The sequence below is a fragment of the Oncorhynchus keta genome, chromosome 15, assembly GCF_023373465.1.
Source record: "Oncorhynchus keta strain PuntledgeMale-10-30-2019 chromosome 15, Oket_V2, whole genome shotgun sequence".
Classification (NCBI taxonomy): Eukaryota; Metazoa; Chordata; class Actinopteri; order Salmoniformes; family Salmonidae; genus Oncorhynchus; species Oncorhynchus keta.
The window spans coordinates 22,189,033-22,298,917 of NC_068435.1; the positions used below are offsets into that span (position 1 = coordinate 22,189,033).

Sequence of the window (109,885 nt, forward strand, 5' to 3'; positions counted from 1 at the left end):
CACACATCAAATGCATCCTGTGTCTCAGAACATCCTGCCTGGCAGCCAGTCAACCTCCTACCCTCTATAGTCTACAACCTCTGTCACACACTCACAAGTCAATGTCACTGAAACGTAGATAGCATAATTGTTTCGTTCCCTGTGACTTCAGGCAGTTGTCAGATGCCCCTGCAAAAACAATGATGAATGGTCCAAAATAATTAGGTTTGAAAATAGTGATTTGAAGTCACACTAACATTTCTATGGCGTAGCTGTAGCTCCGTAGCCCGAACCCATCTTAAACATCAATGCAAGGCCACCGCTTGAGGTCACAGTGAATTAATTTCAACATCAACAACCACCCATTTAAATTCCGTCATACAGTAGACAGACACAAATCAACACCCAGGCTGCATCCCTATTCCCTACATATGACACTAATTTTGACCAGAAGCCTAAGAGCCCAGGGCAGAAGTAGTGCACTATAGGGAATATGGTGCCAATTGGGACGCACTCATAGCTATAGCGCTGTGTTGCGTCTATCCAAGGTAATAAACGATCTCCAGTTAATTATGCGCGTTCCACATTATATGACCGTCAGGTCGAGGTCGACGTCTGTAATTTACCTGACATTTTTAAATGCGCCAGACACAAATAGCTCACCAGAGACTCATGAAAAACAGGTGGCTCTCAAAGGCATCGGTATGGTCTCACCATGGTTGCATCCCAAATGGTACTCTAGAGTTTTCCCTATAAAGTGCACTACTTTTGACCAGGGCCCTATAGTGCACTATATAGGTAATTGGGTGCCATTTGGGATGCAGACAGGGATTCGGGCTGCAGCATTACCTGTTGACCAGGAGTCTAATGAATGATCTATGAGTGGAGTCGCGATGAGACTTTTGCCAGTGTGATGTTCTCTGGCACGTTGACTCTATTTGTGCTTCATAGACAACATCTTTCCCCTCTCCTCCCATTAAATGTTAATAAAAACCTTGCCTTTAAGATGCAAATCAAGAAGTCATGGTAAATAGTGTTGGCCCCTTTTATGTTGCTGGCTTTCTATCCCTTTGAGGGAGTTTTATTGAGCGTGCTGCTGTCTATGTAGCACGTAGTCTTTCTGTTGTCTTTCATTTTGCATTTTTATGGCTCTCCTGATGGTGGTTAGCTACATTATTGAGCATCTTTTTTGGAGTAGATATTTTCTGATCACTCATGCAATCTTAAAGTCACAGGGGACACACTGACAGTCTTCAATAAAAAATGTCTGCACAAAAAAAGTAATTTCATGCCTTGTTTGGCAGACGCACCTTTGATGAAATACATTTGGTTTGAGAGGGAGATAAACTTACCAAGTAAAGCAAGGGAATTCATTCCTGTATTATTTGTTTATAGCCGCACTTTCTAGTCCCCTTCCTAAAAAAAACTCTAGCTGTTTTGTGACGTCTGTGATGGCTTTACATGGCAATGGAGCCCCTGAGGAGAACAAGGAGCCAATCAAGGACTGTCACTGAGTTAACATTGCCCGTCAATAGGGCTGCAGAGTACAAAGAACGACACTCAGGCAATTCAAACTCTGGGGTTCGACTTTGGAGCCCTAGCTTTTTTTTAAATACGAGACACATGCCGTTTGGTTTCCAAAGTGGTACGAGGAATTACTGCATATAACAGTGATAACGAGTGTCTGCATATTGGGATTAATATTGTTCTGTGAAGTTCTTGGCACTGCCCATTAATTATGCATGAATGTTGGAGAGATTAACATTTATTTGGGAATTTTCGGCAACATTGTCAAAGTATATAATGATATTCCTGTCTATTATAACTCTAATGAATAATTTACATTTATGACAACACATTGCATTAAAGGAAGCTTTTTACAAACTGCCACAAAGGTTTGCCTTTCATGACCATGGCATGTTAAATTGATATCGCTGTCAACTATTCCTAAAAATGTGTGTCACTTCAAATGTGACACAAACACTGGCATTCATCAAGGATACAATGTCAGATCACATCACATATACTATTCTTTGTGATTACCATTTCAAAAACAACTGTTGGCAACCACGTGGAGATGTAGAGTACACAAGGCCTACTATTAAAAAGGCTACACTACATGTGTTCATAATTGTACAATAGAGAAAGTTCACACCAGAACAGCAGGCAAGGAAGCCCAGAGCCAAATCCCCGAGCTGACAAGATACAAATCTGTCGTTCTGCCCCTGAATAAGCTCAGTTAACCCACTGTCACCCATCTATCGTCGCCCATCTATCGACCTGGCCAAGGCTGTCGACTCTGTCAATCACCACAATCTTATTGGCAGGCTCGACAGCTTTGGTTTCTCAAATGATTGCCTCGCCTGGTTTACCAACTACTTCTCTGATAGAGTTCAGTGTGTCAAATCGGAGGGCCTGTTGTCCGGACCTCTGGCAGTCTCTATGAGGGTGCTACAGGGTTCAATCCTCGGGCCGACTCTCTTCTCTGTATACATCAATGATGTTGCTCTTGCTGCTGGTGATTCTCTGGTACACCTCTACGCAGATGACACCATTCTGTATACTTCTGGCCCTTCGTTGGACACTGTATTAACTAACCTCCAGACGAGCTTCAATGCCATACAACTCTCCTTCCGTGGCCTCCAACTGCTCTAAAAACTAAATGCATGCTATTCAACCGATCCCTGCCCGCACCTGCTCGCCCGTCCAGCATCGCTACTCTGGACGGCTCTGACTTAGAATACGTGAACAACTACAAATACCTTAGACTGTAAACTCTCCTTGCAGACTTACATTAAGCATCTCCAATCCAAAATTAAATCTAGAATTGGCTTCCTATATCGCATCCTTCACTCATGCTGCCAAACATACCCTCGTAAAACTGACCATCCTACCAATCCTCGACTTTGGTGATGTCATCTATAAAATAGCCTCCAACACTCTACTCAACAAACTGGATGCAGTCTATCACAGTGCCATCCGTTTTGTCACCAAAGCCCCATACACTACCCACCATTGCGACCTGTACGCTCTTGTTGGTTGGCCCTCGCTTCATACTCGTCGCCAACCCCACTGGCTACAGGTTATCTACAAGTCTCTGCTAGGTAAAGCCCCGCCTTATCTCAGCTCACTGGTCACCATAGCAGCACCCACTCGTAGCACACGCTCCAGCAGGTATATCTTACTGGTCACCCCCAAAGCCAATTCCTCCTTTGGTCATCTTTCCTTCCAGTTCTCTGCTGCCAATGACTGGAATGAACTGCAAAAATCTCTGAAGCTGGAGACTCATATCTCCCACACTAGCTTTAAGCACCAGCTGTCAGAGCAGCTCACAGATCACTGCACCTGTACATAGCCCATCTGTAAACAGCCCATCTATCTACATACCTCATCCCCATACAGTATTTATTTATTTATCTTGCTCCTTTGCACCCCAGTATCTCTACTTGCACATCTCCCATTCCAGTGTTTAATTGCTATATTGTAATTACTTCGCCACTATGGCCTATTTATTGCCTTAACTCCCTTATCTTACCTCATTTGCACTCACTGTATATAGACTTTTTGTTTTATTTTGTTCTACTGTAGTATTGACTATGTTTTGTTTATTCCATGTGTAACTCTGTGTTGTTGTATGTGTCAATATGCTATGCTTTATCTTGGCCAGGTCGCAGTTGCAAATGAGAACTTGTTCTCAACTTGCCTACCTGGTTAAATAAAGGTGAAATAAAAAATAAATGTAAAAAACTGCTCCTAGGCCATCATTGAAAATAAGAATTTGTTCTTAACTGACTTGCCTAGTTAAATAAAGGTAAAAAACTCTGTAAAACCTGTATTTGCTTCCCGATTATTAGCATACATGTTACACCTGGATTGTATAATATTTGACCATTTATTCTTTAAAAAAATATTTAAGCTCTGTCAAGTTAGTTGTTTACTAGAAAGTCATTTTCAAGTCTTGCCATGGATTTTCAAACAGATTTAAAAACTGTGCCTAGGCCATTTTGGAACATTCAATGTCATTTTGGTAATCAACAGTGTAGATGTGCCCTTGTGTTTTCAATTTTTGTCCTACTGAAAGGGGATTTTGTGTCTGTTGGAAAGCAGACAACCAGGTTTTCCTCTAGGATTTTGAATGTGCTTAGCTGTATTCTGTTTCTTTTATCCAGAAAACTCCCTAGTCCTTGCCAATGACAAGCATACCCATAACATGATGCAGCCACCACCATGCTTGAAAATATGAAGTGTGGTACATCATCATGTGCTGTGTTGCATTTTCCCCAAACATAACACTTTGTATTCAGGACATAAAGTTCATTTTTTGCCACATTTTTTGCAGTTTTACTTTAGTGCCTTATTGCAAACAGGATGCATGTTTTGGAATATATATTATGTACAGGCTTCCATCTTTTCACTCTGGCATTTAGGTGAGTATTGTGTTGTAACTACAATGTTGTTGATCCATCCTCAGTTTCTCCTATCACAGCCATTAAACTCTGAAGCCGTTTTAAAATCGCCATTCCTCTCTGGCATCTGAGTTAGGAAGGATGCCTGTATCTTTGTAGTGACTGGGTGTATTGATACACCATCCTGTCACACCCTGACCTTAGAGATCCTGTTTATGTCTCTATTTTGGTTTGGTCAGAGTGTGAGTTGGGGTGGGTATTCTATACTGTATTATTTGTTTTTCTATGTTTTGGCAGGGTAGGGTTCTCAATCAGGGACAGCTGTCTATCGTTGTCTCTGATTGAGAACCATACATAGGTAGCCCTTTTTTCCACCTGTCTTTGTGGGAAGTTGACTTTGTTTAGGGCACATAGCCTTTAGCGTCACGGTTTGTTTTGTAGTGTTTATTGTTTTGTTCGGCATCCAAATAAAGAGAAAATGTACGCCTACCACGCTGCACCTTGGTCCTCTTCTTTTAACGGCCGTGACACATCCAAAGCCTAATTATAACTTTACCATGCTCAAAGGGATATTCAATTTCTCCTTTTGTTTATTTTTACCCATCTACCAATCGGTGCCCATCTTTGCGAGGCATTGGAAAACCTGCATGGTCTTTTTGGTTGAATCTGTGCTTGAAATTCACTTCTCGACTAACGGACCTTTTAGATCATTTGATGTGTGGGGTACAATCTTAGTAGTAATTAAAATATCATGGTAAGCACTATTCTTACACACAGAGTGAATCACAGACCTCTCACTCCTCTTTCTATTCTGGTTAGAGACAGTTTGCGCTGCTCTGTGAAGGGAGTAGTACACAGCGTTGTACGAGATCTTCAGTTTCTTGGCAATTTCTCACATGGAATAACCTTCATTTCTCAGAAGAATAGACTGATGAGTTTCAAAAGAAAGTCTTGGTTTCTGGCCATTTTGAGTCTGTAATCGAACCCACAAATTCTGATGCTCCAGATACTCAACTAGTGTAAAGAAGGCCAGTTGTATTGTTTCTTTAAGCAGCACAACAGTTTTCAGCTGTGCTAACATAATTGCAAAAGGGTTTTCTAATGATCAATTAGCCTTTTAAAATGATAAACTTGGATTAGCTAACACAACGTGCCATTGGAACACAGGAATGATGGTTGCTGATAATGGGCCTCTGTACGCCTATGTAGATATTCCATAAAAAATCTGCCGTTTCCAGCTACAATAGTCATTTACAACATTAACAATCAATCAACAATCTGATCAATTTGATGATATTTTAATGGACAAAAAAGTAGCTTTCTTTAAAAAAAGTCATTTCTAAGTGCCCCCAAACTTTTGAACAGTAGTGTAACTCCACTTTGACATTATGGGGTATTGTGTGTGGATCAGTGAAACAAAATCTAAGACAACAAAATGTGTAAAAAGTCAAGTGGTGTGAAGACTTTCTGAAGGCACTGTAGGGAGTAGGGTGCCATTTGGGGGACATGCATGGAGATACGCAGTATCCGTTTATGGCTCCGAGGCAGCCCATGCAAAGCAAACTGGATTGGGAGCTCCTGACTAACTGAATTAATCTTTAGGGATCTGTTTTTGATCAAACAGCAGAATGAGACTGTCATTGGGGTCCAGTCTGAGGAGGATGATCCACTAGTAGTGAAACACAGCTTACTTTAATAAAAGTAATGTGAGAAACTGGTGAGATACAGTACAGTAGCTAATGGTGAAGCATGTGAATTTGCCTCAATGAAAATTTGGCTCTGAGAATTTGCTCTACCTTTATTTTTGTCACAACCAAGGCTGCTGTGAATGCTTGAGATAGCCAGGACATTTTAACATTTGAATGAAACTGGTCACAGACAGGCATTTGAAGAAGCTATTGGACTCTATCAATCTACCTGGCTCAGAATACAACAAGGGAAAGTGACTATTGGCAGTGGTGGGAAAAGTACCCAATTGTCATACTTGAGTAAAAGTAAAGATATCTTATTAGAAAATGAATAAGTCAAATTGAAAGTCGCCCAGTAAAATACTATTTGAAAAAAAGTTTTAAATAAAATAAAATGTTATTTGTCACGTGCTGAATACAACAGGTTAGATACAACCTTAGAGTGAAATGCTTACTTGCAAGCCCTAACCAACAATGTAGTTTTCAGAAAAAAAGGAATATAGATTGTAAAAAATGTTAATAACAAATAATAATAATAATTCAAGAGCAGCAAGTAAAATAACAGTAGCGAGGCTATATACAGGGGGTCCCGGTATTGAATCAATGTGCGGGGGTACCGGTTAGTTGAGGTAATATGTACATGTAGGTAGAGTTAAGGTGACTGTGCATAGAGCAGGTAGCTTAGTGGTTAGAGTGTTGGGCCAGAAACCGAAAGGTTGCTAGATCGAATCCCTGAGCTGACAAGGTAAAAATCTGTCATTCTGCCCCTGAACAAGGCAGTTAATCCACTGTTCCTAGGCTGTCATTGTAAATAAGAATTTGTTCTATATCAGTCTAAAAAGGGCCTAAAATTGCCACTTTCATTATGATTTTCTCAAAAATGGTTTGTGATACAAATGTAAAAAGCATGTCAAACATCCTTCCTCCCAATGAAGTTTACATGTGAGAATTGCCTCAACAAACTGAACAACCTGAGATGCCAAAAATATTTTTGGGTTACGCAGTTCAAAACCCTAATAGGTTTGAACTCAAATAAAATTGTATTAGTCACATGCGCCGAATACAACAGGTATTTCACCTTACAGTGAAATGCTTACTTACGAGCCCCTAACCGACAGTGCAGTTTCAAAAAATACGGATAAGATTAAGAGATACAAGTAACAAGTCATTAAAGAGGAGCAGTAAAACATAACAATATATACAGGGGGATGCCGGTACACAGTCAATGTGCGGAGGCACTGGTTAGTTGAGATAGTACGTACATGTAGGTAGAGTTAATTAAAGTGATTATGCATAGATGACAACCGAGAGTGGGAGTGGTGTGGAGAGGGGAGGGGGGGCAATGTGAATAGTCTGGGTAGCCATTTGACTAGATGTTCAGGAGTCTTATGTCTTGGGGGTAGAAGCTGCTTAGAAGCCTCTTGGACCTAGACTTGGCGCTCCAGTACCGCTTGCCGTGTGGTAGTAGAGAGAACAGTCTATGACTAGGGTCGCTGGAGTCTTTGACAATTTTCAGGGCCTTCCTCTGACACCGCCTAGTATAGAGGTCCTGGATGGCAGGAAGCTTGGCCACAGTGATGTACTGGGCCATTCGCACTACCCTCTGTAGTGCCTTTCGGTCTGAGGCCGAGTAGTTGCCATACCAGGCAGTGATGCAACCAGGATGCTCTCGATGGTGCAGCTATGGAACGTTTTGAGGATCTGAGGACCCATGGCAAATCTTTTCAGTCTACTGAGGGGGAATAGGTTTTGTCGTGCCTGCTTCACGACTGTCTTGGTGTGCTCGAACCATGTTAGTTTTTTGGTGATGTGGACACCAAGGAACTTGAAGCTCTCAACCTGCTCTACTGCAGCCCCGTCGATGAGAATGGGGGCGTGCTCGGTCCTCTTTTTCCTGTAGTCCACAATCATCTCCTTTGTCTTGATCACGTTGAGAGAGAGGTTGTTGTCCTGGCACCACACAGCCAGGTCTCTGACCTCCTCCCTATAGGCTGTCTTGTTGTGTCATCGGCAAATTTAATGATCGTGTTGGAGTCGAACTGAGTTACTTCACATGCTATTGACCTCTCTGCTCTCTCCATTAAATCTCAATCTCACAAGCTACTGTTCATTGTGCTCTTCTGTCAGATTTCTATATAGTGCCACAGTATGGTTTTTACTGCGTCCAAATGAAAGAGAACAGGACCCAGGGCCATTCGTCAGAGAGAGAAGCCATCTGAGGTCCATATGTGTTGATTGGCTGCGGGAGGATATCTGTCCTGATAAATGTCACACTGAGATCAACTATAATATTTCAAACCAAACACATCATATAGAGACAGAGCGCACACAGTGCAAGTAAGTGCATACTTGGTAAGTCGCTCTGGATAAGAGTGTCTGCTAAATGACTTAAATGTAAATGTAATAACCTAAAATGGTTGATTCTCTTCATGTATATAGTTGCATGTGGCACAAACAGCTATAGCTCACAGGAAGACAATATCAGAATTCTGATCAATGCACTATATTGCGCAGATGCCTGAATTAAGATCTTGGGAGTCTAGACAGGCCTGTCCTGCATAGCACTGGCCATAAAAGCAGACTGTGCTGAGCACACTGTTAAGCACACCAATAATTATTGGGCTCTAGAGTTGTGTTCGAAAATGCTGCACTACAGACACTACTATGTAGGCTTCTACATAGGGGGGCAACTTTGGTTTTAGAAATGGGGGGGTGCATAACTATTCATTTTTCGTTTTTTAATCCAAAACACTCCAAACAGCCTCCCCGACCGCTCTGAGGCGTCCACATGGTCCTAAAGCACACCGTTACCTCATTCACATTCCATGACATTCAAATGATAAAACTCGGAGGGGGGAAATGCTATTTCAGAATGTGGGGGGCGCCCCTGCTTCTACATAATCTTTAAAGGCCCACTTTTCTGAACAAGTTGTGCTTAATTTGTCAAGATTCAAAATATACAATCTGATTCCTCTACATACAACCTCTGTTGTACTGATACTGTGGTATTTCAATGGGATAGCTCATATGTAGATGTCTTGTGTGTCAGAGGTCCTTGTATGATAACGTATACTACTCACAGGTGTCCACTCGGCTCCTGGCAGTGGCTCCATGCCACCAGCTCAAGGTCTCCTCATGCTGATGGTGGAATAACTTCAGTTTGCTGTCAATGGAAACGCACCGAATAACCCTGAGTGCATCCATCATGTCCATCCATTACATTCAGACCTAGTGAATACAGTAGGGTATTATATCATTAGGGGCTGTGATGAAGAGTACTTTATTTTCTCCAAGAAATAAACTGACATATTTGTAGTGTATGAGCAAATAGCCTAGTTTGTGACCTGCATTTGCATAAAGACACACACTTCAACATTACACACTGCAGAGATATTGTAAACAGTAAAGCAACAACTGAGCATGGGCTACAAAGTAACATGTTCTGCGTACTTCATAATACAGAAATGGACTGAAATTGCTACATTGCAGAGTCACACGAATTGACAGACATGACCCTCTGCCTTCATCTGCTGGTAGAAAGAGCAACTTACAGCCAGACTGAGAAATGGGAAAAGACTGTTTATCTAGCTACTTTCTCTGCTGGGAACATGACTGGAAAGTGTGAACAAAATTAACACTGAAAAATAGAAAGATAGGCTAAGTATTGACTTAGTATTGATCGATTGAATACAGTGATTTTACATTTGTATTCATCTGTGCTCACAGAGATATTTAAAAGCCTGATACGGCAACTTTACTGTCGCTGACCGCAAGGCTGTACAGAGGGTGGTACGCTCAGCCAAACGCACCATTGGGTGCACACACTGCCTGCCCTCCAGGACACAGAGAACACCAGGTGTCATAGGAAGGCCAAGAAAAATCATCAATGACCCCAGCCACGGCCTGTTCTTCCTGATTTCATCACTCAGACGCAGGCAGTATAGGAGTATCATGGCAAAACTGCCAGACTGGCCAATAGCTTCTACCCCCAGACCATCAGGCTGTTGAATAGCCACAACGAGCCCCCCGCGAGGTTTATTACTTTGTGGTAACTAGTGCCGACCCTTTGCATGTGACTCCCTCAGACCCATCAAGCAAGGACTTGTTGTTTGGAATGTCGCATTTGGTCAACAACATCATGTCTTGTTTGCTAAGTGAGGTTTATTTGATTGAATCGAAGTTGTGTAATGCTTAGGTTGTTACGAGTGTGACATCTCCACAACTTTGAGAAAAAAAAAACTATATACCGGAGTTGTCTTGAGACGGCTATGAATGAGGCGAGTAATCAAAGTCCCTCTGTCTACTTTGAAAACAGGTTGCTGACGTCAACAACTCTCATCGAATATTCAAATATATATACAAATATTGAGATATATATCCACCAATCCAGAGAAAGAATAGACGGGATCTAGAAACTATGCCGAGTGGATTTGTGGACAACGACTACCTATAGTTTGGGTGGAGAGTACATCCACAATCTTTGTCTAACCATCTAATTAAATTTAGGAAGGTGTTCCTGTGTTGCGTGCATATTATTTGTTGTGCCCATGAAAACTGCGACCAACGACTCGTCTTAATCACATTTTGTAGCAACAAATTAAAACGTGTGAAATAATAAGAACAGTCATCAAATTTGCGAGAATTAATCACAAACTCCAAAATTAAACAATCCCGCTTCACAACTACGCCATGTTTTGCCCTTCGAAAACTTCCCGACGTATTGGATGTGTCATAATCGTCATACCCCGTTTACCCAATCATATTTGGTGTTATTACCAGTTTAGCCAATAAAAAAATAGATTGTACAACACTAAAAGCAATAATAGCCAGCAATCTCTAAAAAGCAAACCGCAGCTTGTGTAGATCTATAAACAGCATGAACCCACCCATACCTATAAGAGTGTGTGACTTGCCCCATTGCATGTATTGGTTTGTCTGTAATATGCGCAGATGCCACGTTAACATGTCCACTTCAATTTCAATGTGTCAACTACTGACAGCATGAGAGGATATGGATGTGCAGCAAACCAAATCGTGCTGACATTATGATAGTAAAGCTGTTCAGCGTATAGTATTCGGATATGCACGTTCATTGATAAATACCAATTACATATATTGTCACTAAATTAAGGAAATAATGTTTAGGCAGAGTAAAACAGTTCTCCAGAAACTTCGAAATCTACGGTGAGTATACATTAGCTAGCCAGCTAGCCCTGGATCATGACTCGGTTACATCACATTGCACATAACCGTAGGATCTTTATGAGTATATCTCACGTCCGGCACCAGAACTCAATCCGTTGAACGGGCATAGGGGGATGTTTTTTTACGGGACATTTTATGTGGATATAGGCTATAACCTGGTGGGGGAAAAATGTACAGTTGAAGTTGGAAGTTTACATACACCTTAGCCAAATACATTTAAACTCAGTTTTTCACCATTCCTGACATTTAATCATAGTAAAAATGTCCTGTCTTAGGTCTGTTAGGATCACCACTTTATTTTAAGTGAAATGTCAGAATAATAGGAGAGAGAATGATTTATTTATTTAAGCTTATTTGTCACATTCCATTCCAGTGGGTCAGAAGTTTACACACAGAATTATTAATTGGTAGCATTGCCTTTAAATTGTTTAACTTTGGTCAAACGTTTTGGGTAGCCTTCCACAAGCTTCCCATAATAAGTTGTGTGAATTTTGGCCCATTCCTCCTGACAGAGCTGGTGGAACTGAGTCAGGTTTGTAGGCCTCCTTGCTCGCACACACTTTTTCAGTTTTGCCCACAAATATTCTATAGGATTGAGGTCAGGGCTTTATGGCCACTCCAATACCTTAACTTTGTTGTCCTTACGCCATTTTTCTACAACTTTGGAAGTATGCTTGAGGTCATTGGCAATTTGGAAGACCCATTTGCGACCAAGCTTTAACTTCCTGACTGATGTCTTAATATGTTGCTATAATATATCCACATGATTTTCTTTTGTCATGAAGCCATCTATTTTGTGAAGTGCACCGGTCCCTACTGCAGCAAAGCACCCCCACAACATGATGCTGCCACCCCCGTTCTTCACAGTTGGGACGGTGTTCTTCGGTTTGCAAGCCTCGCCCTTTTTCCTCCAAACATAACAATGGTCATTATGGCCAAACCAGTTCTATTTTTGTTTCATCAGACCAGAGGACATTTCTCCAAAAAATACAATCTTTGTCTCCATGTGCAGTTGCAAACCATAGTCTGGCTTAATGGCGGTTTTGGAGCAGTGGCTTCTCCTTGCTGAGCGGCCTTTCAGGTTATGTCGATATAGGACTCGTTTTACTGTGGATATAGATACTTTTGTACCCGTTTCCTCCAGCATCTTCACAAAGTCCGTTGCTGTTGTTTTTGGATTGATTTGCACTTTTCACACCAAAGTATGTTTATCTCTAGGAGACAGAACGTGTCTCCTTCCTGAGCGGTATGACAGCTGCGTGGTCCCATGGTGTTTATACTTGCGTACTATTGTTTTTACAGATGAACATGGTACCTTCAGGCGTTTACAATTTATTTTCTGAGGTCCTGGTTGATTTCTTTTGATTTTCCCATGATGTCACGCAAAGAGGCACTGAGTTTGAAGGTAGGCCTTGAAATATATCCACAGGTACACCTCCAATTTACTTAAATGATGTCTAGCCTATCAGATGCTTCTAAAGCCATGACAATCATTTTCTGGAATTTTCCAAGCTGTTTAAAGGCACAGTCAACTTAGTGTATGTAAACTTCTGACCCACTGGAATTGTGATACAGTGAATTATAAGTGAAATAATCTGGCTAAAAGCAATTGTTGGAAAAATTACTTGTGTCATGCACAAAGTAGATGTCCTAATTGACTTGCCAAAACTATAGTTTGTTGACAATAATTTTGTGGCGTAGTTGAAAAACGAGATTTAATGACTCCAAGTGTATGTAAACTTCTGACTTCAACTGTGTATATGAGTGATTCTACAACTACGGGCACTTCTATGTCCTCGGGGTCAATTAAAAATATATACATTTTAAATTCATACTACAATCACCCCGATGTTTTAACACATCAAGTATCTTATCTACTTTTCAGTTGCATTTTTTTCTACCTACATTTCACTGTTTTGCCCTTGTCCCTGACCCAGACTTTTGAGCTTCTACTATGTTTTTCTATGAGAAAACATTATATGAGTAATTATTCATGTTATCTACTAGAGAAAAAGTCAATTAAATAAAATCTATATCAATATTTATTGTGAGTATGCCCTTTATCTTGTTATTTACACAAAATATACCTGTCCTTTGGTAATGGTGTAATTTACACCACTGAGGGCAAGTTCCTCATTAATATAGTTTTGTGAAGAGCATGTTAATTTAGCTACCATGGAAAATGGCTGCAGTGGGCAGTTGTCCAAAAGTTGAAGAAATATCTAGGTAAATATTGCTTGTGTAGAGAATAATTTTTTTTGTCAGTAATTTCCAAGCACTCTATAATTTCTTTAATTTGTGGTATAATTTAGAAAAAAAATGTGTATGTATTTATTGTAAACTACAGTACTTGTCAAAAGTTTAGACACACCCACTCATTCAAGGGTTTTTCTTTATTTTTACTATGTTCTACATTGTAGAATAATAGTGAAGACATCAAAACTACAAAATAACAGCAATGGAATCATGTAGTTATCTAACCTCTACAGAATTGGTGGGTCCCCTGCGGGACGGTTGAGCTAATGTGATTAGCATGAGGTTGTAAGTAACAAGAACATTTCCCAGGACATAGATAGACATATCTGATATTGGCACAAGCTTATTAATCCAACTGCACTGTCCAATTTACAGTAGCTATTACAGTGAAAGAATGCCATGCTATTGTTTGAGGAGAGTGCACAGTTGTGAACTGGAAAATGTATTAATGAACCAGTTAGGCACATTTGGGCAGTCTTGATACAACATTTTGAACAGAAATACAATAGTTCACTGGATTAGTCTAAAACTTTGCACAAACACTGCTGCCATCTAGTGGCCAAAATCTAAATGACGCTTGGGTTGGCATAATACATGATGGCCTTTTTCTTGCATTTCAAAGATGATGGTACAAAAATAATCTTTAAAAATATATAAATATAAAATATAAATATATTTTACCAGATCTAATGTGTTTTATTCTCCTACATGAATTTAACATTTCCACAAACTTCAGTGTTTCCTTTCAAATGGTATCATCTGATGCAAGCCAGCAATAATCTCTCTCTTGGCAAATCCAGTTTCCAGTGGCAGAATCCTTCATGGAGGTTCAGGAGCACCTCAGCAACAGAGAGGGCATTGCAGTACCAGGAAGGACAGAAGATCCATGGCTTCACAGTTAAGGAGGTAAAATGCCAGGCCAAAAACTAAAATGTGAATCCCTTTGGGTCAATAGGATTGGAAAACACTGACCCACAACAAGAGTAAAATCCTGATTCTGATAAATTCACATACACTTCTAGTCAAGGTTTAGCATAAAGTCAGGATAAAAATCTTATCCTCCTGTGTTTCTGCAGGTGGTTACTGTTCCTGACCTGTTCCTTACCGCTGTCAAACTGACCCATGACAACACAGGCGCTCAGTATCTACACGCAGCTAGAGATGACAAGAACAATCTCTTTAGGTAATAATCCCACATTTACTTTATTTGGCGAGGTTTGTATGTTTAAATGGAACCTCGTCCCCAGACTCAATTGCTTCCCTGATAGAGAGCCGGCTGGTTGAAGAGATTAGATCAAATTAAATGTTCTAGTTTAGTAATAAAATACTTATTCTAAGCCAGTGCTTTTTCTAACGACAGTGTTTCCATCTCTTGTCGTAACACCTCTGCAGTGTTCAGCTCAGGACGACCCCAATGGACAACACAGGGGTCCCACACATCCTGGAACACACAGTGTTGTGTGGCTCAGAGAAGTACCCCTGCAGAGACCCCTTTTTCAAGATGCTCAACAGATCCCTCTCCACCTTCATGAATGCATTCACAGGTGTGTGTGTGTGTGTGTGTGTGTGTGTGTGTGTGTGTGTGTGTGTGTGTGTGTGTGTGTGTGTGTGTGTGTGTGTGTGTACACGTACGCACATGGTGTCTGAAACGTCATTGTTTTTTCCCCCACAGCTAGTGATTTCACTATGTATCCATTCTCCACACAAAACGGGAAAGACTTCCAGAATCTCCTCTCCGTGTATCTGGATGCAGTGTTTTTCCCTTGTCTACGAGAACTTGATTTTTGGTAAGTGTGGTGTTTAAATAGATGCCTCTTTAATCAAAATCATTGACATCAGAAGTCTGCATTCATATCCTTGTGTTTTGTTAAAGGCAGGAGGGATGGAGACTGGAGAATGAAAACCCTACAGATCCTACTTCCCCTTTGGTCTTCAAAGGAGTTGTCTTCAATGAAATGAAGGGCGCTTTTGTGAGTTACTTCGTTCCAAGTTATTTATTTAGAGATTTGTTATTTAGATTTATTGTGATTCATTTGTGAGAATTACAGAATAATTTGGTCAGGAGATGGACAAATAGAAGTCACATTGGAATCTTACATTTCCTCTCTGTATGTGATTTCAGTCAGACAACGAGAGGGTATATGCCCAGCACCTGCAGAACAAGCTGTATCCTGACCACACATACGGTGTGGTGTCTGGAGGGGAACCCCTGGCCATCCCTGACCTCTCCTGGGAACAACTGAAGCACTTCCACGCTACACACTACCACCCCAGCAATGCAAGGTACAGTACACTATGACATGCACAATACACCACCACCACCATGCTTCAATACGAGCTACTGCTCATTGTGATACGCCATGACCTGTACAGTACACTGTCACACATTACCACTTAGCAATGCACGGCACAATACACTGTCACACACCCCAATATTATATACTCGGCACAGTAGCACTGTGTCTCACACAACTCTGTTGGGCCTTGGCAGTAACAGGGTTTCCCCTTTTCTGCTCCTCAGGTTCTTCACCTACGGGGATCTGCCCTTAGAGCAGCACTTGAAACAGATCCAGGAGGAGGCCCTGTCCAAGTTTGAGCGCACTGAGCCTGACACTGCTGTCCCTAACCAACCCCACTGGGACAGGCCTGTGCGTCTGCCCATCCAGTATCACTGTAGCTTTTTCAGTACCTGCTGTCAGATATTACTTTATTCATCATCAGCTCCCACATATTACAAATCTATGCACTCCACTTGAGCAACTTTGGCAAGGTCTATGGTTTGGAAGTTTGAATTAATTTCACTGTAATGCTTATTTGAAGGATCTTGATAAGATCCTGTTTGATGTTTTAATGTCAGTTTTTTTTTATGTCTGACGCCAAAGACATTTCCACATTTGTATGGACAGAAGTGTTTCTAATTGTAATGGACTTTTCCACAGAGAGAGGACCATGTGACCTGCAGTCCCGATGCTATGGCTCCTGATGCAGCCAAACAGAACACGCTGTGTATGAGCTACCTGCTAGGAGAGTATGTAATACTGAGCTACTGCAACACTATCAGTTGTTTCTCTAAACTTGTTTCTGGGATAGTATATATTGATTTGTTTTAAAGTGATTTTAACCTCAATTGTTGCATGTCGAGATTTACGTATGCATTTTGGTCATTTAAAACCCGTACGCGACGCAGTAGTGGTCTCATTCAGGTGTCCTTCTCTCTGCAGCATCACAGATACATTTGAGGGTTTCACCCTGAGCCTGCTGTCCTCTCTGATGATCTCTGGACCCAACTCTCCCTTCTACAAGACCCTCATAGAACCCAAGATAGGAACAAACTTCTCCTCTGTCGTAGGGTGGGTTAACCTCTGGAGATGGATTTAGAAGCCAATGAACATTGATAAAATACTTTAAAAAGACATAGACAGTCCCAGAATACAGGCACTTTATCTCATGAAGTTAAAGAACTTGTGAGGTACACATTGGCATAGCTCTTTGAAATGTTGATATATACTGAACAGTAAAATTCTTTATTTACCAGTATCTGTTATTTTCCAGATACGATGGGAGCACCAAAGAGGCATCATTCAGCATAGGCTTGCAAGGAATGGCTGAAGAAGACACTGAGAAAGTCAAGCAAATCATTGTCCAAACCATTGATGAGATCATTGCGTAAGTATACTGCTGATGTGTTATGTACAGTAACAGTATCGTCACAATAATGTAATCTTAACTGTACATCTCTCCTAACGATGCAGCAATGGATTTGAGGAGGAGAGGATAGAGGCCCTGCTTCATAAGATTGAAATCCAGATGAAACATCAGTCTACCAGCTTCGGGTTGTCACTGGCCTCAGTGAGTACAAGGCCACAGTTTGTCTGGTGTCTCCACTGTGATGTTTTAACCATGAAAATGTTATTGTTTTCTATACACACACACTCTAAACAGAGGTGAAATGTGAAGGGAATTGAAATGTATATAAAGACAGACTCACGAATATAAACATACCGTAGTGATTGTCCTGGGAGCTGCATCTCCTGTATACAGTATGACCATATTAACCCTCTGGTAAGTTTACTATTCCATTAGTCAGCACCTCTCTAACTACACTGAACAAAAATATAAACTCAACATGTAAAGTGTTGATCCGATGTTTCATGAGTTGAAATAAAAGATCATAGAAATGTTCCAAATGCACAAAAAGCTTATTTTTCTAAAATGTTGTGTCCAAATTAGTTTACATGGGGCGGCAGGGTAGCCTAGTGGTTAGAGCATTGGACTTGTAACCGGAAGGTTGCAAGTTCAAACCCCCGAGCTGACAAGGTACAAATCTGTCGTTCTGCCCCTGAACAGGCAGTTAACCCACTGTTCCTAGGCCGTCATTGAAAATAAGAATTTGTTCTTAACTGACTTGCCTTTTTAAATAAAGGTCAAATTAAAATAAAATAAACATCCCTGTCAGAGAGCATTCCCCCTTTGCCAAGATAATCGATCCACCTGACCGGTATGCATTTCAAGAAGCTGATTAAACCGCATGATCATTACACAGGTATAACTTGTGCTGGGGACAATAAAAGGCCACTCTAAAATGTGAAGTTTTGTCACAATGCCACAAATGTCTCAAGTTTTGAGGGAGCGTGCATTTGGCATGCTGACTGCAGGAGTGTCCACCAGAGCTGTTGCCAGAGAATTGAATGTCCATTTCTCAGTATGGAAGTATATCCAACCGGCCTCACAACCACAGACCACATGTAACCACTCCACCCCAGGACCTTCACATCTGGCTTCTTCACCTGCGGATTGTCTGAGACCAGCTACCTGGACAGCTGATAAAACTGAGGAGTATTTCAGTCTGTAATAAAGCCCTTTTGCGGGGAGAAACTCTGATTCTGATTGGCTGGGCTCCCCAGTGGGTTGGCTGTAGCCCTGCCCAGTCATGTGAAATCCGTAGATTAGGATCTAATGAATTTATTTCAATTGACTGATTTCCTTATATGAAATGTAACTAAGTAAAATTGTTGTATTTTTGTTCAGTATATTTTGGGTGCGTGGTGTCAACTCATGCTTTATACTTGTCTCTGCAGAACATACAGTAGCTTCCTGCTGGAACTACAATGGAGACACGCACACCTAGGTGCTGCTCATTAAATGAGTATGACCTTTTACCCTGTGTGTTGTCTCTCTGCTAACAGTACATAGCTTCCTGTTGGAACCATGATGGAGACCCGGTCCAGCTGCTGAAGATCAGTGACAGTGTGGCCCAGTTCAGACAAGCCCTGAAGGACAACCCTCGCTTCCTCCAGGAGAAAGTGCTGCACTACTTCAAGGTGAGAGACCAGACAGGATAAATACATTGAGTTTCTTTCAGTATACATAGCATGTAAATCTGAATAGCCTATGTAACAGTAAATTGTAATGGGATAAAGCAGTCTAATCAAGAAAGTTGATGTCATCATGCAGGGGTCATAGACCAGGGGGTTGTTGAAAGAAGGAAATTAAATCAGTTTAATCATGTCACTGACTTTAGTGTAATGTCATGTCACATTAGCATCTTGTTTGTGCCCATGCAGGACAACACTCACAGGCTGACTCTGTCTATGAGTCCTGATGAGGCGTACCTGGAGAAACGGGTCAAAGCAGAGGAGGAGAAACTCCAGAAGAAGGTACAGGCTCTGTCTGAGAGTGACAAGAAAGACATCTATGAGAAAGGTAAGTTATACGCCAACAGCTATAGACAGGTTGCCTGACAACATCACGAAAAAAGATGCGTTCTCATCGATGGGGCAGAAGGTTGTGTGTTATGAACCTGAACAGTCAGATGGCAAGCAACAATGACAAGAAGCTGCCTGTATCTTGTTCTTGGTACTACACTACATGACCAAAAGTATGTGGACACCTGCTCGTCAAGCATCTCATTCCAAAATCATGGGCATTAATATGGAGTTGGTCCCCCTTTACTGCTATAAAAGCCTCCTTTTCCACTAGATTTTGGAACATTGATGCGGGGACTTGCTTCCATTCAGCCACGAGCATTAGTGAGGTCAGACACTGATGTTGGGCAATTAGGCCTGGTTTTGCAGTCAATGTTCCAATTCATCCCGAAAGTGTTCGATGGGGATCAAATCCAATTTTATTGGTCACATACACATGCTCAGCAGATGTTACTACGAATGCAGCGAAGTGCTTGTGCTTCTAGTTCCGACAGTGCAGTAATATCTAACATGTAGTCTAACTATTCCACACAACTTCCTCATACACACAAATCTAAGTAAAGGAATGGAATAAGAATATAAATATGTGGATGAGCAATGACAGAGTGGCATAGGCAAGATGCAATAGATGGTATAAAATACAGTGGGGCAAAAAAGTATTTAGTCAGCCACCAATTGTGCAAGTTCTCCCACTTAAAAAGATGAGAGGCCTGTAATTTTCATCATAGGTACACTTCAACTGTGACAGACAAAATGAGAAGAAAATCACATTGTCGGATTTTTAATTTATTTGCAAATTATGGTGGAAAATAAGTATTTGGTCAATTACAAAAGTTAATCTCAATACTTTGTTGTATACCCTTTGTTTGCAATGACAGAGGTCAAACGTTTTCTGTAAGTCTTCACAAGGTTTTCACACACTGTTGCTGGTATTTTGGACCATTCCTCCATGCAGAACTCCTCTAGAGCAGTGATGTTTTGGGGCTGTTGCTGGGCAACACGGACTTTCAACTCCCTCCAAAGATTTTCTGGGGTTGAGATCTGGAGACTGGCTAGGCCACTCCAGGACCTTGAAATGCTTCTGACGAAGCGATTCCTTCGTTTCATCTTCAATGCGCCTTCTTCACCACGCTGTCTGTGTGGGTGGACCATTTCAGTTTGTCTGTGATGTGTACGCCGAGGAACTTAAAACGTTCTGTCCCGTGGATGGGGGGATGCTCCCTCTGCTGTTTTCTGAAGTCCACAATCATCTCCTTTGTTTTGTTGACTACGGTTCAGTCATGTGGTCAGGTGCCATTCAAGTTCTTCCACACCGATCTCAACAAACCATTTCTGTATGAACCTCACTTTGTGCACAGGGGCATTGTCATGTTGAAACAGGAAAGGGCCTTCTCCAAACTGTTGCTACAAAGTTGGAAGCACAGAATTGTCTAGAATGTCATTGTATGCTGCAGCATTAAGATTTCCCTTCACTGGAATTAAGGGGCCTAGCCCGAACCATGAAAAACAGCCCCAGGCCATTATTCCTCCACCACAAAACTTTAGTTGCCACTTTATTCGGGCAGGTAGTGTTTTTCTGGCATCCACCAAACTCAGATTAATCAGTCGGACTGCCTGATGGTGAAGCATGATTCATCACTACACTACAGAGAATGCGTTTCCCCTGCCCCAATGGCGGCGAGCTTTACACCACTCCAGCCGATGCTTGGCATTGCGCATGTTGCTCTTAGGCTTGTGTGCGGCTGCTAAGCCTTGGAAACTCATTCCATGAAGCTCCCGACGAACAATTATTGTGCTGACGTTGCTTCCAGAGGCAGTTTGGAACTCAGTAGTGAGTGTTGCAACTGAGGACAGATGATTCTTACACGCTTTAGCACTCTGTGGTCCCGTTCTGTGAGCATGTGTGGCCTAACACTTCGCGGCTGAGCCGTTGTTGCTCCTAAACATTTCCATTTCACAATAACAGCACTTACAGTTGACCGGGACAGCTCTAGCAGAGCAGAAATTTGAAAGGTGGCATCCTATGACGTTGCCACATTGCAAGTCACTGACCTCTTCATTAATGGCATTTTACTGTCAATGTTTGTCTATGGAGATTGCATGGCTGTGTGCTCAATTTTATACACCTGTCGGCAACGGGTGTGGCTGAAATAGCTGGATGCACTAATTTGAAGGGGTGTCCACATACTTTTGTATATATAGTGTAGGTCTTGTTTTGAGGTGTTTTGACTGATGTCATATCTATGCTAATAAATATGCTAGCTAGCTAACCAATCTCTGTAATGATGTATTTGAGACACCAAGTGCTCATTGTGCAAATGTATTTGTTTTCAATACACATTTGGAGATAATATAATTAACTTTTTCAATAATCCTTGTTTTGCCCCAAAGTTGGGCACTCATTGGTTATGTTGCTTAACAACCCACCTGTCTTTTGAGGAAAATGGAGAATACTCATTCACTTCATTATCAAAACTTTATAAACATTCATGATCATAACGTTTTTCAGTATTTTTGTACTAATTTATGACTTTTTATTCAGGTCTTGAGCTGCTATCGGTTCAGAGCAAGATCCAGGATGCCTCATGTCTCCCTGCCCTGAAAGTGTCTGACATTGAGCCAACGATAGCAATCACACCTGTAGAGATGGGCACTGCAGGTACAGTACTACCTGTAGTACACGCAGACGCTACACTCTAGTTACTCTAGGCTCCGAGAACACTCTAATAGTGTTTCCCATTTCCAGTCCTCCCAACACCACATCTCCTCCTCTCCTCCCGACACCACATCTCCTCCTCTCCTCCCGACACCACATCTCCTCCTCTCCTCCCGACACCACATCTCCTCCTCTCCTCCCGACACCACATCTCCTCCTCTCCTCCCGACACCACATCTCCTCCTCTCTTCCAGTACCCCCGACACCACATCTACGTCATTCTGGCCCTGAACAAGGCAGTTAACCCACTGTTCCTAGGCTGTCATTGAAAATAAGAATTTGTTCTTAACTGACTTGCCGTTAAATAAAAGGTTAAAAAACAAATTCAGGCCAATCTTGGTTTCATCAGACCAGAGAATCTTGTTTCTCATGTTCTGAGAGTCCTTTAGATACCTTTTGGCAAACTTCAAACAGGCTGTCATGTGCCTTTTACAGAAGAGTGGCTTCCGTCTGGCCACTCTACCATAAAGGCCTGATTGGTGGAGTGCTTCAGAGATGGTTGTCCTTATCAAAGGTTCTCCCATCTCCACAGAGGAACTCTGGAGCTATGTCAGGTTGACCATCGGGTTCTTGGTCACTTCCCTGACCAAGCCCCTTCCCCAATTGCTCAGTTTGGCCGAGCAGACAGCTCTTGGAAGAGTCTTGGTGGTTCCAAACTTCTTCCATTTAAGAATGATGAAAGCCACCACTGTGTTCTTGGGGACCTTCAATGCTGCAGAAATGTTTTGGTACCCTTCCCCAGATCTGTGCCTCGACACAATCCTGTCTCTGAACGGACAATTATTTATACCTCATAGCTTGATTTTTGCTCTGACGTACACTATCAACTGTGGGACCTTATATAGACAGGTGTGTGCCTTTCCAAATCATGTCCAATTAAATTGACCACAGGTGGACTCCAATCAAGTTGTAGAAACATCTCAAGGATGATCAATGGAAACAGGAGGCACCTGAGTGCAATTTCGAGTCTCATAGCAGAGGGTCTAAATACTTATGTAATAAGGTATTTCTGTTTATTTTTAATGAAATTGAAAAAATGTCTAAAAACCAGTTCACTTTGTCATTATGATTATTGTGAAGAGAAAATGTAATTTAATACCTTTTAGAATAAGGCTGTAACTTGACAAAATGTAGATGTGTTTTGATGTACAATTTCCAAGTATTGGTAGACTGGCAAATAAACTGGCCCACATGTCGAGACAGAAATTCTTGGAGTCATGGTCTTGTCTCCCTCTGACATTTGTCCTGTTCTACTCTCTTCACCCCACTAGGAGGCGTCCCAGTGCAGTACTGTGAGCAGCCAACCAATGGGATGGTCTACTTCAGGGCTATGTGTAGTCTCAACACCCTCCCTGAAGACCTCAAACTATATGTGCCCCTCTTCTGCAGTGTCCTCACCAAGTGAGTCCAGACCCCATATAATATGACCAATCATTTGTGTATTGTCTAGAAGGCATAGCTCGTTTGGTTTCATAATCATGTGTTGAAGGTAATGGAGTTAGTTGCAATTGTGATGAGTATTGAGTTTTTGTCTTGAGAATGTGTGTCCGACTGAGTTACTGAGGTGATTGTGAGAAGGCATGCTGCGTCGGTCCAGGTTGAGCTAACGGTAGGTAGTATTTGTGATCAGTTAATGATCCGTGTGAATTGTGATCAGGTAATGGAGGTGTGTTATTTTAGGAAGGGGGTTGTGATTTGATAAGGAGTATGTGTTGGTCCAGGCTGTGAGATGAGACATGCTAATGGGAGTGTGTTGTGGTCCTTCTGTGGCTCAGTTGGTAGAGCATGGCGCTTGTAACGCCAGGGTAGTGGGTTCGATTCCCGGGACCACCCATACGTAGAATGTATGCACACATGACTGTAAGTCGCTTTGGATAAAAGCGTCAGCTAAATGGCATATATTATATATTATTGTTACCAGGATGGGCTGTGGAGGGCTGGACTACAGGCAGCAGGCCCAGCAGATGGAGCTGAAGACAGGAGGCATGTCCATCTCCACATCAGTCAACCCTGACTACTCTAACATGGACATGTATGAACAGGTCAGTCCTAGGGCTGGGTGGTACGTTGTATTCATTCGAATGTATGTTTTTGCGTGATATTCCAAATGCCTGTATCACAAGAATCAAGGTTTTGATATTTTTTATTTTTCTGAGCGTCTCCTTCGGTGCTGTGTGCAACTTCCCATTTACACCAGGTCAAAGCAGCGTCTCCGCCCTAACAATGGGAGACGTTGTCCCAAAGGCGGGAAGGCAAGCTACAAGTTTAGGTCCAAAATATGCCCATACAAACGCATTGGCCTTATTTTGGACAGATTTTATTGAGAGCGAAACCTATTGCTTTGCCTCTTCTATGGTTTACACACCAAGCCCCTCCCCCTGCCGCTCACGCCAACAAAGTTATTATATTATTATTATTATTATTATATGCCATTTAGCAGACGCTTTTATCCAAAGCGACTTACAGTCATGTGTGCATACATTCTACGTATGGGTGGTCCCGGGAATCGAACCCACTACCCTGGCGTTACAAGCGCCATGCTCTACCAACTGAGCTACAGAAGTTGAGAGATCACATTCTCCTCTCTGACATGCGGTTTCAACTCGCTTTTCCATTTGAGCTTTTCCAACATAATCGGTCGTATGGACACCAACACATTGACACGTTATTTTACATTGACACATTATTTAAACTTTTGTAACGGTACCCGTTTTTTGTCTCAACCATTCAAATTGCGCATCGCAGACACTACTAAAACGAGAATATCAATTCTGGAAAATGAATGCTCAGTTTGTCGAGCGCGGCATTGGTACCACGTACTGCTAGCAGCATTTTAGCCTAAGACTGTTATACTAGCTGTCTAGTCTGTTTTATAAATGTGCAATAAGTATTAAATTATATGAATAATTGGCAAACTCGTTCTAATTCTGAGAAATAAGGTAGGCCGCTTGATTTCAACATCTGAACAAAGTGGACAGGCTAACATGCTGTTCAAACAGTTGGAGGCAGACAGAAGGGTGTGTTCATAGGAATTCAACTGTTCAACCTTGTTAGCTAGCAAATCGATCCAAGTTGGCTAAACTTGAAATATAAACATTAGCTGGTTATTTACTAGCACGTGGGCTTGAGAGATTGTTGATGAGACCTGTGTTCACTTTCTGTAGCCTAATGCCTGCTACAAGAGTTTAGTCATTATTAGTGAATGTGCATTATGCATGGTTATAGTTACATTTGTAACAAAAAGGGCATTTTCATAGACCGACTTGAAAGACAGATCAGGGAATACTGCAACAACAAAAAAAAAGCAGGTTAAACTATACCGAACAAAAATCTAAATGCAACATGCAACAATTTCAAGGATTTTACTGAGTTACAGTTCATATAAGGAAATCAGTCAATTGAAATAAATGTATTAGGCCCTAATCTATGGATTTCCCATGACTGGGCAGGAGTGCAGCCATGAGTGGGCCTTGGAGGGTACAGGCCCACCCACTCGGGAGCTAGGCCCAGCCAATCAGAATGAGTTTTCCCCCCAGGTGAAAAAGCCAGATGTAGAGGTCCTGGGCTGGCGTGGTTACACGTGAGCTGCGGTTGTGAAGTCGGTTGGATGTACTGCCAAATTCTCCAAAACAAAATTGGGGGCAGCCTATTGTTGATAGAGAAATTAACATTAAATTCTCTGGCAACAGCTCTGGTGGACATTCTTGCAGTCAGTTTGCCAATCTCACGCTCCCTCAACTTGAGACATCTGTGGCATTATGTTGTGTGACAGAACTGCACATTTTAAAGTGGCCTTCTATTGTCCCAAGCACAAGGTTTCTGTGTAATGATCATGCTGTTTAATCAGCTTCTTGATATTCCACACTTGGAATGGATGGATTATCTTGAAGCTTTTTGTAGGTATGGAACATTTCTGGGATTTTGTATTTAAGCTCATGAAACATGGGAACAACCATTTACATGTTGCGTTTATATTATTTTCAGTGTATTTTGATAGAATAATGAATGACATTATTAGTGGGTGTTGTTGTGGAAGACTTATATTTAGCCTAGGTATAAATTCACATGCCCTGAATTCATTAGATTATTGCTGACTGTTTGAAATGCAGTGTATTTGACCTTTAATTGTACAACAACCCTTATTTAGAGAGAACGTTTTTTTTCTTTTCGATATACTGTATATTGTGACTCGCCCATAAGTTTGAAAAAAATCTAGATATGATATTTAGGCCATATCGCCCAGCCCTAGCACAGTCCCCAGCCAGTCAGTTATAATGAAGTCTAATGTATACCTTTATGCAAGTATAACACAATTCGCTATAAGAAAGAGCATTGTTCATTCACAGTCTGATCCACAGGGAGTCCTCCTCTCATCTTCCTGTCTGGAGAGGAATCTTCCTGATATGTTTCACCTGTGGAGTGACATATTCAACAGGTAGGGTCGCATGTCCATCAGAATAATGCCATGGCACGTAATCCATCTATGGTCGCATGGTCACTAATAAACCACATGTCCATAGTTTTTTAATTACTCATTTGATTGATATTATTTAAGCCCTTCTCTCTCTGTGCTCTGACCTTTGAACCTTTAACTTGACCTACAGCCCGCACTTTGATGATGAGGAGCGTCTGCGTGTGCTGGTCATGATGTCGGCTCAGGAACTTGCCAATGGGATCTCTTACTCTGGTCACATTTACGCCATGACGAGGGCGGCTCGCAGCCTGACCCCAACAGGAGAATTACAGGAGACCTTCGGAGGGATGGAGCAGGTGCGAAGGGGGAGGACAATGAGGGTTTGGAAGCAAAGAAAAAGCTGTATGATGAAGGAAAAGGGTTATTGTAACATCTGAATGAGAATATAATGCACTTCTGTACCCTCAAATGAAATGCGTCTGTTTTCTTGTGTGTCTTGAATATCAGGTCAAGTTCATGAAAAGGATTGCGGAGATGCCAGACCTTACCCAAATTCTACGGACACTTCCTAGAATAAAGAGACACATTCTCAACCCACTGAACATGAGGTGGGTATAGTCTTTACACGTGACAGCTACTTCAAGATTTTACTATAATTTCTCTATTTTTGACTTGAGGGTAAAGTATATTACAACTTCTCGTTGTTGGGACAGATGTGCGGTCAACTCAACTCCTCAGAAGATGTCTGATGCCGTTGGACAGTTGGATAACTTCATGTCTAACGTTGCTTCCAATAAGAAGGATCGCAAACCCGTCCGCTCCGATATCACTAAGGTATGAATTTGTCAAACTATCTTAGTACTGTACTGAGACTGCACTGTAACAAAGTGAAATAAATACTTGGGATATGTCCCCAATGGCAGCCTATTCTCTACATAGTGCACTACCTTTGACCATGGCTCATATGAAGTGCACTATGTAGGGAATAGGGTCCAATTTGGGACATACCTGAATCTTGCTGTGAGTTGACAGGTTCTTTTAATCCTAACAGAGACCTCTTGACCCACTGGCAGCTCCTGGATCTGGCCCAAGTAGAAAACTAATCACTGTGCGTACCGCCTCCACTTTGAAACGAGACCTATGTGTCAAGCATCTCAGTAGGAATACTGATTGAGGATCATGAATAAGATTACATGTTGGACAGGGGGGACCTGATCCTAGATCAGCACTCCTACTCTGAGACACTTGATCCATATGGCCTCTGAACATTGGTTTGGTCTTCCTTTCATTATTGTTGAGTAAGACTTTTATCATTGGTTTCTGACCTTCTTAATCTACCATTGAGCTAATGTAAGTGTGTTTGATCATCACCCCACAGGAGCCCAACTTCAAGCCCTGCCAGATGAAGACATTTTTCCCAATGCCCTTCCCAATCAACTTTGTCAGCGAGTGTATCCGCACCGTGCCCTTCACCCATGAGGATTATGCGAGGTGACTGTTTTACAGGGATAGTTTGGGTTTTTTGGCAATGAAACCCTTTATCTACTTCCCTAGAGTCAGATGAACTCATGGATACCATTTTTATGTCTCTGCGTTCAGTTTGAAGGAAGTTGCTAACTAGCATTAGCACAAATGCTAGCTGTTTCTGTAGATCCATGTTCATATTTACTAGGGTTGCAAAAAACGTACTTTCCACAAATTCCCTGATGTTCCAGAAATCTGATTTGGATATTCCTGGAATCAGGAGGGAATAAGCACAAAATCCAGAATCCTCAAACCAAGATTTCTGGAAAATGTAGGATATTTCGGAAAGTTACAAATGTTGTAACCCCGTATTTACCCATGCTCGTTCCCCTCTCCCTCCCTCAGCCTGAATATCCTGTCCCGGATAATGACTGCTAAGTACCTGCACAGAGAGATCAGAGAGAAGGGTGGGGCCTATGGTGGAGGGGCCAGGGTGGGAGGAGGACTATTCACCTTCTATTCATACAGGTGTGTAGTGTATTAATGTACTGTAATACAACAGGATTATACTGTAATTAAACAGGTTTTAAAATTCATACAGATTAAGACATGACAAAGCTGCAGAAAGACATGTTGCGGAAAATCTCAAACTAGAACTTTTCAGGAAATTGAAGAAACTGCCATATTTTACCATTGAACACAATCACAAAACATCACAAGCTATTTTGAATATATTTTCTTGATCCTAGAGTCATGAAATGTTCAGAGTACATTAAGGGGAGTTACACATTTTAATTAATGTACTGTACTGTTTGAAGGCAGTGTCCAATTCCCATTATTAAACTCCAGCCACTTTAATAATGGGAATTGATGGGAAATGATGTAAATATATCACTAGCCACTTTAAACAATGCTACCTTATATAATGTTACTTACGCTACATTATTCATCTCATATGCATACGTATATACTGTACTCTATATCATCGACTGCATCCTTATGTAATACATGTATCACTAGCCACTTTGTTTACTTTGTCTTCATACTCATCTCATATGTATATACTGTACTCGATACCATCTACTGTATGCTGCTCTGTACCATCACTCATTCATATATCCTTATGTACATATTCTTTATCCCCTTACACTGTGTATAAGACAGTAGTTTTGGAGTTGTTAGTTAGATTACTTGTTGGTTATCACTGCATTGTCGGAACTAGAAGCACAAGCATTTCGCTACACTCGCATTAACATCTGCTAACCATGTGTATGTGACAAATAAAATTTGATTTGAATACTTCTTGGCATATTTCATTAGCTTTAACCCATTGTTCCATGTCCCTGTGTTGATTTCAGAGACCCCAACTCGGTGCAGACTCTGTCTACCTTCCGTAAGAGTGTGGACTGGGTCAGATCAGGACAGTTTACCCAGCAGGACATCGACGAGGCCAAGCTGTCCGTGTTCTCAGCCGTGGACTCCCCCGTCGCCCCCTCCAATAAAGGTGAACAGCGTATGTGTCCCAAATGGCACCCTATTCACTATATAGTGCTACTTTTGAGCGGAGCCCTTCAGGCCCTGGTTAAAGGTAGTGCACTATATAGGGAATAGGGTGCCATTTGGGATGCTACCAGAGCCCAAATGCCAGCTCTAAACCTCTTCACCTGACATTTAACATTCTGTTATTTTATGTCCTGTTAAGTTTTACTGTAGTAACTTGTTATTATAACACATGTATAACATGAGGACAGTTCTACAGAGAGGCATTTACTTAGAGGTTGTCCCTTACCAGGGTCTCACTTTGGAAAGAAACATGACTGTCTTCTAAATGACATGTTATAAATGGACCATGATAAGAGCAAGTGTCAAACCTTGTCTTGACATGTGATATCACATTATCATGTTGCAGGTATGGGCCGTTTCCTGAGTGGAATCACAGATGAGTTGAAACAGGCCCACAGAGAGAGACTCTTCGCTGTCACAGACAAGAGCCTGGTCGATGTGGCTGGCAGGTAATGTGGTTTTTAGTTTATTAATATTATTTCAGGTGTTGAATCTGTTTTTTTGTGCTCCAACTCCTGTTTACCATGAACCAGTCCTTTTTGGACGTTCATTGAGCATGCCCTATTTTGGGACTTTGAATGAAAGTGAATATGAAGAGAATGGCCATTTTCATATTTTATATCCATGTTTTACACAGGTACCTTGGCATTGGACAGAGGACATGTGGAGTTGCTATTCTTGGTCCTGAGAATGACACCATCAAGAAAGATCCGTCATGGGTGGTAAAATAACATCAGGGAAAATGATCCACATGTATCTTCTCCAATTAAGAGACTTCAGATGCACTGTGTGTGATGGTAAGTGATCAGTGGTACTTGATTGTCCTAAAAAACTGGACTGTTGCTACAGTGTTATAATATACATTTATTATTGAATTAACCAGACAGTTGCTTTGGTTTTTGATGTTGTTACGGCTCTGTGTTAAAGTGTAATATTCCATTGAGGTATGTGTGTAAAGCTATTTTGTAGGCAAACTGAATGCGCACAACAGATAATATCACATCGAATCTCACCTGAATACCATATTCATAATGTATCAAATATGACAACGTACATTTCATTCAGAACATCAGAATTTCTTTATGGCATAGAACCCTACCTCTGGCTTCAGAATGTGTACAAGTATGTACAGCGATGGCTCCTGTTTACTGAAAATGTGTATACAAAAATATGACCATTAAATTATCATGATGTTGTAATCAATGTGTTATTATCTAATCCTGAACTCATACCTTCTGTACCAGACACAATGCTACATGCAGCTTTATCCTGTGAGTTTTCCATGCCCATCCTCTGACCTCAAATGTTGAATAGTGGTGTCGTGAACTTCACATTGAGGTTTCACAATTGTCATCACAATAAATATTCTTTAATACTTGGAGAAAACACTCAGATCACACAGTGAGTTAACATTCAAATGGGTTTCACTAAGATCCTCAACTAAGCCACAAAATACAGCAGCGGAACTAACATGACCTACTCTTAGATGCCAACCCAGGATTGATACAAAGTGCAAGTACAGAGTGACAACACAACGTAACAATGGAGTAGACCTACAGTAGGTGGCGAGATAAACAGCTCTCCCTTCAGAAGAAGACGGAGAGGGAAGAAGCACCTATGGGAGTAGACTAGGGCTACATCCTGGTTCTCCACCCTTTTCCAAAAGTGTGCACTTGCACACTGCCCATCATGAATTTAAAAGCATAGGATTGGTGTAAGCATTGGCTGGAAGCAGTTTCTACCAGTGTAAAATCCATATGAGAAAGTGTACAAGTGCATACTTCAGAAGAAGGGTGGGCAATTGAGCCCTAAGTAGCTATGAGTATGGGACAGAGTGAAAGTGTTGGTAAGAGTTACCATGATTGGAGCTAAGTTACACTGAAAGGGCCGGTCTGCTCTGAGCTGATCCAATCTAAAGACTAGCCTATCCAGACTAGGTGCTGGTCAGTTCAGTCCACCTTCTTGGGCCTGACCCGGGTCACATGTTCCAGCTGGCCAGAGTCAGACACGTCGTAGCTTGTCTTGTATTTAGCCAGGATCTTCATCAGGGGGCGGAGCTTCAACCACCACTGTTCCTTAGGGATCCTGTGGCTGATAGGGTAGAATAGAACAAAACACACACGAGACCATGATGACATAAAATAAACAGTTTGAAGCTTTAGTTAATGCACTCAATTTGGCACTTTTTTATACAGGTGGACATTCAGTTAAACTGAAGGAAGAATGTTTTAACCTTGTGCTACCATGGTCTACACAACATGTAAAAGTTGCCTTACACAAAGTCTGTTTGGTCTTTGAGCTGCACCACTGGTTGGAAGACCATGGCTCTGCGACGCATCCCCAGCAAACAGGCAGTGTCCTCAGTGTTAGCAAACACCTTCCCTGCACAAGGATAACAAATGCAGTCAGGCACACTTATTAGAGTCCAAATTACACCCTATTCCCCCTATGGACCATGGTCAAAAGTAGTGCACTAGTTTAGGATGTATATTAACCAATATGCAATCTGAAAAGGCTTATTTTTTTGTAATATTTTTAGTATTAAATTCAGAACATGTACTCTACCTTCTTTATATGACTCCTTGAGCTTTCTTGAAATCCATTGAATCGCTTTGGCTGCAATCTTTGTTCCAAAGTTCCTGTCGAATGGGGAAGGAGCACCTCCCTTTGGAAATAGAATAAATAATCGGTTTTACTCAGGTTCATGTCATAATAAACTGACCTAAGGTAATATGTGGATTACACAGTAACATGATCAATATACAGTATGCTGTCATTCAATTCACATCTGAGTGGTATCAGTTGCAATCGGGCTACAGTGAGTGTCTGTAACCACACCTGCTGCATATGCCCAAGGACATTCTTCCTGCAGTCGAACACTCCTTTCCCCTCCTCAGAGTACAGCTGGTAGATGAAATCTGTGGTGAAGTTCTCATTGGAGTTCTCATTCCTGTAACGTCACACACACAATGTCAAGGTTCCATTTGTCCTGCTGCTGCGTTACAGGGTGATTCTTCCTATTGTGTAGAGAAATATTGAGTGGTCGCTATAGAGCCTCGATAGATCATCACAGAAGGTAGAGTATTTTAACATACAAATAATTTGTATTAGTAGCCTACACAGTGTGGCATAAATATAGTAAGACTATCATACATAGCTGGCTACGTACATGTGTGCCTTTATTGTTAACATACTGTACATTTGTAAAGAGGTGATCATGCCAGACATGAGCTCTTCCTTACCTCAGCACCAAGCCCCTCTGGATGCCCGTCTTCATCTTCTCTGTCAAATGCTCGACGTTGGACTGAAGCAGAGAGAAAAGCCTCACGGTATCTGTGATAAGTCTGAAGTATTCTAGAGTTTTCCACCTCCATCTGTAACCTACGTGAGCTTTCCGAGCTGCAGAAGGAAGCTCATTTCTCTGCTGTGTCTCAGGGACAGAGTTCTGCAGAGTGCTCTGGTGACCAGGAGGTGGCACACTTCTTACTGCTGTTCTGACCCCTACTTGGATGAGTTATCGCCATTTACTCCAATTAAAGTAGGCTACAGTATACAACATGCCGATGGAACATATGCTAGACCACTGCATTACACAACCCTATCTTTTGTTTATAATGAGTGTGTGCACTTTGCAACACATGGGTAAATATCGACATCACCTTGTTCCACAATGGAGCATAGATATAACATTTATTACCTTTAAATAATGTAGCATATATATAATATTAATTGCATTAAACAATCCAAATGATTTCATCTCATTGGACCAGGTCTTAGGAGACTGCATATTTTATCCATGATCTGAAGGGCTCTAAAACATTTGTACCTGACAACAGCAGAATGTCTCTCAGACAATAACAACTAGCATGACAACACTCTAGTGCTGTTGAGTAGTCCTCCTCAAACCATAACAATGAGATCTGTCTTGATCAGAGCTTAACACTCCTGGAATGATGATGCGTTCTAGCTATTAATAACCACCATAGCTACGTACTGTAATCTGGGTCACTTGAGCACTCCTAAAATAGAGGACCTGTTGCACCGAGGGAGGAGAGAGTGATTATATTATATTATATGTACTTCAGTTACTATGGATTCCAATGAGGAATTAACTTTGATGTAAATATTTAGGTTTATAACAGTGTATACTGTATAAAACTGAGATTCCACAATTGCCAGGTTTTCTATAATTCCTGGTTGGAGGATTCCAAATCAAATGTTATCTGTCACATGCTTTGTAAACAACAGGTGTGGACTAACAGTGAAATGCTTACTTACGGGTCCTTCCCAACCACGCAGAGAAATAATAGAAAAATAACAAGGAATAAATACACAATGAGTAATGATAACTTTGCTACTGTCAGGGGTACGAGGTAATTGAGGTAGATACTGTATGTACATATAGGTAGGGATGAAGTCACTAGGCAATAGATAATAATAATAAGTAACAATCAGTAACAGCAGCATATGTGATGAGTCAAAAGAGCTAGTGAAAAAGGGTCAATGCAGATAGTCCGGGTAGCTATTTAGCAGTCTTATCCTGCATATTCCCTCCTGATGCCAGGAATCTTCCAACCAGAATTTCTGTAAAACCTGGGAATTTCTGGAAAGTTACTAGAATTTTTCTACCTTAAGTAAAACAATGTCCCTCACCTGGAGGTCTCTGATGTCGAAAGGTTCCTCATAGATGTAGACAGCGTCAGCCCCCGCAGCCAGCCCCCCGACACTGGCCAGGTACCCACAGTACCCCCCCATGGTCTCAATGATGAACACACGCCGCTTGGTCCCACTGGCAGACTGCTTGATGCGGTCACATGTCTGACACACACACAGATGCTCATAGTCAGATCAAATAGGCACACAGGTTGTGTCCATAATGGCACCCTATTCCCTTTTTATTGCATTAATTTTGACCAGGGCAAATAAGGCTCTGGTCAAAAGTTGTTCACTATAAGGGAATAGGGTGGCATTTGTGACAAAAACCAATGTTACAATTATCAATAGCATGCAGACAATGTTGTTTTGTTAGGTAATAGCTACTGTACATACAAAATGCTCTGTATTGGTATTAAACATGCTCACACAATTACCCAAAACATGCACCATGTCACAATATAATACGATCATAAAATACAAAGAGCATTTCAAGATTTACCAGGATGCAGCTCTAGTCTCAAAGAATTCTTCCATAACATCAAACCAGAAACCAGTTAGTAAAGGAACAGGAAGTCTAATTCTAACTAGTAAAGCAGGTATGTTCTAAGTGTACACAAATGGGGTTGTTTACATTGTGTGAGTATGAATGTGGAAGAGAAATCATGGGAAATATCTGTCTGTTGTCAGTCTATATTCCCACAATAGTTTCACAATATCAACTAGGGTCGCACATCGGTCCAATAAGTGAACTAGTTTTTGAGCAAATAATTATGACTTGTAGATCTCTAGGAAAGCAGACCACATAATAATACAAATCTAGTGATCACTGATAACTTCAAATGGTACAGTATCATTTCAACCCTGTTAAAAGCTGTGTTCTAGCCTGAGTGCCAGTCTGTTTGTGCTATCATGCCAACTCATTGCCACTCCTTGTCATGCTTGGCTTGACAATGACACCAATGGAGTTGGCAAAAGCATAAACAGATCTGGGACCAGGCTATGTGACTTCTACCTTACCTCCACGATGGCATTGAGGGAAGTGTCTGCCCCGATACTCAGATCAGTACCAGGCACATTGTTACTAATGGTGGCAGGCAGCACACACATCGGGATGCAAAAGTCCTCATGGCTGGTCCGGGCCTCATAGAGCTGCAGCAGACACTCAAACGCCTGGTGAAGTGGTGCGGCACAAACGCGTTACACCACTAGGTGGAGCATCTCATACTCAGAGAGACCCTACTACACTGTACCCTAGTATGGGTCGTGTCCCAAATGGCACCCTATTCCCTATGTAGTACAATATATAGCCCATAGGGCTCTGGTCAAAAGTAGTGCAGTATAAAGGGAATAGGCTCTCATTTGGGAGGCAGATCATACTATATGTTACCCTATTAAGGCCTGACGTACACCCTACCCCATGTAGTATCTGTGTGTGTAAGGCTCTTTCCGTGCAAGAGAGGAGTTGGCTTGGTATCCCATTGGCAAAGACGAGACCAAAAAAGGGCGGGGTTGGTTGGTCACCCTATCTGGCAGACAGACAGAAGTGTTGTCGTGGAAACTACAGTAGACTCAGTCAGTCACAATGCAGCCTGGTGATACTGCACTTGACCTCACAACGTGAGGGAACTTTTGTACGCAAGTGGCAAAATGCTGGTCGTTATCCGTCAGGTCCACTACCCATGCAGACAATCGTGTTCAAAACAAAATGGTGGTCTGTCCTGGTTGAAAACAACAATTAGATTGGCTATTACTGTTCTATGAATCATTTAATCTCCCTTTATTAAAGTTAAAGTGAATTAACTTTTTTCTCCAATTGAGTATAGTGTATATTTGTTTCAGATGCTTCGTGAGAATCTAGCTTTTGTTGATAATAGAAATAAAATCAACTAGATGGGTAAAGTAAAATGATTGGTTAGAGAAAACATCTAAATGTTAGTACAACTACGACTTCTACTTCATTCATACCCTTCTCTTCCAAACCTCCACCTCATCCACCTGGCTTGTAGCCATTTGGATAGCAGGATAGGAGTGTTATAGAGCTACGGGTTGTGTTAAACCAGACCAGGGACCAGACATCTCATCATGTTTAGTAAACAAGGTGCAGGGAGAACAATGGAAGTGGCAGGGTGCAAAACATGCCACGTCACTAGTGCATGCCCCTATCTACCACTTACCTGGGACCTAACTGAGAGCTCCACTATGACATTTACCAGCAAAAACAACAGACATCAGAGGCCTCAGACTGAAAGAACTAGCCCTAATATAGTACTACACTCCTAATATTACCCCAACCCCTAATACTACCCCTACCCTTAATAGACAGTGCCTTGCAAAATTATTCACCCCCTTGGTGTTTTTCCTATTTTGTTGCATTACAACCTGTAATTGAAAAAGATTTTATTTGGATTTCATGTAATGGACATACACAAAATAGTCCAAAATGGTGAAGTGAAAAAATTAACTTGTTTCAAAAAATTCTAAAAAATAAAAAACAGAAAAGTGGTGCGTGCATATGTATTCATCACCTTTGCTATGAAGCCCCTAAATAAGATCTGGTGCAACCAATTTCCTTCAGAAGTCACATAAATAGTTAAATAAAGTCTACCTGTGTGCAATCAAAGTGTCACATGATCTGTCACATGATCTCAGTATATATACACCTGTTCTGAAAGGCCCCAGAGTCTGCAACACCACTAGGCAAGGGGCACCACCAAGCAAGCGGCACTATGAAGACCGAGGAGCTCTCCAAACAGGTCAGGGACAACGTTGTGGAGAAGTACAGATCAGTGTTGGGTTATAAAAAATATCAGGAACTTTGAACATCCCACGGAGCACCATTAAATCCATTATTAAAAAATGTAAAGAATATGGCACCACAACAAACCTGCCAAGAGAGGGCCGCCCACAAACTCACGGACTAGGCAAGGAGGGCATTAATCAGAGAGGCAACAAAGATAACCCTGAAGGAGCTGCACAGCGGAGATTGGAGTATCTATCCATAGGACCACTTTAAGCCGTACACTCCACAGAGTTGGGCTTTACAGAAGAGTGTTTGTTTCACAAGAAAAAAAAATGCATCTTCAAAGTGGTAGGCTTGTTGTGTAAATCAAATTATACAAACCACTGAAAAATCTATTTTAATTCCAGGTTGTACGGCAACAAAATAGGAAAAATGCCCTACCTCTAATATACCTACCCATAATACTAACCCTACCCCTAATACTACTCCTAATATACCTACCCTTAATACTACCGCTAATATACCTACCCTTAATACTACCTCTAATATACCTACCCATAATACTAACCTTACCCCTCATACCACCCCTAAAATACCTACCGCTAATCCAACCCTACCCCTAACCAACCTAGCCCTAATCCAATCCTACCTCTAATATACCTACCCCAAAATGACCTACCCCTAATATACCTCCCCCTAATACTATCCTTACCGCTAATATAGCTACCCCTAATACTACCCCTACCCCTAATGTACTTACCCCTAATACTATCCCTAACCATAAATGACCTACCCCTAATACTACCCCTAATACACCTCCCCTAATACCTACCCCTAATACTACCCATACCCCTAATACTACCCGTGCCCCTAATACACCTCCCCTAATAATATATCTACCCCTAATACACCTCCCCTAATAGTATGTCTACCCCTAATACTACCCCTACCCCTAATATACCTAACCTAGCCACGTGCTTCTACACCTGCATTGCTTGCTGTTTGGGGTTTTAGTCTGAGTTTCTGTACAGCACTTTGATATATCAGCTGATGTAAGAAGGGCTATAAGAATACATTTGATTTGATATACCTACCACTAATACTACCCCTACCTCCGATATACCTACCACTATTACTACCCGTACCTCCGATATACCTACCACTAATACTACCCCTACCTCCGATATACCTACCACTAATACTACCCCTACCTCCGATATACCTACCACTAATACTACCCCTACCTCCAATATACCTACCCCTAATACTATCCCTACCCATAATATAGTACTAGTCCCCTAATACGACCCCTAACCCTAATATACCTCCCCCTAATATACCTACCCCTAATCTACCTCCCCCTAATATACCTACCCCTAATCTACCTCCCCCTAATCTACCTACCCCTAATACTACTCCTACCCCTAATACTACTCCTACCCCTACCCCTAATACTACTCCTAATATACCTATCCCTAATATATCTACCCCTAAAACTAATCCTACCCCTAATTACCTACCCCTAAAACTAATCCTACCCCTAATCACCTACCCCTACCCCTAATACTACCCATACCCCTAACACACCTACCCCTAACACCCTCCCTACCCATAAATTACCTACCCCTACCCATAATATACCTATTCCTAATACAACCCTATCCCTAATACTACTCCAAACCCTAATCACCTACCCCTCAAATGAATCCTACCGCGACCCTTAATTACCTACCCCTAATACTACTCCAACCCCTAATATACCTAACCCTAAAACTAAGTCTCCCCTACCCCTAAAACTACTCCAACCCCTAATCACCTACCCCTAAAACTAATCCTACCGCAACCCTTAATTACCTACCCCTAATACTACTCCAACCCCTAATATACCTAACCCTAAAACTAAGTCTCCCCTACCCCTAAAACTACTCCAACCCCTAATCACCTACCCCTAAAACTAATCCTACCACAACCCTTAATTACCTACCCCTAATACTACTCCAACCCCTAACATACCTAACCCTAAAACTAAGTCTCCCCAACCCCTAATTACCTACCCCTAATACTACTCCAACCCCTAATTACCTACCCCTAAAATGAATCCTACCGTGACCCTTAATTACCAACCCCTAATACTACTCCAACCCCTAATATACCTACCCCTAAAACTAATCCTACCGTGACCCTTAATTACCAACCCCTAATACTACTTCAACCCCTAATTACCTACCCCTAAAACTAATCCTACCGTGACCCTTAATTACCAACCCCTAATACTACTCCAACCCCTAATTACCTACCCCTAAAACTAATCCTACCGTGACCCTTAATTACCAACCCCTAATACTACTCCAACCCCTAATTACCTACCCCTAAAACTAATCCTACCGTGACCCTTAATTACCTACCCCTAATACTACTCCAACCCCTAACATACCTAACCCTAAAACTAAGTCTCCCCAACCCCTAATTACCTACCCCTAATACTACTCCAACCCCTAATTACCTACCCCTAAAATGAATCCTACCGTGACCCTTAATTACCAACCCCTAATACTACTCCAACCCCTAATAACCCCTAAAACTAATCCTTACCTACCCCTAAACTAATACCTACCCCTGAAACTAATCCTACAATTACCAACCCCTAATACTACTCCAACCCCTAATTACCTACCCCTAAAACTAATCCTACCGTGACCCTTAATTACCAACCCCTAATACTACTCCAACCCCTAATTACCTACCCCTAAAACTAATCCTACCGTGACCCTTAATTACCAACCCCTAATACTACTCCAACCCCTAATTACCTACCCCTAAAACTAATCCTACCGTGACCCTTAATTACCAACCCCTAATACTACTCCAACCCCTAATTACCTACCCCTAAAACTAATCCTACCGTGACCCTTAATTACCAACCCCTAATACTACTCCAACCCCTAATTACCTACCCCTAAAACTAATCCTACCGTGACCCTTAATTACCAACCCCTAATACTACTCCAACCCCTAATTACCTACCCCTAAAACTAATCCTACCGTGACCCTTAATTACCAACCCTAATACTACTAACCCCTAATTACCTACCCCTAAAACTAATCCTACCGTGACCCTTAATTACCAAACCCTAATACTACCCAACCCCTAAACCTACCCCTAAAACTCCCTACCGTGACCCTTAATTACCAACCCCTAATACTACTCCAACCCCTAATTACCTACCCCTAAAACTAATCCTACCGTGACCCTTAATTACCAAACCCTAATACTACTCCAACCCCTAATTACCTACCCCTAAAACTAATCCTACCGTGACCCTTAATTACCAACCCCTAATACTACTCCAACCCCTAATTACCTACCCCTAAAACTAATCCTACCGTGACCCTTAATTACCAACCCCTAATACTACTCCAACCCCTAATTACCTACCCCTAAAACTAATCCTACCGTGACCCTTAATTACCAACCCCTAATACTACTCCAACCCCTAATTACCTACCCCTAAAACTAATCCTACCGTGACCCTTAATTACCAACCCCTAATACTACTCCAACCCCTAATTACCTACCCCTAAAACTAATCCTACCGTGACCCTTAATTACCAAACCCTAATACTACTCCAACCCCTAATTACCTACCCCTAAAACTAATCCTACCGTGACCCTAATAATTACCAACCCCTAATACTACTCCAACCCCTAATTACCTACCCCTAAAACTAATCCTACCGTGACCCTTAATTACCAACCCCTAATACTACCCAAACCCTAATTACCTACCCCTAAAACTAATCCTACCGTGACCCTTAATTACCAACCCCTAATACTACTCCAAACCCTAATTACCTACCCCTAAAACTAATCCTACCGTGACCCTTAATTACCAACCCCTAATACTACTCCAACCCCTAATTACCTACCCCTAAAACTAATCCTACCGTGACCCTTAATTACCCCTAACCCCTAAAACTAATCTACCCTTAATTACCAACCCCTAATACCTAATAATACCTACCCCTAAAACTAATCCTACCGTGACCCTTAATTACCAACCCCTAATACTACTCCAACCCCTAATTACCTACCCCTAAAACTAATCCTACCGTGACCCTTAATTACCAACCCCTAATACTACTCCAACCCCTAATTACCTACCCCTAAAACTAATCCTACCGTGACCCTTAATTACCAACCCCTAATACTACTCCAACCCCTAATTACCTACCCCTAATCCTACCGTGAACTAATTACCAACCCCTAATACTACTCCAACCCCTAATATACCTACCCCTAAAACTAATCCTACCGTGACCAATTACCAACCCCTAATACTACTTCAACCCCTAATTACCTACCCCTAAAACTAATCCTACCGTGACCCTTAATTACCAACCCCTAATACTACTCCAACCCCTAATTACCTACCCCTAAAACTAATCCTACCGTGACCCTTAATTACCAACCCCTAATACTACTCCAACCCCTAATATACCTACCCCTAAAACTAATCCTACCGTGACCCTTAATTACCAACCCCTAATACTACTTCAACCCCTAATTACCTACCCCTAAAACTAATCCTACCGTGACCCTTAATTACCAACCCCTAATACTACTCCAACCCCTAATTACCTACCCCTAAAACTAATCCTACCGTGACCCTTAATTACCAACCCCTAATACTACTCCAACCCCTAATATACCTACCCCTAAAACTAATCCTACCGTGACCCTTAATTACCAACCCCTAATACTACTCCAACCCCTAATTACCTACCCCTAAAACTAATCCTACCGTGACCCTTAATTACCAACCCCTAATACTACTCCAACCCCTAATATACCTACCCCTAAAACTAATCCTACCGTGACCCTTAATTACCAACCCCTAATACTACTTCAACCCCTAATTACCTACCCCTAAAACTAATCCTACCGTGACTCTTAATTACCAACCCCTAATACTACTCCAACCCCTAATATACCTACCCCTAAAACTAATCCTACCGTGACCCTTAATTACCAACCCCTAATACTACTCCAACCCCTAATATACCTACCCCTAAAACTAATCCTACCGTGACCCTTAATTACCAACCCCTAATACTACTCCAACCCCTAATTACCAACCCCTAACATACAGTGCCTTCAGAAATTATTCACATGTTGTTGTGTTCCAGCCTGAATTTAAAATGGATTACATGTAGATGTGTGTGTCACTGGCCTACACCCAATACCCCATCATGTGAAAGTGGAATTATGTTTTAGAAATGTTTACAAATTAATACAAAAATGAACATCTGAAATGTCTTGAGTCAATAAGTATTCAAACCCTTTGTTATGGTAAACCTAAATAAGTAAAATGCTTAACAAGTCACATAATAATTGCATGGTCTCACTTTGTGTGCAATAACCGTGTTTAACATGATTTTTGAATGACTACCTCGTCTCTGTACCTAAGGTCCCATGTCAAGCAGTGATTTTCAACAGATTTGACCACAAAGACCAGCAAGGTTTTCCAATGCCTCACAAAGAAGGGCACCTATTGGTAGATGGGTAAAAAAAATATGACATTGAATATCCCTTTGAGCATGGTGAAGTTATTAATTACACTTTGGATGATGTATCAATACACTCAGTCACTACAAATATACAGGCGTCCTTCCTAACTCAGATAGGAAGGAAACAGCTCAGAGATTTCACTACGAGGCCAATGGTGACTAACACAGTTACATAGTTTTAATGGTTGTGATAAGAGAAAACTGAGGTTTGATTAACAACATTTGGAATTACTCCACAATGCTAACTTAATTGACAGAGTAATAAAAGGAAGCATCATATTTGCAACAAGTCACTAAAGAAATACTGCAAAAACCTGGCAAAGCAATTCACTTTTTGTCCTGAATACAAAATGTTATGTTTGGAGCAAATCAATAACACATTACTTGTTGTGGTTCCTCCTGACAGAGGGCAGCAGAGACCGCCCTAGAGACTTTTATTGGACTCCGGTATGTCCTATTCTTTTTTTTCTGTGGTCCTTTGCAGAAGCTTGAATTGTTTACTGTGTGTGGTCGTTTCCTGAGTGAGTTTGAGACTTAGTGTTTATTTATTTTTTTCAAGTGTACTGTGGTCCTGCGGCTACTGTTTCTCAGTGAAGTATTATGTTTATCCTTAACTTCTTCGAGATAGTGGGCGCTCTTAATTTTTGGATAAAAAACGTTCCCGTTTTAAAACAAGATATTTTGTCACGAAAAGATGCTCGACTTTGCATGTAATTGACAGCTTTGGAAAGAAAAAACTCTGCCGTTTCCAAAACTGCAAAGATATTATCTGTGAGTGCCCCAGAACTAATGCTACATGCGAAACAAAGATGAAATTTCATACAGGAAATGCCCCAGATTCTGAAGGCGCTGTGTTCCAATGTCTCTTTATATGGCTGTGAATGCGCCAGGAATGAGCCTGCCCTTTCTGTCGTCTCCCCAAGGTGTCTGCAGCATTGTGACGTATTTCTAGGCATATCATTGGAAGATTGACCATAAGAGACTACATTGACCAGGTGTCCACCCGGTGTCCTGCGTCGAAATTATTGCGTAATCTCTTGGTCCATGCGCGTTCCATTTCTTCAGAGGAGAAAGTCAACTGCCATGAATGATTTATCATCGATAGATATGTGAAAAACACCTTGAGGATTGATTCTAAACAACGTTTGCCATATTTGTCGATATTATGGAGTTAATTTGGAAAAAAAGTTTGCGTGGTAATGACTTAATTTTCGTTTTTTTTCTTACCCAAACGTGATGAAGAAAACGGAGCGATTTGTCTACACAAATAATCTTTTTGTAAAAATTTGCTATCTAACTGAGAGTCTCCTCATTGAAAATATCTGAAGTTCTTCAAAGGTAAATTATTTTATTTGAATGCTTTTCTTGTTTTTGTGAAAATGTTGCATGCTTAATGCTATGCTAGGCTATCAATACTGTTACACAAATGCTTGTTTAGCTATGGTTCAAAAGCATATTTTGAAAATCTGAGATGACAGAGTTGTTAACAAAAGGCTAAGCTTGAGAGCTAATATATTTATTTCATTTCATTTGCGATTTTCATGAATAGTTAACATTGCGTTATGCTAATGAGCTTGCGAAGAGAATTATACTCCTGGATACAGGTTTTTTTCGTAGCTAAAAGTGATGAACAAAACGGAGCGATTTGTCCTACACAAATAATCTTTTTGTAAAAACTGAACATTTGCTATCTAGCTGAGAGTCTCCTCATTGAAAACATCTGAAGTTCTTCATAGGTAAATTATTTTATTTGAATGCTTTTCTTGTTTTTGTGAAAATGTTGCATGCTGAATACCAGGCTTATTGCTATGCTAGGCAATCAATAATGTTACACAAATGCTTGTTCAGCTATGGTTCAAAAGCATATTTTGAAAATCTGAGATGACAGTGTTGTTAACAAAAGGCTAAGCTTGAGAGCAAATATATTTATTTCATTTCATTTTGAGATTTTCATGAATAGTTAACGTTGCGTTATGGTAATGAGCGTGAGGCTGTATTCACGATCCCGGATCCGGGATGGCTAGAATCATGAGGTTAACCACTGATTCCTCGTCTGGTCTCTTCTCTGCACCTGGGTCCAACCTCACCATGTCACATTACTGAGTACCACTCTCAATACTTTCAAGCATAGTGGTGGCTGCATCATGTTATGGGTATGCTTGTAATCGTTAAGGACTGGGGAGTTTTTCAGGATAAAAAACTACATGGAATGGAGCTAAGTACAGGCAAAATCTTACAGAAAAACCTTGTCAGCTTTCCACCAGACACCAGGAGATTGTTCCAGCGGGACAATAACCTAAAACACCAGGCCAACTCTACATTGGAGTTGCTTACCAAGATGACAGTGAATGTTCCTGAGTGGCTGAGGTAGTTTTGACTTAAATCTACATGAAAATCTATGGAAAGACCTGAAAATGGTTGTTTAGCAGTGATCTACAATGAATTTGACAGAGCTTGAAGAATTTTGAAAAGAATAATAGGCAAACGTTGCATAATCAAGGTGTGGAAACCTCTTAAGAGACTTACCCAGAAAGACTCACAGCTGTAATGGCTGCCAAAGATGCTTCTACAAATTATTGACTCAGGGGTGTGACTACTTATGTAAATGAGATATTTCTGTATTTCATTTCCAATAAAACTGCAAAAGTTTCTAAAAAACAGGTTTTCACTTTGTCATTATGGGGTATTGTGTGTAGATTGGTAATCAATGTTGAACTTAGGCTGCAACACAACAAAAGTGGAATAAGTCAAGAGGAATGAATACTTTCTGAAGGCACTGTACCTACTCCTAATACTACTCCTACCCCTAATATACCTAACCCAAATTACACCCCTACCCCTAATATCCCTAATCCTACCAACACTAATCATATACTACTCCACCTCTTTACATGGGTTGAACTTTAATGAAATCCCTGTTAACTTCTTGCTGTTTGTACAATAGTCTCTTGCAACTGATCAGAGGATAAGTTGTCATACTATATCTAACTCTTTGACTTAGTGTTTACTGTGGCTTTTTAAACTCTACCTAACTATTTCACTTAGTGTTCACTATGGCTTTTTAAACTCTACCTAACTATTTCCTTTCTGATGATAAAGTAGCACATGCATACCTCGGTTAACACAAATCAGTTTGGTGCCTTTAGGTAACGCTCAGTTACATTCAGCCAGTTGTGATGCTGGTAAATGTCACACCCGAGCTGCGATCAGTGAAGCCCCCAATTCTGATTGGCTGGAGGGTGTTCTTAAAACACGTAAACTTGCGACCTCTGACCCCCAGCCAGACTTACATCAGTAATAGCATTCAAAGCTGTGTCTGCGCCAATGCTGAGGTCAGAGCCCGGTATATTGTTGGAGACCGTGGCAGGGACCATAACCATGGGGACACAGAACTCATTATATTTCTCCCGGGCAGCGGACAGTTCCATGACTCCCAGGAAGGCCTACAGTACAGGGCAGAGCCAGGGCTTTAGAGCGGAGAGTTAATTGGGTAGCATCCCAAAATGGCACCCTATTCCCTATATAGTACACTACTTTTGACCAGGGCTGGTCAAAATTAGTGCAGTGTATAGGGTATAGGGTGCCATTTAGGACACACCCATAAAGACAGGACAAGGTGGGCGGAGCCAATGTGAGGGAGCCGGGCCTATCAAAACGGACAGTGTGACATAGGAAGCACCACACAGTGTAACTGACACAGATTTGGGGGACACAGGGAGGAGAGCCTGAAGGGTGCTAGGAATTGTGGAGAAATATGTTCTTAATAATCATAGGAGGGAATAATGGAGAATATTTTGTCACTTTAGATTGTGAAATGAATGAATACAACAGTGTGACAAACATAGAAAAAGTTATGAGACAGGAGTATATTCCAGTGTATTTCTCAAAGATTATTATTAGTATTACTATTAGAGTGTATTACTATTACTAAAATTCTAATTTTACTCTAAATATAGGATTCTAATGTAAGATCTTTTCAGTGTGCCGGACAATGCATTTAACCAAGTACTTAAAGTATTTCATGATTACTTGACTATGCTAAAAACTTTTCACATTTATAAAAAGTACAATATACAATTTTGTAATGCATAGTAGTGGTATAATACTGTAATAATATTAAACTGCTATTTCAATGTCCAATGCATTCGATGCTGTGATGAGCTGTACATACCTCAAATCCACCGATAACAAGCAAAGCATTGATGTTATGTATCCTGATTTGTTCAGCTATCTTATCAAGATGCTTCGCTGGAAGGGTTCTGAAATAAGGAATGAAAATCTGTGTTCATCTACAGTACCCGATATGTCAGTGTTGACTTTCCATGCTGCACGTTTTGAAACACTTGTGTCCTAAATGGCACTCTATGGGCTCTGTTCATTGGCCTACCTCTTTGTTCCCAGTATGGACCCCCCTTGTCCAGTCCAACCACCTACATCTCCCCATTTAATCTCCTTTATCTGTGTGGACACAAACACAACAAAACTGCTTTTGAGATTGAGGTTTCAAATGTGTTCTGAGTGGTCTCCATAAAGCTCTCCTAATTGCTAACATCCTCATTCATTACGTTCATTTCAATGGGACACAAAACATGCTAAAGGAAGGAATGACATTCTAAAAAACAATCACGCACATCAGATTTGCAGTCAATGATATAGACATATAACATCTATCCTGCTTTGTATGATAGCTTGATTGTACTGTATTATTGCTCATTGAAGCACACAGGCTCTAATCTACCAACAGTACTCTACCAAGGTCTCACTCATCCCTCAGTGTTGGGCAAGGTAAAGTAGCATTTGACCATTATTTTCAATCACTTATCCCTGCCTTCATGCTTTCCTCCAGCTGAGTGCCCAGGGCCCTTGAAACAAATACTGACCCAGGCAGTGTTGTTTGAGGTCTGGTGACAGAGAGAGTGGGTGACAGAGAGAGTGGGTGACAGAGAGAGTGGGTGACAGAGAGAGAGAATGGGTGGGTGTGAGGGTGAGAACGTAGGGGTTAGAGGCCTAGGAAATTGGGATGAGAGTGGAAGTGAGAGAGAGGCCTGCATAAAGGCAAAGGGGTGAGAGAGGCCTGCATAAAGGAGAAGGGGTGAGAGAGAGGCCTGTGTAAAGGAGAGGGGGTGAGAGTGGAGGTGAGAGAGAGGCCTGCATAAAGGAGAGGGTGTGAGAGAGAGGCCTGTGTAAAAGAGAGGGTGGGTGAGAGTGGAGGTGAGAGAGAGGCCTGTGTAAAGGTGAGGAGGTGAGAGAGAGGCCTGTGTAAAGGTGAGGAGTTGAGAGAGATGCCTGCATAAAGGAGAGGGTGTGAGAGAGAGGCCTGGCCTGCATAAAGGAGAGGGGGTGAGTGAGAGGCCTCTTCTGCATAAAATAGAGAGGGGTGAGAGAGAGGCCTGCATAAAGGAGAGGGGGTGAGTGAGAGGCCTCTTCTGCATAAAATAGAGAGGGGTGAGAGAGAGGCCTGCATAAAGGAGAGGGGGTGAGTGAGAGGCCCATTCTGCATAAAGGAGAGGGGGTGAGTGAGAGGCCTGGCCTGCATAAAGGACAGGGGGTGAGTGAGAGGCCTCTTCTGCATAAAGGACAGGGGGTGAGTGAGAGGCCTCTTCTGCATAAAGGACAGGGGGTGAGTGAGAGGCCTCTTCTGCATAAAGGAGAGGGTGTGAGAGAGAGGCCTGGCCTGCATAAAGGAGAGGGGGTGAGTGAGAGGCCTCTTCTGCATAAAATAGAGAGGGGTTAGAGAGAGGCCTGCATAAAGGAGAGGGGGTGAGTGAGAGGCCCATTCTGCATAAAGGAGAGTGGGTGAGTGAGTGGCCTGGCCTGCATAAAGGACAGGGGGTGAGTGAGAGGCCTCTTCTGCATAAAGGACAGGGGGTGAGTGAGAGGCCTCTTCTGCATAAAGGACAGGGGGTGAGTGAGAGGCCTCTTCTGCATAAAGGACAGGGGGTGAGAGTAGTGGTGAGAGAGAGGCCTGCATAAAGGAGGGGGGGGTGAGAGACCTCTTCTGCATAAAGGAGAGGGGGTGAGTAAGAGGCCTCTTCTGCATAAAGGAGAGGGGGTGAGTGAGAGGCCTCTTCTGCATAAAGGAGAGGGGGTGAGAGAGAGGCCTGGCCTGCATAAAGGAGAGGGGTGAGTGAGAGGCCTCTTCTGCATAAAGGAGAGGGGGTGAGTGAGAGGCCTGGCCTGGATAAAGGAGAGGAGGTGAGTGAGAGGCCTGGCCTGGATAAAGGAGAGGGGGTGAGTGAGAGGCCTGGCCTGGATAAAGGAGAGGGGGTGAGTGAGAGGCCTCTTCTGCATAAAGGAGAGGGGGTGAATGAGAGGCCTGGCCTGCATAAAGGAGAGGGGGTGAGTAAGCGGCCTGTATAAAGGACATTGGGTGAATGAGAGGCCTGTATAAAGGACATTGCGTGAGTGAGAGGTCTGTATAAATGACAGGGGTGAGTGAGAGGCCTGCAGAAAGGACAGGGGGTTTGTGAGCGGCCCGCAGAAAGGACAGGGGGTGAGTGAGAGGCCTGTATAAAGGACAGGGGGTGAGTAAGAGGCCTGTATAAATGACAGGGGGTGAGTGAGAGGCCTGGCCTGGATAAATGACAGGGGGTGAGTGAGAGGCCTGGATAAAGGGCAGGGGGTGAGTGAGAGGCCTGGTCTGGATAAAGGACAGGGGTAGATTGAGAGGCCTGGCCTGGATAAAGGACAGGGGTAGATTGAGAGGCCTGGCCTGGATAAAGTAGAGTGGAGGTGAGAGTAATTGGCTTAGTTACTGACTTACTTACTGACTTTATTGTCCCCATGGGGATCATTTTGTTGCAGTGTCATGTACACGTTTAAATACAAAATACAAAACAAAATTGACAATACAATTGTAAGTAGTCCTGTTTATCTCCCCACATAAGTCTTATCTGAAAAACACCATCAGTGTCTGTTGCAGGGGACACAAGAGTAAAGGTGACTTACAGAGGGCAGCTACTTTTCTACTCTGCAAAGCCAGTCAACAAGGTCACTATAACCTTTAGCTTACCTGGCTTCGCTGTCATGTTTATATTCATAATTTTAAATATGTTCTTGTTATTCTAATGGCCTTCAAAATATGGAGTAGACTGCATTTCAAGGTTAATGGTGTAAACAATACTAGGGGACAAATATGATCAAATGTGTTTAACAGTGAGAAAACAACCTGTTGATCATGTGGCAGTGAGACCATCATTCTCATTGGGCAAGAATACAATGACTATAATCATGTGTCTTAACTCCAGTACCTGTCCCTTGTAGAATCCCTCGAAGCCGTCGTTAACGGCAAACATCTTGTGCCCCTCGGTGATGCCTACCCTGACGGCCGAGCGGACAGCTGCGTTCATGCCCGCAGCAGGGGCACCCACGTTCAGCACCGCCACGTTGAAGGAGCTCTGAGGATCAACAGCACAGTCGTCACACACATTTAGAAATACACACACACACACACACAAAAATACATACACATTTTAAACCAGCAGAGTTGGGGTCATTTCAATTTATATTCAATAAATTCAAAATGCTCATTGATACCCATATCACCAAAACCCTCTGTATACATACACCTGCTCATAGTGGTTGATACTGGGTAGAGATGCTCTACAAGCCTGGCAAAGCTGTTGTCTCCGTGGAGAATGGAGCAGCATGCAGAGACAAGCCTAGCAAGGCCTCATGCTACGGCCCCAAAATGCTGCATCTGTATAGGCTGTTGTTGTACTTCACATAGACCACTGGCTCTGAGCTCAATCACATGACCACAGCGTGCTCATGGACAGATAGACCCCACGTATATGAGTGCCCTCATAGGCATGGTAATCTCAAAGTAATCTCTTACTTTGAGCAGATCACAAGCATGTGTCTGATTGATACTTCTATGCAGCAGAACTAGTTAGTAGGCTACTATGACAACAGCAAGCATACTGAAAGTGCAGGAACAGGGCACTTCTTAGAACACAGATATACTGTGCTTCTACTAAGCAGAGTCATGAAGAAATACGCAATGAGGCTACAGCAACAGACATCTGTCGTTTTGTGGCACTGTTTATGTTCAAAATGGTCTAATCCAACATGTACTGCGTCAGAAGCTGTCTAGTTCAATCATGGCCCTATGGAGGTATTATTCTATTCAAATAAATATGTTGTTAGAGAAAATGTAACCTAAAAGCTACTTGTTGTTCTATTCTACAATGCCATTGATGCAGCAAATTAGTATTTCAAACGAAGCCTGGTCCCAGATCTGTTTGTGCTCTTGCCAACTCCATTGCTGTCATTGTCAAGCCAAACACGGAGAGTTGGCATGTTAGCACAAACGGTATACATATAGGAGAACTTAGCACTGATCTAAAGCTGGTATATTATAGTAGGTTACAGTACAGTACGTACATTATATGGGAGCTCATCCTCTTCCTATCCCCTCAAGACAGAAAACAATTTAACAAACACACTCTGTTAGTGTCACAAAATGACCTCAGTATGAGCCACAATGCACCTCAACAGGAAGTACCTGATCCTAACGCACAAATCTGAGAAACGCTGGAAAGACACAAACGTTAGGGAAAACACATGTGAATGTCACAGTAACTTTGTCAATGTACAATATACAGTGGGTCAAAAAAGTATTTAGTCAGCCACCAATTGTGCAAGTTCCCCCACTTAAAACGATGAGAGAGGCCTGTAATTTTCATCATAGGTACACTTCAACTATGACGGACAAAATTAGAAAAACAATCCAGAAAATCATGTTGTAGGATTTTTAATGAATTTATTTGAAAATGATGGTGGAAAATAAGTATTTGGTCAATAACAAAAGTTTATCTCAATACTTATCTCAATGTTATATACCCTTTGTTGGCAATGACAGAGGTCAAACGTTTTCTGTAAGTCTTCACAAGGTTTCACACACTGTTGCTGGTATTTTGACCCATTCCTCCATGCAGATCTCCTCTAGAGCAGTGATGCTTTGGGGCTGTTGCTGGGCAACACGGACTTTCAACTCCCTCCAAAGATTTTCTATGGGGTTGAGATCTGGAGACTGGCTAGGCCACTCCAGGACCTTGAAATGCTTCTTACGAAGCCATTCCTCGTTGCCCGGGTGGTGTGTTTGGGATCATTGTCATGCTGAAAGACCCAGCCACGTTTCATCATCAATGCCCTTGCTGATGGAAAGAGGTTTTCACTCAAAATCTCACGATACATGGCCCCATTCATTCTTTCCTTTACACGGATCAGTCGTCCTGGTCCCTTTGCAGAAAAACAGCCCCAAAGCATGATGTTTCCACTCTCATGCTTCACAGTAGGTATGGTGTTCTTTGAATGCAACTCAGCATTCTTTGTCCTCCAAACACAACGAGTTGAGATTTTACCAAAAGGTTATATTTTGGTTTCATCTGACCATATGACATTCTCCCAATCTTCTTCAGGACATGTACTGGCTTAAGCAAGGGGACACGTCTGGCACTGCAGGATTTGAGTCCCTGGCGGCGTAGTGTGTTACTGATGGTAGGCTTTGTTACTTTGTTCCCAGCTCTCTGCAGAGGTCATTCACTAGGTCCCCCCGTGTGGTTCTGGGATTTTTGCTCACCGTTCTTGTGATCATTTTGACCCCACGGGGTGAGATCTTGTGTGGAGCACCAGATCGAGGGAGATTATCAGTGGTCTTGTATGTCTTCCATTTCCCAATAATTGCTTCCACAGTTGATTTCTTCAAACCAAGCTGCTTACCTATTGCAGGTTCAGTCTTCCCAGCCTGGTGCAGGTCTACAATTTTGTTTCTGGTGTCCTTTGACAGCTCTTTGGTCTTGGCCATGGAGTTTGGAGTGTGACTGTTTGAGGTTGTGGACAGGTGTCTTTTATACTGTCTTTTATACTGATAACAAGTTCAAACAGATGCCATTAATACAGGTAACGAGTGGAGGACAGAGGAGCCTCTTAAATAAGAAGTTACAGGTCTGTGAGAGCCAGAAATCTTGCTTGTTTGTAGGTGACCAAATACTTATTTTCCACCATAATTTGCAAATAAATTCATTAAAAATCCTACAACGGGATTTTCTGGATTTTTTTTCTCATTTTGTCTGTCATAGTTGAAGTGTACCTATGATGACAATTACACGCCTCTCTCATCTTTTTAAGTGGGAGAACTTGCACAATTGGTGGCTGACTAAATACTTTTTAGCCCCATTGTAAATGTTTGCCTTGGGTTATCTGAGGATACTTACATTTGGGAGTTCAGAGTCTGCTTTCCGGTAAGACAGGAGTTTGTAGGTGTTCAGGTTGTTTTCGAAACTCCTACAAAATATGAATGAAACACTGTTATTCATCCATCTACCTTTTGTCCAGAAACCTCCATTACTAAGTTGCATAAACTTTTAAAGGCAAGAGGAAAATGAATCTGAATCCTGTAACGCGGTAATGGTCCTGCTAGACTAGACTGCTGGCCAAATAAAGATATGCATCTTAGAAATACAGAGATATCACTTTATTTTATCAAAGAATGTAGAATTGGTACAAGTCAGATAATGTACCTGCCACGCAGTCTCACAGCTTCCTCAAAATTCTTCTCGTCCATGGCTTTCTGGACGTCTTGTGTCTATTGAGAACATAAATAAGAGTGGTTAATGTGTCTGGAATCAACAGCCTATCAATCGTCTTTATTCATAATAGATATATAATTTATACAGTAGGTAGAAGTACTTGATGCATTCTGTGAATGGTGTAGAACCTGAAAACGTCACAAAGGGGTAGGCTATTACTTCATACGTGTTCATTACTGTTGAGTAAAGCAATCTCACACCCACTATCTTGGCTGGCGGCCATCCCCATCTGTACCCTGTACAGAATACTAATCCAGGGTCCCAGCAGGGCCTGTATAGCATGTGAACACACAGTGTAAGTGTACCATCTGAACACACTCCATGAGGGGCAGACGGACAGCCTGGTTCCCACACAGAGACACTACGCAGGCCGGTGTGCTGGCTGACGCCTCCAACAGGGCCAGGACCGCCTCCACTCCCATACGACTGGCCTGGACAGACAGGGTGGAGGGCAAAGGTCAAATAATATTTATACTGGGGTCAACTTAGAATTAATGGTGATTTGGGACACTGGGAAAATAACTTCAAGTTCAAGTTAGAAATTGCATAACAGTATGAAATGACATGCTCTTTAAATGATGATTATCATACTGAAACTTCCTCATGGTTACTAACCAAAAGAAACAAACCAGGGATATTATTCAGCTATTAGACAGACGGCAGCACAAATGGCTGTGCCTCTAACTGAAAAGTAGTGCATTATATAGGGAATAGGGTGCCATTTAGGAAGCAACCCAGTCTATAAGGGCCTTTTCATTGTATGTGAGTATGTGGGTAACACTCACCAGGATCCGGTCAAAGGCAGAGGGGGTTCCTCCTCTCTGGACGTGACCCAGGATGGTGACTCGGGTGTCAAAGCCCAGACAGCTAACAACCAACTATAGTAGGAGAGGAAGGCCAGGTATTGAGCAATGTACGTTTCCTCAAATTAGCAGAGTAATCAAATAACACTTACGTCCCAAATGGCACCCTATTCACTACTACAAAAGTAATGCATTATATAGATCAGTGTTTCTTAATCCTGGTCCTAGGGACCCAAAGGAGTGCACATCTGATTCCACTAATCAAAGATTTGATGATGAGCTGAATCAGCTGTGTAGTGCTAAGGCAAAAACCAAAATGTGCAGCCTTTTGGGTCCCCAGGACCATGATATAGTGAATAGGGTGCCATTTGGAATGCAACAATTGTCTATTTGTAATGTATGGTAGAAAGAGAATTGGCATGCTATACCTTAGGAAGAAAGACAGTAGGGGAAAGCACAAGCACTGTACACCCATGCAAAACAGTTCCTGTCATGTACACTGTAAGTGAGTCTCCAACACTTACACCTGTGTGTTCCAAATGGCACCCTATTCCCTATATAGTGCACTACTTTAAACCAGAGCTGGTCAAAACTAGTACAGTATATTATAGAGAATAGGGTGTCATTTTGGACTCAGACCTTGTTCTTTTGTTCTGCCAGGTAAACTGTACTGTATAAGACTCTTACCAGAACAGAGATCCTATAAGTTCTATATGGATTTCTATGCTTACCAGGTTAGGTATGCTGATGAAGAACAAGGTTGCAAAGGCACAAACAGGACAAAGAATAATTCACAGAAGTTCACATCACTAAGAAAGATCCAATAAAATACTTAGATGAAGAGTTAAAACATGGACAGCATGTTGTTAATGGGACAGAGAGATGGAGAGATGACGATGTGCAGCCAGAAGTAACCACGGCACACAGAAGTACTGTACCAGACCTGGGTTCAAATACAATATGAAATCATTTCAAATACTTAATGTGGGCTTGATTGAGCTTGTCTGGCGCAATTAAACCAATAGAAAGTCGCAAAAAGATTTCAAATAGGATTTGAACCCAGGTCTGCAGAGGAGTACTCCACCAGTACAGGACAGCTGAGTACTTACTTCCTTAATATGGTCTGTAGTGATAGGCTTGTTGTGAGAATCTATCGCCCCCTCTGCTACAATAATGATATTGAGCCGTTTCTTATCTGCACGATTCTATAAGGATACAAACAAAGCACAGATATACAGTACATGACAGAACATTTTTGCATTTGGCTTTTCAAAAGCTGGACCCGGTTTATGCTGAAACAGCTGCATGCCTATCAGAGAGAGAGAAAGAACAGATCTGCCTACGACCTCTGTCCATCTCTCACTTAACAGAGTCCTTTCATCTGTAAAGCATGGAGCTATTCACACATCTGTAGGACCTGCTTTTGGTTCCCCCTACGTTGCATATTCAGGTACTCACATCCTTGACATTATTAACAGTAATAGCCTTTCCTTGTCTGTCAATGGCTCCTTCAGCAACTATGATTATATTCAGCCTTGAACCCCTGGATCGGCTCTGGACATTAAGAAACACAATGAACACTGCTGCTTTTGCTACGGTGGAAGGAAATACAATACACTACAACGTGTTATCACTAAGCAATAAATCCTATTCAATGTGAGGTATAGATTGAAATGTATTTGTTAGATCTGCAGATGTGTGTGTGGTTACCTCAGACAGTTTCTGACACATCTGTTCCTCCCACCCGTCCTCAGGGGGCATCTCAGGGATCAGCACCCAGTCAGCCCCGCAGGCCAGAGCACTTACTAGGGCCAGGTACCTACACACACACACACACACACACACACACACACACACACACACACACACACACACACACACACACACACACACACACACACACACACACACACACACACACACACACACACACACACACACACACACACACACACACACGTATGTATTATGTTCAAACATTTTCAAAGCAGGACTGCTGAGAGTCCATTGCTAAATTGTAGCAAGTACAAGAATAAAGCAGGAAATGAAAGCAGAAATTAAATGCCATTCCATACCCACAATGTCTTCCCATGACCTCCAGCACAAACGTCCTCTGGTGGCTGGGAGAAAGGACATAAGTCTGTAAATGTTGTATGTGTACAAACATGACCACTGATCGAAATATATCACTGTATCTGTCAGTACCTCTGTCTGTGTAAATGTTGGCTCATCTAATAGTTAAGAAATGTACCATTCAACAACAATCATCTATGTCAGTACCTCTGGGCTGTAGTCATGATTGCGTCCACCACCTCTATGATTCTGTGCAGGGCAGAGTCTGTCCCGATTGTCATGTCAGTGCCACAGAAGTCGTTGTCGATGGAGCCCACCATTCCCACGATGTGCAGCTCTGAATTGTTCTGGGCAGCCTTCTCATCAATCAGACCTTTATTCACAATGCAACACAACATGAACCAACTGGCTTCACTACTGAGTAGTGTACACTCATAGATGGAATGGCTGTATACAGGCTTTGGTAATACATAGTAATACATGTTTTACTACAACATGTCAGGCATATAAATAAAAACATTTGTGTAGAAATTAATGATGGAGTAGATTACTGTGAACATTTGGTCCACTCCATTGACTATAACTTTGAGATACCCTGCTGGACCAGTTCCTCCAGTAGTCCGCTCCACTCCTCTCTGAAGAGGTTGGCCCCAGTGAGGCTGCCGTCCCCTCCGATCACACACAGGTTGGTGATGTCACGCTGCACCAGGTGGTGGGCAGCCTTCAGACGCCCCTCGTGGCTGCGGAACTCCTTGCAGCGGGCACTGCCAATGACTGTGCCACCCTGACAGGAAAACACAACAGTCAAGAATTCAGATGAATGGATGAATGACAGTTGGAAAGATGGTTTGATGGATGGATGACAACTGAATTGATGGATGGATAGGTTGAGGTTGGTGGATAGATGAATGAAGATTGGATGGATGGGTGAAGGATAGATGGAGGGATGGATGGATGACTGAATTAATTCATGTTAGAAGGATAGACGGATGAATGTGGATGGATGAAACCAATGGATGATATTATCTGACACAATTGAGCACTGCTGCATTGATAGGTGTCATTAATTCAACATCTCACATATTGTTTTAGTGTTGTGTTGTGTGGTGTGTTTTGTTGTCATTAACTATCAGGTTCATGCAGAATCCACCTTCCACTCGGTTTAGCATCGGCCAGAAATGCAGCTGCGCTCATCTGTCTCATGCAATTTGTAACTTCTGGGACCACTGATATATTCAAACCATTAACCATCATATACTGTATAGTATACTGTAGCCTCTGGCCAAAAAATGCATTAACCCCTATGTATACTATATATATAGCCTGTGACTGTGATGATAATGTTAAACAAATCCATAGTATTTTGCCTAAAGACATTCATTGCACTACTTACCACTTGCAGCATGCTGGAGACACTTTCCCATGATGCCTCTTCAATGTTATCCCCACCATCTACCATACCCTGGTAACCCTGCATAGAGAAAATACATATTAACATCATCTCACAGCACAGGCCTATATTTCCTAATAGTAATATGAACATATTAACATTATCTCACAGCATAGGACTATATTTCCTAATAGTAATATGAACATATTAACATTATCTCACAGCACAGGCCTATATTTCCTAATAGTAATATGAACATATTAACATTATCTCACAGCACAGGCCTATATTTCCTAATAGTAATATGAACATATTAACATTATCTCACAGCATAGGCCTATATTTCCTAATAGTAATATGAACATATTAACATTATCTCACAGCACAGGCCTATATTTCCTAATAGTAATATGAACATATTAACATTATCTCACAGCATAGGCCTATATTTCCTAATAGTAATATGAACATATTCATGAATTAGGTAATGTTGTTACATAGTAACAGTCGTTGACTCTGCAACGCATCTTTGATAACATCAGGGATATTGACTTACATTCATTTTGAGAGGACAATGCTAAATCATGCTAACTGCTACCTGTAGCAAAAGTAAACAACAGATTATCATGGATGCTGTCTCTCAGTACCAAGTCAATGTGCAGGGTAATTGAGGTAGATATGTACATATAGGTAGGGATGAAGTCACTAGGCTACAGGATAGATGATAAACAGTAACAGCATGTGATGAGACAAATAGTTAGTGCAAAAAGGGTCAATGCAGGTAGCTAATTAGTTAACTATTTATTTAGCAGTCTTATGGCTTGGGGGTCAAAGCTATTCGGGATCCTGTTGGTTCCATACTTGCATTGGTAGTGCTTGCTGTGTGCTAGTAGAGAGAACCCTTTGACTTGGGTGGCTGGAGTCTTTGCTTAAGTGTCGTCTATTGTTAGAGACTCCAGTGTTTGATGACCGATAAAAGGTATTCCATTGAGCAGGCTCACAGCACACTCACTGTCTGTGTCTCAAATGGCACACTAGTCCCTATATAGTGCACAGCTTTTTACCAGAGCCCTATGCACACCAAAAGTAGTGCACTATACAGAATAGGTTGGAATTTGGGACATACGCTCTGCAAGAGGCTAACTGTAACATGTTGTTATCTACTCTGTAGATAACTCAATGGCGGCGGGAGGATAAGAGCTCTGGTGTCAATGTCTAAATAATTGGATTACAGGAAGCTTCAGACGTCCCTGTAGTGCCATCGCCATGAGTCTGAATAAACAACAGCATGCTGTGAGATACATCAGTGTAGCTTTAATAAGTGGGCATCATTTGTGCTAGTGTTAAAGGGATGGCTCATCTAATTTTCAGGTTTGGGCCAAATTGATCTTACCTCGAGTTGTCTATGTATGCCGGTACCCCGTGTATATACAGTAGCAAAGTTATCATTACTCGTGTATTTATTCCTTGTGTTATTATTTTTCGATTATTTCTCTGCATTGTTGGGAAGGACCCGTAAGTAAGCATTTCACTGTTAGTCCACACCTGTTGTTTACAAAGCATGTGACAAATACAGTTTGATTTGATATTCTCACACAGTATTCCATCATGACCTCTTATGACCAGGCATTACATCATCCTTATAAAAGCATTAAGTGAAAGTAGACAGAATCACACTTAAGTTAATTCTTAAGCCCTGAAATTATTTTATTTGACCCCATTGTTGGGAAGGGCCTGTAAGCAAGCATTTCACTCTAGTCTACACCTGTTTATGAAGCATGTGACAAATACAATTTGATTTGACCCCAGTGGACAGGAACATTATTAGATAACCTCCAGAGTATGATTTCCTCAGCAAATTAATTAGCTGCTTATGTATGGGAAACTGCTCCCGCTACCAACACCATGACTTCACAAGTTTCCAATTCAAATACTTCTCATTTCCATGACCCTTAAATAAAATAAGTCATCGTTGAACATTTATGCCGAAGAATCGCTCCTCCTCTGTTTTATTTAAACATTACACATTCTACATAGAGATCCTTTTAATCACCAATTTCATTTAGTGTTCTATTTCATTCTGTAACATTTTGTTTATCCAAACCACTACTGCTCAAAGAAAAAGCTTTGCCCTATGAGCACAGAGCTTGTCGGTGTTGATTTGTCTCAGTGTCAGTGGTAGAACAGTACAAGCCCGCGGGAGTGTCTATCATGATCTCACCTCATGGACGAAGTAGACTTTAGCTCCCACATAAATACCCATGCGGACCACAGCCCGTACAGCAGCATTCATACCTGCACAACAACAACAACACAGAGTCAGAGAGAATGAAAAATACATTCATTATATGACAATGCATGTTATATTTGGTAGGCTACAGGCTGAAAATAAAAATCAGGGAGATGGGATGAATCATGTAAATCAAGTTAACATGGTGTGCTCCGTCCAGCAGAGAAAGATACTTGCATAGGCATTGACCTTGATTCAGTATCTAGTACATTTTCCATTGACAGTGTGGAAATTGGTCATAATGATTACAAAGACTTGCATCTTAGTTGCACCAAAACTATGTTAATATTGTTATACAAGTGTGGGAATAATTTTGAATGCCGTATCTTTGGTTACCTTATTACGGACAAGACAATACACTCTAATCTAGTACCTACAGTAAAAGGGTTATCTAGCTGTCCCCATAGGATAACCCTTTAAGGAACCATTTTTGGTTCCAGGTAAGAACCCTTTTTGGTTCCTTTTTGCTTCCCCTTCCACAGAGGGCTCTACATGGAACCCAAAGGGGTTCTACCTGGAACCAAAACGGGTTCTCCTATGGGGACAGCCAAAGAACCCTTTTAGAACCCTTTTTTTTCTAAGAGTGTAGCACTTACTGCTTACAGCTACATTCTCATTAGTCTGTACACGCAGCCAAGAACAGTAGGGCAGCCCTATGGTGCCAAGACTGCTCTATGCTGATGTCCTTCCACTTCTCCCACACCACACAACAAGGCTGCTATTCACTGGCTTCCCAGAGCACTCGGCGTGTGGGCGGGAGCAGGCGCTGCCTTGGATGTCATTATTGTTAGTGTCAGCCTCCAAGAGCTTCTTAGGCCCACAACAATGAACTCACGTGCGTCTGAAATGGGACCCTATTCCCTATAGTGCGCTAGTTTTTACCCCTATTCCTTATATAGTGCACTTACTTTGACCAGGGCCCACATAGGGTACACTATATAGGATATAAGGTTTCATTTCAGAATCAGCATGCCTTCACAGTAAACAGACTGTAGAGAGACCAGAGTGCATGGTTGGTCTGGCACAGATATTAAGGGTCTGTTGTCTGGGTCGATGCTAACGAGCACGGATTCTGGTACTGTGGGTTGGCTGGTGCCAGTCACTGTTGCTAGGAGACCACTAACAATATAAGATGAAGGAGACCTGTGTGTACACAGAAAATGGTGCATATATTAGCCAATGTAGGTTGGCAAATAAAATAAATAAACACTGAATCCCACTGGAAGATTTCCTGAAGCATGGCCAATGGTTCTGTAAGTAATTTTAGGAATCACCCTATATACAGAACCAACTGATATTTTCTGGCAGATAAGACTGCCAGAAGTCTTAGTGGTTTTTACTTACATCATGTGAATGTTCTAGTCTTCAGGGTAGGCTACAGGATGCTTTCTAGCTTCGACCACAGCTGGATTCTGACGGGACTTTTGCACTATATTCCTGCTGTGTAGACAATGGTAGATTTCATGGTAGGTAGTCTCGTACAAAGTGCTTGGTCTAATGGTAGCCCACTGTTGACACAGCAGGAATGTAGTGTGATTGTAACAAAAGTTTGATTCGGGTGTTTATTTGATAGCGAGGGACAAATGTATCTTTAAGACGGCCAAGTAGTGTTCGTAGAGATTATGGATTAGGTATGTTTAGTTATGTTTGATTTCTCTACAGCAGGCAGTGGTGTGTATTCATGAATACCAAGGGAAACCAGGCTTCCCCCAAAAATGTACCAAGAAAAAAATAAAAACACATAAAATAATGTATCTTTCATCTCTCTGTGTTTAATAATTTTCTCACAGGAGAAAGCATCCGAGCGATCAAAACAGTGCTCCTGTCTCTCTATGTGACAACCATCTACAGTTGAAGTCGGAAGTTTACATACACTTAGGTTGGAGTCAAGAAAACTCATTTTTCAACCACTCAACAAATTTCTTGTTAACAAAATATAGTTTTGGCAAGTCAGTTAGGATCTACTTTGTGCAGGACACAAGTATTTTTTCCAACAATTGTTTACAGACAGCTTATTTCATTAATAATTCACTGTATCACAATTCCAGTGGGTCAGAAGTTTACATACACTAAGATAACTGTGCCTTTAAACAGCTTGGAAAATTCCAGAAAATTATGTCATGGCTTTAGAAGCTTCTGATAGGATAATCATTTGAGTCAATTGGAGGTGTATCTGTGGATGTATTTCAAGGCCTACCTTCAAACTCAGTGCCTCTTTGCTTGACATCATGGGAAAAATCAAAAGAAATCAGCGAAGACATAAAAATAAAAATTTGTAGACCTCCACATGTCTAGTTCATCCTTGGGAGCAATTTCCAAACGCCTAAAAGGTACCACATTCATCTGTACAAACAATAGTACGCAAGTATAAACACCATGGGACCACGCAGCTCTCATACCGCTCAGGAAGGATACGTGTTCTGTCTCCTAGAGATGAACATACTTTGGTGCGAAAGTGCAAATCAATCCCAGAACAACAGCAAAGGGCCTTGTGAAGATGCTGGAGGAAACAGGTACAAAAGTATCTATAGCCACAGTAAAACGAGTCCTATATCGACATAACCTGAAAGGCGGCTCAGCAAGGAAGAGGCCACTGCTCCAAAACTGCCATGAAAAAGCCAGACTACGGTTTGCAACTGCACATGGGGACAAAGATCGTACTTTTTGGAGAAAAGTCCTCTGGTCTGATGAAACAAAAATAGAACTGTTTGGCCATAATGACCATTGTTATGTTTGGAGGAAAAAGGGGGCTTGCAAGCCGAAGTACACCATCCCAACTGTGAAGAACGGGGGTGGCAGCATCATGTTGTTGGGGTGCTTTGCTGCAGGAGGGACTGGTGCACTTCACAAAATAGATGGCATCATGAGTGAGCAAAATGATGTGGATATATTAAAGCAACATCTCAAGACATCAGTCAGGAAGTTAAAGCTTGGTCGAAAATGGGTCTTCCAAATGGACAATGACCCCAAGCATACTTCCAAAGTTGTGGAAAAATGGCTTAAGGACAACAAAGTCAAGGTATTGGAGTGGTCATCACAAAGCCCTGACCTCAATCTTATAGACGATTTGTGGACAGAACTGAAAAAGCGTGTGCGAGCAAGGAGGCCTACAAACCTGACTCAGTTACACCAGCTCTGTCAGGAGGAATGGGCCAAAATTCACCCAACTTATTGTGGGAAGCTTGTGGAAGGCTACCTGAAACGTTTGACCCAAGTTAAACAATTTAAAAGGCAATGCTACCAAATACTAATTGTATGTAAACTTTTGACCCACTGAGAAAGTGAGAAAATAAATAAAAGCTGAAATAAATCATTATCTCTACTATTATTCTGACATTACACATTCTTAAAATAAAGTGGTGATCCTAACTGACCTAAGACAGGGATTTTTTACTAGGATTAAATGTCAGGAATTGTGAAAAACTGAGTTTAAATGCATTTTTCTAAGGTGTATGTAAACGTCCGACTTCAACCTACTCATCTTGTTGGCTGACAAAAGTAAATGTGGACAGTTCTTCCAATATCTTCAAAGTTCACCTCGGAATTGGATAAGGATGTGTGCAGTTGTGTCCCTGATGTGTCTGTCTTCACTTGTAGCCTGTGAGAAAGACCCGATAACGTGATTGAGTGTGCAGCACTCACTGGCCACAAAAGGCATGGATTCTTTTAGGGTGCATTACGGCCACACAAAGGGGATGCCACCATGAAATTCTAGACATGATCAATTGCTTGTCAAATTTTGAATGAGTGATTGATGTAGTGTGTACAGCCTAGGCAAAAAAACAAAACCGAGATCATGCCTTTCAAGCAACTTTTTTCAAATCATCATTAGAGTCGCATCATGCAGTCTTAAAAATTTTAAAATTTGCACTTAATTGCACTTGGCTTCCCCAGTGATTTTACCCACGCACGCAACTGACAGCAGGGTTCCCCAACTGGTTGTTTATTTGGCCCACCCAAGTTTCTTTATTTGCATTTTCATTGTTGGACATAGAAGACAACAACAACACCAGGAAATCAGCCCTAGTGATTTTAATTTTGGTCATCTGTTCCCATGTATTCCCACACATAGAGATATCGTATACAACTGTAAGCAAGGTTTGAAATGATGTTTTCGTCAATATTATGGTCTTCTTGTGGTCAATTTGCAGTAAAAAAAAGAAGTGTTATTATGTTCCGGCCAACTGACCAGCCACTCCAAAAAAATACATTTGGACGCGGCTGAATCTAGTTGATGATCCCTGCTCTACAGCAACAGGATGCAGTGTATTTCTCAACACAGACATATGCATACAACCTCTTCCTTCCAGCACTACTGACCCTTCAAGATAGGATCAAGCAAAGTAAAGAACAGCAGGGCAATGAAACAAAGCGACACAACAGTGTATTTGAAGGCTTTGAGCAAGGTGAAAATATTTGGGCCATGCCAGTAACAATCTTTAAAGCTGTGAAGAGATAAAGCGTCATTACATGGTTACACGTGTAGGCTTTTTAGAACTAGTACTCTGATGAGAAAGGGAGTAGCCTACTACTCTACTCCCCACTATGTCACACTTTAATGACAGATACAGTAGACTATTGTTGCAAATGTACTACAGTATCATAAATTCAGTGGAAATCTCAGCCTGCTGTAGTCTGCCAATAAGATAGTCCATGTAAAAAGAGTACAATATTATTAGTGAATGACAGCCAGGGCCAGGCATGGAACAATGAATGGCTGAGTCACACGTATTACTACCACAGTCCTTTACTGAGATGTCAGTTGTGTAGTGTTGTGTCACATTATAGTGACACATAGCGGTAGCCAAATTTCTCAACTCTGTGAGAGGTAGGCTACATTTCGGAGTTAAGAAACCCAGGGGACAACTCCACTACTTGCAGCGCCTCACGTAGGTCTACCCTATTCTCATCCCCATCCTCCTCTTCACGTGCTTGTCTGCCCATTAGTAATGCCATGCGCGCTACAATAGTCAAGATGTGTTTTAATTGGCAGCCACCTCTCCTTGTGTCCCATAAGGTGCACTGTGGCTGTGTCCCAAATGGCACAATATTCCCTGTAAAGTACACCAATTTTTATCAGAGCCCTAAGGGTTCTGGTCAAAAGTAATACGCTGTATTGGTAATTTGGGACACAACCCCCCGCCACTTCGTGCCAGCCTGGCACAAATGTTAATCCTCAGATGTTTTAATGCACAGGGAACTTTATAATGATAGTCACATTGAAATAGGCTGATATCAAATTAAATACATTAGAATATTGATAGGCTAGTATGCAGTGGCAACCCATCATTCAGGACAGGTGGGGCAGAGCTGAAAAAAGTGCCAGTTTTGCATGCTATTGTGGCATTAACACGTGCTAATATCAGTTTGCAAACAATGTAAAACATTTAAAAATCATTGAGTTAATAAAGCCGCACACAAACATGGTCTGTTTTTTGCTTTCTTGAGTAAGGCAGCTCCAAAATTAAGGTGTTTCAGCCTAGCTCAGTGCTTTCTGTGGTGGTGGGGCAGCTAGTGGAAAATACAGAGCGTAGGGGTTGGTAATGTTCTCTTGTTGCGCTGTGATTGGCTAAGTGTTCTGTCACTCACGGGGACACTACGTCACCGCAAAATCTACGGAGAGAACTCGAAAATTCTAGGCTCTTTGGTGCTGACATACAGTTACATTAGAAGTGCCCATCAAAGGCTCAAGGTCATTGACCACAGATAAAATGACATCAAATCACATTATATCTAGTGTAGCTTAGGTTGGACTGATCATGTCAACATCAAACTTTCAAAATCTTAGCTAGCAAGCTAGACAAGCAGTCATCCTCATGGATCAAGTCGACAATCTACTGGCAAATCCTTTTCATATGAAGATAAATTATAGATAAAACGTATCGGTGCTCATCGACCATTGAACATAAACATTACACAACCAGATGGAAATTCAACAATGAGAGGCTTCGAAGGAATCAGTGGCTAACTGCAAGCATTGCTAAGCAATCACTAGCCTGCTATTCAGTGGAGTAGGTGTGTTGTCCAAGTCTGGGTTTAAGGGTCTCTTTTCCAAGCTTAAAAGGATACAAATTCACATGCAACAGACTTCAGTGGGTTCAAGAGAAATGGGAACGCTGACAAAAACGCTGACAAAAACGATTATCCAACTCGGATGTCGGGAACTTGGGCTTCTTTCTAGCGCTCCAACCTGAAGATCACTGACGTCATGAATCGGCCCTGTTTTTTTCTGAGTTCCCAGTTGTCTTGAAAGCAGCATAAATCCAGAAAATGCCAGACATTGATGACTAAATTTGCCCACAAGAAGGACCCCCGTGCCACCTTCCTGTTCAAGTGAGCACAGCACAACAAGGTGAGTACAAAAATATATTGTATGCTGCTGCATAAATTATGTAATATGCCAGGGAGATATGTATACTGTAGCTACGAAAGCAATACTAAGTGTATGTTGTGTAATTAGCTATTAGTAGCCCATGTGGCGCACCCTATACATTTGGTCCCTTTCCCCCTCATAACCTAGCCTACTGTTCTTAATTGGTGTTGCACATGTAGCCTATAGCCTGTTTGAGAGAAATGTGATCATTCAATATTTTAAGAGCATTCATTGTCTGCTTATATGCCCCCTTCATTTATCCCACGGTTCTGTCTTGGTGTACAGGGAAAATACTGTAAGAATGGCCCATGAACTTAATTCTATTCATGCATATTTCAAAAGTGCTGAACAAATAGTATATATATATATATATATATATATATATTATTTATTTATTTTTTCACCTTTATTTAACCAGGTAGGCTAGTTGAAAACAAGTTCTCATTTGCAACTGCGACCTGGCCAAGATAAAGCATAGCAGTGTGAACAGACAACACAGAGTTACACATGGAGTAAACAATTAACAAGTCAATAACACAGTAGGAAAAAAAAAGGGGGGGCGTCTATATACATTGTGTGCAAAAGGCATGAGGTAGGGGAATAATTACAATTTTGCAGATTAACAGTGGAGTGATAAATGATCAGATGGTCATGTACAGGTAGAGATATTGGTGTGCAAAAGAGCAGAAAAGTAAATAAATAAAAACAGTATGGGGATGAGGTAGGTAAAAATGGGTGGGCTATTTACCGATAGACTATGTACAGCTGCAGCGATCGGTTAGCTGCTCAGATAGCAGATGTTTGAAGTTGGTGAGGGAGATAAAAGTCTCCAACTTCAGCGATTTTTGCAATTCGTTCCAGTCACAGGCAGCAGAGAACTGGAACGAAAGGCGGCCAAATGAGGTGTTGCTTTAGGGATGATCAGTGAGATACACCTGCTGAAGTGCGTGCTACGGATGGGTGTTGCCATCGTGACCAGTGAACTGAGATAAGGCGGAGCTTTACCTAGCATGGACTTGTAGATGACCTGGAGCCAGTGGGTCTGGCGACGAATATGTAGCGAGGGCCAGCCGACTAGAGTATACAAGTCGCAGTGGTGGGTGGTATAAGGTGCTTTAGTGACAAAACGGATGGCACTGTGATAAACTGCATCCAGTTTGCTGAGTAGAGTGTTGGAAGCAATTTTGTAGATGACATCGCCGAAGTTGAGGATCGGTAGGATAGTCAGTTTTACTAGGGTAAGTTTGGCGGCTTGAGTGAAGGAGACTTTGTTGCGGAATAGAAAGCAGACTCTTGATTTGATTTTCGATTGGAGATGTTTGATATGAGTCTGGAAGGAGAGTTTACAGTCTAGCCCGACACCTAGGTACTTATAGATGTCCACATATTCAAGGTTGGAACCATCCAGGGTGGTGATGCTGGTCAGGCGTGCGGGTGCAGGCAGCGAACGGTTGAAAAGCATGCATTTGGTTTTACTAACGTTTAAGAGCAGTTGGAGGCCACGGAAGGAGTGTTGTATGGCATTGAAGCTCGTTTGGAGGTTAGATAGCACAGTGTCCAAGGACGGGCCGGAAGTATATAGAATGGTGTCGTCTGCGTAGAGGTGGATCAGGGAATCGCCCGCAGCAAGAGCAACATCATTGATATATACAGAAAAAAGAGTCGGCCCAAGGATTGAACCATGTGGCACCCCCATAGAGACTGCCTGAGGACCGGACAGCTTGCCCTCCGATTTGACACACTGAACTATGTCTGCAAAGTAATTGGTGAACCAGGCAAGGCAGTCATCCGAAAAACCGAGGCTACTGAGTCTGCCGATAAGAATATGGTAATTGACCAAGTCGAAAGCCTTGGCAAGGTCGATGAAGACGGCTGCGCAGTACTGTCTTTTATCGATGGCGGTTATGATATTGTTTAGTACCTTGAGCGTGGCTGACGTGCACCCGTGACCGGCTCGGAAACCAGATTGCACAGCGGAGAAGGTACGGTGGGATTCGAGATGGTCAGTGACCTGTTTGTTTACTTGGCTTTCGAAGACCTTAGATAGGCAGGGCAGGATGGATATGGGTCTGTAACAGTTTGGGTCCAGGGTGTCTCCCCCTTTGAAGAGGGGGATGACTGCGGCAGCTTTCCAATCCTTGGGGATCTCAGACGATATGAAAGAGTTTGTACAGGCTGGGAATAGGGGTTGCGACAATGGCGGCGGATAGTTTCAGAAATAGAGGGCAGATTGTCAAGCCCAGCTGATTTGTACGGGTCCAGGTTTTGCAGCTCTTTCAGAACATCTGCTATCTGGATTTGGGTAAAGGAGAACCTGGAGAGGCTTGGGCGAGTAGCTGCGGGGGGGGGGGGAGCTGTTGGCCGAGGTTGGAGTAGCCAGGCGGAAGGCATGGCCAGCCGTTGAGAAATGCTTGTTGAAATTTTCGATAATCATGGATTTATCGGTGGTGACCGTGTTACCTAGCCTCAGTGCAGTGGGCAGCTGGGAGGAGGTGCTCTTGTTCTCCATGGACTTCACAGTGTCCCAGAACTTTTTGGAGTTGGAGCTACAGGATGCAAACTTCTGCCTGAAGAAGCTGGCCTTAGCTTTCCTGACCGACTGCGTGTATTGGTTCCTGACTTCCCTGAACAGTTGCATATCGCGGGGACTATTCGATGCTATTGCAGTCCGCCACAGGATGTTTTTGTGCTGGTCGAGGGCAGTCAGGTCTGGAGTGAACCAAGGGCTATATCTGTTCTTAGTTCTGCATTTTTTGAATGGAGCATGCTTATCTAAAATGGTGAGGAAGATACTTTTAAAGAATGACCAGGCATCCTCAACTGACGGGATGAGGTCAATGTCCTTCCAGAATACCAGGTCGATTAGAAAGGCCTGCTCACAGAAGTGTTTTAGGGAGCGTTTGACAGTGATGAGGGTTGGTCGTTTGACTGCGGCTCCGTAGCGGATACAGGCAATGAGGCAGTGATCGCTGAGATCCTGGTTGAAGACAGCGGAGGTGTATTTGGAGGGCCAGTTGGTCAGGATGATGTCTATGAGGGTGCCCTTGTTTACAGATTTAGGGTTGTACCTGGTAGGTTCCTTGATGATTTGTGTGAGATTGACGGCATCTAGCTTAGATTGTAGGACTGCCGGGGTGTTAAGCATATCCCAGTTTAGGTCACCTATCAGAACAAACTCTGAAGCTAGATGGGGGGCGATCAATTCACAAATGGTGTCCAGGGCACAGCTGGGTGCTGAGGGGGTCGGTAGCAGGCGGCAACAGTGAGAGACTTATTTCTGGAGAGAGTAATTTTCAGAATTAGTAGTTCGAACTGTTTGGGTATGGACCTGGAAAGTATGACATTACTTTGCAGGCCATCTCTGCAGTAGACTGCAACTCCTCCCCCTTTGGCAGTTCTATCTTGACGGAAGATGTTATAGTTGGGTATGGAAATCTCAGAATTTTTGGTGGCCTTCCTGAGCCAGGATTCAGACACGGCAAGGACATCAGGGTTAGCAGAGTGTGCTAAAGCAGGGAGGAGGTTTCTGATGTTGACATGCATGAAACCAAGGCTTTTTCGATCACAGAAGTCAACAAATGAGGGTGCCTGGGGACATGCAGGGCCTGGGTTTACCTCCACATCACCCGCGGAACAGAGGAGGAGTAGTATGAGGGTGCGGCTAAAGGCTATCAAAACTGGTCGCCTTGAGCATTGGGGACAGAGAATAAAAGGAGCAGATTTCTGGGCATGGTAGAATATATTCAGGGCATAATGCGCAGACAGGGGTATGGTGGGGTGCTGATACAGCGGAGGTAAGACCAGGCACTGGGTGATGATGAGAGGTTGTATCTCTGGACATGCTGGTTGTAATAGGTGAGGTCACCGCATGTGTGGGAGGTGGGACAAAGGAGTTATCAGGGGTATGAAGAGTGGAACTAGGGGCTCCATTGTAAACTAAAACAATGATAACTAACCTGAACAACAGTATACAAGGCATATTGACATTTGAGAGACATACAGCGACGCATACAGTAATCACAGATGTTGAATTGGGAGAGCTAGCTAAAACAGTAGGTGAGACAACAGCAGGTAAAATGGCGTTGACTTGGCAGGGAGGGTCGGATTAACTACACACAGAGCCTGAGTGCGGCTGGGGCCGACAGATAAAACATAAACAAGCAGAATGGAGTACCGTGATTAAATGGACAGTCCAGCATGCATCAGCTATGTAGCCAAGTGATCAGTGTCCAGGGGGGCAGCGGTGGATGGGGCAGGGAAGCTGGACTGGCGAGTGTTATCCAGGTTTTAAAAAACTGTCTGGCTGTGCAAAAGTTAAAAGCCACTAGCAGTGGCTAACGATGACTAAATAGCTTGTAGCTAGTTAGCTTCTGGAGGTTCTTGAGTGTGTTCTAAAAATTAAAAATAATAGCGATTCCGTATCACATTGGGTGAGGCAGGTTACCGGAAGGTATAAACAAATTAAATATCGAAAAGAGATAGAAAGTAAATATGGGTCCAGTGAGTGTTTGGGACGCGGCGATTCAGACGGTTAGCAGGCCTGTGCTAACAAGCTAACAGTTAGTAGGCCAGGGCTAAACAAGGTAGCAGTTAGCGGACCGGGGCTAAACAAGCTAGCAGTTAGCAGGCCGAATTAGCAAGCAAGGAGATAGCAAGGGCTAGAAAGTTAGCCTTTGGGGGACGTCGCGATGGGGCGAGTCTGTTTATTCCTCTTCATGCGGTGACATCGATAGACCGGTCGTGGGTCCGGATATTGTAGCCCAGGAGTATGCTTCGGTGGTAGCACAGGAGCTCTGGCCGGGCTAGCTTCAAGCTAAGTGAGTGGAAACGCTAGCCAGGAGTAATCATCCGGGGTTGCGGTTAGCTAGATAGCTAGTTGTGAAGAATCCAGCTGAAAATGTTCCGTTTGCGGTGGGAATCCAGTGGGAATCCGGGGATAAAAAAATAATAGGTCTGTTATGCTCTGGTTAGAGTCGCGTTGTTCGAACTGGCGAGAGCTTTCCGAGCTAAAGGTTAGCTGATGACCGGTTAGCTGAAGACCGCTAGCAATGGTTTGCTGACTGATAGCTGGTAGCTAGCTGGCTAGCTTCAGTTGAGGGGTTCTGGATCCAAAGTAGATATAAATACTTTAGAAAAAAATAGGTACATTGGGTGAGGCGGGTTGCAGGAGAGTATTTAGAAGTTGAGGTTTAGCAAAATGTTTTAAAAGATGTGCGAAGAAAAATATGTTTAAAAATTTTTTTAAACGATATATACAAGGGACACGACACGACATGACGTCCGACTGCTACGCCATCTTGGATCCGATATTGACTACGTCCGTCCAAGCTCGCTCATTAATGTCTTAATCAAAATGACAAATAGCCTCTTATGCGCTTGTCGTCCGTCCCCTTATGCTATAATTTGTACATCTCAATTGTTAGTAGAAACCACATTTGTTTAAGCAAGTCAGCTATATCAGCTGTTTTTTTAAGGCAGTAGATGAGGCTGAATTAACTGTTTAGCTGCCAGACAAGGCTCCTCTGATAGCCAGGTGTAGCAGTGGTAAGGATTCACTCCATGATGCTGAAAAGAAAGCTCTGCTCTTGGGACAGCTTTATGTAGGCCCTAACAGTTTGTGGGCACCGTTTGTCACGGTTATGATGCAATTCATGTGTTGTGTAGTGGCTTTGCTGGCATGGATCCCAATTTTTTGTTTTTGTTGAGTTTGCCCCACCAAGATTTACATGCAAAAATCGCAACTGCTACTATGCACATATGCTTAGCTCTCTGCAATTGGCATGTTGAGTTTAACATCCAGGGCGTGCGCCTGCAGACGTGATGACATATCTGCGCCATAGGTTATCAACGAATGGAATTCCGCAATGCAGGCTTCGGTGTCGGATAGTGCTATCCGGCATTCTTGGGACGTCCACACTCTTACCCTCACCCTAACCTTAACCATAAATATCCCTTACTGGATAGCACCGACCCTTCAGTATGATACACTTTTTTGCTCCGTGTTTTTGTTGATTACAATAATGCATCATCTCCCTTTTCCAATGGTGTGACAATTCTAACCAAAAATAGCCTACAAATTGCCTACATACTCCACAAATAATGTTATTGTGAATTTGTATTTAATGTTGAACAGCTTTTTTTGGTCAATACTCAACTAGCCTACATTATCTTTTGAATAATTAAGTCAAACATATGAGAACAAAATACTAAGTTCCTTTAGGCTAAACACAATGACAGCACTTGTAATACTGATATTAACTCGACACTTTGTTTCCCTTTTAGTATCGTAATGATTACACAATTCCAGCGTTTATTACAGTATCACTCTAATCCACTTGTAGCCTAACAGTAACTGATACCTTGAGCATCTCCTCCGCTTGTCAGAACGCCGATGGATTTTCCAGCACCGGAAAGATTCTCAAAGAATTTCTTGGTGTCCTGCCGCTTCGCCATGGCTCCCTCTTCTACCCTTCACAAGATTCTATACGAAAAGTCTTATTTTTTTGTTGGTATGTAGGTTTTGAAATTAAATAGGTGTCGGTATTTGAGAGACCGACTGTAAATGAATGCAGTGGTTAACGCCCCCTTCCTTTCCCTGCTTCGCTGACTCGCTTCTGACAGTCACCGATGGCAACAGTGAGATCAGGCTAGATGGGATACAGTTTGTGTCAAATTAACGTCTAAAGTATTTTTATTTTTTTGGGGGGGGGTGGTTAGCTAACCCTAAACCTTTTCATAATCTTAACCTAATTATCATAACCTGATAAGTTAATTATCTTAACTTGCTGTTTAAACAAAATCTGTTGAATTATGATATAAACTGTATCCCATCTAGTCAAAACCCAGCGGAGAGCCGACAAAGCAATCACCCTGTAATTAATTGACAGCGGTGTCATCCAATAGAATGCTGCATCACGTATATTCCTCCAACTATTCTGACCAATTGGGCCAGTAGAAATTACTAGCGCGACAACGCTAAGGCAGGGACAACGATGGGCAGGTAGGGACTAGGAACAGTTAAACAGGGAGCAATGAAGTAGCTGGCATTTTACTAGTTTTTATTTTATTTTTTATAAATCTGTCCATAGGCATAGTTGAGTTTTAACCTCAAAGTGAATTTACTATGTAATGAAATATAGTCTCTAATATTGTCTGATTATAACTATTTTGTCCTGCATCACTCCTTCAGCCTAGACCAACTGCATCATATTACATAACAGGCCACAGCCCCATCATGAGCAAGAAACCAAGATGGCATCTCAGAGACTCAGACGATCCGCTGTCATACTAATAGCCCCCACCAAGCTTGTTACCATCCAGGCATCCTTATTTTCAGATTTCATCCAGACTGAAATGACACTACTCTGGAGAGGGGTGGCTATAGAATATTTACGTGAAGAATCAATTGCTTGGCCAGAAAAGAGAGAGTGGCACACCTACTGGTAGAAAGGACATGGATGATGAAGAACAGACACAAGGATGGCAGTAGCATGCAATATTCTTCAGCCCCACACCACATTACCTAATTGGTTGTATTTACACAGGCAGCCCAATTTTGATACTTTTTCCACTAATTGGTATTTTGACCAATCATATCAGATCTTTTCACGTAAACTCTTTTTCAGAGCTGATCTTACTGATAAAAATACCAATTAGTGAACAAGTTCAGATTGGGCTGCCTGTGTGAACGCAGCCATACTGACACAAAGCTATTGTCTGCCTAAATGTTATATTATTCCTGGAAAGCCTCTCCTTACAAATCCCTAAATTATTAATGAAAGTCCAGGTGGGGGAGTAGTAGAGCCTTTCGTGTGTATGTTATTCTCTGAGTCGATATGACAAGCAGTGATGCAGAACTTCTAAATATAGAGTAGCCTTGGGTCAGGCTGGTGCTGGGGGTGATGGAGAGGGAGAGGAGAGGGAAGAGCCCACACAGCTCTTGGAATGCCATTGTCTGATATTGCACATACAGCACCGAGCAGTTTTGGTCCTGCATTTCACAATGAGCAGTCTCTCGTTGACAGGCTTAACTGGCCAGGAGTTAGTGCTCACCCAAGATTAGGTTCTGGGTGCTACTCATATTTACTCATATTGAGTAAACATCTCCTTTGTTTTAATGGCCTCTCGCAGGTTGGTTGTTCAGTGTTGGTTATTTAACCCTGTCAAAAAGGGCAAGCAAAGCAGGCATGAAAGTCCTCTAAACACTGGGTCTGAAATAATTTGACCAGCGTTGGTGTGATACTGCTAGATTTATTAATTAATGGATCAGCATATTGTCAAAAAATGTAAGAAAAAAAGGCATCACTGTTTTCCTCAATTTGACTGTTTTCCTTCATGTGCACATGAAGTTCAAATTCATTACTTTTGTCATAGAATTCCAGTTCATTGGAGGTTTGTTTGATGATGCATTTTTTTAAATTTGCATCTGTTTTTTTACTGTCAGTAAAGAGAGACATCTAGTGGCATATTGCATCTCTGCAGGCTGTTGTGGCCTTTTATGAATGTACTCTGCTTTCCAACCAGAAAGGGGAGCTCAACCCCCCAAAAATTACTCTAAAATTAGACTTCGGAAAACTATGAGTGGCTTATCTTTTGTTGCTAGGAACAAGTTTGGGTAGGTTATTTTCTAAATGTAATCTGTTACAGTTGCTAGTTGCCTGTCCAAAATTATAATCAGTTATGTCATTTTTGGATTACCCAAATTTAGTAACGTAATCTGATTACTTTATGTTACTTTTGGATTACTTTCTCCTTGAGGCATCAGAAGACAAAAAGGATCATCGAACACATTTGGTGTGTCATCATAGTGGTCTCTGACTTCTGGTCAGACTCACTCAGGTGGAACAAATTTAAACTTGTGCCTTTTTTCAATGCTGAATTCAATGTCATTGAGAAATCAGAAAGGTGTCATAATAGGTTTTTTTTCTCAAACACATTCTTTCTGAATTTTAAAGTAATCCAAGGAGTAATCATTTAGGTTTTTTTAGTATCTGTAATCTGATTACAATGTTTTTGTTACATGTAATCTGTCACGCCCTGATCTGTTTCCCCTGTCCTTGTGCTTGTCACCACCCCCCTCCAGGTGCTGCCCATTTTCCCCATTTTCCACAAACTGTGTTCTCGGTTTGTCTGTTACCAGTTTGTTTTGTTTTGTCAAGTCTACCAGCAGTTTTCCCCTCGGTTCCTGTCTATTGATTGTGCCTGTTTTTCCCGATTTGGACCTTTTCTGTCTGCCCTGAGCCTACCTGACATCCTGAACCTTTGCCCCACTACTCTGGATACCGACCTCTGCCTGACCTGACCCTGCCTGCCGTCCTGTACCTTTGTCCCACTACTCTGGATTATCGACCCCTGCCTGCCTTGACCTGTCGTTTGCCTGCCCCTGTTGCTGTAATAAACATTGTTACATTTGGGTCTTACCTGAAACGTAATAGTAATCAGTTACTCTCCAACCCTGGCTGGGACAGTAGGATTTATCTGGAAAAACAACAACAAAAAACTTAGCCAGGACCCCCAAATAAATATTTTTTTCTGTCAGATTTTGTATCTGTGTCTGTATCTTATTGTCTTCAGGTTAAAGATGAGACAGACTGACTCTTTCTAGAACCAGCTTCTCCTAATCATGCAATCTTGCATCAACACACCCCATTTGGTGAGTCACAGGCAAACAACATCCAACATGCAGACTAAACATGAGATATTCAATGACATGTATTCTCTATTTATATAGATAGTTGTCTGGAAATGTTGCATCTAGAGGATGATCTTTCTCTTATAATCAACATAAAGTTGTCCTGCATAAATGTCAAATGCTTGGTTCTGATCATCCTAAGCTGAGGATCGTATTCATTAGTGCACATTGGTACAAAACATTTTGCATGGAAAACAAGCCTTTCTTATTGGATAAATTCAAGTAGGTGCCTCACAGTTTTGGCTCAATTGCTGCCATTTGGTTCCTAGTGAATACAACCTAAGCCACACATTCAAAGTTTACAAAAGTCAAGTTTCTCAAGTACAAAATGCCTAAATTTGCACATTTAGATTAATCTGGTATGTGTTTTGTCTAAATCAGACAGTTTGAGGTCCACTTCTGCTCTAAGGATGTATTATTATTCAGAGCATGAAGGACTTTTTTTTCTCATCAGGTCAAGTGGTCAGGAAAAACTCAGGGCCAAACCTATCAACTATAATTTTGATATATTGTTTTTAGACAGCTGTAAATTATTTATTGTAAAACACATGAAATTAAATAAATATTTGATAATGCAATAACAGAACATAAGAAATACTACGTAACTGTACACATCTGATCATCATGAGTTAGTAATAGAGACAGGGATACAGTAAGGAGTTTGCGAAATATGAAATGATACCTCACACCTCTAGAATTAAACTGCCTGTAAATATTTAATCAGCAATTTGATATGACTTTCAAATATTCAGGAAATGTAATCAAGCTAATCATAATCTTTACTCCGTGTCTTAATGAAAGATCCTAGTATGGAATTTTCAATCAAGCATGACATGATTAGTTGACTAGTGGCTCATAGATAGAAAAAAAACTACCTTTGACAACAGTCTCCATCCAAAATATGAGGAACAAAGTCAAAATCTAATTCTGACAACTGTAGTAGGTTACATATGAAAAAAGGTTAGAGTCAGGTTTCATGCCAAATGCTGCATTTAACTAAATAGAAAGCATTTTACCTTCACATTTCCACTCTGATGCCAAATCTGGTTGAAAAAAACTAAGAGATAATAGAGAGCCAAACATTATAGGGTAAACATCTCTTTAAAGAGAAGCACTTTTCCTCATATCTTGGAGGAAGAGACACTTCCATTGGAATTGGGTCAGATCTATATTCTCTAATCTGCTTGGCCTCAGGAGAGCATATGCAAGATGTTGTACCCCATTTGGCTGAGCGGCCCATGGGCTCATTGTGAGAGCAGCTCATTCCCCCTACCTATCCTCTGGGGTCTCAGACACTGGTTGGAGCATGTATTCTCTGTTCCTTATGAGGCACTATGAGGCTTGCCTCTGATGCCAAAACAATGCTGATATCTCATAATGAATTCCATCTGAACTGAGGGGAAGAGAGGTCACATCACTAGCTATGTCCCAAATGGTACCCTATTTCCTACCTAGGAAATATGGGGAATAGGGTGCAATTTGGGAGCATCCTGGCAGTTACAACTAGGTGTAATTCCATAGGTTGTCTAATACAAAATGTGGGTAACACTTTATTTTAAGGTACACATATTAGCCACTAATTTGTAGTTTCTAAGTATGTATACAACATATCTATGTGTCTGTCTCCTGCAGTCCTGTTGGCATAAACATGAGGTTGGTTTGTTGTCATAAACTCTTGTGATTCAAACTGAAACAAAACAAATGGAAACGTCTGCAAACCACACACGGAACCTTAACTCTTAATGCGATCTTGAGAACTCTCTCATGTGTCCCTTTTTCAAATGCTTCCCTTTGGCTGATATCTGGAGGCATGTCACTACTTGAGCTATTTCATGTGTCTCAATTGGCACCCTATTCCCTACGTAGTGCATTCCTTTTACAAGGGTTTATAAGGACTAGGGTGCCATTTAGGATACAGTGTCACACCCTGGTCGTAGTATTTTGTGTTTTTCTTCATGTATTTGGTCAGGCCAGGGTGTGACATGGGTTTTTGTATGTGGTGTGTAGATAGTGGGATTGTAGCTTAGTGGGGTGTTCTAGGTTAGTCTATGGCTGTCTGAAGTGGTTCTCAGTCAGAGGCAGGTGTTTATCGTTGTCTCTGATTGGGAACCATATTTAGGCAGCCATATTCTTTGGTTGTATTGTGGGTGATTGTCCTGAGTCTGTGTTAGTTGACACAAGTATAGGCTGTTTTTGTTTCGTTTATTGTTTTGTAGTGTTTGTGTTTATTCGTGTTTACGTTGTGTGATTAAACATGGATCGTAATATACACGCTGCAGTTTGGTCTGACTCTCCTTCACCACATGAAAACCGTGACATACAGATATATAAACTACAGCTAAAATAATCTTCATGGCGTGGAGAAAACTACTCGTGCCTCTCTTACGGTCTGTGTCCATGTGGAATAATTTCAGGATACAAGGATAAGTCCCAACTTTGGGATGGAAATGGAGGGACAGGGTGAGATGAGAGATGGGCTGCATCACAAATGGTACCCTTTTCCTATATAGTGCACTACTTTTGACCACTTCAGAGTGAAGTGTCAAAAGTAGTGCACTAAATATGGCATAGGGTGAGATTTGTGACTCAGTATCTAAAGGAACTGTGGGGTACAGACCACAGGAGGCTGCTGAGGGGAGAACGGCTCATAATAATGGGCAGAACATAGCAAATGGAATGGCATCAAATACCTGGAAACCATGTGTTTGATGTATTTGTTACCGTTCCACTCATTCTGCTCCGGTCCTTACCGGGATCCTGTTCTCCCCAATTAAGGTGCCACCAACCTCCTGTGGTAGAGACTAAAAACACACAAAGGCAGTGAGGTAAAATGTTATCTGGAAGAAGGGTTCCAAAGGGCCCAACACAAACCCCCAGACACATAGCCAGAGGCAGAGATAAAGGAGGATCAGTATCAAACTAATCCCCTCGAGGAGGCTTATAGTTATAGTCAGCAACCAAACAACCTGAACCTGCATCTCTCCTCTCCATACAGCTGGAACTGAAACAAATATGACAGCCACAATTAGAAAGATATTGATGTGGTATTGTTACATCCCTGTGTACAAAGTGTGCCATAATTGGAACAATAATTGGGATATGATTTATGATCATTATCATTCTGAGGACAATAATGGTATGTGACTGGCAGGGATTAAACACCTGTTAATTAAAAGTAAAGTTTGAATGGTATTTATTGGGAGGATTATTCAAAATAGGTATTATGACACAAACGACATGAGTTGGAGGATTGCATGAACCACATTCAAACATGCGTCCACTGAAAAGTGATTGCTTCAGCATTCTTCATGGATGTGTTTTTTTAAAGCTGCGGATAAATGATAGCAGGTAATGGTTCCACCATTAGGATAATGACTGTTTGCAATGCATGATTCAGGCAGGAAAGCAAATATGATTGCCTTAAGCCTGAGTTTCCTTGACCGGAAGAGGGACTAAACTCTGAAACTATCAATGAAAACAGTTTCCTATTTACAAGTCATGTGTTAATTCATTTGAATGGATGGTCACTTGATTGCTGTAGGAGAAAATAACAGTCATGACTCTTTTGACATTTCAGGCATATAAAGACAATACACTCAGGGTTGTGTAGGTTACTTTATAAATGTAATTCGTTACAGTTATTAGTTACTGTACCTGCTTTGACCACTACTGAAAAGTGCTATTAACATGTGAAAAATTAATGCCATATGCTGCATTGCCTATTTTTGTAACTTTTTGTTGGTGACACTTTGACATCTTGATAATATGCAGCTGTTTAAATAGACAGAGCTATGGATGCAACGACTGACCATCCATGATATCTAAATGATTGTTTTAACCATGTTATGAGGCTATACAGTGTTTGATTACATGTACAATGTTTACAAACATTGGAGTAAAACAAGCTTATATTTTGGGAGTGTGACAGTTGAACTAAGCTCATGAGTTATATTTTTCAAGAATCAATGGAAAAGTGTTAAACAAATCAAAATATGTTTTATATTAGAGATTGTTTAAATAGCCACCCTAACAGCTATACACACTCTTGGCATTCTCTCAACGAGCTTCATGAGGTAGTCACCTGGGATGCATTTCAATTAACAGGTGTGCATTCTTAAAAGTACATTTCTGGAATTTCTTTCCTTCTTAATGCGTTTGAGCCAATCAGTTGTGTTGTGACAAGGTAGAAGACCAAGTCCATATTATGGCAAGAACAGCCCAAATAAATGCTTCACAGAGTTCAAGTAACAGACACATCTCAACATCAACTGTTCAGAGGAGACAGTGTGAATCTGGCCATCATGGTCGAATTGCTGCAAAGAAACCACTACTAAAGGAGACCAATAATAAGAAGAGACTTGCTTTGGCCAAGAAACACAAGCATTGGGCATTGGACCGGTGACATTTTTCCTTTGGTCTAGAGTCCAAATTTGAGACTTTTGGTTCCAACCTCTGTGTCTTTGTGAGACGCGTGTCGGTGAACAGATGATCTCCGCATGTGTATTTCCTACCGTAAAGCATGAAGGAGGAGGTGTTATGGTGTGGGGGTGCTTTGCTGGTGACACTGTCTGTGATTGATTTAGAATTCAAGGCACTCTTAACCAGCATGGCTACCACAGCATTCTGCAGCAATACGCCATCCCATCTGGTTTGGGTTTAGTGGGACGATCATTTGTTTTTCAACAGGACAGTGACCCAACACCTCTCCAGGCTGTGTAATTTTACCAAGAAGGAGAGGGATGGAGTGCTGCATCAGATGACGTGGCCTCCACAATCCCCCAACCTCAACCAAATTGAGATGGTTTGGGATGAGTTGGACCAAAGAGTGAAGGAAAAGCAGCTGACAAGTGCTCAGCATTTGTGGGAACTCCTTCAATACTGTTGGAAAAGCTTTCCAGGTGAAGCTGGTTGAGAGAATGCCAAGAGTGTGCAAAGCTGTCATCAAGGCAAAGGGTGGCTATTTGAATTTATAAGTCCAAAATGGATGTAGCAAGTACATATTGCCCCTTTAAGTCTATCAAAAGTGTGCGAGTTTAAACATGTGTCTATTAGGTCTATGGATTGAAACAATGTATCAGCATGAATTAGATTGAGCAATAACAAAAGCAACACTTTTTATTCCATTTTTCACTGGCTGTCTACTGGTTTAAAAAACAATGATTGATAGGCAGCTTCTCCCAATATTGGGTTCAAATACACATTTTATACAGATTTGTGAACAGCCATCCATAACAACCACAATCTGTAAGGCGCAAATAGCTAAATGAGAGAGCAGCAGTGTGATTCACGTCAATGAGCTATATAGATATCAATAATAAGTGATATCCGTATCGCCGTAGACTACACCACTGCTGTCATCCATACCTCCAAGCATCTATTCAAATTGGATCATTTTTGGATGCCGACAGCAGTCGTAACATTGGAAGACATAACATGGACTGTAGCCTACAAAAGCCTATTCCCGCTCTTTTATGTGTGTCATCATAGTGTTCTCTGATTTGTGGTCAGACTCCCTCAGGTGCAACAAATTTCAACGCAATTTTTCTTCAAAGCTGATTTGGATGTCATATTTTTTTGCAAACCTCCTTTCTGAATTTAAAAGTAATCATTGAAATAATCATCTAGTTTTTCAAAAATATCTGTAATCTGATTACAATATTTTTGCTGGTAATGTACCGGATTACAGTTACTGTTTTTCTGTAATCCATTACTCTAATCCGTTACTCCCCAACCCTGAATACACTTGCGCTATCCTGAGGATATGTGCAATTGCGCACCCCCCCAAAAAAACAGCATAAATGTGTTGCGCTCTTGCACATAAAACTATGTTTAATGCATATTATTGTTCATTTTGAAAAGGGAACAAAGCACACATCACTTCGCATTAGAGCAAAATACAGTGCTAAACCCTTCGAGCGTGTGCTGGTTCTCCTATCCAGTCTAAATGATGTCACTTTATAAAAAGGCTGTCACAGCAAGAATGTAGGTGGCCCCCCAAAACAGCAGCAGGGAGATTCCGGCGGTAAAACTCACACATCACTACCGCGCTTCAGCGAAATAGTACGGGACTTTACTTGGAAAGTCTCCGTTTCTCATTTCACCAGTTCTCAACAAGGGAACAGCCTTCCACGGCCACTGTAGGAGATCATTCTTGTGCCTCATGGCTGCGGTTCTTGGAAACAGCACCCGAACTATGGGAACTTCAGATTGTGAGCTGAGAAGCCAGTTCAAAAGGAGAAGGAGGAGGTCGACAAGAAAAGGTCAGTAGACAAATGATGAGTTGTTGCAAGGAGTTGAATGTGGACAGAAGATCAAACAATATACCATTTGATTTGTTAAGATTATAACGTTTGCCTTGAGGGTGCCTTTTTAGGCAATAAATCATAGCCTATAGCCCGAAATAAACGCAGGAATAATTTGTCACTGATGGTTATTGTGAATATATTTATGTTAAATTTTGCCAGTGGCCATAAAAATAAATCTACATACATGATTACACATAGGATCACCGTAAAACGAATCACCTGTGCAGCACAAGTCATTTCCACAAGGATTAAAGTGATTTAAGAACTGTATAAATGTATCTCATGTTGGAGGCAACAAAAAAATGCACTGTGATGAATTTGATTCTCATATTGTTATACTGTAAGCAATGTTCACGCTAAACTGTGCGCGTGCGCGGTCGCGCACTTCCTCCAGTACTGCCGCGCACAAGAAATGCCATACTGCGCAGAGACGTAAGAGATTGAACTTCACTGAGTTCGCCCCTTTAATTTGCACTATTTAAATACAGAAAAATCTGTGATCAACAAACCAAAACAAATCTAACTTTGCAAGATTGATTTTATTGTAGGCAGAGCCAGAGCGCAACGGGGTAGAATTCTATTGGCTGGGGTAGCCCACGAGCGGTCTTTCAATCACACGCGAGTGAATGCGCTTTTCAGATCGGTTCAGGTCACAGCGCAAAGCCAAGCGTGTGCACATTTGTTGATATTCTTTTATAGTTATCAAGTTATTAGCCCAGTTATGAATAATTATAGGTCATTAATAGGGAGTTACTGCTTCCTAGAAGAGCACAAAACGTGTAGGCTACATTTCAAGCTGTCTTTGAAAAACCCGTTAGATAAAAAGTGTATGTCTAATTAAAGGGGCCGTGTTGTATTTTCAGACAGTATTGAATATGCAAATAAGCCAAAAGGCAGAGGGATAGCCCACACTGTCTAATTATCTGTGTGGTAATAACAAGCCATTGTATTTCGTAAACACAAAACAATGCCATTTACAATGCCATTTTATTTGGCCCATGGTTTTACAGACCAAGTAAAAAATCATTAATTAATGTCAAACCCTTCATTTTTTTTATTTAACTAGGCAAGTCAGTTAAGAACAAATTCTTATTTGCAATGACTCTCTACCCTGGCCAAACCCAATCAACACTGGGCTAATTGTGCAGTGCTCTATGGGATTCCCAATCACAGACAGATGTGATACAGCCTGGATTTGAACCAGGTACTGCAGTGACACCTCTTGCACTGCGCCACTCGGGAACCCCTTCATAATGTAAAAACGTTTTTAAAAGTCTCATGCAATGTAGGCCTGCAATGACCACCACATATAGGCCTCTGTAGGCTATATCATAGCAATCAAAAGCTATTTCCATGTGAAAATGTTTGTTTTGTTGGTAGGCCTACATTATGCTCAAATAGCCACAATAGCCTATTGGCTACTGTCTAAAACTGTAAGGGTACAGCCTCATTGTTCACTGTAAACATGTGCAGGCAGTTGCACAAAATTGTCACAGTGTTCAAGTTTCCGCTCACAAGACCCAACATTTTCTCAGTGCCCCAAAATAATAGAGGGAACATTGACTAAGTGCTTTTGGCCCTGAATTGATCAGTAAGAATAGTATACAAATACGCTAACTCCAATCAACAGAATGCCTTTGAGCAATAATTCAAATGCTGAGGGTTGGGATGTGGAATTGGAGACAAGTGGGAGTGGAGTTGCTGTGTGGGAGATAGAATGATGGTCAAAGATAAAAGTCAAAAATAAAGTCAAAATAAAGATTTAAAAGTAAGTAAGTTTGAATGACACTGAGGGGACGTGTTTTTACAACTAATGCCGGTTTACCTGAGGCTGATGCCGTGCAGGTGTTTGTACACATATACGCATATACACACACTCTTAAACAAATACACGCATACATTGACGGACGTAGTGCCAGACATGCACACAAACATATACAGTTTTCATTGCTGTTATCATTTTAGTTGTCCTTGATATCCTTAGTTTATGTATTTATTTGTATTTATATATTTTTTTGCATTGCTGTTGGATGTTTTCTTTTGTCTTTTTCTTTTTAGTTCATTTTCTTGGCTGTTGGATGACTTGTGTGATGTAGTTGTTGAGTGGCTTCACTGCAAGTATATTGTATGTTTCGGATATTAAATAAATGGTCAAATATATATACAAAAATATAAACAATTAAAATGGCTTTTCACAGTTCTCCGCCTCAATCTCCTGTTATTTAAATTCACTGTCATTTTCATGAAAGCCCTGACAATCATTTCTATTGTCCTCTTGGCAACAGGTCATATTTTAGGATTACACAGCCGTTTGTTCTGGACACACTAATCCTCAGAACATGCTACAGATTATTTCATAAGGGGTTTTATATTAAAACCTATGCTCATTCAAAGTGCTTAAGCCTATTCTCTTCCATTTATGATCTATTGACCTTTTGCTGCTCAAGGTGAATTTAATGGGAGAGTATATAAGGATACACAGGGTGAATACATTGTATGCATCCCAAATGGCACCCTATTCCCTGATTTACCTTTGCATTAGGTACATTTGTTGAAACAGAGCCCTGTGAAACCAAGGATACATCCCAAATGGAACCCTGCTCCCTATATAGTGCACTACTTTTGACCAGAGCTATTTGGGATGCAGCCTTGGTTTCACAGGGCTCTGTTTTAACAAACCTACCTAATGCAAAGGTACATCTTAGTGCTGCATTATTTTAGGTATCCCCAAGGCAACAGCTACTCTTCCTGGGGTCCAAACACATTAATGCACTTACATCACACATAAAACAAAATATCAGATTCAGATGGTTTAATAGTCACATGTACAGGGTTGCAGGTGTGATTGCAGGGTACAGTGAATATCTTAGGCCTTGAGCTCCAACATACAGGACTAGTGAAATAAAACATTTAAATGATAAAACAGTACATCATATACCATTATTACACCACTTCATATCTACAATACAACATGTATAATAAAACCATTCAACAAAATTACAATATTCGCGTGTGCTAGCGTGGGTGTGTCTCTTCACAGTCCCTGCTGTTCCATAAGGTGTATTTGTATCTGTTTTTTGTTATCTGATTCTACTGCTTGCATCAGTTACCTGACGTGGAATAGAGTTCCACGTAGTCATGGCTCTATGTAGTACTGTGCACCTCCCATAGTCTGTTCTGGATTTTGGGATGGTGAAGAGACCTCTGGTGACATGTCTTGTCTTGTGGGGTATGCATGGGTGTCCGAGCTGTGTGCTAGTAGTTTACTTGTCAACACTTCTTACAAAAACAAGTAGTGATGAAGTCAATCTCTCCTCCACTTTGAGCCATGAGAAATTGACATGTATGTTATTAATATTAGCTCTTCGTGTACATTTAAGGGCCACCTGTGCTGCCCTGTTCTGAGCCAATTGTCATCTTCTTTGTGGCACCTGACCACACGACTGAACAGTAGTCAACAAAACAAAGGAGATGATCGCAGACTTCAGGAAACAGCAGAGGGAGCACCCCCCCATTCACATCGATGGGACAGTGGTAGAGAAGGTGGAACGTTTTAAGGTCCTCGGCGTACACATCACGGACAAACTGAAATGGGCCACCCACACAGACAGCGTGGTGAGGAAGGCACAGCAGCGCCTCTTTAACCTCAGGAGGCTGAAGAAATTTGGCTTGTCATCTAAAACACTCATAAACTGTTACAGATGCACAATTGAGAGCATCCTGTCGGGCTGTATCACCGCCTGGTACAGCAATTGCACCACGCTCAACCGCAAGGCTCTCCAGAGGGTAGTGCGGTCTGCACAATGCATCACCGGGGGCAAACTACGTGCCCTTCAGGACACCTACAGCACCCGATGTCACAGGAAGGCCAAAAATAATCATCAAGGTCAACAACCACCCGAGCCACTGCCTGTTCACTCCGCTATCATCCAGAAGGCGAGGTCAGTACAGGTGCATCAAAGCTGGGACCGAGAGACTGAAAAACAGCTTCTATCTCAAGGCCATCAGACTGTTAAACAGCCATCACTAACATTGAGAGGCTGCTGCCAACATACAAACTCAAACCTCTGGCCACTTAAATAAACAGACTTAATAAAGGTATCAATAGTCACTTTAAATAACGCCACTTTAATAATGTTTACATATCCTACATTACTCATCTCATATGTATATACTGTATTCTACACCATCTACTGCATCTTGCCTATGCCGCACGCCATGGCTCATCCATATATTTATATGTACATATTCTTATTCATTGTTTTACATTTGTGTGTATTTGTGTGTATAAGGTAGTTGTTGTGAATTTGTTTGATTATTTGTTTGAATTTACTGGATAATCGGAACTAGAAGCACAAGCATTTCGCTGCACTCGCATTAACATCTGCTAACCATGTGTATGTAACGAATATGATTTGATTTAGTCCAGGTGCGACAAAACTAGGGCTTGTAGGACCTACCTCGTTGATAGTGTTGTTAAGAAGGCAGAGTAACACTTTATTATGGACAGACTTCTCCCCATCTTAGCTACTGTTGAATCAACATGTTTTGACCATGACAGTTTACAATCCAGGGTTACTCCAAGCAGTTTAGTCACCTCAACTTTCTCAATTTCCACAGTATTCATTGCAAGATTTAGTTGAGGTTTATGGTTTAGTGAATGATTTGTCCCAAATACAATGCTTTTAGTTTATGAAATATTTAAGGCTAACTTATTCCTTGCCACCCAGCTCTTTGTTAAGTGTTGCAATCATTTCAGTCGCTGTAGTAGCTGACATGTACAATGTTGAGTCATCCGCCTACATAGAGACAAAGCCAGTGGCATGTCATTAGTAAAGATTGAAAAAAAGTATTCCTGATTATACCTGGATTATGTTGGAGAGGCTTCCATTAAAGAACACACTCTGTGTTCTGTTAGACAGGTAATTATTTATCCACAATATAGCAGGGGGTGTAAAGCCATAACACATACATTTTTCCAGCAGCAGACTATGATCGATAATGTCAAAAGTTTTTATCATTAATTTCTCTCAGCCAATCATCAGTCATTTGGGTAAGTGCTGTGCTTGTTGAATGTCCTTCCCTATACGCGTGCTGAAAGTCTGTTGTCAATTTGTTTACTTAAAATAGCATTGTATCTGGTCACACACATTTTTTCCAAAAGTTTACTAAGGGTTGGTAACAGGCTGATTGGTCAGCTATTTGAGCCCATAAAGGGGGCTTTACTATTCTTGGGTAGGGGAATGACTTTTGATTCTCTCCAGGCCTGAGGGCACACACTTTCTAGTAGGCTTAGATTGAAGATGTGGCAAATTGGAGTGTCAATATCATCCTCTATTATCCTCAGTAATTTTCCATCCCAGGTCTTGTCATTGTTGATATATAACAATATTTTGTATTTTATTATAATTTTTTTATATAATTATAGGTCCAGGGATATGTCAGAAATATTCTTCACAGCTGGATTAATGGCCGGAGTAGCTGGTGGTTGCTCAAAGGGAGTTTTGATAAATTAACAAATTGTGGGTGTGTAAGGCTTGGCCCCTCACTGGCCAATCAGAAGGTGCTCCATGGCTAAATATGTGGTTTCTTCAAGTTGTGTATTTATAGTCTTTTATGTATAGGGTTGTCATCAACTCCAATTTGAATGTTTGTCTGTTATAGCCTGCCCAATATTTGCTAAATATTTTAAACATGTTTGCAGTCCACATTGTTCTAATTACATTGTTTCAATATGGATACAGTTATAGGCACCATAATTGCTCCCTTTGGGCGTATAATGCAGACAAGGCAACTTAGACTATGGACATCCAAACTTTTCACAGGAGTTGGAAAAATATCCAATATAAAGATAAAGGGTGAATGCCCACTCACTGTTATACTATACTCATGTTATTGGGAATTAGAATACAAATGTAATCCATTTGGTCTCAGAGTATTTCAGATTATTCTATTCTAAATCCGAGACACTCCATTTAGTATATGTTAATTTTCATATGGTCTGCAGTACAGTGGAGACTGCTGGGGGGAGGACAGCTCATAACATGGCTGGAACGGCGCAAATGGAATGGCATCAAACATATAGAAACTATGTGTCTATGTGTTTGATACCATTCCACCTATTCCGCTCCAGCCATTACCACTAGCCTGTCCTCCCCAATTAAGGTGTAACGGCGTTCTTCGTTTGTAGAAAGAGAGTCGGACCGAAATGCAGCGTGGTGGTTACTCATGTCTTTAATGAAGGAAAAAAGCGATACATGAAATAACTATACACATACGAAAACAACAAACGGAACGTGAAACCTAATTACAGCCTATCTGGTGAAACTACACAGAGACAGGAACAATCACCCACGAAATACAAAGCGAAACTCAGGCTACCTAAATACGGTTCCCAATCAGAGACAACGAGAATCATCTGACTCTGATTGAGAACCGCCTCAGGCAGCCAAGCCTATACAACACCCCTAATCAGCCGCGATCCCAAATACTACAAACCCCAATACGAAAATACAATAACATAAACCCGTGTCACACCCTGGCCTGACCAAATAATATAACGAAAACACAAATACTAAGACCAAGGTGTGACAGAACCCCCCTAAGGTGCGGACTCCCGGACGCACCTCAAAACCATAGGGAGGGTCCGGGTGGGCGTCTGTCCATGGTGGCGGTTACAGCTCGGGACGTGGACCCCACTCCATTAATGTCCTAGTTCCTCCCCTTCGCGTCCTGGGATAATCCACCCTAGCCGCCGACCATGGCCTAATAGTCCTCACCCAGAACCCCACTGAACTGAGGAGCAGCTCGTGACTTAGGGACAGCTCGGGACTGAGGGACAGCTCGGGACTGAGGGGCAGCTCGGGACTGAGGGGCAGCTCTGAGGGCACTGACTGGGAAGCTCGGGGCTGAGGGGCAGCTCGGGACTGAGGGGCAGCTCGGGACTGAGGGGCAGCTCGGGACTGAGGGGCAGATCGGGACTGAGGGGCAGCTCGAGACTGAGGGGCAGCCCGGAACTGAGGGGCAGCCCGGAACTGAGGGGCAGCCCGGAACTGAGGGGAAGCCCAGTACTGGAGGAGGGAATGAAGGCTCTGCCTGTGCTGAACAGGCGAGGCGCACAGAAGGCCTGGTGCGTGGTGCTGGAACTGGTGCTATAGGATCGAGGACACGCACAGGAAGCCTGGTGCGGGGAGCTGCTACCGGAGGACTGGTGTGTGGAGGTGGCTCTGGATAGACCGGACCGTGAAGGTGTACTGGAGAGCCTGAGAGCAGGACTGGCACAGGACGTGCAAGGCTAGGTAGGTACACAGGAGGCTTAGTGCGTGAGGCTGGCACATTTTTCACCAGCCGACTAACACGCACCTCAGGACGAGTATGGAGCGCTGACCCAGGTGCCATCAAATCGCCGACACGCTCCGTCGGACGAATCTTGTACCTAAAGCACCAAGCTAGCAACTCACTCATTACTCTCCACTCCACCTTCCCCATTAACTCCTTCACAGTCTCTGCTTCACTCACCTCTAACACCGGCTCTGGTTCAGGTCTCCTCCTTGGCTCCTCACGATAAACAAGGAGAGTTGGCTCTGGATAGACCGGACCGTGCAGGCGCACTGGAGCTCTTGAGCACCGAGCCTGCCCAACCTTACCTGGCTCGATACCCACTCTAGCCCGGCCAATACGAAGGGCTGGTATGTGCCGCACCGGGCTATGCACCCGCACTGGAAACACCGTGCGCTCCATAGCATAACACGGTGCCTGCCCGGTCTCTCTAACCCCCCGGTAAGCAGAGGGAGTTTGCGCAGGTCTCCTACCTGGCATAGCCATACTCTCTTTAAGCCCCCCCCCCAATAATTTTTTTGGGCTGCTTTTCGGGCTTCCTTGCCAACCGTGTTCCCTCGTATCGTCGGCTCCTATCTCCGGCTGCCTCTGCTCTCCTTAGTGCCTCCACCTGTTCCCATGGGAGGCGATCTCTTCCGGCCAGTATCTCCTCCCAAGTGTAACAACCTTTACCATCCAACACGTCTTCCCATGTCCATTCTCCGAATAATTCATCTTCCTTTTGCTGCTCCAGCTGTCGCTGCCTGTTTCCACGCCACTCGGTCCGTGTGTGGTGGGTGATTCTGTAACGGCGTTCTTCGTTTGTAGAAAGAGAGTCGGACCGAAATGCAGCGTGGTGGTTACTCATGTCTTTAATGAAGGAAAAAAGCGAAACATGAAATAACTATACACATACGAAAACAACAAACGGAACGTGAAACCTAATTACAGCCTATCTGGTGAAACTACACAGAGACAGGAACAATCACCCACGAAATACAAAGCGAAACTCAGGCTACCTAAATACGGTTCCCAATCAGAGACAACGAGAATCACCTGACTCTGATTGAAAACCGCCTCAGGCAGCCAAGCCTATACAACACCCCTAATCAGCCACGATCCCAAATACTACAAATCCCAATACGAAAATACAATAACATAAACCCAAGTCACACCCTGGCCTGACCAAATAATATAACGAAAACACAAATACTAACACCAAGGCGTGACATAAGGTGCCACCAATCACCTGTGATGTAGTAATTTGCGGATATCCATCACCTATTTTGTGTAATATGTTTTGAATTACAATTCGTATTATATGCTATGAATTAGCAAAATGTACAATATGTTACGAATTTGCAAACCTAGTTAGTTGGTTAGGTGGCTAAAGTTAGCTAGGCTATAGGTTAGGGTTAGGGTGAGGGTTAAGTTTAGGAGTTACGCTAAAGGGTTAAGGTTAGGGTTAGGGGAAGGGTTAGCTAACATGCTAAGTAGTTGAAAAGTAGATAAAAAGCAGTAAGTAGCCAAGTTTAAAAGTTGCTAATTAGCAAAAATGTTAAAGTTGTCCAAAATGAGATTTGAACTTGTAACCTTTAGGTTGATATACAGTGCCGTTACATGCCAACCCATCCACCCCGACCAACAAGCCACATTTTTCGTTTTTGCATTAAGTAACCTTCTGTCTTATGTAACCTTAACAAACTAAACTTATCATACTAATTTGAGTGTCTCAGAGTTTCATTTACTATATTACATCTAATGTATGAGACCAGGCTGATTTAATTGGATCTCTATGGACATACTGCTCAAAAATGTTACGTTTTATAACCGTCATGGAACCATAGATCATATTTGCACTTCTCCAGAAATAGCAGACAAAATTGCATTGCATTCGAGCAATGTATGTTTTCAACATAAACCCATGAATCTTTCGAATAAACAAAAAACAATCTGTTTTTTTTTAAAACAAAACAACATTTCTAAATAGGACATTTATGAATTTAAATAGTATACAGTAACCCTACAATAGGCCTAGTTATAACAAACATGTAATTTTATTGGCTTCAACATGGAAATATTCGTCATTGCGTTCGCATTTCGAAAATGCACTGCATGTTTGAGCCATGAACATTTGGACATTGTCCCAAACATTATAATAAGATTAGTCTACCATCGTTGTTGATATGGGCTGTTAGAGAGTTAGCCACGTAAAACATGAACAAAGGAACAGGACAATAGCCTAGGCTGCAAGCAGATTCAGCTCCAAGGACAGCAGAATTCACACCATTTGACGTTTAAGTCCAACAGATGAAAGTTGAAGTTGTCATATTTGAACTAAATGATAAAGGAAAAACAATAAGCCGACCATTGTCTGAACCATCCATTCAATGTGCATCACACATATGCCTAATGAGTCCACAGAAGCTACATATGGACAAAAATTATATACAATATATAATGAAAAAATGGGAATGTCTAACTGTTTTGTTGCTTGTGATATTTCAATAAAGCATTGGTTATAGGCTACTGAATAGGCAACTGTGCGCCTCCACTGGCAAAATCGATACCATAACCAATTGCGTTACCGCTAAGACCAGCTTTTGGTGAGTTATCACTGGTAGCGCTGTTTGAAATTGGCACACGTTTTTAATTTAAAGACAGACTTCCCATGTTGACATTAGCGCCAGCTGAACATAGAGCACATCATGTCTAAAAAGTGGCATTCCATTGGGGTATTGTGCTGTAATGATTTAACTAAAATGTTAAGCTATTTTTAATTGATACATTTACAGAAGGGTTGTGGGTGTGGGTGTATATTGCTCTTTTGATGAATGTCATCCTTACAGTGTTCATCAAGAAAGAGCCAATTGGATGTTTGGTCAGAGGAGGATCCATACAAAAACCGTTATTCCCAGTATGAGCAATTATGTATTGTGTTGTTATGGATTCCTAAAGAGTGTTTTCCTACATTCAAAATACTTAAAAGCAGTCCCAGTCAGATGCGGTAAACATTTGAGGATACAAACATACAAATTATGAGACAAATGTATGGCCTTGGAACTTTCCTTGGACATCATCTAAGTTTTCTTCAAAGACAATAATGGTTTGATGATTGACAGAAGTTACTGTTAATTTGGTAAATGACTTACCATTTTCAATGATCAGACTCTCATGTTACAGTATATACACCATGCAGGGACCAGAGACTATTCAGTGCTATATACTGTACTTGGTTTATTTGGGAAAGTTGTGCAATATTGTCCTAAATTCAGGGCAGATTATCATGATGGAAGAACATGGAACAACAGCTGTGTTCTGTCATCTGTTGCTTCAACAAAATGTATAATGATTTGTATCCATATTTGTTGATTGGGCTGCTATTTTGATATAAAGGTATAGTATCAGAAACACAAAACCATTACTAGAGCAAGTCAACATGCAATTTTACTTCTGCTTTGTTTACAGATCTGTATAGTGAGTGCATCAGGTCTAGACAGGGAGGGAGGGAGACAAAGGCTTTTGATATGATTGCAGTGTTAACATGTCAGGTCTGCATTTAGCTGTATTGGTTGTGTGAAGTTGCAGTGAAACCAAACATAAGTGCAGTCAACTAGGCTGCATGCTTTCAAAAATACTGATGGACGGACGGACGGACGGACGGACGGACGGCCGGCCAGACAGACAGACAGACAGACAGACAGACAGACAGACCAGACAACTTTACAACAGACTGTATTTATTTGTCTGTAATTAAGCTGTAATCTATTTGTTTTTGTCTGTCACTGTTTTCCTCTTATTTCTGTAACAGAACTTTAAATCTATATTGATGTAATTAAGCTGTAATTATTACTGTCCACTGAAACAGACTTTTACTCTTATTCTATTTGCTGTTACTCAACAAATTGTTGTATTATTCATTAACCATTGCTGTAGTAGAGAAACCCATAACAATATCCTCAATATGTTATCCCAGACAGTGAGTAGATCGTTTGAGAGAGTGCTGTTGTTTTGCAAAAAGAAAAAAGGTTGAATCAAGCCTTTCTTATTGATTGATTTCACTGACATTAAAAGCTACATTTAATCAGATGTTCTTATTCAGAGTGACTTACTGGAGCAATTAGGGTTAAGTGCCTTGCTCAAGGGCACACTGACAGATTGTTCAACTATTTGGCTCAGGGATTTGAACCAGCAGCCGTTCGGTTACTGGCCCAATGTTCTTAATCACTAGGCTACCTGCCACCCCATTTGTTAAATTGCTCACTGTACTTGAAGGCAACATAGATTAGAGGAAATACAGTATTTGGTTTAATGGTTTGATGTCATTGGTGTTACTAGTTGAAATGAGGCCATTTTCACAGCTGTTGTATCAGCGGGGAGCCACAGATTTGTGCCACAGTATGCCATTGTTATTATCCCCTATTACAATGAAATTCCCATCACCATATGTTTTAGGAAAAATGTTCATAATTCAGTTCCAAGTGTTTGTGAGCGCTTTGATATACGGTTTGGTTTTGAACGGCTTTTGTCTGTATTTGTTTTTGATTTGATCTACTGTATGACTTATTTGAGGAACAGAATGGGTGTGATCTGCCTGCACAGTGAGGGTTTGCTCAGATATCAGACATCTCACTGCTTGACTGGTTTTTACAACAATCGCCCAGCCTGAGCCTCTGGTTGAGTGGACCTTATGAGATATTCTCCTCTCTAGTCCAAAGTTATGACCGCACAGGGTTCAATTCTTGGGCCGACTCTCTTCTCTGTATACATCAATGATGTCGCTCTTGCTGCTGGTGAGTCTCTGATCAAACTCTACGCAGACGACACCATTCCATATACTTCTGGCCCTTCTTTGGACACTGTGTTAACAACCCTCCAGAGGAGCTTCAATGCCATACAACTCTCCTTCCGTGGCCTCCAACTGCTCTTAAATACAAGTAAAACTAAATGCATGCAATTCAACCGATCGCTGCCTGCACCTGCCCGCCCGTCCAGCAACACTACACTGACGGTTCTGACTTAGAATATGTGGACATCTACAAATACCTAGGTGTCTGGTTGGACTGTAAGCTCTCCTTCCAGACTCACATCCAACATCTCCAATCCAAAGTTAAATCGAGAATTGGCTTCCTATTTCGCAACAAAGCATCCTTCACTCATGCTGCCAAACATACCCTCATAAAACTGACCATCCTACCGATCCTCAACTTCGGCGATGTAATTTACAAAATATCCTCTAATACCCTACTCAATAAATTGGATGCAGTCTATCACAGTGCCATTTGTTTTGTCACCAAAGCCCCATATATTACCCACCACTGCGACCTGTATGCTCTCGTTGGCTGGCCATCACTTCATACTCGTCGCCAAACGCACTGGCTCCGGGTCATCAACAAGACCCTGCCAGGTAAAGTCCCCCCTTATCTAAGCTCGCTGGTCACCATAGCAGCACCCACCTGTAGCACGCGCTCCAGCAGGTATATCTCTCTGGTCACCCCCAAAGCCAATTACTCCTTTGGCCGCCTCTCCTTCCTGGTCTCTGCTGCCAATGACTGGAACGAACTACAAAAATCTCTGAAACTGGAAACACTTATCTCCCTCACTAGCTTTAAGCACCAACTGTCAGAGCAGCTCACAGATTACTGCACCTGTACATAGCCCATCTATAATTTAGCCCAAACAACTACCTCTTCCCCTACTGTATTTATTTATTTATTTAGCTCCTTTGCACCCCATTATTTCTATTTCTACTTTGCACATTCTTCCACTGCAAATGTATGTTTTACTTGCTATATTGTATTTACTTTGCCACCATGGCCTTTTTTGCCTTTACCTCCCTTATCTCACCTCATTTGCTCACATTGTATATAGACTTATTTTTCTACTGTATTATTGACTGCATGTTTGTTTTACTCCATGTGTAATTCTGTGTTGTTGTATGTGTCGAACTGCTTTGCTTTATCTTGGCCAGGTCGCAATTGTAAATGAGAACTTGTTCTCAACTTGCCTACCTGGTTAAATAAAGGTGAAATAAAAATAAATAAATATAATATGGGTGGGCTGTTTTAAAAAAAGATCCAGGACTGTATGTGTCAAGCGTCTCAGAGTAGGACTGCTGATTTAGGATCAGTTTTGCATTTTAGATCACAATCAACAAGATTACATGGACGGGGGGGTTAGGGTTAGGGTTAGGGTTCCTACTCCTACTCTGTAACTCAGTTGGAAGAGCATGGCACTTGTACCGCCAGGGTTGTGGGTTTGAGTCTTGTGGCCACCCATACGTAAAATGTGTGCACGCATGACTGTAAGTTGTTTTAGATAAAAGCTTCTGCTAAATGGCATATACTATACCTAATACATACAGCCCCTGATTTTTCTCTTAAATACAACTAAACTGGAAAGCCATTTTTTTCATTAGCTATGTTCATTGTGTAATGTCTGGTACATAACCAGTTCAAACTGAACTAATAGTGTCCGCTGTTGATGTGTCTAGAGTGACATATGGCTCCTTCTCTCTGAGAATATTATCATGAAGTTCTCTTCCTGTTTCTCTGATTCCTGCAGATGGGAACAACCTGCTTGTGAACAACAAACATCAGAACTACATGAATAGTTTGCGGTATATTATGTATTATTATGTATTATTTGAGTCTGGGAAAAGTGGCATCAAAGTGAGCCCACGGAACTCACTTTGGCTCCTAACCATGACAGGCTGGCTGTGCCCCCCCCCACCCTTCATTTGATGTCATTCTCTCGGTGGAGATGCAGACTTTTGGCAGACAGTAGCCTAGCCAATTGTGTCAGTTTCATAGTTTCATTCATGTTACTTGACTGTGTTGGTTTCCTCAGAGAGGCTGTTCACAGGTAAATAAGAGGATGTTGTCAGCTGATTGTTCCATCACCTCTCATCAACATATGCAACAAAGTGATCAAAGAGGTAAATACGCTTCAGGAAAGATCTGGATGGGAAGTTTTTTTAGTGTTGGGGGACTAACAGATAGGAGACGAGCTTCATGTTCTGAAAAAATGTGTTGCTTCACCTCTTCACCATATTGAAGTTGAATAACACTTTGTTCTTTCCTTATGAGCCTTCGTGGTTCCATGGAGTCTGAACCTCACTACAATGGGAAAACTGGATTGATTAAAAAAAAGCACAGAATTGGTGCAAGTAAGTTTTGATGTACTCTCATGCCCCATGTACTCTACCTTGGCAAATAAAGGTGCAGCTCAGGTATGATTGTCTGTGAGACATTCTTTTTCAGTCATAACCAATACCAGGAGTATCAAATTCCAGTCTTTGAATGATGCTGTGTTTGCATGTATGTATTACAATTATACACTTCAACAGTATTTACCAATCCTGGTGCTGGGACATTAATGGTTACACATTGTAACTATGCAATAGACTAGAACCATGATTTAATGGGTTAAAGGTTGATTTGTAATTCCTATATACAGAAACAGAATAAAAAGAAAACAGTACACTACACTTCTTATTCATCATGTCAATACTCTAAAACCGGTTAATCACAATATCTAATTTCCTTCATCTGTATTGATCTGATAAACACAGGATAACTGTAGTATTTCATCAAATGAGAGACTTAATTTCAACCAGTAGAGAATGTGGAATGCTTTATTGAAAGAAGTTAATTAACCAAATATTATAAACACATAATACATGCATAATAAATATTCTAATTGTCATATTATATTATAAATACAAGTTCAAGTGCAGATCTGTTGTGCATTATAAAAACAGAGGAAGAAAGAGGGGGTGGTGAGAGGTGTAAAAGACAGAAAGGGAAAGAGGTAAGAACATAGGAGCAGGGAAGGCAGCATATGATTCATGAATCACAGTGCTACCCTAATATTCTCTCAGTTCATCACAATTACATAATAGTGACTCTAGTGGTGTCTCTTAACCAACCTTGGGCTCCCAGTCGGCCCGAAGGTTATCTTAAGAGCGGGTGAGGTGGCGATGACGGGACTGGGGGTTGGCATCCTCTCTCACATCAAAACATGCCTGCAGACGAGAGACAGAATGGAGAGAGAGAGAGAGAGCGAGAGAGAGAGAGAGAGAGAGAGAGAGAGAGAGAGAGAGAGAGAGAGAGAGAGAGAGAGAGAGAGAGCATGATTTAGCCTTGTGTTTTTTGTATTCTATCACTGTCAGTCATCATAATCAGGAGGTGAAATGCAAAACGGACCTTGGATCATTAACTCTGTGACTACTACATCTCTATCTGTATTTCAATGTAAAGTATCTCTTTAATAATACTTCCTGTTGACCCAACCAAGTGACATTTACATTACATTTACATTTAAGTCATTTAGCAGACGCTCTTATCCAGAGCGACTTACAAATTGGGAGTCTCACCTCTGATCATGCTGTGCCCTCTATGTGTCAGCCAGTTCAGATGCAGGAGGTGCTCACCGACACAGGTGATATAACCTAGAGGACTTAGGGAGAAGGGGGGAGAGGGATGAAGTAAAGGAGAGAGACTGTTATTGAAAAAAATAACACTGTCAGAGACAGTGTTCAACAAGAATCTGTGTGTGTGTGTGACTTCACTTGGTGTCCACACTAAGTGCCTGCAGAGTACTTTATACTGAAAAGTATAAAGTACTCCATTCTCATGAAGTTAGTCTTTGAAGGTGGAATGATTCACAGTTATACACCTGAGCTTGCTTACTGCACAACGAGCCATAAATCAGATTGATACATCAGTGTGTGGGTTATAGGGTGTGTAATTGTTCAAAGACATTTCTATACGGGAGACTTAAAATAGCCTGTTTTGTTTTTGTACAGACATCCCCCTTACCTAAACAGCACCCTCACCTGAGAAGTAGACATCAAAGGGAGAGAAACTGGGAATTGAATAACTGCAGTTGACATAGCTAAGTAAATGGAACATTCTGCAGAGCAGCTGACTTCTCCTCTGGCACACGGCGCGAGCTGCAGATCCCCTCCTGCTCCTCATGTCCATTCTCATGAAGTTATGCAGGACACAGGTAGCTGTACCCCCAGGAGGCAGTCCCAGAAGGCCCTTGTCACCCAACCTTGTAACTATCAGCAATTGTTTTGAAGGAATCTCCAATTGCAAGGTATCTGTAGGTATATGGAAGATAATGTCATTATTAGACTTTTACATCGCCAGGTCATTGTGAATGACTAAAGTATAATATTTTTTAATTTACTCTTATTTTACCAGGTAAGTTGACTGAGAACACATTCTCATTTACAGCTAAGACCTGAGGAATACTTACAGGGGAGAGGAGGGGGATGAATGAGACAATTGTTAGCTGGGGATGATTAGGTGACAGTGATGGTATGAGGGCCAGATTGGGAATTTAGCCAGGACACCGGGGCACCCCTACTCATATGATAAGTGCCATGGGGTCTTTAGTGACCACAGAGAGTCCGGACACCCGTTTAATGTTCCATCCAAAAGAATATCTCTTATAACAAACCATGATAACATTGGATAGATGCATGTGTAGCATGTGACAACAACAGGATCATATCAAGGATAGCATCACAAATGAATACATAAATACCACTTGAAGCTTGATGATGAGTTGATCATTTGAATCAGCTGGGCAGTGCTGAGGCTGGTTTTGTTTTTCAAATCTGTTCAAATCTGAAGTTACATGTGTGCAAATCAGATTTTTGTGTGTTCAGACAGCAAATAATTTGCTGACATGGCTACACTAGTTGTCATAGTAACTACGGGTGTGTCCACAGTGGTGTAGGCTGATTGGTGGTGGTGCTTGTGCTTACTATCACTCGGAAGTTATGTAACAAGCTAAGGAGACAACAATGTCTGCCAATGTCGTTTCCCAGTTGTTTTGAATGTTCAAAATCATAGTACAAGAACGCTTTTAAAGCCTCAAAGGATAAGATGATCCAACTTTCAAAACAAGTAATTTTTTGCCACAGCACTGAGCGAGCTAGCTGTTTAGCTTTCGAGCACGTTCACTCATTTGTTTGTAAACAATTAACAAGCTAGTTAGCTACCACATGTTCTTGTCAAACTGTCAACAGAATAGCTAGCAAGCAACAAGATATGCCAAATAGCAGTCTAAAAACCACTTGACCACATATTAATCAGAATTGCCCATTCAGACACAAGTCGCATGGCCAGGAATTAGATTTGCTTGAAATATTAGATTCCATGTGCTTTTTGTCTGTTCAGACTGCAGGAAAAACAACGGATTTGGATATGCCAGAAAATAGGATTTGAGTCACTTCAAACTGCCAATATGAACCAGGCTTAACTGATATCATCTCTTGCAGAACAATATATATTTTGTTCACTTAGCAAGGAAGCCCCATATCCATCAAGGGAAGCGAGCCCCATATTCATCAAGGGAAGGGAGCCCCATATTCATCAAGGGAAGGGAGCCCCATATCCATCAAGGGAAGCAAGCCCCATATCCATCAAGGGAAGGGAGCCCCATATCCATCAAGGGAAGGGAGCCCCATATCCATCAAGGGAAGGGAGCCCCATGTTCATCAAGGGAAGAGAGCCCCATGTTCATCAAGGGAAGGGAGCCCCATGTTCATCAAGGGAAGGGAGCCCCATATCCATCAAGGGAAGGGAGCCCCATATCCATAAAGGGAAGGGAGCCCCATATCCATCAAGGGAAGGGAGCCCCATATCCATCAAGGGAAGGGAGCCCCATGTTCATCAAGGGAAGGGAGCCCCATATCCATCAAGGGAAGCGAGCCCCATATCCATAAAGGGAAGGGAGCCCCATATCCATCAAGGGAAGCGAGCCCCATATTCATCAAGGGAAGGGAGCCCCATATCCATCAAGAGAAGGGAGCCCCATATTCATCAAGGGAAGGGAGCCCCATATCCATCAAGGGAAGCGAACCCCATATTCATCAAGGGAAGGGAGCCCCATATCCATCAAGGGAAGGGAGCCCCATATCCATAAAGGGAAGGGAGCCCCATATCCATCAAGGGAAGGGAGCCCCATATCCATCAAGGGAAGGGAGCCCCATGTTCATCAAGGGAAGGGAGCCCCATATCCATCAAGGGAAGGGAGCCCCATATCCATAAAGGGAAGGGAGCCCCATATCCATCAAGGGAAGGGAGCCCCATGTTCATCAAGGGAAGAGAGCCCCATGTTCATCAAGGGAAGGGAGCCCCATGTTCATCAAGGGAAGGGAGCCCCATATCCATCAAGGGAAGGGAGCCCCATATCCATAAAGGGAAGGGAGCCCCATATCCATCAAGGGAAGCGAGCCCCATATTCATCAAGGGAAGGGAGCCCCATATCCATCAAGGGAAGGGAGCCCCATATCCATAAAGGGAAGGGAGCCCCATATCCATCAAGGGAAGCGAGCCCCATATTCATCAAGGGAAGGGAGCCCCATATCCATCAAGGGAAGGGAGCCCCATATCCATCAAGGGAAGGGAGCCCCATATCCATAAAGGGAAGGGAGCCCCATATCCATCAAGGGAAGGGAGCCCCATGTTCATCAAGGGAAGAGAGCCCCATGTTCATCAAGGGAAGGGAGCCCCATGTTCATCAAGGGAAGGGAGCCCCATATCCATCAAGGGAAGGGAGCCCCATATCCATAAAGGGAAGGGAGCCCCATATCCATCAAGGGAAGGGAGCCCCATATCCATCAAGGGAAGGGAGCCCCATGTTCATCAAGGGAAGGGAGCCCCATATCCATCAAGGGAAGCGAGCCCCATATCCATAAAGGGAAGGGAGCCCCATATCCATCAAGGGAAGGGAGCCCCATATCCATCAAGGGAAGGGAGCCCCATGTTCATCAAGGGAAGGGAGCCCCATATCCATCAAGGGAAGCGAGCCCAATATCCATAAATATCCATAAAGGGAAGGGAGCCCCATATCCATCAAGGGAAGCGAGCCCCATATTCATCAAGGGAAGGGAGCCCCATATCCATCAAGAGAAGGGAGCCCCATATTCATCAAGGGAAGGGAGCCCCATATCCATCAAGGGAAGCGAACCCAATATCCATAAAGGGAAGGGAGCCCCATATCCATCAAGGGAAGCGAGCCCCATATTCATCAAGGGAAGGGAGCCCCATATCCATCAAGGAAAGCGAGCCCCATATCCATCAAGGGAAGGGAGCCCCATATCCATCAAGGGAAGCGAGCCCCATATCCATCAAGGGAAGGGAGCCCCATATCCATCAAGGGAAGCGAGCCCCATATCCATAAAGGGAAGGGAGCCCCATATCCATCAAGGGAAGGAGCCCCATATCCATCAAGGGAAGGGAGCCCCATATCCATAAAGGGAAGGGAGCCCCATATCCATCAAGGGAAGGAGCCCCATATCCATCAAGGGAAGGAGCCCCATATCCATAAAGGGAAGGGAGCCCCATATCCATCAAGGGAAGGGAGCCCCATATCCATCAAGGGAAGGGAGCCCCATATCCTATACAGAGATCAAAATGGAAAGTCTAACAGCATCTTTGCAGCACTCTGTGGATATTTCCACCTTGATGAACAGAATACACTGGTGGTGGTAGTGATGACTGATTTTCTCAATTTTCTTATCTTTTCGCCCACCAGGTCCTTTTGTCCACCATCCCCTCTTCATCCACTATGAGCCCTGGTCAAAAGTAGTGCACTACTGTATATAGAGAATAGAGTGCCATTTGGGATGCAGAAGCGGTTTATTTCTCACCTCATTTCCCCTTCCCGCAGCCAGACCCAAATCTGGCCCTGCTGAGCTGGTAAATTCTACTGAGGAGAAATGATGACCAATTTGTCGCCGTTAAATGTGAGGCTTATTTGATCCACTAAGTGGATTGAAATGTGAAAATTGAATGTATGTACTGTATATTTAAACCATGTTGGCCTCAGCAAACCCAATTTGAAAAGATGATGACAATGCAAATATGCAAATCATAAACTAGAGACATATAAACCCCGGTATCGATGTTTGTGCAAAGTAAAGTATTGTGTCTGTGTATGTTTCTCTGATGTTATGACTAGCACTAGTGACATATCAAAACATGTAAATTAACTTTTATATTGATTACTTTATGACAGTATATATTTTTCATATAATGAAAAGTTAGGCCAAGGTTTTCCTGGAAATATTTTTGGAAAAGATCTGTGGATTTTTTTCTGGTCAGCCAATCAGCTCAAACAATGCATTTAGCCAGGAGGTGGAGGGTCCACTATGAGATAAAAATGAGTTATTTACTCAACCTCTTAAAAAGAGGTCCAGGAGGTATCCTTATCTCCCTAGCAGAACTGGCAATCAGGGTCTAGCAGAGATTAGTCAACTGAGCCACAAAATGTATGCGTCCCAAATGGCACCCCATTCCCATTTTAGTATACTACTTTTGACTGGAACCCATAAAGTAGTGCACTAAATACGGAATAGTGTGCCATTTAGGATGCAACCATGGCCTTTCTACTCTCTTTGTGCCTGAACTGAATGAGAATGGCTTCCAATGTATTTAGATGTCTACAGGTTCAACAAAAACTAACTTGAAGAGGTGACACTGGGATGCTGGCCTTCTAGGCAGAGTTGCAAAGAAAAAGCCATATCACAGACTGGCAATAAAAATAAAAGATTAAGATGGGCTAAAGAACACAGACACTGGACAGAGGAACTCTGCCTAGAAGGCCAGCATCCCGGAGTCGCCTCTTCACTGTTGACATTGAGACTGGTGTTTTGGGGGTACTATTTAATGAAGCTGCTAGTTGAGGACTTGTGAGGTGTCTGTTTCTCAAACTAGACACCGTAATGTACTTGTCCTCTTGCTCAGTTGTGCACCGGGGCCTCCCACTCCTCTTTCTATTCTGGTTATAGCCAGTTTGCGCTGTTCTGTGAAGGGAGTAGTGCACAGCGCTGTATGAGATCTTCAGTTTCTTGGCAAGTTCTTGCATGGAATAGCCTTCATTTCATAGAACAAGAATAGACTCACGAGTTTCAGAAGAAAGTTATTTGTTTCTAAAAGTTATTTGTTTCATTTTGAGCCTGTAATCTAACCCACAAAGGCTGATGCTCCAGATACTCAACTAGTCTAAAGAAGGCCAGTTTTTTTACTTCTTTAATCAGCACGACCATTTTCAGCTGTGCTAACATAATTGCAAAGGGGTTTTCTAATGATCAATTAGCCTTTTAAAATGATAAACTTGGATTGGCTAACACAATGTGTCACTGGAACACAGGAGTGATGGTTGCTGATAATGGGTCCCTGTATGCCTATGTAGATATTCCATTAAAAATCAGCCATTTTCTGCTACAATAGTCATTTATTGCCTGCATCCGTAATGGGTCAGCGGTCAAACGACCTCCACTCATCACTGTCAAACGCTCCCTGAAACACTTCAGCAAGCAGGCCTTTCTAATCGAACTGGCCGGGGTATCCTGGAAGGATATTGATCTCATCCCATCAGTATTGGATGCCTGTTTTTTGTTTTTTTAAATGCCTTCCTCACCATCTTAAATAAGCATGCCCCATTCAAGAAATGTAGAACCAGGAACAGACATAGTCCTTGGTTCTCTCCAGACCTGACTGCCCTTAACCAACACAAAAACATCCTATGGCGTTCTTCATTAGCATCGAACAGCCCCTGTGATATGCAACTTTTCAGGGAAGCTAGAAACCAATATACACAGGCAGTTAGAAAAGCCAAGGCTAGCTTTGTCAAGCAGAAATGTGCTTCCTGCAACACAAACTCAAAAAAGTTCTGGAACACTGTAAAGTCCATGGAGAATAAGAGCACCTCCTTCCAGCTGCCCCCTGCACTGAAGATAGGAAACACTGTGACCACCGATAAATCCACTATAATGGAGAATTTCAATAAGCATTTTTCTACGGCTGGCCATGCTTTCCACCTGGCTACCCCTACATCGGTCAACATCACTGAACCCCCCACAGCAACTCGCCCAAGCCTTCCCCATTTCTCCTTCTCCCAAATCCAGTCAGCCGATGTTCTGAAAGAGCTGCAAAATCTGGACCCCTACAAATCAGCCGGGCTAGACAATCTGGACCCTTTCTTATTAAAATTATCTGCCAAAATTGTTGCCACCCCTATTACGAGCCTGTTCAACCTCTCGTGTTGTCTGAGATTACCAAAGATTGGAAAGCAGCTGCGGTCATCCCCCTCTTCAAAGGGCGGGACACTCTTGACCCAAACTGCTACATACCTATATCTATCCTACCCTGCCTTTCTAAGGTCTTTGAAAGACAAGTCAACAAACAGATTACAGACCATTTCGAATCCCACCAAACCTTCTCCGCTATGCAATCTGGTTTCCGAGCTGGTCATGGGTGCAGCTCAGCCACGCTCAAGGTCCTAAACTATATCTTAACCGCCATCGATAAGAAACAATACTGTGCAGCCGTATTAATTGACCTGGCCAAGGCTTTCGACTCTGTCAATCACCACATTCTCATCGGCAGACTCGATAGCCTTAGTTTCTCAAATGATTGCCTCGCCTGGTTCACCAACTACTTCTCTGATAGAGTTCAGCGTGTCAAATCGGAGGGCCTGTTGTCCGGGCCTCTGGCAGTCTCTATGGGGGCGCCACAGGGTTCAATTCTTGGGCCGACTCCTTTCTCTGTATACATCAATGATGTCGCTCTTGCTGCTGGTGAGTCTCTGATCCACCTCTACGCAGACAACAACATTCTGTATACTTCTGGCCCTTCTTTTGACACTGTGTTAACAACCCTCCAGGCGAGCTTCCATGTCATACAACTCTCCTTCCGTGGCCTCCAATTGCTCTTAAATACAAGTAAAACTAAATGCATGCTATTCAACCGATCGCTGCCTGCACCTGCCCGCCTGTCCAACATCAATACTCTGGACAGTTCTGACTTAGAATATGTGGACAACTACAAATACCTAGGTGTCTGGTTAGACTGTAAACTCTCCTTCCAGACTCACATCAAACATCTCCAATCCAAAGTTAAATCTAGAATTGGCTTCCTATTTCACAACAAAGCATCCTTCACTCATGCTGCCAAACATACCCTCATAAAACTGGCCATCCTACCGATCCTCGACTTCGGCGATGTCATTTACAAAATATCCTCCAATACCCTACTCAATAAATTTGATGCAGTCTATCACAGTGCCATCCGTTTTGTCACCAAAGCCCCATATACTACCCACCACTGCGACCTTTACGCTCTCGTTGGCTGGCCCTCGCTTCATACTCGTCACCAAACCCACTGACTCCAGGTCATCTACAAGACCCTGCTAGGTAATGTCCCCCCTTATCTCAGCTCACTGGTCACCATAGCAGCACCCACCTGTAGCACGCGCTCCAGCAGGTATATCTCTCCGGTCACCCCCAAAACCAATTCTTCCTTTGGCCGCCTCTCCTTCCAGTTCTCTGCTGCCAATGACTGGAACGAACTACACAAATCTCTGAAACTGGAAACACTTATCTCCCTCACTAGCTTTAAGCACCAGCTGTCAGAGCAGCTCAAAGATTACTGCACCTGTACATAGCCCATCTATAATTTAGCCCAAACAACTACCTCTTCCCCTACTGTATTTATTTATTTTGCTCCTTTGCACCCCATTATTTCTTATTATCTCTACCTTGCACATTCTTCCACTGCAAATCTACCATTCCAGTGTTTTACTTGCTATATTGTATTTACTTTGCCACCATGGCCTTATTTTTGTTGCCATTACCTCCCTTATCTCACCTCATTTGCTCACATTGTATATAGACTTATTTTTCTACTGTATTATTGACTGTATGTTTGTTTTACTCCATGTGTAACTCTGTGTTGTTGTATGTGTCGAACTGCTTTGCTTTATCTTGGCCAGGTCGCAATAGTAAATGAGAACCTGTTCTCAACTTGCCTGCCTGGTTAAATAAAGGTGAAAATAAAAATTAAAAAAAATTAAAATGTACAACATTAACCATGTCTACACTGTATTTCTGATCAATTTAATGTTATTTTAATGGACAAAAAAATTTGGTTTACTTTCAAAAACAAGGGCATTTCTATGTGACCCCAAACTTTTGAATGGTAGTGTATTTAAAAAATATATAATACCTTCTTCATGGACTACAGTATTCTCCATTATTTAACCAGGGTTCTATCTTTTAGGACCATTCCCCTGTAGTCCCACAGGGACGTTTAACACATTACTGGTACAGCAGTGCTATGGGATGGTCTGGGTTGTTACATTACTGATACAGCAGTGCTATGGGATGGTCTGGGTTGTTACATTACTGGTACAGCAGTGCTATGGGATGGTCTGGGTTGTTACATTACTGATACAGCAGTGCTATGGGATGGTCTGGGTTGTTACATTACTGGTACAGCAGTGCTATGGGATGGTCTGGGTTGTTACATTACTGGTACAGCAGTGCTATGGGATGGTCTGGGTTGTTACATTACTGATACAGCAGTGCTATGGGATGGTCTGGGTTGTTACATTACTGATACAGCAGTGCTATGGGATGGTCTGGGTTGTTACATTACTGGTACAGCAGTGCTATGGGATGGTCTGGGTTGTTACATTACTGATACAGCAGTGCTATGGGATGGTCTGGGTTGTTACATTACTGATACAGCAGTGCTATGGGATGGTCTGGGTTGTTACATTACTGATACAGCAGTGCTATGGGATGGTCTGGGTTGTTACATTACTGATACAGCAGTGCTATGGGATGGTCTGGGTTGTTACATTACTGATACAGCAGTGCTATGGGATGGTCTGGGTTGTTACATTACTGATACAGTAGTGCTATGGGATGGTCTGGGTTGTTACATTACTGATACAGCAGTGCTATGGGATGGTCTGGGTTGTTACATTACTGATACAGCAGTGCTATGGGATGGTCTGGGTTGTTACATTACTGATACAGCAGTGCTATGGGATGGTCTGGGTTGTTACATTACTGATACAGCAGTGCTATGGGATGGTCTGGGTTGTTACATTACTGGTACAGCAGTGCTATGGGATGGTCTGGGTTGTTACATTACTGATACAGCAGTGCTATGGGATGGTCTGGGTTGTTACATTACTGGTACAGCAGTGCTATGGGATGGTCTGGGTTGTGGCCCCTGAACCCAGAGACACCAATTTCACTGGGATTTACCTGCTGCCGCACCACCACCTAGCAGCACTGGGAGTCTGCATCCCAAATGGCACCCTGTTCCGTGTATGGTGCACCACTTTTGACCAGGGCCCAATATCGGGAATAGGGTGACATTTGGCATGCACATAGAGTCTGAGAGAGAAAGAAGATCAGGAGAAGTAGGAAAAAGAGGTGGCTGGATAGTAGGTCATATCCAACGTTTGCACCAGTTAAACTTAATCTTAGACAGAAAACCCCACCTCACCAACAACAGCATGTTTTTATTACTGTCATTTTCACAAATGAAAATTCAGATTTTTTGCATGTCAGCAGACCTGATAAACTAATAATTATATTATAGAAAACAAATTGGATAAATAATGCACATACTTTACTGTGACACCTTGCAGTTCCTGTGAAATTTGAGTAAATTAAATGCAGAAAAATGAAATGGGAACCAAAAACACAGAGAAAATTTGATGTAAATGCAATGATGTAATTCTAAGGCTTTTCAACTGGTGCGGCAGGTGAAAGTTGTACTTTGCTCTTTCCTGACCCCCATTCTTTCAGTCTATGGTGTCATTTACTCTGAAATCAAAAACGTATAACTGTATTTTGTCACGTAGCTGCTTAGCTAGTATCTCTCTCTGAACTCCATCATTGTTAACTGACTTGATAGAAGAGAATGCTTACTCAATACAAGCACCAAATTGTCAGTTTGAAAGCCAAACACTAGATAGAACTCTAGTCTCAATTATAAAGAATGTGAGGGTTAACATGAAGACTAGATACAACCAGTAATACTATAAGCCGACAGTAGCCTAGGCATTTAGCTCATCCCCATTCTGGGTGGATTACACGTGCATTAGCAAAATGTGTATTAGACTGTGCCTTTAGATTTAATTCAGGTTAATCTGACTATACCCCCACAGGAAATAAGGACTTAACTGTATACACTACCTGTAAGAGTTTAAGCTTAATGCTGTTAAATACAGTATACAATATTGAATACACTAAATACAGTACAGTGAATTCAAGGCAAACAGTCAAATTTCTAATGAAACATTTCCCTGCTGCGTAATACAATATCTCAAAGACACTGCACTCTAGAAAGTAAGTAAGGCCCCTTACCACCTTGAAGTAGAGACATGTCAGTCGTTATTCACCATAAGTAAGTAAGTTTGATTTGATTTAATTTGAAGTTGCCGCTGTCCTCCACCTGTCAAACATCTCGGCCTAGCCCTATCTCAGATATTTCTGGAGATAGGATACTCTATTATTCTCATCTTGTGACAGTCTCCTAGTTGTTATGTTTAGTTATAGCTATGAGGCTGAATTGACATATTTCTCTCTCCCATGCATTGCCTTCTCAACCTAATGAAATGGCACCATTTGTTCCTACTGTAGGGCACTGTTTACACTTTTCATAATTTATCATCACACGATCACAGCTCCACAAACCCGAGGCTTCATTGGAGAATCATATTATGTACATTACATGTTAAGGGTAAAATCTGATATCACATCATCATATTCCAGTTTGATTATTTTAAAACTCCTGAAGCAAACTTGGTTAATCCCGTCATTGTTAATGAAGCATGTTTAATATAATAATGAAATTAGGCATGGCAAGGAAAGTGAAAAGCGCCCGTTTCCCATCCAATGTGTGAGGCCTGACAGCTTTGGATAATCTCATTTGCTAAGCATAATTTAAAATGTTTTGTGTGATTTTCTCTAATGCGTACTGTCTTTCCTCAAGGGCAAGAACATGCTGAACTTCTTGGACAGTTTATAGCTGATGGTAGCTACAACAGTCACCAATGTTATCCATCTACAGAAGTTAAAAGAATTTGAGAACATTCCAGATGCAATATTATAATACACATCAACATAATACATCTATTGTACATACAATATAAGTACATACAATATAAGTACATACAATATAAGTAATATACAATATAAGTACAGTGGACCATGGACCCCCTTTTTTTTTACCACCCTGTGCTTTTAACTTGAAAATCCATTGTGTTCAACTATTGGTCACTAAGGTGACCCACAATTGTCATCAGCATGCGATTCTTCCTTCTATCTGGGAAGATAACACATCTGCTCAAAAGAAGTGTGAGCAGATTGACAGTTCTTTGTCTATTAACAAAGCATAATTGATAAAACAAACAAATAAACTGCTTGGTTGTCCATACAATCTGCAAACATTTAGGAGAGAACTAGGCTACATAAAACTAGTTTGATTTAGCTGATTTGTCGTAAGGGATTCCATTAATGGGACACAGCCCCTGTGTGAAATCCTCTGGTCTTATCGGCCACATCTTTCAATTACTCCAGTTGGCTCTAAACCTGTGTTTTGTTTTCTCTCTATCCCTTCAGCCAGCATAAATCTAATGGACATTCAGATTTACACATTAAGTTTGCAATTATTACCATAAAAGTGTTTCAGTCCATTTCATAACTTTTATTGTATTTTTTTCTGGAAGTAATATTTGGGGTCTGAATATATGGAGCTCAATATAGATCATACAGTAGAGGTATTTCATATGTACATTATATGAATCTATATCTAATCCTCTTCCATCATGACAACAACTATTTTGGAGATGACATAATGGTGC

At 42.0% G+C, this 109,885-nt stretch overlaps 2 protein-coding genes and 1 long non-coding RNA gene across 24 annotated transcripts; 1 reads left to right on the forward strand and 2 right to left on the reverse strand.

The window, feature by feature from the left end:
* Positions 1 to 10,998: 10,998 nt before the first annotated feature.
* On the forward strand, positions 10,999 to 30,590 carry LOC118394601 (presequence protease, mitochondrial-like). Its single transcript, XM_035787954.2, has 27 exons — positions 10,999 to 11,257; positions 14,335 to 14,440; positions 14,611 to 14,717; positions 14,927 to 15,078; positions 15,207 to 15,321; positions 15,408 to 15,504; positions 15,657 to 15,817; positions 16,056 to 16,182; positions 16,474 to 16,562; positions 16,756 to 16,884; positions 17,087 to 17,200; positions 17,287 to 17,383; positions 18,721 to 18,855; positions 19,099 to 19,237; positions 21,782 to 21,898; positions 23,227 to 23,356; positions 23,877 to 23,997; positions 26,314 to 26,390; positions 26,560 to 26,725; positions 26,877 to 26,977; positions 27,083 to 27,203; positions 27,421 to 27,477; positions 27,748 to 27,860; positions 28,239 to 28,361; positions 29,192 to 29,337; positions 29,743 to 29,845; positions 30,034 to 30,590. Exons 1-27 carry the CDS (start codon positions 11,211 to 11,213, stop codon positions 30,125 to 30,127), a joined length of 3,084 nt encoding a protein of 1,027 aa, XP_035643847.1. The 5' UTR covers positions 10,999 to 11,210; the 3' UTR covers positions 30,128 to 30,590.
* Positions 30,591 to 30,743: 153 nt separating this feature from the next.
* LOC118394602 (ATP-dependent 6-phosphofructokinase, platelet type-like) lies at positions 30,744 to 72,505 on the reverse strand. Of its 9 annotated transcripts, none has more exons than XM_052463681.1 (24): positions 72,241 to 72,505; positions 59,440 to 59,513; positions 57,222 to 57,299; positions 56,423 to 56,612; positions 56,036 to 56,201; positions 55,831 to 55,875; positions 55,466 to 55,574; positions 54,865 to 54,960; positions 53,738 to 53,830; positions 53,258 to 53,383; positions 52,884 to 52,948; positions 52,578 to 52,647; positions 50,746 to 50,769; positions 49,611 to 49,757; positions 46,748 to 46,818; positions 46,532 to 46,619; positions 45,651 to 45,803; positions 35,070 to 35,222; positions 34,050 to 34,214; positions 32,639 to 32,700; positions 32,235 to 32,346; positions 31,962 to 32,061; positions 31,673 to 31,778; positions 30,744 to 31,487 (listed from the first exon to the last, which is right to left on the reverse strand). In XM_052463681.1, exons 1-24 carry the CDS (start codon positions 72,332 to 72,334, stop codon positions 31,346 to 31,348), a joined length of 2,529 nt encoding a protein of 842 aa, XP_052319641.1. In that variant the 5' UTR covers positions 72,335 to 72,505; the 3' UTR covers positions 30,744 to 31,345. The 9 variants fall into 9 exon arrangements, with proteins under 9 accessions (XP_052319641.1, XP_052319642.1, XP_052319643.1 ...); XM_052463682.1 differs by lacking the exon at positions 54,865 to 54,960 and adding an exon at positions 55,214 to 55,309; XM_052463683.1 differs by lacking the exon at positions 50,746 to 50,769.
* Positions 38,941 to 41,700, reverse strand: LOC127907624 (uncharacterized). Of its 14 annotated transcripts, none has more exons than XR_008065186.1 (7): positions 41,503 to 41,700; positions 41,151 to 41,220; positions 40,811 to 41,020; positions 40,646 to 40,715; positions 40,058 to 40,364; positions 39,431 to 39,855; positions 38,941 to 39,193 (listed from the first exon to the last, which is right to left on the reverse strand). It is a non-coding gene; the product is annotated as an uncharacterized LOC127907624 (long non-coding RNA). The 14 variants fall into 14 exon arrangements; XR_008065187.1 differs by lacking the exon at positions 41,151 to 41,220 and adding an exon at positions 41,362 to 41,431; XR_008065191.1 differs by lacking the exon at positions 41,503 to 41,700 and adding an exon at positions 41,362 to 41,482.
* Positions 72,506 to 109,885: the final 37,380 nt, after the last annotated feature.

Excerpts from the sequence above, each read along its gene's own strand:
- LOC118394601 (XM_035787954.2), top strand. The coding sequence starts at position 11,211 with ATGTTTAGGCAGAGTAAAACAGTTCTCCAGAAACTTCGAAATCTACG. Across the intron at positions 17,201-17,286 it reads ACCATTGATGAGATCATTGC|CAATGGATTTGAGGAGGAGA; the intron begins GTAAGTATACTG and ends CTAACGATGCAG. Across the intron at positions 23,998-26,313 it reads ACATGGACATGTATGAACAG|GGAGTCCTCCTCTCATCTTC; the intron begins GTCAGTCCTAGG and ends TCTGATCCACAG.
- LOC118394602 (XM_052463681.1), bottom strand. The coding sequence starts at position 72,334 with ATGGCGAAGCGGCAGGACACCAAGAAATTCTTTGAGAATCTTTCCGGT. Across the intron at positions 56,613-57,221 it reads TCTCCAGCATGCTGCAAGTG|GGTGGCACAGTCATTGGCAG; the intron begins GTAAGTAGTGCA and ends TTTTCCTGTCAG. Across the intron at positions 46,819-49,610 it reads AGGGATTCTACAAGGGACAG|ATAAAGGAGATTAAATGGGG; the intron begins GTACTGGAGTTA and ends GTGTCCACACAG.